Source organism: Leishmania major, chromosome 29 (assembly GCF_000002725.2).
Source record: "Leishmania major strain Friedlin complete genome, chromosome 29".
Classification (NCBI taxonomy): domain Eukaryota; phylum Euglenozoa; class Kinetoplastea; order Trypanosomatida; family Trypanosomatidae; genus Leishmania; species Leishmania major.
The window spans coordinates 1-114,003 of record NC_007270.2 but is presented as its reverse complement, the minus strand read 5'-3'; the positions used below and the strand labels follow the sequence as shown (position 1 = coordinate 114,003).

The following is a 114,003-nucleotide window of genomic DNA, read 5'->3' as shown; positions in this document are numbered from 1 at the left end:
CGTACAACCCGTGATGCTTCCGTTCGTGTGCGGAAGCAGAATATGTACACACAAGCACAGCCCCCTCCCCCTCCCCCGTCATTCTCTTCTTCATTTTCTGTTCACTTTGGTTTTCTGACATGTCCTTCGTTTTTCTTTTTGTTCGGTTGGAGCGACGGGCAGCAAGTGAGCGCGCGCCTATCCGGTCTTGCCTGCCTGCCTGCCTGCGTGTGTCTTTTTCTCTCTGTATGGAACCCGGCACGGCTATTATTGCGCACGTGCGTTCGCTGCGTGTATGCGGAGCCTCCCCCTCTACGTGTCTCCTTCCCAATCAGCCCGCGTCCCATCCTTATGGTGCTCGTACGCGTTGGCATCGCCTCTCACCTCACCTCACCTCACCTCACCTCAACTCTCTCTGTTTCTATTCCCCGTCTGTCGCGCGTGGAGTGGGGCAGGCTCCGCAGACAGCCTCTGGTGTGTGTACCGCTGTACTTCGTTGTGAGGCAGTTGGCCTCTCTCTCTCTCTCTCCTCCTCTTCTTTGCCATGTAACCACACACTCACACACACAGAAAAAAGTGAACGGCTTTGCGCGTTCACTGCATCCTTCACCCCCTTTCTCAGCAGCGGAGATGGGGCAGCGATGTATGGGAACGGTGCAGTGCTTGTTGAGGATGCACCTCGCTAGCTGGCTGCACTGGGATCGGTGAGTGGCGTGCGTGTATGTCCTTCCGTGAAGTGCTCGAACGGACCTCATCGGACAGCAGACACTGCGTCGGCCGACATGAACATTGTCGCGGCATTGATCGCTGGCCCATGTCTTCGTCGCCTTCCCCCGGGCCGGAGTGTCTCGGGCACAACTGCGAATCCGCGCGCGTCAGTTGCACACTTCCAGTGCTGCTGGCAGGGGCAAACAATCCGAGGGATGCGGCCGAGTCGCTGCCGTTGACTTGCACCCCCACTCTCTTTCATCACTCCTCTCCTGGCGCGCCACCCCTTCTCTCTTCCCTTCTCTCGATGTGTGCTGCTCGGTGTTGCGGTTGTTGCCGGACACCGCCGTCCCGCTTCTCTCCTCCAGTCGTGTCGTTTTCTTGTTGCTGTGAAGCGGCCCAGCACAACTGCACACAACTTTTACTCGTTCCCCTCTGTCGCTCGTCACCTCGCTCGCACTGACGTCCGCGGCAGCGTGGGAGAAGATTGAGCACTGCCGTCTTGTATTGAGTGCTTCAGACGCCGTAGCAGCGCACAACGACGGCCACAGCGCGCTGCCTACTCAGCACGCAGTGACGTGTGCACCGCAATCCTGGAGTGCATTGACACATATCTTTTACGTACGTCTCCTACACCCACACACCCACCCACACCCACCCACACCCGCGCCGATATTCAGGCTGTCCAACCCCCACTCTTCCTCCTCTTCCTCTACAAAACTCAATTTCTGTCAAGCAACAATGAGCGACGTGGACGTGGTGGCGAATTTCGTGGTCATGACGGGGGCCACCGAGGATCAAGCCATCCACTACCTTTCCACGTACGACTTCAACTTGGAGGATGCTGTCCTGGCGTTTCAGGTAGACAATCCTCATCCCTCGCCGCTGCACACGGGAGAGGACTCTGCCCACTACTCCAGCGTCGACACAGGCTCACCCATGAGCGCGCCATCGCCGGCCTCGCACCAAGTGGAAGGCTTTGCGTTCCCCCAGGCGGCTCAGCGTCCACCTACGCCACCGCGACAGCGAGCCCTTGCCTCCTCGACTGCCGAAGCGATACAGCGCCTCTTCGCCCGTCCTGACTATGTAGTGGGCAGCGACAGAGCCACCTTCGACGCTGAGTGCGAGAAGGCCGCGTCGCGCCACTGCTGGGTCGTCGTGTCCGTCGTGGACAACTCGTTCCCCTGCGAGTGCTTTACGCGCGATATCTGGGCCAGCGACGCCATGCGCTCCCTCACCAGCGGCAGCCTGTTTTGCTATGAGATCAACGTCACGCACACCCGCGGCATGGCCCTGGCCGAAAAGTACCACGTCGACAACGGCAATCTGCCCCGAATGTTCATGGTCGATCCGGTGACTCAGTTTAAGGTGCAGGAGCTGCCGCTCATCTCCTCTGAGGTGTGGCAGTTTGACAGCGCCATGGTGGTGGATGCCATCATGCTCTTCATCACGAACCACGACCCCCCACACGACCCGTTTGCCAGCACGAATGATCCACCGCAAAACGAAGGCGGCGGTGGTGATAGCGCTGAGTCGGCGTCCGCAGGTGCAAGCGTGAAGGCGCCGGTCGTGGTGGACGTGGATGAGGGCGACAGCGAGGCCGAGATGGTATCGCCTCCGATGATATCACGGAGCGTCGCCGGAGCGGTTGCTTCCACGACGAGAACGCTGGAGGTTGGCGAGCCGGTTCCAGTCGTCGCTCCCTCCCCGGTGACGCTGGACGAGTACACGGTTCCGGAGGGCACCACAGGCGATGCCAGCAGCGTCTTTCGGCTGCGCTGCCGACTGCCGCATTCGTCTTCCACTCTGCAGCTGCGCCCTGACACCCCGGTAGCGAGGCTCATCGACTACTTGGCGTATCTCTTGTACGCGGAGGACACCACGCGCTATTCGGTTCCGCCGCGGATTAGCATCTTCAGTGGGTTTCCTCCAAAGAACATGACTGCCAGGGAGATGGAGGGCGTCACGCTGAGCACGTGGGACGGCGTTCGGAGCGGCGATGTCTTGATGGTCCGCGCAAATGCGTGAAGTGCCGACGGCATTTCGTTGCTGTGCGAGAAGGAAGTCTCCGGGAGTCTGCTGCTGCTGCTGCCGCTGCCGGCGGTGCAGCTGTTGCGACTGACACATGCACATCCTAATCACTGTTGTCACCTCTCCCTCTGCGTCGGGGTACACGCGGCCACACAGGTGTTCGCAAATCGTCCCGTGCGCACGTGCGCCACTTGCGTCGCTCTCTGCTCCTCTCCGTTGAGAGAAAGACGCAGGGCACACAAAGCAACAGCCGCTGCTTGTGTTGCCTTTACGTGGTCTTCAGCGGCCTTCAGGCGTGCGTGCACGCGCGTGTCTGCTGCAGCTGCTGGTCACGTGTGTGTGTGTGTGTGTGTGTGTGAGTACGCGTCACTGCCTTGTCGCCGTCGACATCACGTGGGGCTTGACTGTTTTTTCACGACCAGGTGTCTGCGGAGGCATACTGAAGGTTTGCTCCTTTTGGTAAGGCAGCGACGCACAAAGGCGGGCCACGAGAGAAGAGGTCGGGACGATAATGGCCGGGGTGAGGATGTTGTATCAAAACGCTCTGCGTCCATTGCTGCGCAGGTGTGATGGTGATTGTACCAACGGTGGGTGCATGCGCCGCGTGTGTTGCTGGGCGCTCGTCCACTGGACTTGTCCTCCATTCACTTTGTGCTGAGAAGAAACATACATGCACTAGAGCTGGTGAAGAGCAGCCGCTCACAATGTTCTCCTGCCTCTCACTCTCCCTTGCTCGCACTTTTTCCGCCACTTTGGTGTGTTGCTGATGCTTTGATGCACCCTCGTCACACACGCGTCTCGGCCTGTTGGCCGGTCTGTGGACTTCTTCTCTTCTCCCCTTCTTCCTTCCACACGGTGGACGTGCACCCCGCCACTACGACTCCTCATCCACATCTTCTTCGTTCTACTGTTACAACACTTCGACACACACACACACATACATACACACACACACACACACACCGGATACGAGGCACACCACACTCCGTTCGCCTATCTATATATCTGTGCTCCAGCAAGGTTGCGGGCCCTGGTGCGTGGGGTATTGTGCTCAGGCATTGCGTGTGTATGAGCTGCCCAGCCTCACAGAGGCCGCAGCTGACGGCTGCAGCAATGCCAGTTGCAGACAAGCCGAAGGAGAGGAGGCACAGGAAGTCCAAGGAGGCCTCAACAGAGGGTGGCCATCACCACCACCGCTCACACGAGAAGAAAAAGGGAAAGAGCGCCGCCACCGCAGATGCATCGACTTCGTCGACGATGACCTTGTCTGCACCCAAACGCCGCGGCACCGAGGCGGATGAGGATGATGAGGACTGGGAGGAGAACCGCGCCGCTGTGGAGCGGCTTTGCTCACAGTACCCCAACAACGTCTGCGCCGACTGTGGGGAGACAGGTACTCGCTGGGCTTCCGTCAACTATGGCGTCTTTGTGTGCATTCGCTGCTCCGGCGTGCATCGCTCCTTGGGCGTGCACATCTCGAAGGTCAAATCGACAAACATGGACCGATGGTCCCTGGCAGAGGTGCGTCTGATGGAGGCGATCGGCAACGCCAAGGCGAAGACCCTCTACGAAGCCCGTCTTCCCACTGGCGTGCGTCCCTCTGGCCGCGCGGATGCCGCGGCGGACGACGCTGTCAGGTCCTTCATCCAGCGCAAGTACGAGCAGCGCGAGTTTGCCATGCGTAACCTCCAGGACGTGCTCGGAAGGCTGTACAAGGACACCGGATACGGCCGACCAAAGATGGCGTCGAAGCCGGGAGCGGCAGCCGAGGGGACCGTCACCTCGTCCACGCGAGGCAGCAGCTCTGCTGCCGTGCCGACCGATCGGGCCGCCGCTACAGGTAAGAGAGGCGATACCATGCGCGCCCTCTACGGCGATGCCGCTGCGGAGATGCAACGGGGCTCGACGAGGAGGAAGGACGCGGCCAGGCTGTCCGCGGCGCTGGCACCAAAGCCGACGTACGGCACATTTGGTATGGTGAACGTGCCAGGGGAGGAGTACGAGGCGCGGTGGCAGCGCACGCTGGCGGTGTTCTCCTCTGTAGAGCCCCTGCCAGCAGCGGCGGCGGCGCCAGCAGGGGAGATGCTGAGTGCAGATGAGAGGGGAAAGAAAGGCGGTACCACGATTGTCACTCCTCTGACAGACCCTAGCGACACCACTGCTGAGCGTCCGCAGATGGGCGGAGCGGAGGCGACTCCGGCGGCAGCTTCGGCTTCCTCCGTTGTAGTGTAGCCTCTCTTTTCTTTCGGTGTCGTCTGCCCAGCTGCGTGCGCGCGCGCGTCTGCGCTCGCAGGTATCGTGGCTGTTGTGTACACTTCGTCTGTAAGGACCAAGCAGCGAACGAAGAAAAAAACATAATCAATTGCTCACGTTGTGCATATCAACGCAGTGCCTCGGCTGCAGCAGTAGCTGATGTGTTGTGCTGCGTATCCATGCATAGTGAGAGAATGAATGTAGGCGAGGTCGGTGAGAGTGGGCAGAGGCGGCCCGCTTCAAGAGGTGTTCGCTGACGTGTTTCTTTCCATGTGTGTGCTGCTGCATGAGCGTGGTGCGAGTTTGGATGCTTTTTAGTTGTGTTGTTGGTCCCCGACCCCCCCCCCCCCTTTGGCGGACAACAACATGACGCACTACTGATATATTCTCTTTCCGGAACCCCTTCCTCCCCCCCGTTACCACCTCACCTCCGAGTCCGACGCAACTACGTGCGACCACACACAGGATAACGTAGCAGCCAATCGACTCATTTTGTGTCTGTGCGTCGACCCTTTATAACTCTCCCACCGCACGCAGGCACGCCATACTCTCTCTCTCTCTCTCAGCGGCTTTCGTTGATTCCACGTGCGTAATCGACGGGAAAACAACATCCAAGGCACACGCATCACGCACCCGTTCTCTGTGCGCACTTCGTATTCACTGCCATGCCTGCCTACATCGATGCTGATGTGGCGGCGCTGAACCGCCTGTTGGAGGAGCTGCGCCGTCATCCCGGAGACATTCATCTCCGTGAGCTTACCGCTCTCAAAGATTGGGCGATGGAAGCCGGCGCCCGCTTTCCTGCTGCTGCCACCCCTCCGGCGTCTGCTGGGGCGGCCGCAGTCCAGGGCGATGCCGAGAGCGAGCCCGATGATGAGCGCTGGTCGCTGAGCGATGGGGAGCCGGAGGCGATCCCTGCGAAGAACGGCGAACCGTCTGATGCAGACGTGGATGCCGCCATGGCTGCAAAGGGCGAGGCCGCGGAGCTGCACGGCGAAGGCAAGCAGGAGGAGGCGATCGCCAAAATGGGCGAGGCGCTAGCGTACAACCCCGGCAATGCCATGTACTGGGGAATGCGCGCGCTGTACCACCTGGAATTCAACAAGCCGCGCGCGGCCCTGCACGACGCCAACAAGGCTCTCGAGCTCAATCCGCAGAACGTGCGCGCGCTGCGTGTGCGCGGCACCGTGAACCGCCATCTTGGCCACTGGGAGGACTCCCTGAAGGACCTCAGCGCCGCCCAGGCGATCGACTACGATGACAAGACGAACGAAACGCTGAAGTACGTCCAGTCCCGCGCCACACAGCGCCACAAGCGGCAACTGGCGCGGCATCACGCTGAGGAGGAGGCTGCTGCAAGACGGCAGGAGGAGCTGCGCCGTCAGCGCCAGAGGGAAGCCGAGGAGGCTGCAGCGGCTGCGGAGGCGCAGGCGGCGCCGGGGAGCATGCCCGGTGGCCTGCCTCGCGGCTTCCCTGGCGGGATGCCTGGTGGGATGCCTGGTGGGATGCCGGGAGGGATGCCGCCTGGTATGGAGTCCGTCCTACAGGACCCCGAGATCATGGTCGCCATGCAGGACCCCGAGGTGGCGCCGAAACTGGCCCAGATGATGCAGAACCCCATGGCCGCGATGAGCATGATGAACGACCCAAAGGTGGGCCCTGTCATGCAGAAGATCATGGCGAAGATGATGGGTGGAGGAGGTATGCCAGGCGGCATGGGTGGCATGGGCGGTATGGGTGGCTTTCAGGGTGCTGGCGGCATGCCCTCTCACCGTGGTGCTGCTGACGGCGCGTCGGGCTCGACTCGGAGAGACGATCTCGACTAAGACCGCAGGTGGCACGGCAGAGCAAGTTCAAGGACGGTGAAGAATAGAACCACTCATGGAATGCACTTGATCGAGTAGCCGTGACCCCCGCTTTACCGCAGCGTGTTTTCGTCCGTGAAGAAGTGGCATCTACACCATCGCATACGTATCCTCTCTCTCTCTCTCTCTCTCTCGGTCATCGGTGCCCCCTGCCCCCTTCTCTCTCCCCTCTGGTTCGCCTCTCTTGGCACGCCTTCTCGCTTCTGTATATCGCTTCTTCTAACGCTTGACTTCCTCGTTTTGTTTTGTTTCTCACCTTTTCTTTCGCATGCTTCCCTCATCGTTTCGATGCGCCCATGCACTGCCCCTTCTCACCCTCCACCACCCTCTGTGTCTGTGTGTGTTTGTCTCTCTCTCTCTCTCGCTGTACGACAGCATGGAGGTGTTGGGTGCGCGTGTTTGTGGAGGTGGGTGGGTGGGTGGGTGATGGAGTTTGTACTTGCATCGCCTGTTCACCGGCTAGCGGTATTTCTTTCGTCTCGGGTGTGTGCATTATTGCTCTTTTTGCGGCGCACTCCCTCGCTCAGGTCTCTGCGGAAAGTGGGCGGCAGCCATGTCTCAGCACCGTGGCCGAATCGCGATACTGTATCTCCTCTGGCTCCTAACCACCTCGTATAGGCGCGTCGCAACGCCCAACAGTCTGCGCAAGAAAGGGAGCGAGCGCCGACGGCAAGCGCTCATCCAGAGGCAAAGGACAACAGTCCTCTATGTCTCGCTCGCAAGAGCTTGCTGGGCTGATGTGCGCACGTAGTTGGGCGGGTAGGAATTAAAGCACATCTTCTCCTCTGGCTACCCTCATGTCAGGCTGTCACCTGGTTGGTCTCTCCTCGCTAGCGGTCTCGCTTATCACCCGCGTCGAGGTGCGGCTGCTAATATGTGTGTGCAAGCGTAACGCGGAATACTGCGCAGAGATTCTCTTTTCTTTTTTTTTTGCGGATCTGCCTTTTGTGGCGGGATTGCCCAGCATATCGCTTGCTGTGCCGTCGTCTCTTCGAGGCCACCAGCTTCTTCCTTGTTGGAGTCCCTCCTCTCTGCGAGCAGCGCCTCGGATGCGGGGGGGGAGTCGGTGTCTGTGTGCTAGCGTTTTGGTCTCCCTCTCTCTCTCTTTCTGTCTGTCCGCGTACTTGTCCATTTCGCTCTATGTCGACATGCTTCTCTCTCACTGCCTTTCTTGCTCACGTCTCTCTCTCGCCTGTGCGTCTTTCCCTCATCGCCAAAGTTGCTGCGCTTACACCTCAGCTGCTGTGGCACCGTCTTCTCTCACTCGAAAAAGAAGCAAGCCAACGCAACGCCCGCCGTCCCACTGCTCTCCCCAGCTTCCGGACACGCACACACACGCACACACACGCACGCACACACGCACACACACACACACACACACACACACACACACACACACACACGCACGCACGCACGCACACACACACAGAGAGAGAGAGAGACGCTACCGTATACCCACGCAAACGGAGAAGAAAGAGAGAAACAGAATGCCTTCGCAGCGCAACGGTTCGCGGGCCCGCAGCCGCAGCCGCAAGGGCCGCTCTGTCTCCCGCTCCGGCACTCCCACGCGCGCTCGAACCCCCGCCAGCTCTCGCAGCCGACGCCACAGTAACAGCACTCCCCCTTCACAGGAGGTGAGGGCTCCGAAGGAGGCTCCTGCTATCTCCATGTGGGAGGCAGACGCTAAGTTGATGGCAGCGATGCACCGTCGTCGTTCTCGCGGCATGCACGGCTTCTTTCGGAACGATAAGGTGCGCTTGTGGGGCTACTGGGCCGCAGTCATCATGCTCCAAGTGATGATGATCGTTTGGGCCAAGTGGGCCGTGGACATGTACAAGTCGTACAAAGCGAGCCACTAGAGCGCACAAGTGTCACGGTGTGCACGAGCGTGTTGGTCGGTGCTGTACGAGTCACACCTCGTCTTTTCTCGCTCACTTACCAGCTCCTCCACACGTCCCTTGTCCTCTAACCCCCTCCTGATCTGAATGGCACGCCTTTACGGCACGTTGCTCATCGCTCCATCCCTGTCCCTCCCCGCATAACACTCTGTGTTTTTGTGTACCTGTACGTCTCGTTATTGGTGTTCGTGGGGGCGTGTCTCCCATGCTGATCTCCGATCTGGCGGCGTTGGTGAGTTTCTCTGCATCTTTCCCTGTGTGATTGTGTGTCTGTGCGGGCTTGAAGAGGGTGCACGTGCTTGTGTATCCCCTATAGATACGGTGTGCATTCGTGTGCGTTGTAAACGGAGCGAGGCAAGAGGGTCAGCGGCGGTGATGCAAGCAAGAGAGAGGGGCTGCAATGAGAGCCTGATTATACAGAGTTAGGTGGAGGTGGAGGGAAGAGGGGATGAGCTGGAAGGAGAGACGTGTGGGGGAAGAGGGGGCGACGTCAGTGGCAAAATACTGCTTGAGATATGGGTTCTTATAGATTGTAGGTGTCTGTTAAGCATAGGTTTGAGTTTCCCATGTGGGTAGCAGGAAAGACGGCGTTGATGAATGTCACTTATCTAAAGAGAGAGCGGTAGTGGCGGATGCAGTGTTGGTGTTGGGGGGGGGGCGACGGACGCTTGTGGTGGTGGCACCTCCGCACCCTCGCCTTGTTCCCCTCGTTTCCCTCTCTCTTGCTCGTTGTGCTGTGTTGTTTTCTCTGTACTAGAATGTTTTTTTTTCTTTCTGATCTTTTTCCGTCGGACGCTTACGGGCACACACACACACACACACACACACACAAACACACAAACACATACACACATACACATACACACCCCTGCACAGGCGCACACCAGCGGAGGAGCGTGGCGGCCATGTTGACGTACACAGAAACTGCTGTTTGGGATCTCGGTGATCGTCATGGTGACGGGCAGATCAGTAGGCCAGATCCCCTTCTCAAGTGAACCACACCGTCGCATGAGTGTCTGAGCTCTCCCCCGTACAGTGTGTCCCCCCCCCCCCGGTGCACTCGTCTGCCTGTGCCTGTGCGTGTGTGTGCGTGTGTGAAGGCGTTCGACGACGTTCATACGCACCCTCTTCTGTTTGGCCCCCCTCTCCTCCCTCCTGTTCCATCTCCAGTTGTACCATGTCTCTGTCGTTTGCCACTGTATGCAAGTGTGTGCGTGTGCTTGTCTGCATGTATGAGCCCGTCGCTATGTATGTCGTGTGCGTGTTTTCGGGCCTCAGCGTGGGCGCGCTGTGCATGTCCCTCCCTCCCTCCCCTCCCTCCCTCGCCCTCGCACACACATCACCTCCCACACCCACACGCACACGACGGACGCTTCTTTCCCTACTTTTCCTGTTTTTCTTTTCTTTGCACCTCTCTTGCCCCCTGTACGTCTGACCGATGTTTCACTTGGACTGCCCATATCCATCCTTTCATCCCACAGTTTTGTGTTCTTTTCTCTCCCTCGATGCCACCTCCCCGTCCTCGCAGGCTTAATGTGGCCGTTGTCTCGCTCTCCTCACCTTCATCGCTGCCTGGCAATGTCCCAGTAGCGTACCACTGCCACGACTCTCTCCATGTTTGCCCATCAGCTCCTGGGCGTCTCGTGCGTCTCCGTCTTGTCGTGGCATCTGCCGTGGACTGTGGACCTCTTTTCGTGTGTGCGCTTCAGTTGTCACAGTTACTGTGATTGATGTTACCTTTCAAGGGATGCAGCGGAGGTGGGTGGGTGGGTGGTGGTGCTGGAGACGGTGACGTGGTGGTTGCAGGCGGAACCGAAGGAAAAACAAGAAGAGAGAGAGCGCGATGGAGATGTAAAATGCGTGGTGTCGCTGTGTGCAGTGGTGTTTGCCAGCGACTGCCCCGCTCCCACATCGCCTCCGCCGCGGCGTCACTGATATCGCCGTCATCATCACCATGGCAGCTAAAGAGCCGTACTCCCCCCTCTCTCTCCTTCTTTCCATCTCGCCCTTGTGACGCATCTTCTGTCCTTCACGTTGCTAGACACATGACCGAACTCAAGCCAAGAAAAGTCACCGGGCCCAACCGCAGCACAGGGTCTCCGGACGTGGCGTTCATCTTGCGGAGCCACCAGCCACCAGCCCCCCCCCCAACACGTGTGCGTGAGCCTATGTGTGTACGCGCACATAGCTGAGCCGAGTCCAGGTCATTCGTGGAGGGCTCTGTGTACCAGTATGCACGTGCACCGCTGTCTGGCGTGGTGGGGAAGGGGCAGTGCTAAAGCGTGCGGAAGACCCCAACGCTTGCTCACTGCGCTCGCCTCCTCTCTCCCGCCCATTATGTGCCTGAGGGAGGCATGTAAAGTGAGAGCGACCTGCTTAGCGGCGAATGGCGCGCGTAAGACGGAGGGTGGTGTGGATGGCTGCGCTGCTCCCCTCACAATGTGGAAAGGGCTTGCAGGCACGCTCCGATGTCGCACTGCTCTCGTCGTCGTGCTTCTTCCTCTGTGCTTGCGTGTGCGTGGCGCTTCTTTGTTGGGCTCTCACATCTCCTCCTCTGCCACGCTCACAGGGCGCCGCGGAACTCATTGTCCCGGTACCTATGTGGGCGCCATGATCACGGAGGACGCCTCCGTGCGCGGTATCGCAGGGCCGACGGCTGGTGTGGGGCGCTGGAGCGCCACCCCGGCGGAGATGCACCCGGTGGCGACCAGCATAGTGGGGCGGGTAGAGTTTTGAAGGCGCCGGGGCCGTGCTCTCCGATGACCGGGTCGGCGCGTTGCTGTGCCGGCGTGTGTCTACGGCTGCTCTGCACCGCGCGATGGGCCCTGCGACAGGCGAGGGGTGGAGGTGGGGAGGGGGAGCAGCGTCGCGCGGCGTTGGGCCTCCTGCCGTGCGGCAGAGAGGGCGGACGCATGAGGGACAACGTTTGTGCGTTGCGCGAATTGGGTTAGCGAGACCGCTCTGCGCGGATGCATGTGGGGCTGCATTACTGTGTGTCGTCTCCGCTCCTCTTTTGTCTTTCTGCGGGTGCCAACTTCCCCACCGCCCTCTTCAAAACGTGCCTGCACGTGCGCATGTGTGCGAGAGCGCACACGCACAGAACAGCAGAGCAGTCGTCATGGAAGCTCCAAATTACGGCCGTACAGGACTGCTGACCTCCCGTCGCGGTGGTCTGCCCGTGACACGCCCCCGCCTGCTGTTGCCGGGGAGCTCGGCCGCATCCCGCCCGGTCAAGTGGTATCCTTCTCTCCTCACCATACCACAGCAACTACTGGATGCGCTGCGCCGCGAAGACGACGCCGAAGGTGCGGATGGTAACGTGCCCGGGACAACGACGTCGTATTCCTCGGACCCCACACTGATCACTTACTTGCGCGTAGCCACCATCGCCGAGTGCCTGGTGCAGTGGTGGCGCCGCTGGGCGGCAGCAGCGGCATCGAAAAGGACTACTGAAGCACTTGCCCCCACAGGCCCATCGCACGAGCAGCTCTCTGCCCTCTACACAGGGATACTGCAGTGGCATCGGGACGAGCTCGTCAGCGGTAAAACGGTACCATCTTCAGCGCTGGCGCACGGCTCGTCGTCCTCGAGTACCTTCTTCATCCCCGCCTACAAGCTGCTGGCCATGAAGCACGACAGAAAGGTGGCGGAGTACGCCAACATCACCTGGCGCTCGGTGTGGCTGCTGGGGAAGGATCCAGATGTGAATGATGTGCCGCTCGAACACCCCTCTTGCTCTGGCCAGCACGCCTCAATGGAGATGCGGTTTGTCTTGGCGGACGAGGCTGCTCTTGACGCCTACGTAACGGAAAAGGTGAAGACAATGTCGCCTGACGCACCGATGCTGCCTTCATCGGGAGCGGATGTGCCTCCGTTTGCACAGAGCAAGCAGGCTCTGCGATCCTTCTGCACTGGCATGTGGGCAATGTTGGAGGAGGCCTTGACCTCTGCCGGCGGCGACGCGTCTGTTGTGTGGACGGCCGAGTTACAGCTGATTGATCTGGGGTCCACTAACCACACAAAGCTGAATGGCGAGGTGGTGCCGGCAATGGAGGCGACGACGGTGATTGACTCGGATGTGTTGGAGTTTGGCTGCTCAACGCGCAAGTACGTGGTGATGCGTAGTGCGTAGCTGCTGCGACCAGCTCGCTGGATGGGGCTCGGCGTGTGGGCTGTGTGAGGCGTTGATGCCTAATAATTTGTGACGCTTCATCTCTCCATGGGCACGGACGGGAAGCACCGATGGCATCGACAGCAACAGTGAAGTCACTACATGGCAGGATAAACAATACTGTACGCGTGCGCGTCCATGAGGGTGGGCATGTCGGTCTCTTCTCGCCAAGAGAAAACGGTTTCGCTACCGCTATTGTGCTATCCGGCGTTTTGCGACCGCTGCGCGAGAGCCACGCACTCCCTCCCCCCGCTTCTTCTCTGTGGCGTTTTTTTTTTGTTGTTGTTGTGTTGTACCTGAGGCGTTTGTGCCTATGCAGCGCCCAAGCCGTACGCACCTTTCCACGACCTCCTCGTGCCACCCAGCGAAGCTGCGCGCTGCCGGCGCCTCTCTATCCACTTCTTCCGCGCTGGCCCCTCTCCCATGCACTTCCCCTCCTCTTCCCTCAAACCGCCCCCTCCTCTCTCTTTGAACTCCTATGCGACGCATGGGTGCGTGCAGTGACGTGCCAGTGCTTGTTGCGTTGGTCTTCCTCCCTCTTTCTCATGTACATGCACAAGGCAATTACACAAGCACGCCAGTAAATACACACACGGACACCAACGCCCCATCATCCACCATAGATTGTACATCGCCGTGAGAGTTTTTCACCAGCACGGGCAGCGCTGCCACTGCATGACCGACGTGCTCTTGGACATCAGTGCCTCCCTCCTCCCCCCTTTGTTTGCTTTGTGGCGCCCACCGTGATATATGGGAGCTCGCTCTCCCTCCCTTCCCTTTCATCGTGTTTTCTGCTGTCTCTGCCCTTACCAGCGCCCTCTTCCCTGTCGCACGCACCGACATCCCTTCATACGACCTGCCCTCTTTCTGTACCCGTGCGTGCGTGTGCCTGTGGATCGCGTAGATCACATCGACCCGATTGATCGGCGACACAATCCTGGGTCAGTATATTGTTCTTCCTTGCGCGTAGTTTTCCTTGTCGACTCTCTCTTTCCTTCTGCCCACTTGTTGCCCTCCTCCCTTTCCACGACTCATTACGCTCTCTCGCAAAGTCACACACCCAACTTGCCACCCCCTGGCATTGTCGCGTCGGTGAACAGCCCTTTCCCCCTCTCGTTCTCCCTTTTTTCCCCATTTAAATCCCTGAACCACCTCTTCTCACCGGAAGGAGCTGCGTGCCGAGATGTCTGCGACACGAGATGGTTCACGCTCGCACTCTGACGGCGGTTTCGATGGCCGCTCGCTGTTGTCAGAGCAGACGAAGCTGCTGCGGGAGTCGACCCCGGCAGACATCAACTTCATTCAGTTCCTTAAGCTGCGACTGAGCGCGCAGCAGCGAGCGACTGCGCAGCGCAACTACTGGCAGCGAGTGCAGCGGGAGGCAGCGGACAGTATGAACGCAAACACGGCGCATCGTCAGGGGCGAGGCGGCATCTCTGCCTCCGTAGCACCGGTATCGACATCCGCTGCCGGCAGGGAGTCAGAGGCTTCTTCAAACCACATCGGCAGCGGCAGACGCAACTGGCACGCTGCCGGCAGCGCGGAGGGCGCATCTTTCAGCACCTACGATGCGGAGCACATGATGCTAGAGCACTCGACCGCATCGTTCGGCACCTTGTCAAAGCAGGATGCGTTCACGCGGGCGACATCTCATGGCGCTGTGCCGCCCCCGACTGTGCATCAGCACTCCTTTGAGGACTTGCGAGCTGCAGTGTTGAAGCGCCGCAGCACGCCTGCGTCGGAGTTGACGGACTTCGTCGCTGTGTCCACGGCTGAGCTGAGCGAAGACGGGAACAGCAGCCAAAGGCGCCCATCTGGCCCGCTGCAGGAGGAAGACGCGTACGCGCTGGCACCGTTTATCGCGAGTAGCTACAGCGCGGCTGCTGCGGCCGCCATCGATGAGCGCCCAGCGATGGCCTGCGGCAAGCCGCAGGTCCCCGTCGACGTGGACGAGATGAAGGACGTGGCGCTGGAGCCGTGCCCGCACTGTGGCCGCACGTTTGCTCCGGCTCGACTAGAGCGGCACGTGGTCACATGCGAGCGGCACAGAAACACATTGCCCAAAACAAAGGGCGACATGAAGAGCTGCAGGGCGTTCAGCAGTCGCAAGAAGCCGGACCGAACCGCAGGCGGTGATGGTGCCGCTGCTTCTGCGGCTGCCACGGCAAACACTGCCGGTGCTGCACCGGGCGGGCCGCTGCGCTGGTCGACCGACACAGCCATCAAGCCGGAGAAGTGGCGGAAACAAAGCGCGCAGTTGCGCAACGCCATGGCTGGTGCATCCGTCGCAGTGGACGATGATCGGGTGCTGTGCCCATCATGCGGGCGGCACTTCTCCGATGACGTCGCGGCGCGGCACATTCCGATTTGCAAGTCGAAGGGGGGTCGTGCGGCGTAGCGGCGCCGGCGGTGGAGCACGACAACAAAGCAAAGTGAACATGATGCCCATGTACCTCTGTGCGTGCGTGCACATCTGTGTAGACCAACGCTAAAGGTGCATGTACTGTCTTCTGTTTTCTGTCGTTTCTTTTCATATCTTTTACGTGTAGAAGGGCGCATGTTATACTGGGCACATCGAAGTTATTAGTCGCCCTCCCCTCGCCGTTGCTGTGAGTTGCGACTCACACTGATGCCACGTGCCAGCATTGGCTACACAAGCATCATCCATCCGCGTCGACAACAACCACTCATCGCCTTCCCCCTTTTGCCATACAACGCCCCGCCCCTCACATGCTCTTGTTTCTCCGTTTCTCGCATTCCGTCTTTCACTCTCTCGTGAGACTTGCAGCTTCTGCGTACGTATGTGTGTGTGTGTGTTTGTGTGTGTGTGTGTGTGCTCCTCCGCATGGTCCTTTGCCTTCTCCGAGTGGTGCTGCATCTTTTTTTTCGTCTTCGCCATGTGCGAAGTACGTAAGCGTCTGCGCGCGTGGTACTTGCTACGAGCAAGAGAAGCAAGCCGCAACCAGAGGGAGCGAGCCGCACACGTCGTCTTGTGCGCTTGGCAAGTTATTCTTCTCCCCCGCAGCGGTGTTCCACCAACAGTGTCGATGCACGCGCGCGTAAGAGGCGTGTTGCATTATCGTACCAGATGTGGAACTGGCTGCCGCGAAGGAAAAGAGAGGGAGGCGGGAGCAAGGTCGGAGGCGTAAAACGTGCTTGGGGGTGCATTCAAAATGCCTTGCCTCACCATCGCGTTTGTCTCGACTCTCTCTCTCTCTCTGTGGGATCGCACGTCTCCGTGCTTTCCTCCGCTCTTCCCGGTCGCCCGCCCGCTTGCTCTCTAGGGTTGGCGCCAAAGCAGGCGCCTCATGCTCATGCTTCCATCCACCGCGCAGTCATCATCGCTAGCCCAACCCCCCACCTCTTTCGTTCTTGCTGCCTTGCGGCTCCATCGCACATGTGCCTTCATTTCCCCTCAGAGTCTCAGCCTTTTTCTTTCGCCTGTACTTGCCTTCTACTTGTCCCTCTCGATTCGGGAAGCTGCTGTTCTGTGTCCGCGGCTCCCTCATCATCTTTGTCTCCCCTCCACCATTGTGGACTTTTACGTGATTTGCAAAACTGCCGTCATATGCGCAGCGTTGGCCTTCAGGCCCCAGCCTGCGCACCATCTACCGCCTCCATTCTCCCCTACCCGCATCATCATGAACGCTGTTGAGGAGTTCGAGTTCGAGCCTTTCACCGCTCGCCAGAGCAAGTACAAGGCATGCCTTGATGAGCTGGTGGCGCTCAACTTGGGCCCCAAGTCCATGGTAACGGATGCCATGACTCTGCGCAAGTTTTACAGCAAGGACAAGTCGAGCCACGCCCGCTCCGTCCCTGTGGCGGCCGTTCGGCCGAACTCGACGGAACAGGTGGCTGCGGTGGTACAGGTGTGCGCGAAGTACAAGGTGCCCATGACACCGCGTGGTGCAGGCACGGGCATCGAGGGCGCGTGCATCCCATACGCTGGCGGCATCGTCATCGACACCGATCGTTTGACGCGGATGGACTTCGACCTCGACAACTCGTGTGTGTGGGTGGGGGCTGGGGTACGAAAAATGACCCTCAACAAGGCAGCTGCCAAGCACGGCTTCGTCTTTGGCCCCGACCCGTCCTCGAACCCCTGCGTCGGTGGCATGGTGGCAACCTCCGGCAGCGGCATGTGCACGCTGCGCTACGGTACCACTCGCGAGAACGTGCTGTCCTTGCGCGTCGTCACCCCGCAGGGCACCGTTGTGCAGACGCGGCAGGTGGTGCGCAAGTCATCGGCTGGGCTGGAGCTGACTCAGCTGTACATTGGTAGCGAAGGCACCCTTGGCGTCATCTGTGAGGTATGCTTTCGACTGTTTCCCATTCAGAAATGCAGCTCTGGTGGCGTGGGCTTCTTTGCCACGACGCGCGCAGCAGTGCGTGCGGTGGTGGCGCTCAAGCAGCAAGGTGTCCCTCACACACTGCTGCGGTGCGAGCTGCTCAACAAGGAGAGTGTGGCGGCGGCCAATTCGTACAACAAAACGAACCTGCGCGTGTCGGCGTGCGTGCTGCTTGAGTTTGTCTGCGACAGTGCAGGGCAGCGCCACATCCACGGCGACTACAAGAAGGTGGCCGCGGTGTTCAAGAAGTTTGGTGCCAAGGAGGTACGCTACTTGAAAGACGGCAAGGCCATGGACGCGGTTTGGGAGGCCCGCCGTAGCTGCTTCTTCTCCGCCATGCACGCGATCAAGACAAAGGGTGCTCAGAGCGTGATCACGACAGACGTCTGCGTCCCCATCAGCCGTCTGGCGGAGTGTGTCGAGGCGACAGAGGAGGACTTCAAGCAGAACAGCCGCCCGTGCCTGATCTGTGCCCATATTAGCGACGGTAACTTCCACACACTGGTCCCGTACACCGACGCGGCGGACTTCAAGCGTGCTCGCGAGCTGGAGATTCGCATGGTGCGCCGCGCTGTCGAAATGGGCGGCACCGTGTCGGGCGAGCACGGCGTCGGCATTGGTAAGGTGCGCCACGTCACACAAGAGCACGGTAAGGCCCACATTTGCGTGCAGGAGACGATCAAGAAGGCGCTCGACCCCGACAACATCATGAATCCCGGCTGCTTTTACCCGTTCCAGCAGGTCATGTACCCCACCGCGCACTTATAGTGCATGCCTGTCTGTCTGTGGTTGCTAACGCACATACTTTAAAGGTTTTTCTTTCTGTTTTTTTTTCTCATTTCTAACCTTTTACTCTACCTCCCCCCGCTCTCTTCCTATTTTTTTCTATCATGTCTTCTCGAGCTCAGGTCTCGATCTTTCTGTTTGGTGGCTACCCGAAGGCGCACAAACACGCGTGCTCTGCCTCTCTTCACTTCCCTTGGGCCTTAGGTGTTGTAAACTGGTTGCTTTTTGCTGTTCTCCGACTTGGCTTCTTGTCCGCCTTGCTTCTCTCTCTCTCTCTCTCTCACACGTGTGCCTCCAGTGGTGCTCCTCGTTTATTTCCCTCGCGTGGGTGCACGTATCATCTACTTCTTGCGACGTCGTAGCATTGCTCTATGGCGCCCGTGATGGGGAGATCGAGGATGGGGAGGGTTTGGGCAGCGAATTATTACGATGATGGACGTTGTGGTGCGGTGGAATTGACCGAGAAGCTGATCGCACAAGGTGGGGGTGTATGGGCAGCAGCTCCCAATGCGGCCCTCCACCCGGGCATACGTGCCGCCCCACACGGCGCCTTTGATGCAGGCCCCCTTTCAAAAACCATTACCTTGTGCACGTCCCTTTATCGTTGCTCCTCCCTGCCAGCCCCCGGTGCCCACGCGAAACGTCAGTGTTTCGACTCTTTGCCTCTCCTGCTGCGCTACCCGTCACCGCTCAAAGGCGTGTGTTGCCGTTCTTGGTGCGTGTGCGTGCGGGAAGGGGGGGGGGAAGGCACGCACGTGCTTACACAGATACATATATACATTCATGCATGCATCTCTTTATGCATTCCCATACATATATATATATATATATACATGCGTTCATGTGTGATGTAGGCGTATGCATCCATTCCTCATCTCCGTATTGCTTGAACGTGTGATTGATTGGTTGGTTGGTGTCATTCTGTTCTTCTTATGCGCTAGACTTTGCATTCCCGCCAGAACTACAGGGCCGATGTCCACGAGAATGTGTCGGTGTGTGCACAGCCCATAACGATCATAAATGTACCGCAGCAGCGCACAGGGAATGGTCACCTGCAAAGCAGATAGAGAAGGAGAGGAAGAGAAGCCCACAAGTCCGCTGGCGCACACGTGTACAAGCGCGCACTACATCATGACCATCCTGAGCTCACGCTCATTTATGTTCTTACGTTTTATATTTGTTGTATGTTGTGGCCTTTAGTCTACGCTCTCTCTCTCTCTTGTCAGTTTCGAACGTAAAGAGGCGCATACGCACCAGCGCAGAATGGGGTGCCGTATCGAACGGTGACAGCACACGCGCACGAATCACGCGACCCTCACAGAGGGTGTGCGACATACACACCATTTAGCGCAGCACCAGGAGCGGATTCGGCCCTTTATTCCTGTGTCTCGCCTCGCTCTCTCTGCTCGAGTCGATTCTTTCGCTTCACATGTTTATCTCTGCTCTCTCGGTTGCTCTCGTCATCTCTCTAACGCTGTTCTTATTTGCCTTTCTACGTTGTATGTCAAGGCTTCTTTTCCATGATCATGGAGGACGCCTCCGCGCGCGGTATCGCAGGGCCCAGTGCACCTCCCACTCTGCCTGCGGGGAGGCCGGGGCACCCCCTCCCCTGTCCCCCCCCCTCCATCGCTGCCAATGCCGAACCACTTCTGGTGGTGACAGGGCCAGGCACCCACGACACGGTGTAGGACAGAGTGATGGATCGCTGCTGATGTCGGCGGCCCGGTCCTGGGTGGGGTGGCGTCGGAGCGCCCCGCGGCTGTGAACAGGTCTGTGCCACCCACCTGATAGGCAGAGTGCCCGCGTGACTCGAGCGTGTGTCCCACCCGGCCCCTCGCAGGGCCGACGGCTGGTGTGGGGCGCTGGAGCGCCACCCCGGCGGAGATGCACCCGGTGGCGACCAGCATAGTGGGGCGGGTAGAGTTTTGAAGGCGCCGGGGCCGTGCTCTCCGATGACCGGGTCGGCGCGTTGCTGTGCCGGCGTGTGTCTACGGCTGCTCTGCACCGCGCGATGGGCCCTGCGACAGGCGAGGGGTGGAGGTGGGGAGGGGGAGCAGCGTCGCGCGGCGTTGGGCCTCCTGCCGTGCGGCAGAGAGGGCGGACACGGAAAGAACTGCTGTCGGTTGCAGCGTCGCTACGCAAGTAAAGTATTGCGCACACACCGATGCCCTTCTATTCTTTGTTTTCGCTACAGTTGCGATCTCTTTCCCAACGGCACGCCCATACGTCGACCTCTTCAAACGGAGCCATCTACTCACTTCGTGGTCTTATGCATGGATGTGTGTGTATGTGCGCGTGAGTTAGTGCGTGCACAAGTTTGTGTGCGATGCGTAGGTCGCTGCACAAGGCGGAACGTGATACCGCTGGTGTCTTCTTCCCCCTTTTCTGTGCGTGCGTTTGCCCATTTTTGCATTGCTGTCGGCGTTGCTGGCGTGTGCCTCGCTGCACGTACGGACGCGTGTTTCTGGTGTTGAGAGGGCCCTGCTTGCTGATGCTCGCGCTGTCGACGATTCCGCGCTCCACTTTTGTTCTCTCAGTGCCGTTGCTGAGGCTGCCGAGCGACCAGCCGGCGTTCGTCTTCGCGGTCTTTTCCGATTGCGGTGCTTCGGTGTTTGCGTCGTCCTTGTTGCGGGAGAGGGAGGGATGACGAGGTGGAGTGGATCCGCTTCACATGCGAGGTTGCACACCGACGCGCGGCAAACGTCGGCCTTGTCGGTGCACGCGACGTCGTCCCGGTGGCGTCTGCCGCGGAAGTGCCGCTCCGATGCACCTGCTTGCAACTGTTGTAACAAAGTACTTCGCCACTCACGAAGAGGAGGCCGACGACGCAGCCCGACTGAAGGCGGTGGCGCTGGTCTTTTACCTGCGATCTTTGTTGGTGATCTAGTTTTCCATGCGCGTGCCTCATCTGCCTTCTGTGCTCCCCAACATGGTGTACGTCGGATACACCGCCTCACTTTCTCTCTCTGGCCTCTTCCCCGCCATCACTTTCTTCTCCTGTTGCTCTAGCGAAGAGCACGACCGGACACGACTCGTTCAACGAAACCGCGTCGCAAACGGCAGCGTCTTTGACCTTTCTCGCCTCCCTTCCCTTCCCTCCCTTCTGTTTCTTCTGTGCGCCTCGCAGGCTTGCGCCAACCTTTCCTTCCTCGACCACCTCTCACACAAGCTCCACGCATCGCCTCAGCGCCAGCGGAGAATGCCGTTCTGGAAGAACTACATTTATACCAAGCCGGAGGTGGACGATGACGATTTGCCGCAGGCGGAGTACCGCTTATTCGACGATGAGGGCAGGATGATAGATGACAACGTAGTGACGATGGCCGTCACCGCGTGGCGCAGATCATCGACATCCTCGAAAGCATCTGCAAACGCGAAAAAATCTCCACCTTTGTCGCAGAAAAAGCACGCGTCGCTGCTGAAGTCCGTCGGGGCCAAGCTGACGACTCCGGTGAAGGAGGCAGACTTGAAGGACTTTTCGCACTCTCCCAGCAAGGCCGCGTCTCACTCGCCACACGCCAGCAAGTTGGCAGCCAGATTGCCGGCCGAGTCGCCGGCCCGTGCCAACTCGCCAGAGCCGCAGCTGGTGACTTCCGCGCGCAGCACGCCGCGCAAGGCAAGCCCGAAGAAGGCGCCGCCCAAGAAGATCTCTCCCAAGAAGTCGTCATCGAAGCAATCCTCGCCGAAGAAGGCCGCCTCCCGATCCCCGGCCCGCGCGCGCTCTCCTTCGCCGACGAAGCCCAAGTCGGCAGCAAAGACGTCAGCCCGCCGTCGGCGTTCGCGCTCCCGCTCGAACTCGCGGCGCAAGGCCGCGACAGCGCCCTCGAAAACGCCGAGCCCAAAGTGGACCCTTGCCGCGTTGAAGGAGTTCGCCAAGGACAACTCGATTCAGCTGAAGGGGGTCAAGACAAAGGCTGACATCCTCGGCGCCATCCACGGCTCCCCGTAGAGCTCGCAGTGAGACCGATATCCCGGTCAGTAGCGCGCGACTGCAGTTCTGCGATGAAGGGAGTCTGGAGGGCCGTGACGGTCATAGAAGACGCCGTCGTCTCCGCGCACACTGCATGTGCCGGTTGACCCCCTCTACGCCCCACCAACCCGCATAGAGAGAGGGACAGCCACCCGTCATGTTGTTGTCTGTGTTTTGTGTTGCGCGTTGTGTGTTGTTCTCTTGTTTCGTACGTTAGATCCTTGTCTCCTCTCCTCCTCCTCCTCCCCCACTGTGTGCTCGTGCTCCTTCTCGTCGGCGCTCGGTAGTTGGATAGGTGGATGGGCGGTGTGCCGGCATCGACCATCCTTCACCCCTCCCCTCCGCCGCCTCCCTCTCCTTACCCCTTCGTGGGGCTTGTGCTCTTTATCCCGTTCTCCCCGTGCACGCGCGTCTCTGCATGCACGGAAGCGTGTCCGGGCCAACACGCGCGACGTGGCTGTACTACCCCCCTTTTCCCCTTCCCCCAACTGAACCCCCTCCGACGGACTTGTTGCTATCAGTCCCACGGCCGAGTCTCTCCGCGGGGGTCACCTAGAAAGCGAGAAAGAGCACAGAAGGTAAAGAAACGCCTGCCCAATACGCAAACATGCATACCTGAGCAACATGCAGGGAGAGGAGGGGAGAGTGAAAGAGCGCTACGGGGTGGGGATGGGGTGGATGCTGCAGCCCTTCTGGCCACCCCACTCATTGCACCAGCGCGCTAGTACCGTTCATGTGGAGGCGGTATTCCGCCTTGTGTACCGGTTCATCGTCTCCTGCAGCGGCATATGTCCCTCTCCGTACTATTCTGTGCGCGTGCGTGCGACACACGCCACTGTGCAGCTCTCTCGTTGTCACTACAGCAATGCGCCGTTCTACGTGGCCGCAACTGTTTTTGCCTCCCCTTCAAGCGGTAAACCTTACCCATGTACTTCTCTCCCTCGCCCTGCCTCTGTCGCTTTCGTGGTCACCTCGTCCTTGTGCACAAGTACATGCGTGTGCACGAAGAGAAGCATACCCACATGCACCATGCGCAACACCCGCCACCTGTGTCGTCGGCTGGGGGGCCGCTGAGGGAGCCATCTGGCGGTATCGTCATTGACTGCCGAAGCACACGCTACCACGTCGTGCGTGCCGCGGCGCGCATGGTCGATTGGACCGTGTATGATACTGATACTGAGGAGCGCCCACCACCCCTCTTCCATGGCGTGTCGCTCGAGTCTCCAGAGCGAGTCGCCACACCGCCGCACGCACCTCAGGTCGTGTGGGTGGACAAGAGCGTCGTGCGTTCCCGCGTGGCAGAAGTGGCGTGCTACCAGCGCCTGAACCACTACGCCGCGATGAACGTGATTGCCCGAAAGGCGCTCCTGTTTCGCCGTCTCATGCAGCTGTCGCGGCTTCCATCCGCGGACAGCGCGCGGTCGAAGCGTCTTGGGGGCGGTGCGGCGGTGGACGGCACGAATGGTGTCGAATCGACTCTAGAGCGGTTTCTTGCGCTGTCGGTACCAGCGAGCTTCTCCAGCCTCACGGATCTCGGCCGCTTGGCAGCATTTCGACGGGAGCTGGCGGAGCGCGCCGGCCCTTCCTCCGAAGCCCGCCCTGTGTTCTTCATCATCAAACCCAACACAGGGTGTGAGGGCAGGGGCATCCGTCTCACCACCTCCCCAGAGGCGGATCTGACCGAGGCTGAACGAAGGGACCAGAAGAGGGAGTGTGTCGTGCAGCTGTACGTGGATCGTCCGTTGCTGATGGGCGGCAGGAAGTTCGACTTGCGTCTTTATGTGCTGCTTGTGGCGATAGTGCCCCGGCAGCAGTCGCGCCGCTCGACAGCAACGCCTGCAGCTTCCTGTGACGTGTCAACTGTCTCCAAATCCGCAGTGAGCGAGAGCTGCAGTAACTCAACAGAGGTGCCGCGTGATGTACAAGGCGTGGAGCTGTACGTGCACCGTGAAGGTCTTGTGCGCGTCTGCGCCGAACCCTACGCAGCGCCGACCGACGGAAACTGCGGCGATGCATCGCGGCACTTGACGAACTACGCAGTGAACAAAACATCGTCCTTGTACGTGCCAGCCGCCGACGACGACGTCGCTGAACCTCACGTCGATGTTGGCCCCTCTCCGAGGCAGTCAAGGGCACCCGTTGACCGGGAGGATAGCAACAAGCAGAGCCTCGCCGCGTTCGCCTCCTTCATCGAGTCTCTCCAAGTCCCGGGCGGGTGGCCGCGTGTGCGACGCAGCTTAGATGAGTGCATCACCCTCACCATTCTCTCTGGTGTCGAGGTGCTGCGACGTGAGCTGATCGGCGCTGGCGGCGCACGAGGCTACCGTGCCGATGGTCGCAGCTGCTTCGAGCTGCTAGGGTTCGACGTGATGCTGCGCGAGGAGGACCTGCACCCGGTCTTGATGGAGGTGAACCACTCCCCGTCGCTGTTCTGCGACACCGCCTTTGACTTTGCCGTAAAGAGTGCTGTTTTGCGCGACACCTTTCGACTGCTGGAGACGCACATACCCCCCTGGGGGCAGCATGAGGGCAGTCCGCAGAGGTACGAGGCCTGCATGCAAGGCGATGCCAAAGCATGGATGGAGCAGCGAGCGGATATGCTAGTGCGCGGGGCTGCCGCGGAACCGTTCGGGTTTCGCCGCCTACTCCCCCACTACAGTGCAGGTTGCGGCACAGGCGGCACTGAGAGGCCCGGAGACGGGGCGGGCATTGATGACTGGCTGCCAGCAGAAAGAGCGGCCCAGCAGCGCATGGTGGAGCTGTCGAGGCGATTGCCCTGAGCCTGCATCTCCCCCCTCCCCCCTCGCTGCTGCTGCCGCTGCTCGACTCCATCCACGACCCCTTCCCCTTGCCTACGGCAATACCACTCTCGTGACTCGGTGTCTCCTGTGCGCCGCCCACGGGGGAGGGAGACACTGAAGGGCATTCTTGAGCACCACGCCATCTGCGTTCGTACACCCCTGGCGGCACTTGCGTGGATCTGTCCTCCTCTCAGCGACACATGCATACATGCACCTACACAAGACCTAGCAAGATCAGACGCCAGACTATTCCTTCCATTGTTTGCCATCGCCGCAATGTCCGCTGTCCTCGCAATGCGTGTGGCCGGCTCTGCACGCTTACAATCGATTCCAGCACCATTGTGAGCGCATCTGTGCCAGGCCCCGCAGAGTGCGGAGGGAGAGGGGCACACGGCCGGTGAGGGTGAGACAGGTGTTTTTAAGGGCGGTATCGCATGCGTCTGTAGCACCCTTCCACCCCCTCTCCCACACCCGTCTGCCTCGCCGCACTCGATGCTCGCACCTGCACACACGCATAGACACACACACACACACACACACACACACACACAACTTCCATCATTGATGACGCCTCCCTGTTCTTGCGATCTACCCTTGCCGCCCTTTTCTGCTTATTCTCCTGCCGACTTCTTCCCACTAACTGCCACTGCACCGCTACTAACACACCAATAAACACCCCACGCAGGCCATTCACTTGCACCCCACCTCTGCTGTCCCGCTCTCTCGCTCGCGCTTGCCACCTCCTCGCCACCATGTCCCTGCCAGTGATCGATATTGCGCCGCTGTACAGTGACAATAAGGCGGACTTGCTGCGCGTCGCCCACGCGATCGACGAGGCATGCCGCACGTGGGGCTTCTTCTACATCACCGGGCACCACATTCCGAAGGAACGCATCGAGCAGCTGACGACGATGGCAAGCAAGTTCTTTGCTCTCCCGCAGGAGGAGAAGCTGCGGATCAACATTGAGAAGACCTCGAACCACCGCGGCTACGGCATGTGTGCTGCAGAGCAGCTCGACCCCAGCAAGCCTGGTGACTGGAAAGAGACCTTCGACATGGGCTTCCACTTGCCTCTGGACCACCCCTCTGTTGTTGCCGGCAAGCCGCTGCGCGGCCCGAACAACCATCCCATGTGGATCGAGGGCTGGACGGAGCTGATGGAGCAGCACTACAGCGATATGCAGGGCTTGGCTCTGCTGCTACTGCGTGCGCTGGCACTCGCACTCGACATCGACGAGAACTTCTTCGTGTCGAAGTTTCACGAGCCGCTGAGTGTGTTCCGCATGATCCACTACCCCGCACTGCCGGACGAGAAGGGCCGCGTTGTGTGCGGTGCGCACACGGACTACGGCATCGTGACGCTGCTGTACCAGGACAAGGTCGGCGGCCTTCAGGTGCAGAACCTGCAGGGCGAGTGGATGGACGCGCCATCACTCGAGGATAGCTACGTTGTGAACATTGGTGATATGATGGCGATGTGGAGCAACGGGCGGTACAAGAGCACACTGCACCGTGTGATAAACCAAGGTGTGGAGCGCATCTCGATGCCGTTCTTCTGCGAGCCGAACCCTGAGACGACGATTTCGTGCCTGCCGAACTGTTTCGACGATGCAAACCCCTCGAAGTTTCCAGATGTGAAGGCTGCCGACTGGCTGCTGAAGCGCTTCCAACAGACGTATGCCTACCGCGCGGACGACCTAAAGTCGCAATAGGGCGGGCTGAAGCAGCTGACGCACTCCGCCGACGCTCCACCCACGCGTCCGCCTTCCCCCTTTTTCTCTCTCCCACTACCCGCTCCACTTCACGTGCATGGCTGCTGGATGCACCATCCCCTTCTTCGCGTCCTTTGCCAAACACTGGGGTGATGGCACTGCTACGCACGCGCACGCAAATCTGAACGTTCGAGGGATGTGTCCCCTGTTGACCACGCTAATGATGTTAAGGCCAATACGACTGCGCCGCCGCTGGGATGACGCTCAGGACAGCACGTGCGAGCGTACGCTAGGCCCAACGACGGGTTGTGGGAGAACATGGAATGCAGAGCAATCAAAAAAACGGAAGGGAAGGGGGAGACAGGAACACAAGGCGCTGTCCCTTCGATGCCTTCTTCATTGTGCTGCCTCCGTCTCTCATCACACCCCTCCTTCCCTCTCCCCTCGCTCCCTCCGCTTCAAAGTGGCAAGGAGAGCCACGGGGCCGAGGGGTCACGCGTGTTTTGCTGTGCGTGCTGGTGAGCCCTCTCTTCCTCCTCCCCCCTGGCGATACGCACACACCCACGCGTGCATCTCTATCTATATACATGCATGTTTGTGCATGCGCGCGAATAACAAGTAGTACAGTGTCGCGTGCTCGCAGAACCTGAAAAGGGCATCGGTCCCGTTTCGACGGTCGCTATGTTCTCAAGTGACGGGCGCACGTAAGGAACGCAACGAGAGGGAGAGCGCCAGGCAAAGCAGGAAAAAGGACGTGTGTGGGTGCTGCGAGGCATCAGGAGCGTGACGCTGCTCCCCCCATTCCTCTTTCATATTGTTGTGCGTGTCGTGCGTGCATCGGCGTACAAGGCGAGTAAAGGGGAGGGAAGGAGCTGTTGGCCCCCTCCCCCTTACCCATGCACCCAGCCCTTACGCCTCACTCCCCTCATTTACTCGCCGTGGCTGTGTTCTTGTGCCCTTTTCTCATGCTTCCCCCACGATCATGTTTGTGTGCATGAGCCTGTGTGCCTGTGTAGGCGTGCGGCCCCTTCTGCTTTGCGGCGCTTCCGCTTGTGGCATATTGTGATTTTTTTTTTGTTGTGCGTACGTATGTTTGCTTGCCTGAGGTGTGCAGTGCATGCGTCTTTTTCTGTTTAAACAGCGCTGCAGCCGTTGAACCCCCCCCCCTTAGCTGCAGCTCTGCCCCTTCCGCTCCCCCTTCTTATTTTCTCCTGCGCCCCCCCCCTCCCCTCCCCTCCCCAATCGTATCTTTCTTGGGACTCTTCTCCCTGCATTCTTCAGAGGAAGGCAAAGACGTTGATATCTTTCTCCTCTTCTCGGTGCGGAGCACACCTCTGCCGCACTTTGCAGCCGTTATCGCCTGGCCGCTTCCGCAGCTCTGCTACGCACGCCTGGACACCGTAATGCTTTTTCTCTTTCTCTCTCTCATGGGCTGCTCTTCTTCCCAGGTGCCCTTATCATGTCGAGGGTCTCTCCAAGAGATGACAGGTCATTGAAGGGGGAGCGCGTGCTGCTTCCGTTGCTCATCTAGGGGCTAAGAGAAGGTCTACTCGAAGGCACGCGCACCAAGTGTGTGTGTGTGTGTGTGTGTGTGTGTCAGGGAGGAGTCCCTTCAGAAGGCTCCACAGCACGCTGTGCAGTATGCGTAGAACGAAGAAGGCGGGTGTGGGCGAAAAAGTGCGTGGACAAGCCATACCATCTACCCCCCCCCCCCCCCCCCCCGTTTTACTTTCAGTGGCATCGTTCATGTTGCTGCTGCTGCTGACCGTACCCCCTCTCCCTGCTCCGCCTCCTGCTCTCTTCGCTGCTTCCATGTGGCAGGAAGAGCGAACCGATGTGCCGAGGGGGGAGAGAGAGAACATACACGCTGGAGAAGGCCGCGCGGTGTGCTGGCTCGTCAGCGATACGCAACACAGGAAACGAAAGTATAAGGGCGGACAGACAAAGGCAGAGAAGAGAAGCGTGGGAAAGAGGGCTGCATGACCTCTGCTGCCGCGTGGAACACCTCCTGCCTGCTTGCTTGTGCGTGCCTGCTGCCATCCCCTCCACCCTATTCTGCTTGGTCGGTGAGCCTTGGGAGAGATGTTGACAGAGAGATCTGCGAGGCAACCTCGCGGAGCGGAGTGGTGATCGCAGAGATCATGCTGGAAGAGGGGCAGGTGCGACAATGAGCGACTGTCTGTGCGTGTGTACCTGTTAAGGAGACACGGCGCGAGGAGGCACCCGGGTGTTTCATCCCCACTGTTCACTACAAATTCGTTCCCCCCTTCTTCCCTCCTCTCCCTCTCTTCCTCTGTCCATCGCGGCACCCTCGTGCACACTTCCCCGCCCCTCTGCCTCTCTGTCCTCCTCTTCTCGGTAGCAGCCACACTGTTACGCTATCCCTTCATCTGCTTCGCGTCTTTCAGTGAAGATGCGCATCCCTCTCTCTCCCGGAAGTCCCTTTCGCATCTGTGTAAGCAGGCATTTGTCTTCGTTGTATGTCAAGGCTTCTTTTCCATGATCATGGAGGACGCCTCCGCGCGCGGTATCGCAGGGCCCAGTGCACCTCCCACTCTGCCTGCGGGGAGGCCGGGGCACCCCCTCCCCTGTCCCCCCCCTCTCCATCGCTGCCAAGGCCGAACCACTTCTGGTGGTGACAGGGCCAGGCACCCACGACACGGTGTAGGACAGAGTGATGGATCGCTGCTGATGTCGGCGGCCCGGTCCTGGGTGGGGTGGCGTCGGAGCGCCCCGCGGCTGTGAACAGGTCTGTGCCACCCACCTGATAGGCAGAGTGCCCGCGTGACTCGAGCGTGTGTCCCACCCGGCCCCTCGCAGGGCCGACGGCTGGTGTGGGGCGCTGGAGCGCCACCCCGGCGGAGATGCACCCGGTGGCGACCGGCATAGTGGAGTGGGCGTCTGTGCGCGCGCATGTCGTGACTCGGTGTGTATCAGCTCGGTGCTTGTCGAACGCTCGTGTTGTCTGCTGTCAGCTTTCTTCCCTCCCATGCTTCCTCCCCGCTGAGGCGAAGCGTACAACGCAGTACGGAGAGAACACCCCGCGCTCGCTCTCTCTCTCTGCCTTTGCAGAGGGGCGCCTCCCTCCATTCTCTGTATCATCGAAAACGCAGCGCCTTCAAACACCAGCGAAGGAGCGTTGCTCTCTTGATCTCTGTCTGTCTGTGTGTGTGTGTGCGCGCGCGTGCGTGTTTTGGGGGCTTCAGGGAGTCAGTTCGGCTCGTTCTCGTTGGCCTACGTGCAGTATGGCACACACACACACACACACACACACACATATAAATTTATGCGCGCCGTTGGATCCATGTGTTTCGCCAACTGAGGGGGAGGGGGGCCTCATCGCCGATGGACGCTCCTCAAAATGACATTATGGGCCCGAAGAGGCTCTCTTCCGGCTGCGCCCAGCGCGGCCGATGACGCAGTCCGACTTGCTACCCTTTTTCTCGCTACGTTGCACCTTTGGTGAATCATCCCCGGCTCCTCGCCTGGGAAGGCGGCCAGCAGCCGGGGACGAAGTCTGCCGTCTGACCTCGTAGAGCTTCCTCAGCGTCTCCAGCGCCAAAGTAGCGCCTTACCCTGGGGCGGAGGCGAAGCCGAGTCGGAGCGCAGCCATTCTATCCAGACTTCTTCAGCATCGTGCATGGCGACGGTGTGGCAGCACTGGCCGGCGTGGACCGCAGAAGTGATACGGGAAAAGAGGCGGGACGAGTCCATCTTTCCGTCGCCAGCAGCAAGGATCTGGGTGCTCCCTCTCCCATGCGACGACTCAGCGCACAAGATCAAGTGAAGGGGGCGGTCACGCATGCACTGCAGATCCTCCCGAAATCCAGACCCCTTCTTTCGATCGTGCCACTGCTCGAAAAGCACGCTCCTAACGTTACGCTGCCTGAGGGATCGGGCAGAGCGATACGCCGGGGAGCAGCTGCAGGTGGCGCGTCACCTCGGGGTCGGATCGTTGACCCGCCCTCTTTCATGGATGAGGCGTGAGCCCCTACAGTCGCCGGGGACACAAGAAGCCTGCATCAAACCTGTTGCGTGCACGGGCAGCAATGGAACTGGCAAAGCCGAAAACAAAAAAAAATGCTTGCAGGCACTTCGGAGCCTCGCCGGCGAATGCCCCCGCGGCCCTTTCTGCTGCAGACGTCGCCACGTTAACGGCTGCGGAGGTCTCGGAGCCTTCGACAGCAGAACTCAAAGTGGCGGGCTCCGCCTTCAAGGTGCTCGATGAGAAACCTGGATGTCTACCAAGGCAGCTCATTCTCTGGCCCGACGAAGAAGTGGATGGCGTCTCAGGGCTGCGGAGCCGGACTCGATCTAAACACCACCTCATGGGAACGTGCTCCGCATGGGATCAGGGCGAGGGGGGGGCACGGACCTTACAGGCTTCTCGTTTCTAGGTGCCTATCCCAGTGGAGTTGCGACCGTTTTTCTGTTTGAAGACGGACACCGACCGGATCTTGCAGCTCCGATGCCCTACCGACGGGTTCGAGTGTGAGGTGTGGAATTAGGCAGGTGGCTATAGGCTTAGGTGCTGGGCACCCCATTCTACGCGTCTTTTGCCCCTACCCGAACGTGAACAGTCGACGTGCGGATCGTCCAGATCGAGGCGGCAGGGCCGTCTCAAGCGGTAAAAAGTGTGGCGAACGCCGCCAGAGAGCTCTCCGTCACTGCGGGGCCCGCGAAACTTGTGGGGCTGATGACGTTAGGCGAGAAAGGGGGCAAGGAAAAGGACAAGAGGCTGGTGCCACTGTGGTGCAATCCAGTTTCACCGAGGGGTGTTCTCTGTTCATCTTAGCGCACCGTTGATGTGTACCCGAATGTGACACGCGAAGGACGTGCAGAGTACGTTTTCCGGCTGTGTCCAAGCTCTACACGAGGCTGCCAGTTGTTCAGAACAGTGGCAGACAAAGATGCACACCGACGCACGCATGTGCGCGGTCGCCGCGCCCGCCATCAGCGCGATCACGCGCGCCCTCTCTTCTTCTGAACTAGTCCTACACACCTCTGCTGCTGTCCTCCCCCTTGTCTCGGAGTCCCTCGCCCTCCCCTCTTCCTTCTCCACGAGCGCTGCATCGACGTGCGCGCTTCTCCCAACACGTGCGCGGCTGTGTCTTGGTGCCATCCCCCCCCCCCAGCGTCTTCTGTTACTCGACTGCGCGACGCAAGGGTCTTTCCCCCTTCTCTCCTTCGGCGTTTCGCCCTGCCTTAATCTTCTGTTGCCCCTGCGGTCCCTCACTGACACGTAAGACAATGCGCTTCGCCAAGGATGCTGAGCTTCTCCAGTACATGGTGCCAGGCAGTACACTTGCCGATATTGTGTCCTCTGAGGAGGATGACGACGACTACGACGCGTACTTCGACGCACCCGAGGCAAAAGCTGAAGGGGTCTCTGGCGTGGTGCCGGGTGAAGGCTCCGCCGGCACCGGCACGAACGCGCAAGGTGCCGCGACGTCGCTTGCCAAGTTCCAGCCCGCCCAGCACAAGAATGCAGATTCGAAGGTGCTCAGCAGAATACACATTGATGACTACTACGACGGACACAGCAGCGGTGGCGGCGCGAGCGGTGGCGCGCAGTCTAACCAACGCGTCCTGAATGAGCTGCGGGATATGACCATGTCTAGTCGCTTCGCTCAGAATGCCGCGTCGAAGAACGTCGACCGCTCCGAGCGCGCCACGGTGGAAAATGTGCTGGACCCCCGCACCCGCCTCATCTTATACAAACTCGTCAACTCTGGCATTCTAAGCGAGATCAACGGATGCGTTTCCACTGGCAAGGAGGCGAACGTGTACTACGCCGTGAGCGGTGACGGCAGTCCAGCCGCCTTGAAGGTATACAAGACGTCGATTCTCTCCTTCAAAGACCGCGACCAGTATGTTTCAGGCGAGTTCCGCTTTCAGCGTTACTGCAAGAGCAACCCGCGCAAGATGGTGTGCACGTGGGCCGAGAAGGAGGCACGCAACCTCATCCGTCTGCAAGACGGCGGTGTCCTTGCACCGGCAGTGAAGCTGCTCCGGCAGCACGTGCTGATCATGGAGTTCCTCGGCGAGGACGGATGGCCTGCGCCGCGGCTGAAGGAGGTGACATTCCCCTCCGCTAAGGCGCTAGACACGTGCTACCTGGACCTGTGCTGCACAATGCGCAAGATGTACGCGCGCTGTCATCTTGTCCACGGTGATCTCTCCGAGTACAACCTGCTGCTGTACCGCGGCCGCGTCGTGGTGATTGACGTATCGCAGTCGGTCGAGTATGACCACCCGCGCTTCATGAGCTTCTTGCGGCGCGACATCGTCAACGTGAACAGCTTCTTCCGCTCGCGGGGACTGACGAGGCTGTTCAGGCTGCAGGACCTTTTTCATTTCATTACGGCGGATCCGGCGAAGTCTGGATGGCAGCGCTGCCAGGGCCCGCCGAACGACGAGGAGCTCATGGCACGACTGAAGGAGGTCCGCGACGGCTACGGGGAAGGCGGTGCCGTGCCAATCGATGCGGAGCAGGCGAAAGTGGATGAGCAGGTTTTCCTAAATATCACAGTGCCGCGCTCCCTCAACGAGATATGCGACCGTGCTGGACCGAACAAGGAGGTTGCCGTGTTTGTTGAGGGCATGACGGCCGCTCCTGCAGCTGCGCAGACCGAGGACCACAGCGGCGCCGACGGTGAAGACGATGAGGATTGCGACGACGAGGACTCCGAGACGGGCGATGCCAACTCACCGATGAAGGCGAAGGCGGCTCCGCAGGCGGTGTTGGCGAATATGACCAAGGAGGAGCGCAAGGAGCATCGGAAGGCCGTGAAGGAGGCCAACCGAGAGAAGCGTGCCGAGAAGAAGAAGAGCAACGCCAACAGGAAGAAAAAGGGGCGAAAGTAGCGCGAGGAGACAGCGCGAGAGGGAGAGGAAGAGGAGCGTCTCGCCAAACTCGCGCACGCTTTCGGGGGCCGGCATCGCACCGCCTCCGTCTCTGCAGGGTGCTGGTGTGGTCAGCATGTGTTTCTCGCATATCGTTCTCGCTATCTCTTGTGTACATCTCTGCTGCTGTGCCGGACGTGTGTCGCTGTGAGGGGACGAGGCGCGTGCACGCATCTCCGCCGCGGATGTGCGCTCGCTGCTGTGTGTCGTCGCCTTTCCCAGTCCTGCTGCTGTTCCCTCACCGTTTGTCTAAGCGTTTTTCATTCGTGTAAGTGTATGCGATCCTGTGCTTGTCTCTCTGTGCGTGTTCCCGGGCGTACGGGACTCGCGCGCCTACCACAAGCGTCAAAATCGGAAGGAGGACCATTGATGAAGCGACACGGTAGCGTGTGGAGGAAAGAGAGAGGGAGGGGGGGGGGCAAAGTTGCACGCGAGGTCGTGTGTGCGTGCGCCAGCGTGGATGTCGCGTTACACAGAAGGGCAAAGAAGGCGGTGCGATCCCGCCGCGAGGAGGAGGAGGAGGAGGCAACGCGAGAAGCCGAGAGAAAGGTGGGCACCGGGCACCTTCCTTCCACCCCACCCCCGCCTACTGCTTCCGCTTCCGCCGTTCCTCTATCTCTCTGTTGTCCATCCCTCCCCCTTCTGTACTGCCGACCCTCGTGACTTTCCTCGGTGGAACGCAGCTTGTCTTCTCCCCATGTCCCTCCCCCGCTCTCTCTCTCTGTTCGATTGTCGGCCTCGCTCTAAAACCAATCAGCCCACCTCCCCCCTTCCCACGTTCCGCCTCCTGCCTCCGTCATATGACCTTCAGCAGGACGTGCGCATCTGCGTAACTGCTCAGCTGCATGGAAGTGTGTGCGTGCGTGCTCGGCACTCAGGCTGGCCGGACTGCAGCTCCTGCACGCTCTGCCTCCACCTCTCCTCCACAGCCTGGGAGCTTCAGCCGCGTCTAGTGTTGCTGTAGATCGTTGTCGTATGGGTGCCTTCAGTTTCTCACCCTCTGTGGAACTCTTCATGCATGTGCTGTCGAGTTGGCCGCTTGGCTTTAGCTTTTCGTTGCCCGTGCTCCGAACGTGCACGATCAGCTCTGCTCTCTCTCTCTCTCTCCTTCCTCCGCTCCTCGCGCGCACAGGCAGGCAGGCAAGTCGACGACGGCGTTTCGAGCGGCCAAAGGCCTCCGCCAACGCACGTGCGACGACGTCGTCTTCTCTCTTCTATCAGCCCTCCTTTGCGCTCAGCCACACGAGCACCGCCGAACATAAGGAAAGAAAAGGCGATCTTTGTGGAAGCGAGCACACGTGCAGCGTGGCAATGTTCCGCCTCTCATCTCAGCGGCTTGTGTTTCGCAAGCTCAGCCAGACCAAACTCGGGTCGGAGGTGCTGGCGCAGACGCGCAGCGAGATGCGGCACCTCGAGCGCAAAGACAACGCCCTCATGCGCTTCATGACCCGACGTCGCCCGATTGACTACTTGGCTATCGAGGTCGACGGCCCCGTCACGAAGGAGCTCCATCCGTCCTTCCGCCACGTCAAGAATGGCATTACATGCTTTGTCTTCGTCCCGTTCCTTGCACTGCTGGTCGCGGGCTACCTGCAGCCAACGTACTACCTCCTCGTGCCCACTGGCTTAGTACCCTACGACCACTACGTGCGGATGTGGTCCTTCTCGAACTGGGCTGTTGTGTTGGCAGGGCAGCTATTCTTCGCACTGGTGGTGTACGACTTGTCCGTCTATGCGCGTTACCCCTTCTTCGCCTACGTGCTGGCTCCAGCGTATCGCAAGCTGGGCTGGTTCCGCCCTCTCCCAGCTGCAAGTCTCACCATAGAGCAGCTGAAGACCGGTGCGTCTCGTCGTGTCCACGCCCGCCCGCTTGGACGCCCTCTTGGTGACGTGCAGAGACAAAGGAAAGCTGCGGCTGCAGCGACGGCAGACCCATTCGGACGCACTCCGCGATCATGACGAGGGTCGTGCTCTCCAGGGCATTTTGCGCAAGTGTCGGCCGTGTCGATGTTTGCTCCCCCTCCCCCTCCCCCTCCCTCTCCAGTGCTCCCTGCGTGCCGGCGAACTTGCACCTCACAGCGGGGCTGCGTTTCTCTTTCTCACACTCACATCGGCGCGCACGCAAACATAAGCGAAGCCCGCGCCCGCTAAAGGAGTCGAGGTGCGCGAGATCTACAGGGGATCGGTGGGCGTCGCCTGTGTGCCTGATCGTTGCCGCCCTGGCGCTCTCCCACTTTATACATGCCACGGCGTCGTCTTCACCTCCTCTACTGCAAGCTCTGCCCGCACCGTGCCGGGTGTGCTTGGTGGCCGGCGTGCGTAGCAGGGTTGCGTCGGGAACTGCGGTCGCACGCCCGTCTCGGGAGCCGTGGCGAATCCACGCGGGCGGTGCTCTGCACGGAGATGGCATCTCCGGCGGACATGCCTTGGGAGATACAACTGACGCAACCTTGTCCCTCCTTCCATCGTTGCAGGCCTTCTCCTTCATTTTTTTCTTTCTGGCGGCTCCGGTGTCTCTCCCCCCCCCTTCCCCTTTCCTTCCCCTGCGTGCACGCTCCTCGGATGCGCTCGCATACACGCACCCACACGCGCGTCTTCTTCTGGGGGCCTTTCGCTCCGTGTACGAGTGGGGCATCGGAGCTGGTGTGCTAGTTGCTCGGCATTGCTTGCCTTCGCAGTCGGCGAGTCGTTGGCGTGTGCGTCTTTGCTCCTTTCCTCTTCACCAACACCTTGTTGCCGTCAAGGCCCCCCGCAAGCGCGCCACGCCTCACACCCTCACCTGCGCGTGACTCCCATAAGCCCAGACTCGCCTATCGGCGCACACCCAGCCACCGTTCTTGCCCCTCCTTCCCAGCACCTCGGCCTGGCACACGTACGCGCAGGCGTATCCTTGAGGGACACGTATTGACATCCCCTTACACACGTGCACCCCCTCTATTTTTGAGAGAATGATGTACTCTGCCGGTGCCATGTACGCAGAGATCTACCGAAACCAGGCGGCCGCGGCGGCCGCCAAACCGAGGGAGGAGTCAGCCCCTCCCCCAAACCTTCACCACACCTTTGAGGACCCCAATCAGTTTTACACGGCCCCCGCCCTGGGATACGGCCAACAACCACCGGTACCACCATTCCCGCATCAGCAGCAGCAGCAAGGTGCGCCTGCGGGCTGCCCTCCTATGGGGGGTAGCGGTCCCTACGGCCAGCAGCCGGCGCAGCCGCCGTTTGTGTCCCCGCACAGCCAGGCAAATCCGTATGGGGATGTCTACGCCGCGTCGCCGCCGCAGCAGGGCTACTCCTCGTACGCGCCTCCTCCCCCTCCGCAGCATCAACAGCAGCAGTACAACGCGCCGAATCAGCTTCCGCAGCAACAGTATGGTAACTACACCCAGCCGCCTGCCGCGTATGGTCATCAGCCACAGATGAATCAGCCGCAGCAGCCACTGCAGCCGTACGGCACGCCCGGGTACACGGAGCAGCTGCACCCGGACTTTATTCGCGTGACTCAGGTGCAGCTGCGCAAGAGCAGCAACAAACCCGGGGCCCTCTACGACCACCCAAGCGTGCCGCGTATGATGCCGCAGGACATCGAAGAGGACCTTCAGCAGCGCATGCCTGCCCCGGTGCACATCACGCCAACCCACCGCCTCTGCATTCGACCGACGATGGGCACTTTCCCGCAGACGCAGCAGCTAGCAGACTCCCTCGGCCTACCACTCGGCATCAATTTTCGTCCCTTTGCCGAGCCGCGGCTGAACGAGGTGGACCTGTCGGACAAGGGCAACGCCATGATCCGCTGCAAGGCCTGCGGCGCCTACATCAACCCCTTCACCACCTTCACCGAGGCCAACGACGGCTCGCGGTGGCAGTGCATCTTGTGCAAGCACATAAACGTGACGCCGCGCGCCTACTTCAGCCACGTCGACCCGACGACTGGCCAGCTTGAGGACATCATGAGCCGCCCGGAGCTGCTAAACGGCAGTGTTGACTTCTACGCGACGCCGGAGTTCCTGAAGCGCCCGCCGCGCCGGCCCGTCTTCCTGCTGATGCTGGACTGCTCTTTCTCTGCTGTGGCCTCGGGCCTGCTGGAGGCGATGTGCCGCGGGGCCCTGATGGCTCTGGACTCCATGAAGGATGACGACGCGCTGTACATGGGCATCATGGGTTACGACAGCACTGTTTACTTCTTCAACTTGCGTTCCTCTCTGCGCGCGCCGCGCATGATAGCGTCCCCGGACACGGTCAAGGATATCGCCAACGTGAACGACGACTTCAAGCTCGAGAAGGTCGAGCTCCCATGCCCGACGGGCGACTTGGTGGTGTCTGTGAAGGAGTCGCATCACCTCCTCCGCATGGCGCTCGAGTCCATTCCGAACGTATTTGCCTCCACGAAGGAGGTCGGCTGCGCATTCGGCCCCTCCTTGGCGGCGGCTGTGACGATGCTGGATGCGAACGGCGGCAAAATTCTCGCCAGCATCACGAATATCCCATCGGAGGGGGATGGCAAGCTGAAGCACCGCTTCGATCCGGCGAAGCTGTCGAATCAGCCGAAGGAGTACACGATGTGTGCGGCGGCCAACGACTGGTACAAACAACGCGCACTGGCGTGCTCAAACAGCGCCATCTCAGTCGACTTCTTCGTCGGTGCAAACAAGGATGTGGACTTGACGACGATCGCCCCGCTCTCCCGCTTCACCTCCGGCTCTATCCATCGCGCGACGGCCGTGACCATGAGCGGCATGGCGGATCAGGTGCAGCGGTCCTTGCTGCGCTTTACCGCCTTCGACTGCACGCTGCGGGTGCGCACGTCAAAGGGGCTCATTGTGCCGAACTTCTATGGTCACTGCCACGTGCGGGTGCCAGATTTACTGGTGCTGCCCATTGCCGACGAGGATTCGTCTTACTCGATCGAATTCAAGATGGGCCCTAACTACACCGCCAAGTTCGCATACGTGCAGTTAGCCGTTGTCTACACGACGCGCTCGCGGGAGCGCCGCATTCGCGTGCACACAGTCCAGATCCCGGTGTCTTCCACCATTGGACCGGTCATCAACTCGATCAACTCCCTCGGCATGTCGTGCTTTCTCACGAAGATGTGCGTCGACATGGCCGTCAACGGACCCTTCCCGCAGGCGCAGGAGAAGATAACAGAGAAGCTGACCACCGCGTGGAAGGCGGCCCTGAAGCAAATGGAGGCTCAGGGAGTGCGGCCGGGCGCGGGTGAGCTGCTCATCCCGGACAGCATGCGTTTCATTCCGCAACTGCTTTGTGGCTTCTTCCGGTGCGCGGCGACTGGCCTCGCGACGGTGCGCCCGCTGCCGCCGGACGAGCGCGTTGCTTCCATGTCCTCGGTGATGTCGTGCCCCATCGAGGCGATGGTGCCATGGTATGTGACGTGGACCTACGTTGTGTACGCGCCGGAGGAGGACGTCAGCCAGTTGCCGGCCTCCATCTTCTCGTCCGAGCAGTGCGTGCACCGCGAGGGCGTCTACCTCATCAACGTCGGCGCCGTCATCGTCTTGTGGTTCGGCAAGCACGTTCACCCAACCATCTGCCAGCTGTTCGGGGTGGACCCCGGCGAGATGACCCCGGAAAAGGCGGGGAAGCAGGAGCAGCTCAGCGCGTCGCCAGAGCAACTGGAGGCTCTGCGGCAACGTGTCGAGGACCTCATCTGGACGCATCGCCGAATCAACCGTAGTGTCTTTACCGCCGTCATGGAGCCGTGCGCGCAAGGAAACGCCACGTACGAACCGATGATGAAGCGTGGCATGGGGGAGGACAACACGCGCAACCTAATCGCCTACGGGTCCTACCTACGCAAGGTGTGGGACGCTGTGAGCGTCGGCAAGTAGACTTTTCTTCAAGCGCACATCATCCACGAGGGGTAGAAAGGTGCATAGGGAGCGCCCGCTGTGGAAACCGGAGGCGCGCAGAATCGAAGCGTAGGCGGTGCGAACCCGCCTTGCCACACGGCAGCTGCGGATGGGCAGTATGTGGTAGAGTGTTGGGTGCTGGCTGAATCGGCGTGGTGTGTGTCGGACGTGCCGATTCTCCGTTTCTTCTCTCTCGACGCGTGCATGACGCCTGGAGCGCACCAGTTCGTGCACCGAGCCTCGGGTACGCGCACAGGAGTGGGCCCTCTCTCCCTTTCTCACGGGTGCGTGCGTGCGTGCGTGTGTCTGTGTGTCTGTGTCTGATGGACGCGCGCGGGTACGACCTTTCCTTTCGTTTTACATACATACGCAGGCATCTTGCCTTCTCTTCTTTCGTGTATATGGGCTTGTCCTGTGCTCTGGTTGGGGTGGGGGAGGGGAGGCACTTGTGCTACAGCGTAAAGGCCCACCGACGGACAAGCACACACACGCAGACAACGCACACGCTTGCATGCTCGTACCGATCTATCCCCACGGAGGCACCAACTCTATGACAGGAGGTTGCGGAGTAAAAGTAACGTTGCGAGAGCAAGACAGTACATCCAGGTGTTGCGTGCGGGGCTCGCTCACGAGAGATGCGGGCTAGCGTCTGCCTCTGAGCGCCTAAGCACTGTTGCCGTGCGCTGGCACGTGGCAGCGGAGCGGAGCCGCGGGTGCGTAGCATGTGTGATAGCGCCGTTGTCTTCACCTGACCGTCCCATCGGTGATGGTGTGCGCACGTCTCATGCAGGGCTTGCGCACTTGTGCATGTCACCTGTATGTTCTTTCTCATGTGCACTGCGGCTGCCGCCTAGTAGGGACTGTATATGTGCGTGTGCGTGAAGTTGAGCCCGTTGAAGGAGGACTTTCGGTGATGCGCACGAGCACACGCGCACTTGTGCGGTATCGATCGACATGCTCAGCTGTAAGGCACACGCTGCGCGCCTGTTCTCTGCCACCATGTCTTCTCCTACCACCCTTACTATCGTACTACTCTGACCCTTTCTCTCTCCTCTCTCTCCCAACGATGGGGCACGCCGCTTCTGTTCACGTGGCCGCCATGCGCACACCCGTGTCTACACATGCACGCGGGGGAAACCCACAATCCAAAACCCGAAGCAAACAAACAACAAAGTTGCATTTACGATCGCGTGATGCGCGAGGAGCTGTGGCCGTGCCCCCAACAACGCGTACATTTCTGTGGAACGTACACACACACACACACACACACACACACACACACACACACGCACGTGCACGTGCACACGCACACGCCCTCGGAGAGGCGCCCACGCTCACGCTAACGGGCTAAGCGTGCGATGATTGCAAGACAACGACCCACGACGGTGGCGGCGCTGCTGCTGCTGCTTTGCTTGCTGGCAAGCGCAAGCTTAGTCGACGCGTGGGGGAGCAGCGACGACGCCAAGGCCATTGCGAATCGTGAAAAGCATGAGCAAATCCAGTTTTGGGAGCGTGAGGTCAATATACTCCGCCAGGGCGAGCTGAAGAGGGCGTACAACAAACTCTACCAGGCGGAGACAGCGTTGGAGTCTGCCCGTGCCAAGCAGGGCTTCTTCTACACGCGACCACAGGACAAGGCGACGATACGCTTGCTTGATGAGGATTACCGCCGAACGTTGATGACGGTGAAGGCCCTAAAGGAGCAAGAGCGCCTCATCATGACGAAACTGAAGCCGCTCTACGGCGTCGTCTCGCTGCACTTTGCGCAGGAGCAGAAACGCACCATCTCGGAGTCTATCAAGACCGTGCAATCACTCAGCTACGACAACGCTTGGTACTCCTCCCTCTTCAGCCTCGGCGAAGCGGAGAGCTTCTCCGACATCATCATGGGCTTCATTGGCAACTGGGTCATCGGCTTCGTCATCCTCTACCCCTTCGCGGTCCTCTACTACGCGCTGTGGGCCGCGCCGTGGAGCGTGTACGAGTACACCTCTGGTGTTGCAGACCTCGTCCCCGGCGCCGTCGCTTACGCCGCATGCGTCGTGGTGATGTGTCTGCCTCTTATCGTTCTTGCGCTCACCTTCTACTTGTTGATTCGGCACTACGGGCCTCAGCTACAGGCGGCTGCGCAACAAGCGCAGGCGCGCCGACATCAGGACTGACGCACATCGGTAAAGAGCACGCACAGAGCTGCCGACCCGTGACGGAGGGAGGGCCCGTAAGAATGAATGAGCTTGCAGAAGGGGGTCAATGATTACTTTGGTGCTCGTGTGCGGTGTAGCCGCTTCACGCTTCTGTTTCTCTCTTTTCCTGTGCTTCCGATCTGGAACGTCCCTGTGAAGCTGTCGACTTGTCCCGGGGGCGGGGTGGGGGAGGTGGGGAGAGATTAGGAGGGTGTGATGGCCAGCGAAACAGCGCCTCGCGAAAGGCTGAGGGGGGATTGGCACAAGAGGTGGACGTGTTTGATACCATCGTTGATGGACTGCGGCACCCCCTTCTCCCCTCTCATCCCTCCGCCTCCGCAGACACGTGGTCTCCCGCTATCGCCGTCCCACAGACTCTGATGAACGTACGCGCGCTGTGCATAAGCGCCGCACCGCCTCTCTCTCTTTCGTTATTGCTGTGTTTCGGTGGTGCCTTGAGTTTCACGCACAAGCCGCGTGTACACGGTTGGGAAAAGATGGGCTTGCACGTGCTGTCTCTGTCGGTCTCACCGAGAGACCAACAGACCGAAGCGCAGACGACACAACGAGCGCCTCACCGCACGCATATGCCCATGCTTCCACACGGCGACGTCGGCGATTCACGGCTTTGTCGCGCCCGCTCGCATGTGTGCGTTTCGACCCTGTTGCTTGGCTGCCATGTTCTCCCGTCAAGCTCCTCAAGCGGGCGGAGCTCGACCTCCTCCGAATAGATGCTGCTCCCCTCTCTGTCTTGGTGTCTAGGTAGTGCATGAGGCTCCGCCATGCGCATGCGTGCTTGAGCGGCTGTGCCTCCCGCTGTCCACTGTTCTCTTCTCTACCCCCTCCTCCTACCTGCGCAGCAGCCGCATAGACAGTTACACACATAACCCCCCCCCTCACTCACCCATACACGTTTTGCATAGAACGGGTGGTGGGGCGGACGTGCCGGCGAGACGGTGTGGCGGGAGGACTCGACGAGCACTGCACGCCGTCCCCCTTTCCTGCTTTCCTTCGCTTCCCCTCCTCTCCTCATTGTCAAGTAAGACTGCACTGAATCTCTGCGAGATTGCCCGGTGCTTTCCTCGCTCTGTGTGTTGCTCGCGCATGGCTGTTGCTGTGTGCCTCTCCCATCTTCGATCTCTTGATCCACGAAGAGGGCGTGCTCCACGAGTCTGGCATGAGCGCTAACGACGCCAATGCTGGCAGCAGCATGAGCGGCGGCGCCGACGGCAGCAGGCCTCCACATGGTGCGCTAGAGCTTCCCCCGGTGATGGAGAGCGTGCTGCGCCCTCACCAGGTGAGTGCGTTGGAATTTATCTGGAGGCGTCTCGTGCTGGACGGCGCGCTGCGCATGGCTGCTCGAACCTTCTCCTCGACGATCGAGCAGCGCACTCGGCTTTATCAAGAAGTGTTTGGCGTCATTCTGGCGCACTCGATGGGTCTTGGTAAGACGCTCACCTCCCTCTCCTTCGTGCTGCTGTTCCAGGCACAGGCGCTGCTGATGGCAATGAAGCGCGAGCGAGTGCGTCGGCAGCAGTTCGGGAGCGCTTCTGCCGCTACCGCTGCAAGCGTGGCGCTGAAAGGTGCCGTATGCCCTGCACTCCGTGTGCTTGTCCTGTGCCCTCGCAGCTGCGTGTTGCACTGGCAGGCATCCATTTCGGAGTGGATCCAGCCGCGGTATGCGGGAACTATGAAGGTCAACTCCTACGTGCCCAGTGCGATGGGCGTCTCTCTCAGTGCAACGCACCGTGGCACCGGCGGCCGCTCTATCGAGGACGTGCTGCGCTCCTTCTATCAAGAGGGAGGCTTGCTACTGCTAGGCTACGAGGAGTACCAGCGCATTCTGCAGTACGCACAGACGCAGTATCGCAGCAACCCCACCAACAAATGGCCCCGCGTGTGGTCGCTGCTGGATCGCCTGCGACTCCATCTTCCGCTTTTTCAGGAGGTGCGCCTGCTGGACATCATCGAGACCGCTGACCTCGTTATCCTCGACGAGGCGCATCGGCTACGCCGCAGCAGCTCGAACCTGGTGACGGCGTTGACGCAGCACATCCGCAACATCCAGCTTCGGCTGGCACTCACGGGCACTCCGCTGCAGAACCACCTCGAGGAGTACAATACGATGCAGTCCATCATCACCGGCCGCGAGCTTGACACCCAGCTCTTTCACAAACACTTCATCGCACCGATCGAGAGAGGACAGTGCGTGGACGCCACGTACCCGCAGTTCCTCGAGATGCAGCGGTGCGTGGCGTCGTTGCGCAGATACTTCGCCGACTCGGCGCACCACTGCGGACCGGAGGTGCTGGCGGCCACCCTGCCGCCGCGACGCGAGTTCCTATTCTTTTTCCGGCTTTCCGCAGCGCAGGAGGCGGCGTACAGGGCGATGCTGAAGTACTTCCACACGCAGGTCGCCGCTGGAGAAAAGGGAGACTCGGTACTGCGGCTGCACCACGTCGCGTCACACATATGCCTGCATCCCGCCCTATCGGAACTGGAGGAGCCGCGCAGCAGCACCGCCCTTGCCTCCTGTAAGGACGGCGAGGAGGACGGGGACGACGAGGATGAGGACGCAACGCTGGCGGCGCCTCCGACCCTGCCCGCGGCGGCCCTCACCGGTGTGGATGTTTCCATGTCCCCGAAGCTGAGTTTTGCGTTTCACCTTACCGTGCACATTGTGCGCGAGCAGCGCGAGAAGGTCGTCATCTTTTCGCAATACTTGAGTCACTTGCGACTGATGGGGCAGCTGCTGGCACGCGAAGGGATTTCGGCACCATCCTTGACCGGGGCCGCCTCTGACGCAGAGCGGTGTCGCTGCATCAGTGAGCTCCAAAACAATGACGCGTGTCGTGTATTGCTGTGCTCTGTCCGCGCGGGTGGCGTTGGCATCAAGCTCACCGCAGCTAGTCACTGCATCCTCCTCGACGTGAGTTGGAACCCGACGGATGACATGCAGGCCACGTACCGACTCTATCGCTACGGGCAGCTGCGGCCGGTGAACATCTACCGGTTGGCCACATGGGGCACGTCGGAGCACATTGTCTTTGCCTACGCTTTGCAGAGGTCGTGGCTGCAGAAGAAGATCGCCGACATCAGCGACCCGCGCCGGCAGCAGCGCCATCAGACGCGCAGCTACTTCCGCTATCCGTGCGCAGTCCCTCTACCGGATGATGGGTCGAGTCTCGCCACAGATGAGCAGGTGGCTCTGCAGCAGTCGCGGCCGGCGCTGAAGGAAACGCTGGCGAGCAGTTGCCGGCCGGATTACGCTCTTGAGGTGTGCGAGATCCAGTGCCCCATCGCGGCCTGTGTCCTGCGCGCGCACCCAGAGGAAAAGGCCTACCTCTACACTGTGATCCCGCAGTCGGTTCTGCTGCTACATAACGAGGATGATGTGATTCGCGAACGCGGGCGCCGCTTCGAGGACGCAGCGCACAAGTCGCGCGCGTCTGTTGCGATTCCGCTGCAAATGCCCAGCGGGGGTGCTCCTCCCGCGCACGCGCGGGAGGACGTGAGTCTGCTGGACGCGTGCGAGGCAGAGCTCGTGGACGCGGCGCGGCAGGCAGCCCATCTCGTGATCACGCACGTCTTGCGCGCCCGCGAGGAGGCGGTCAGTGAAAGCGATACGGTATCGGAAGTGCGCATGCTGGACCAGAGCATGTGCCAGCGACTGCAGCCGCTTCTCGCACCGGTGCTGGAAAAACGTCCGCCGCCGCGGTTCCTGGCGGAGGTGCTCCTGCTCTGCTACCAGGCTGGCGCCGCCGACTTGTTCCGCACGCTGCTGCAGAGCAGCTCGTACCTGAAGCTGCGCACCTATCTTGCCAGTCGTGTTCCAGCTGTCACCCGACGTCGGACACGAGACACGGCGCTGCCCACTCGAAGCCCTCTGGAGGAGGCCCTACTCTTCACTCCGGTCTCCCTGTTCAAGTCCATGTCGTCCGTAGAGGCAACGTACGTCGCGACGGAGCTGGGCTGCGACCGCCCGTTTGTCGGCTTCTGCTTGCTGCGCGGCCTGCAGAAGCTGTGGTTCGTGGATGGGCGCCTCGCCATCAGCGAGGCTGCCCTGGAAGCGCTGGCGACGTTGCTGGGCATCACGCCAGGTAGAATCGACGGCGACAGCGACAGCGCGGAGGACGAGGGGACAGCTGAGGGAGAGGACGGTGGACGTGCGCTCTCGAGGCGGAACGACGACGGCACATTCGCTGAGGCGCTGGCGGCGCTGGCGCAGTCCGTGCTGACCGCAATGACGAGCTGTCTGGAGGAGCAGTGGCCCCCTTACGAGGGCTTCGCGCTACCGCCGCAGCACGTCCAACTGGACCGCGAAGAAATGCGTATGGGGCGCGCCTACCGTGCAGCGTCGAGGGCGCACATGGAAGGTCTGCTGCCAATCGCCCAAGTGGCGGATCTTCTCCGACTGCCCTCCTACCGACAAGGACAGCACATGTACGGCTGTGCGCGGTGCCGCAGCCCGCTGTTGCAACGGCTCGACGCGACACACCTGGAGTGCCCGCGCTGCCACTACAACGCCGAGTTCGAGGTGCGTGCCGACCCCCGCACGCAACAGCAGACTGTGCTCTACCAGCTCTCCGTGGTGGCCAACCTGCTCGATGCCTTCTCCATCACCAAGAGCTTCGCCGTATCCTTCTCGCCGGCCGAGTGCGCTGATGCCAGTGCGGCCTTGCGGGAGGTGCACACATCACAGGCCGTATTCGAGTTCGTGCGCCGCACCATGGAGGAGGGGGTGCAGGCTTTCCTGAGCGAGTACCCGCCGCGACTGATTCGGCTGCTCGGGCTGCAGATGGGAACCGGCGGCGACGTTGAGGCGTTGCGGCGAGTGTTGCTGACCAATGGCCGACTCGCGTCGCACACGAATGTGCGCGAGCACCTGCGACAGCGCCTTGCGCAGGCGTTTGCCGACTTTGTGCACCCCAGCACGCTCACGCAGTTTGTGGCTATGCCCCTCATGCTCATTGTCACGGCGTTACATTACCTTGCGCGCTGCGAACGGCTGACCTACGCACACGAGTTGCTTCTGGATGAGTGCCTGACGCCACGGCGCAAGCTTCTGCGCTTCGCCAGCGACGCCCTCGTCAAGGTTCTCTACGTGGAGAGGCTGTTGAAGCACTGCCGCCAGAAGCCCCTACCATCCTCGTATGCCTCTTCGATGTCCGTGACTGCATGTGGTGCGACGCTGGGGTCTGGTGCGGTCGCGCCGCAGAAGGGCGCTGTGAGCAACGATGCCGACGATGCGGCCTCTCTGACCTCCCTGGTGATGGCGGCGTCCTCCTCGTCTGAGAGCCGAAGCCGGTCTAGCGCGTCCACGTCATCGTCATCATCGTTTCACAGCGACAGCGCCGCCGGCACACAGCCGGCGCACAAGGACCCACTAGCGCACCTGATGGGCAGCAGCGGTAGCGGTTCTCGCACCGCCTCTGCCTCTTCGTCCCCCTCCTCGGCTCGCCACAGCTCGTCCAGCTCGTTCATCTCCGTCTACTCCAGCGATCGCGCAAGCTTCCCTGACGGAGGCGAGTCGGACGCGGAGGAGCGGGATGAAGTGATGCGGGGCCAGCATGGCACCTTGACGTGGCTGGAGGAACTGGCGGGCAACACGCTGGAGCGGGCCGCCCCCACAGCGGAGGAGTTGGAGAGCGAGGCGGTGCAACAGCAACGGTCCGCCCAGTACTGGATCGCCTTCTGCGAAGTGTATGGCACCCACAGCGCGGAGACGCTCACCGTGTACATCGAGGACACGGCTAGTGGTGCAAAGGTGCTGCCGCCGCCGCCGCTGTCCTGTTGGATCTCGCAGGTCGCCCACACCACCATGGCCGGTCACCGCATGACCGACATGCTGGACATCTTCTTTAAGAAGTTACTGGAGCTATCTCAGCAGGTGCGCGTCATATCGTAGCAAGGCGGGGTGATGGGCACTGCTTGCGTGTTTGTGTGTGGCAGCGGCCTCCACACACTTTTCGACAGGGGTGGATGGGTGGGTGAAAGGGGGAGGGGGAGAAGTGCGAGGCGGCGCTGAGCGACATGCGCGCGCGGCGCCCCCTAGGCGCATGCAGGTTCTGCACCTAAGGAGCAGGCGCGTTGACTCACATCACTTCGTGTAACATGCAACCGAAAAGAATACCTGAAAGCCACAGGAAGCAGAGCGTCAAGCGAGGTGGAGTGGGGGGGAGGGAGGCTGGAGAGACGAGGCAACTACGTAGAAGTGCGACTGGGAGAGTGAGCAGCGAAGGTGCCCATGCCAGAATGTCCTGTTCGCACGCGCAGCGCGTCGTCGGGACAGGGTTCGCAAGGCCCTATACCTCAGTGCCACCGCTGTGAAGCACGCGGCGGTTGGCTGTCCGTGACACTTCGTTTTACTCGTCTGCCTTTCCTACCGTGCTTATCAGGGAGATCGGCATCATCACGGCTGCAGGGTGCGTGCGTTGCGCTGCTGCTTGACCAGCACGTAACACCCACAAATGTGGTGGTGCTCTGCGCGCGTCTCTGTGTGGGGCTTTACCGCCGGCAACAGGGCAAACACATCCGTCATCTTCCTCTCTCCTCTTGTCCATTCTTCACGTTTCGACTACTTCTTCGTTGAGTCTGAACGCACGTGCGCGGCATCGCTGCGCCTGCGCACAAACGCGTCGACGGCAGATGTGAAGTGCCGGAAGACGAACACTCGCACGTCCTCACAGTAAGGAAACGCACGTTCGCCGCATAGAGCGCCACCATAGGGACGCGGGAGCGACGTAGGACGGGGCGTGCGTTAGCTTCACATAACCCCTTGCCCTTTCTCGCTCCTCGCCAATCCTTGCCGTAGACGCAGACAGAGTTACGCACAGACTCACTCGCAAGCGTGTACGCAGACGGCGAAGAAGAGAGGCACTCAGCTGAAGGAGGATAGGAAGCTGCCGCGCTCGCGGTGTCTCTGGAAGAGACAGAGGTGCTGACGTGCACATCCTCCCCTCGCAGCGCTGCATCTGACAACGGGGAGCACTGCCTCTCTTTCTCTCTCGCAGCGGCGTAGTGGGCGCCGTCGACCAACCTGTGAGGTTGCGCTTCCCTCTGCTCGCTTGTTGCGCGTGCTGCGCAGGCGCCGGGCGTAGCGATTGGGTGAGGGGGTGACTCCACTACGTATACCGTGACAACGCTGCGAACATCGAAGCTGCTGCCGATTGCGCCGATGGAGCACTACGAGGATTCCTTCGAGAGCGCCACCACGGCGATGAATGAGGAAGAAGAGGCCATGTCGGTGCGCACCAGCTCAACGGCTGCCACTTCAGGGGACTCTGTCGACGCTGGCGACGACGGCAGCGTTGGCGACGTAGATGATGCCATCTCTGGTGGCAAGGGAATGAGCGACGTACTGACTTTGAGCTCCGCCGCAACACTGTCACCGACGGCACGGTATCTGGCTCTACCCTTGCCTGCATCCCCAGTGCCGGTACCGGTACCTGTGCCGACACTCACCCCTTCGCCGGCATCAGCGCTGAAGGGTGATAGCGAGAACGGGTTGCACGCGTCGTCCATTTTGTCTGCCCAAAACGCGTCGGCTTGTAAGAGGCCGCTTGGATTCGCCCCACGCGCGACGGTCGGAGCAGTAGAGAGCGAGGAGCGAAGCGCGAGTCTGACTGACAGCGCCAGGGCTCAACACCTCGCTACGCTCGAGGCATCGTGTGTTGCTCAAGGAGAATTTGCAGGGAACTCCAGCGACGATGCCGACCATAGTCGTCGAGGGCTGAAGGGCGTTGGCTTCGAGGCCCTTGCCCACTTTGTGGCCTTTGGTGACAGCGGCAACTACAGCACAACGGGTCCAACGTCGCATCGGCATAGCTCCGTGATCCGAACGGGAGTGGAAGGCTTCCCATCCCCGCTGGGCAAGATGCTCACCACCAAGAGAGAGGTAGAAGGCGAGAGTCCGAGGGAGGGAGAGGAACTGCGGCCAACTGCTGACTCTCTAGCTTCCCAGTCAACATCGGCGCGGCAGGCAGAGTTGCCACAGAAAACTGCGGCGTCGAAGGCGGCCTCCGTGGCTGCGAGCAGCGTTTTCAGCACCCTCTCACAGCATCTTCAGCAGCAGAAGCCGCAGCGACAGCAGCCGCAACCGACCCTTGTGCCAGCGCCAGCGGTCAACTCGGCGCCAGTGGTCCCTTCGATACCAACGCCTGCAACCACCTTGCCCACAACGCCGCCTGCCTCCTTTAAAGTGCCGACAGCGTCACCAGCGCTGCAAGGTTGTGCTTCCCTCTCCCTCCCAGCTCTGCCGCCACCGGGATGGTCCTCTACGACTGCTCCCAACAATGCCACCGCTGGCATGGGGACGCCGCTCACCGTCCTATCCGCGGCGGCGGCGAAGGACGCGACGGGCACGCAACACGGGTGGATGATTGGTAGCGTGCAGTACCGCACTAGCCCCACAGATACGGAAGCAGTCCAGCAGATTCCCCCGCTGCCCCCGCCGTACGAGCATCCTCGGCCCATTGCGGAACAGACGCGCACATCCGAGCTCCGCGAGGCGTCGGAGGCGGTGGAGAGGCTAGTAAAGGCGTTCGCGATGCTGAAGGGCTACAACCGTCTCGAGCAAGCGAAAAGCAGAAGTCGGCCCCTCGCTGACGGTGTACCGGCCTCAGTGGAAGCGGTAGCCGATGTTGTCGCCTCTGCTCGCCAGGCCAGAGCTGCATCCACCGTGCAGGTGCGCGACACTGTCCGGCCGCGCAGATCCCGCGTTTGTGCGCCTGGAGTGGCGTCGGCGGCCACTCTTGCCTCCACCTCGGCTGCCGCCGTTGCGCTGCCGTGGGTGTCTGCCCCTCGTCGAGAAGACAGCGAGAGCGTGGCCGAAGATGTTGTGCTGGACTGCGTGCTCGGCCTCTTACAGGAGCGTACAAGGGGCACCGGGACTTCTTCCACGGGTGAGCACGAGTGGGAGGGGGTCAGGTCGACGAAGCGCCCAACGGCGGCATCGTCGTGGCAGGCGGCGAGACCCCACTACGAGGTGGTGACGGCGGACACTTTTGCTCACGGAGGAGGCGCGGGGGGGCACGGCCGAGCTTCGCACTTCACCGCCGGCACCGTGTCTGCGGCCGCGCGGACCCAAGTGTACTTCAACTCATCATCAGCCTTCCTGGGCGGGCTCGGTAGCAGTAGCGTTCCCTTGTTCGACCCCCGAGATCTGCAGAGCGCGGTTGACCTCTACAATGCCGTGCGCGAGGCGCTGGACAAGTACGTGCTGCGCCGCGTGGCGACCGGCGCAGAGAAAGCAGAGGGACCTGAGCCGCACGTCTCTGCCCCCCGCGCACGCTCCATCACCGCCATATTTGCGTGGGCGCTGCTGCTGGACATGGTAAATCTCTGTGAAGAGATCGCGCGTGTCGCCTACGATGCAGCGCCGCGCACCCCGAGCGCTGTGTATCCCGTGCTCGCACAGTTCAGGGGGGATGCGGCGTGCGAGGAGGTCGTCAAGGCGGCGATGCACTGCCTGCCGTTTGAGGCACTCCACACCAGCGGCGCTGACACATTGGCGCCAGGGGATGGCGGCTGCACATTCCGGATGGCATGCTGGGTGACGCAGCAGCAGCTCTGGACCATCGCCGACGCTATGGTCGACACGGTCCGCGAGGATATGGTGCGACGCGCCAAGGCGCTGAAGTACTCTCCTTTTAACACGGCCGCAGTGGCCGAGGTTGATCCTCGGTTGCTGGTTCCTCCCACGACTCCGATGCTCACTCTGCGGCCGCTGCCGGGGCGGAGAGGTGGCGGTGCCGTGCCAAAGGTGGCGGATACCTCCACGACTGCAGGTACTGCTGCGGCGTGCGCACGAGTGCACGGAGGCGGCAGAGGGGAGGGAGGAGGCCCGGACAGTGGCAGCGCTGGCAACGAACTCTTCGAGATGCCTGCCGCCGCGTTGCAGAAGGTTGCCTACCACGTTTCTGTTCTCACCACGGATTTGCTCTCCGACATGAGCACCGCCAACCACCACGAGCTGTCGGCACTGACTGCTGAGGATTACCCCGATGTTGCCACCGCCGTCTCCGAGACCATGAGCGAGCTGCTTCACGACGAGTCTATTAAAGCGGCTGTGCGGCGGCGAGCTGCAGAAAAAGTGAAGCAGACACAAAGGGCGCGCGCCGACTTCGCCGCAACGTCGCGCCAACGCAAGGAGCAAGCCATCATCGAGAAGGCAGAGAAGGAGGCGGAGGAGGTGGTGCAGCACATTCTGCAAGAGATGAGGGCACAGGGAGTTGCCTAGTTGCGCCCACACCGTTGAAGCACGAGGCACCATCATCCACGTTCTTGCCTCCCTCCCTTACCACCTCGCGTTGCCGGGTTCGTGCCGAACACGTTCCTCCCGGCACACGGACTTGCTCTCCGCCTCTCCACTGCGTGGTGTGCCTGGCAAACTGGTTCGTTCAGCTCTTCCCCTCATCTTTCTTCTTGTCGGCAACGATGCACGCCACCGCGTCTCATCGCTCGTCTCCGCGCGCACCTGATGAGTCTCATCCACGCACCAGCTCTACAACTCCTGCTGCATGGAGGCTTGGAAGAAGAGGAAAGAGGGCGAGGGGGTGGGTGGGTGCGCAGCTCGAGTGGCAATGAGCCGCGGATGTGTACGAGGCAGAAGGAAACTGACGGGCAGCGGGGCTGTGACAGTCGTCTCGAAGGTAGGCGGCGACGAGTCCTCACGGCCATTGGCGCACCTCAGCGTTTCTCCGCCCCGCCCTTCTTCCCACCCACGCTTCTCTATCTGCTCGTTCGTCGTTGGCGCATCCTCCCTTCCTTGCAGCACTCTGGGAGTGCGTGTCCACGTGACACGACCCGACGCGTCACTCCCCTCAACCCAACCACTGCGTGCGCTCTTGGTGACCAAACAGAAAATTCGTCAACTCACACTTTATTTTTCGTCACCGTGCCTGTTCCCTCCCTCAGCATTGCTCGCGCCGTGGTCAAGGGATAGGCGCGCATGGGAGGGCGCGTGCGCACGGAGGACACTGGCGCCGGCTGCGCGTGCTTTTGCACCGTCCACGCAGAGGCCCCCCCCCTCCCCTGCCGCTCTCCTCTTCCGTCTCCCTTCCTTCTCTTCGCTTGCCTCGTGTGCGCTTCCTCTTCTCCATCTCGCCCTCCCGCACAGCCGCTTCTCTTTTATTGTTGTCGTTTCGCTGTTCAGCACGCGTCGTGGTGACGAGCCCAAACGAGGTGCAGCTCCCCAACTCACCTGCGCACGCACCCCACCGTAGCGCACGCTGATTGGCGGCCACGTGTTCTGCCTCGACTACGCCAGCACCCGCAACAAAGAACGAGGGAGAAGTGCAGTCGGGAGCACCGTGCGTCTGACGCCTCCTCTTGCCTTTCCTCTTGCGCATCTTTCGTCACGGGTGTGAAACATGAGTGATCCAGTCGGTGCCCGGCACGGCCGGGAGCCGTCTTTCCCATTCGACGACAGTGGGAGCAGCTTCAGCTCGCTTTCGTACTCTTACGACTCCTCTCGATCACCGTCAAGGTCATACTCGTACTCGTCATCCGTTTCCTCAAGCTCGTCTGACGAACACCCGCTCCGCGGTCACCGTCGCCTTCGCAGTCGCTCGCCGTCTGAAGACTCTGCTCACAAGCAGCCACGCAGCGACTCGGTGCTGGGGGACGATCTCTTGTTCACGTCTGGTCACTCAGCCCCGCCGCCATACCACCACCCTTCCTCCTCCTCGGCGCCGGTGCTTCCACCGGTGCTCGGCGACGCCGTGCTGCCCGCAACGCATGGAGGTCAGCTCAGCAGCGTTCTCGGTGCCCCTGACACCCCCAACGAGGACTGGCCGTGCGGTGTGTGCAGCAACATCAACTCCAAGCAACGGACTTCGTGCTTCCGGTGCGGCTGTCACTACGCGGAGAGTCTCCTGGCGATGCCGGGCTACGAGGTGTCGCTGACACACCTGCCCGCTAGCTGCACTTCGGCAATGGTGGAGGAGGCATTGCGACGCGTGGCGCCGAACTGCTCCCTGCACTACATTGGCACCGACGCCGAGAAGGGCATCATGTACATTCAGTTCTCGTCTGTGGAGGAGGCGACAAAGTGTCTGGTGCAGAGCCACTGCGAGCTGCAGTTGCGCGACCGGGGCGGCGAAGACGGCGCAAGCGTGCGCACGCGACTGAGCTTCTCCTTGGGTCCACACCCCCGCCACGAGCGCAAGGAGACAGAGGAGCAGGTGGCACGGGCGACGGCGCAGGCTGCAGCGGAGAGACAGGAAGCAGCGCTACAGAAGGCGGGCGTGCCGCGGTTTCTGTGGCCGCACACGTGGCGCCAGCCGCCATCCTTTCCATCTGCAGAGAAGTGCAAGGTGTTTCTCAGCACCATGTCTGCCCACTGGGACCACCTCTCCGAGGAGCAGAAGCGCTACTACGACGCCGAAGTGAAGAAGGCGCTGCTCCGGACGGCCGCATCGACAGAGTCGACGGCCAAGATGAACGGAATGCCCGCGTCATCCCCTGCGAAGGCTGGTGCCGCTGCAGAAGTCACGGCTCCCCTCTCCGCCGAGTCGTCGCCAGCCTCCTCTTCGCTTGCCACACCTGCTGAAGCGAAGGAGACTGGCAAGACGTCGCACGCGCTGGACGGTCTCAAGAAGCGGCTGGCGGAGCGGAAGAGCGCCATGAAAAAGGTCGACGGCCCTGAAGGGGCCAAGGCGGCGGCTGCGGCAGCCGCCGCGGGAACACAAGCGGGCGGCCCGGTCGCAGGTCACGGGAAAGACGTTTCCAGCGGTGGCAGTGGTGGCGCTGGTGGTCTTGCCTCTTCGCTGCGGGGGTGTAGCGGCGACTTTCCTGCGACGCCATCGCAGATGCCGGCGGAGGTGCTCTTGTGGGACGGCTTTCCGGTACCGCTCCAGTACACCAGCCTCGGTAAAGTGCCGCGCTCCATTGATCTGCCGCGTGTGCCCATGTCGGTGTGCGAGCGGCTGCTGCCACCGGCGCTGCTGCAGGTGGCACGCATGCAATTCAAACAGGCTCGCTAGCGGTGCGTGGTGTTGTGTTGCGGTCTGTCTGCCGGTGCAGGTTTGTGCTGGTGATGGCCGTTCCTTGTGCTCGTTGTTATTGCGTTGGTAAGCGGATACACTTTGACGGTGAGATGCGAGGAGTAATCAAACACGAGAGGATGCGAGTCAAAGGCGCGCGGGTAGGGTCGACGGGGGCAGTTGAGTGTCGCGCACTCGCCCACCTCCGCTCGAGCATGTACCAGAGCGTGAGCTGCAGTCATCCCAATGATCTGTGCCCCCCCCCCCCCCCCCTCCCCCCCGCTCGCACTCCTTGCAAGTGTGCGAGACCGCTCTCTTCATCTCCACGAACGCGGGTGTCACCTGCTTGTGTGCGTATGCGTGCATATCTGGAGTGGCGGAGCGCGCTACACTGTCTCTCATGAAGGCTCACCGCTACAACTACATCCTGTCCTATTCCCTGTTCTGTCCTGATCCATGCGTGCATGTCTGCGTCTTTGTGCGTGTCATCACCGCCTCTCCTAAACATTGCCCAGATCATCGTCTGCTCGTGTGTTAGTGCTCTTCTTCCTAGCATTGGCCTCCCTTGTTTTGTTTTCTCTGCTGAAGCGGTGTCTCATTGTGGCGAGGCGCACTTGCACTTCCTGGCGCGCTAAGCATCCCCCATCGCTCACTCACGCAGTACGCCGTTACACACGTACCGCTCTTTCTTCAGTTATTGATGTCTCGCTTGAAGCACGTGGAGTGGGATGAGAAGAACCTGGAGGCGAACGCCGAGTACCAGCGACAGCACCCCGTGACGATACACATCACGGAGCCGAAGACGCCGTACTCGTACGCCGATGGTGACGACTTGGAGGCCGAGGAAGAGGGGTTGCTCAAATGGGACCCCGCTGTGAACGCCAAGGTGAAAGAGATCAAGGAGCAGATAGCCGGGGACTTCTCTGATCGACCAGTAGCCCCAATCGCGAAGTCTGGGCGGCCGATGCTGGCGGAGGGCACCTCGACCGGCGAGCTAGCTCAGCAGCAGCATCAAAAAGAATTCCGCAAGATGCGCAAGGCCGTATATGCGGACGAGGGTGCCATGTTCAAGAGGGCTCTGTCTCACGAATGCAAGGACGAGGATGACGAGTAGACGACCCGCATCTTCTCTTCTTTGTTCGGTGAGGGTGCCACGCACTGAAAGCGTGAGCACGTACTTCTCTCCCTCCGCGGACGGTGCACTTTACTGCAGGCGCACTCGGGGAAGGAGCGAGGGGGAGAGGGAGAGAAAACCAGCACAGGAAGGAGTGAGGGAAGAAGAGGCTTAGACACTCGAACTGTGACGACATTACAACGTCAGCAAGCGTTCGCCTCTCCCCCTCACTGCCGTCCCTTCTCGTCCCCTCCTCCTTTGGCAGGCCACCCGTCCTCCAGCTGCGGCGCGCATCGGCTGTACCCTAAGGACAGCAGCGCCCAAAAAGACAGAGGGCCATTTCGTCGTTCTTTATGGGAGTATAGGCTCGTGTTCCCCCTCCCTTCCCCCTTCTCTCATCTTCCCTCATCCCTTTTCAGCTCACTCCACCGCCCTCACTGACCGTCTCCAGACTTGCCCTCTTTTTTTGTACGTTCCCATTTCTCTTCCCGCTTGTTTGGATGTCTTCTCTCGGGTGCTGTACACACACCCCATGCGCTGCACCGTTGCTCCCTCCTGCGTCCCTCGGTTGTGCTTCCTATTTGTCTCTGTTTGCTCTCCCCTTTTACTTTCTTCACTGAGCGGACTACTATGCATGCGATAGTCCCCCCTCACAGGATGCGTCCGCCTACCTATGGCTAGATTGGTACGTCTCCTCCTTCACTGCCCCCCTCTTTTTCGTTGCTTCCCCGGTCTGCTGCATCAGCGGATGAAATCAGCCGCTGTTTCGCGCCCACTGCCCCGCATGCTTCTCCGCCTGCCCGGTCCTGGCCATGTACGATAAGCACTAACGGCGAGAAGGGAGCGAAAGAGGAAGACAACAGTAACACCGCACACCTCGTGGCAAACTAAAACAACAACGTGTCGTGGGGGGCTGCCCGCGCCCCGTTAACCCGCGTCTCTGCCTTCTCGCGCTTCAAAATCTCCGTGGAGTGGTGAGGCGATAAGTCAGAGGTCGCTCAATCACGCTGCTGGGCTTGTTTACAGACTGAGCAAGTGACCGCCGTCGAGAACACCCGCATCATGCCGTCTCCTGAGGGCCCAGGGACAGGGGCGTGATGTGTGCGGTCTCATGATCCAACAAACCGCCCTCTCCTTGCCTGCATGACCTCTCGGGTCTATCCTCTCCTCTGCTTCCGCAGCATGACAGCTGCAGTACACACACACGCACACCTCTCGTTCCGTGCACTCACTCCTCCCCTCTCTTTCTGCAGAAGACGCGCCAGCTCAACGGAGGGAGTGTTTTAGGCGCATCACTTCAGCAGTCACCACCACCCCCCGACAGAGACCACCGCTGTCAAGCATGCTGGGTGCACCGAGTCCGGCAGCAGGCGAATCCAGACGCCCTCTTGCACTGCTTGAGAGGTGAAGAGCGGACTAGGCAGCAGAGGCACTAACGGACTGAAGAAAATCCTGGCCGTTCTCTTCGCGCCGAGGAGCAGCACCAGTCGCGAGAACCTTCAAAAAGCTCGGAAGACAGGGCTGCCCAGCGGGTGGCCCGGAGAGGGACACGACAATGAGATGCTCACAGGGGTGGAAGCTTGCCACGCGGGAGGACGACACGCCATGGAGCTGCCTTTTCCTCTGCTAGACTGCATGCCAGTGCAGCTGTGTTGCACCTGCAGACGACTGGCCACGCTCACGGACGACCTGACCGGGGGAGGGCTGCACCGCCAAGTCCGGCACTGCGGAGAGAAGCGGCTGCTACATACCCCTGCACACGCGACATCGCTGACTAGCCGGCATCCCAGCATGGAGCACGACCTGGAGCACAGCACGACTGCGTACTTTTCGGCTTCGCCTCCGCCCGTCATCGTGGGGGCGGGCCGTACGCAAGACCTTCTCGAGCATTGCGGCACAGCGGCTTCTGACCTTCGGTCACGTGTGTGGCACAACAACGCTTCAGCGCTGACTGTGGGGGCTTCTCATGTTGAACTATGCATTCGCAGCCGCATCAGATGAAGCGATATGACGGCTCCCCACGACGGCACCCATGCCGCTTGCGCCCCGGTCTTCCACAGGGACATGGCGAAAGGGGAGGGGCCTGGGGAGGCGAGGCTTCCGTGCACGGGCTACGTGGACTCTTCCGTCACAGCAAAAACCGAACAGACGTCTCCACGGAGGGCCGGGGACGACCTCCTCGCCTTTCCTGATCACGGGCGGCGGGCAGGAGGACCTGAAGCGCGACCACCAATCGTGTCCCGGCACACAACCGCTGCACAGCGCGCTCATAACCCCCCTGCCGCTGTATGCTGATCGGACGAAACCCATGCACCCCAAGGAATCACCGGAATGGTCAGCAGCGCACGGCAGAACGGCAGCAGTTTGATGGGCAGCGAGACTCCGAATCGGTCGCCACACGTACCGGGTGGGTGTCTGACCTACAGAGGAGGGCCCAGGGCTAGCCACCTCGTGAGGCCCGTACCCGGTGGCATCCCGCCTCAGCAGGCAGGACGGTTTGACGCGGGCGCACCGACCGGGCCAGCGGACGAGCAAGCAGACTGTGTGCAACGACCTCGCAGCTGTCAAGAATAATGTGGGGTGGCCGGGGTGTGCTCAGGGACGTCGGCGCGGGCCGGGGGCTGGCCTCGGTACGCAAAGCAGTGGTCCACCGTCTGGCGCAGATTGGGGGGTCCTAAAGGAGGTCATGATGCGACCAGCCAGGCCTAAAACGGTCCAAACGATTCCATGACGCCTGTGCTGCTTCCAGCAACCTGCGTTGGGGGCCGTTCGAGCACAGCACCACGCCCTAGCTTCCCCCCCAAGACCCAACGGGGTAGGCCACACGCTGCCAAACGTTCATGAATTCTCGGCATCGCCGTCAACGAGTCACCCGAGGGAATTAAGGCGCTTCGGGGAACTTGGCCCCGGACAAGGGCACGACCATCCCCTCCCTCCCCCCAAGCTGGCCGTTGCAGCTAAAATATGGGGCGCGGCTAGATGTCCAGGCAATCACCCACTTAGCAGCAGCAATGGGCAAAACAGAGGAAGTTTTGCGTGAGGGACTCATGTGTGTAGAGCCTTCCCAACTTCCGCCGCTTCAAACACCCGCGTGCCTCTCGCACGATCCAGTCTGCCAGGCGGGGGTCGGTGGATTTGGATCTGTCGATACGAAAAAAAGGTAAGTTAGGGCGATGCTCAGGCGGCCTGCACCACGCGCTCGTGCAGGATGCTCACTCCGTTATCGTGTTCTGGGTGCCAGAGCACAAAGACAGACGAAGACTGATCCCGCAGCCCGCACACGATGGTGTGTGTGTGTGTGTGCCTCTGTGGGCGCTGGGGACGTCGGCGCCGTCTTCGCTTTTCGTTATGTCGGCTTCCCTCTTTACGCAGAGGTGCACGTTGACAGTGTTCCCAAGGCAAGAACAGCCGCGGCTGCTGCGGACAATCTTCTGTTCTGAGCCTGCGTCTTCCTGTGGCATGGTGTATGTTCATGTGTTTCTTCTCGCCACGCTCGTTGACAGACATGTGCACCGGCGCTATGTTGAAGACGTGCCTTGGACACGGAATGCTGACGATGAGCTCGCGCGCTCTCTCCTCACCTCCAGCTGAGCCAGCAAGGAAGTGTTCACCCGTCCTTGCGGAAGAAATGACACACGATCCCTGTCCTTTGCTCGTCCTCATCGTTAGTCGCTGCACGCTGTTCGCGGGGACATGACGGTGCGACGAGATCGGAGGGAGGTGGGGGGGGGGCGATGAAGTTTTTTCTTTTCGTTGTTCTGTGCCAGCACGATCGTTATTCCACCAGTCATTGCTACGTCTCGTCTCAAGTCCATTTGAGGAGCGGCACCAGGGACTTCACGACGCCTTCGCTATTTCTACTGTCTGTGTCTCCAGAGCAGGATCCACCCATCTGACCCCCCCCCCTCTTCGCGTTTCCACCCGGTGAGGCAGGGAGCTGAAAGGATGGGTAGCTCACCAATCTCGGCACCACACAAGCACAGGCATATGCGTGTTTCAGCGCTCTTGTATAATGGGCGCGCACTATGCCAGCCGGGTATGGCCCCCGGCGCAACCCCTTCTCCCCCCTCTTCTATCTCTCTTGTCTCTCACGCTGGCGAAGTAACGAGGGTGTTCACACAGAGGTGCCTTCGCCAGCGGCCGAAGAGACGAAAACTTCGGCGCGTCTGCTTGATCGCGTGCGCCCTGCCACTGTGTGCTCGTTCTGCTGCGCCCCTTCCCTCCCCTCCCCTCCCCCTCTTTCGAGTGTACACACACATCGATACACGCAGGCCCACATGTGGATATAGGTGACCATGAGCGTGTATGCAGGTATGCACATCTCTATGCATGCGTGTCTGCGTGTGTGCATACCTTTACTTGTGTTGATGTCCGTCTCTCCGAGTGTCTGCGCCCTCGATGCCGCTGCTCTTCGTGCTTGTGCGCTCGTAGGTGTGCCTTGGTGTGCTCAAAGGCTGCTAAACACACACACACACACACACAAAGGTGGGAGGTCCCAGGCCCATCCGGCCTGCTTTACATTCCTCCATTTTCAAGTGCTCTCCCGCTTCCTTGTTGCTCTTTCTTTCCATGAGGCGCTTGGCACGGGGGAGGGGATCCACTTTTTCGAGGCCCAACAACATCTGCGCGAGTGCGACACTCTCACTGTGTCGTGCACCTCTTACCCCGCCTTCTCCCTTCCCTCTCTGCAACGTGTCTCTGCTGCTCCTCCTTGCCTCGCTTTCTCAGGCTCTTCTCATTGCCCACACGCTCGTGTCTCCTAACAGTCCGCCGGGGTCCCGTAGGCCTCCACATGCGTGCACGTACATAATTTTTTTGCTGTTGATATCCGTGCGCGTGTACGTGTGGGGTGCCCGTGCCTCGGGCCGCCGCGGAGTTGCCTCATTTGCGCATCGTATGTGCAGGTATATGGATGCATCTTTCTGTCGCTGCCTCGCTACACTGTTGGACTCCCGCCTCTCGTGCGATCTTGTTGGCCACCTTCTCCTTGTCTCTGGCGTAAAGTCTTCCTCGCATCTTTCGCTGTCGGCTGCGTGCTCAGGGAGGGGGTGCCATCAGCTTATGCGGCAGGAGACCGTGATAGACTCAGGTGCACACACTTGCACGGACCGGCAGCATCTTGGCCTCTAAAGTGGAGGACACGAATCTTTTTCGTCCGCTGGTCCCTCACTCTCTCGCGGCGGACCTGCAGGCGGCGAGACGGGCTCACGAGTCCCTCTCGCGCCCTGCGCACCTTCCCTCTGCCTCATCGCTCTCCTCCGCCCCCTTCTTCGAGATGGCTGCGGGCACGCGGCGAGGCCTTGTGCTGCTCGGGACGCACAGCTTCGTTGTGCAGTCGCTGCGCGTCGTCTTCACGGCGCTCTTCATGGAGTACTACGTACATGGTTTTCTGCTTATCGTGGATACGCGCAAGGGGAAAAAGGCAAGTCTCACCGACATTCTTGAATGGCGCTTGCGCATCTCCAAGCTGGGCCTTTGTGTGCTCGTTGCCGCCCAGCTGATGTACACGATTGCCAGTGTCCTTGATGGATCTGGCGTCGTTGCGTTCTCGTCTGTAGTCGCACGGGTGTGGCGACTGACACCACGGCAGCGTTTGGCGTCGAATGAGCATTGTTTCGCGTTAGCGTTTGGCGTGTCGTGGTGGATGCTGCGACTTCCCCTCGTCCCGTCAGCTGTGTCCTTCACATTGGCGACCGCAGTCGTCGGTATCTTGTCCGATCGCTGCACCGCCTTCGCTCAGAAGTTAGCGCGCGAAATGGCGACCCAGCGACCGAAGGAGGAGAGGTTGGTGCAGCTTGCGTCGCGTGCGGCATCGGGTGGCGCTGCTGTGGTAGTGCTTGTCGCCGCCCTGCTGTACGACGGTTCCTGTCCAAAAAGGAAGTTTCTTCGCGGGTTCCACTGGTGCCTTCTCCTTTTGAGCGGCGCGGCCGTGTGCGCCTTTAGTGGTCTGCAACGTTGGCGGTGCAGCTCTCATGGCGAGGAAGCACCGAGTGCGGCACGAGGGGAGTGCAGCCTCAGTTCGCACTCCGTCTCCGGGTTTGGCGGCGCGACGATGATAGAGTTTCAGGGCTTTGTGCGGCAGACGTGGCAACGGCGGTCAATGAAGGCGCTCCTGGTCGTACGTGCGCTGCACTGCTACGTGCATGCAGTGGTCGTTGGTTTCTTTCATCTGCTTCTCACGCTGGGCTGTGCGCCCCGCCTGTCGGCGGCCGCGCGGGCGATCATCCTGACCTTTGTCGTTGCAGCGCCGTCCTTCCTTGCCCCCATGCACATCGCAAGCGCCGGTGCGGTAGGAAAGAAGCGCCTCGTGCTCATTATGTTGCTCGGTGTGTGTGCGCTGGGTCTTGTATCGCTGGTAGCAGCCTTCTTCATGAGGGGAGCGGTTGAGGTGGCGGTTGCGCCGGCGCTTGGAGAGGGCGGCACAGCAACCAGTTCGGGTGCCGGGATTTGGCTGTGTGCTATTCTGCTCACGCTGCTGCGTCTGCTGCTCGACAGCGTGCGTGACGTGCTTGAGCTAGCGCAGGAGGATGTGGTTGAGGAGGATGCTATTCTTTTCGGCCGCGCCACTCCGATGGCGTCTTGGACAAGGCGACTCTGCGCCTTGGTCACGACGCCGATGGAGTCACTCAGCCGTATCGCAACTGTCTTGCTGCTCGCCTTCACGAATGCATTTGAGAGTGTCGTGCTGGCCCCACCCGCCATCATTGACAACAGCACCATCACCCAGGCTGCTTCGGCGCTGCAGAGGGCCGCAGCTGCGCTGGCCTTGGAGCAGGCGTCGTTGTCGAGTGCTTTCCCTGCCGTGGTGGCGACTGCGAACGCGACCTCCACAGTACTTGCGTTGTTGAGCCTGCACACGAGTGGGGTGGCGCTGCTGATGATGGTTGTCTGGCACCGCTACTACAACCTGGAAGGGAAGCATCTGCTGTTCGTTCAAATGGCCACCCGCAAGCGCAAGGACGAGCAGTGCGTGGCTCTCATATGAGGCGGACGTTCCCACCGTATCGCGAACAGCGGCGCTGCTTTCTGTTTTCTCTCTCTTTCTCTCTTGAGGGTTTGCCCGGACTGCAGCCAACGAGTGTGTGGGAGTTTTTACAGTGTGCACAGTGTAAAACGGAAACTGCGTGAGCCCGTCAGTGGGTGAGGAGTCAGCACAACAGCCGGCAGGAACGTGTGCGCCTTAGTTCCGCTCTCTTTGTTCCTCCATGTGTGTACTATGCAGAGCACTTACGCGATCGATTGCCCTGTGCCACCTCTGGGTGCATAGGAAGTGTGGGCACATGTCGATGGAGGGGAGTGCGGCGGGAGCAGCGTGGGGGTTCAAGGGCGACAGCGGCGATGACGGGGCGCAGTTGCAGTCCACAAAGGGCGTCGACCTAGCAAGAGAAAGCTAGATACTGCACGCCGACCCGGCCTTCGAGAGTCGCAATGCAGGCCCATACGCATCACCAAGTGGCGGTCTGCGTTCTCGCTCATGTGATGGACGTGCAGCACCGGTCTGCGTGTGTGTTCTCTTGTGCGACTGTTCTCTTCCTCTCCTCCTTTCTTTGCCCGCATCTGCCTTCCACGCTGCAACTGGCTGCCCTCGTGCAATGCACGCCCGTCGCGCGACGTCTCGCCTCTACAGCCTCACCCCCGCTTGCGCCTTGGCTATTTCTTCAGCCCGCACAGTTGAAGGCGGTATATAGTTGTACACACAAGCCAGCCCACGCAGGCACCGCCCACCTGCCCCACCACTCCACTCTCCGACTGTCTGACCGTATCTCTTGGTGTCATATCCGTTATCTGCTCCCCCAGTTGCGACAACAACAGAATGATGTCTATGCGCCCCACCACCGGAATGGCCCCGCCGCCGACGGGGATGGCTTTCTCCGCCACAGGTTCCTCTCATACCGGGCCTATGCGGCCGACGACGACGATGGGTGGCGGCACCACGCTCGGCCGCATCCAGGCGCAGGTGCAAGAGGGCACCTTCACCTCCACCGTATACGGCTACATCCGCGACCATCAGTACGAAGAGGCCGTGGAGTTGCTGGCGACGCAGCTGGAGGAGTTCCCGCGCAGCCGCGCAGCCGCGTCGCTCATGGCATATTGCTACTACATGATGGGCGACTACGGCGAGGCGGCCAGTCTCTACGAGCAGCTAACGAAGATCTGCCCTAACATTGAAGAGTACCGGGTGTACTACGCCCAGTCCCTCTACAAGGCCGGTGCCTACGCGGAGAGCAACCGTCTGTGTACCCTGATCACCTCACCACAAAATCAGACCACACTCAACAAACTGCAGGCGGCCATCGCGTATGAGCAGGAGGACATCCCGCAGACAAAGTCATTCCTCGATCAAGCCCCGGAGACCGACACGGACATGCTCGTTCTGCGTGCCTGCGTGCTGAGTAAGGAGGGTAGCTACGAGGAGGCGCTGGAGAAGTTCAAGGAGGCTCAGAACGCCGTCGGTTTCTCGGCGGCGCTGACGTACAACATGGCGCTCATGTACTACAAGATGGAGCAGTACGGTCCGGCGCTGCGGCACTTGGCTGAGATCATCGACCGCGGCGTCGAGGAGCACCCAGAGCTGAACATTGGCACGAACACCGAGGGAGGTGAGGCGCGCTCTGTGGGCAACACTCAGCTACTGAGGGAGACCGCCCTCATCGAAGCCTTCAACCTCAAGGCGGCCATCGAGTATGCTTCGAAGAACATGCAGGCCGCCAAGGAGGCACTTACGGATATGCCGCCCCGCACCGATGCCGAGCTCGACCCTGTCACGCTGCACAACACCGCTCTCATCAACATGGACGAGAACCCGACGAACGCATTCAAGAAGTTCAACTTTCTCCTACAGAACCCGCCCTTCCCGCCAGAGACGTTTCAGAATCTGCTTCTCTTCTACTGCAAATACCAGTACTACGACCTAGCCGCCGACGTGCTAGCCGAGAACCCGCACCTTGCGTGGCAGTACCTCTCGCAGAACAACCAATCGCTCTATGACTTCCTTGATGGCCTCATCACCGCCCAGACTTCGCCGGCGGAGGCGTACCGCAAGTTCGACATTCTCGCGCAAAAGATGGTACAACAGCTGCGCAACATGACGCGCCGCATTCAGGAGGCTGACCAGAGCCAGGACGCGGCGGTTGCAAAGACGGCGGTGCGGACCTATGACGTCACCTTGGAGGAATACATCCCCGTTCTCATGGCGCAGGCGAACATCTACTGGGAGATGGAGAATTACCCGATGGTCGAGCAGCTCTTTCGCCAGTCGGCCGACTTCTGCTCCGAGAACGACGTATGGAAGCAGAACGTGGCGCATGTCTTCTTCATGCAGGAGACGAAATTCAAGGAGGCGATTCGGTACTACTCGCCTGTGGTGGAGGCGAACCGGGAGAACATTCTGAACTGCAGCGCTATTGTGCTGGCGAACCTGTGCGTCTCGTACATCATGACCGCGCAAAATGAGCAGGCGGAGGAGATCATGCGCCGCATCGAGCGAGCGGAGGAGCGGCTGACCTACGAGGACTCCTCCAAGCAGCCGCTGCACTTGTGCATTGTGAACTTGGTCATCGGAACCCTCTACTGCTCCAAGGGGAACTTCGAGTTTGGCATCTCCCGCATCATCAAGTCGTTGGAGCCCTACGACCGTAAGATCATGACAGACACGTGGTTCTACGCCAAGAGGTGCTTCCTCGCGCTGGCCATGAACCTGGCGAAACACATGGTTTCTCTGAAGGATTCCTCTTTCGAAGAGATCCTCTTCTTCTTTGACCAGGCCGACTTACATGGCGAGAAGATCTTCGCCTTCATTCACCCTGATCCGTCCAAGCAGGACACATCACCGCGCAACACCGCTCGTTGGGAGGCACGGCAGCTGAAAAAACTCTACCTGACACTCAAGGAGTGAGACGGTGCGTAGCGGCAACCGTGTGCTGCGCCGTTGCGTGTGCGTCTCTCTCGCTCTCTTTGGATCCCTCCGGTGGCCTGTGTCATAGAACTCCAGCTGAGCAGTGCTTGTACATGTGTGTGTCTCCATCTGTGTCCACAAGGGTTGTGTGTGTGTGTGTGTGGCTTATGTATCTGATATCATCGCTTCTCCCCCAAACCTCCTCTTTCTTCTCCGTTCCATTTGTGTGTTTGTGAGGCACATGCCGCGAAGCGCGAAGACAACGCAGCAGAAGAACAACAACAACAAAAAGGAAGAAGAAGCCAACGCGAAGCAAAGCGACGGCTGCCGCGTACGCCGCGGAATGCTGACTGTCCATCGTACACTTGCAAACGTGAAGGAAAAAACTGTGCGTGTGTGCGCGCGTGTGCCAGTGCCTCTACCCACAGCTCTTTCAGCGGCTCCTGCTTCCCCGGGCGAGCATATCCTCTCTGGAGCGGTTGGGTGGCTTGTCTGTTGCTGAGTGGCTCTCTTGTAGACCTTCCCCTCCGCTCACTCGTCACGCAAGGGTAGCTCGCGTGGGCCTCCTCCGCGCGTGCCAGGAGCACCGCTGGGGAGCGTCTTTTCCCACGGCCACCTTCACTCACTGGATTTTGTCTCTCTTTCTCTCTATCTTGTATGCTGCACCACCGCTCGCGCGTATGGACGTCTTCGCTGACTCTACTTCGTCCTGTGGCACTCTCAACGATGTTGTTGCGCACGTGTGTTGCTCTCCGTGGCGGCGCCACGAGAAATTACAGGAGAAGCGGAATTCAACAAAAAAGGAGAGAGAGAGAGACGCCCAGCGGCGGCCAACGTCCACTGCGAGCACCGATACGAGGCCAAACGCCCACGGACGCGGCCGTACTCTGTGTGTGCGCACGTGCATCGCTCCCCCGCTCTTCGCGTGTTTTTTTGGCTTTGAAGGCTGCTTGTGCTCTTCTTGCAAGCTCTCTGCTCACTCGCAACAACCGCATCTCCGACTTGCCACCCTCTCTCCTCTTCCTCGAAGCGCTCTCTGCACGCTGCTGCTGCCTTCCGGCTGTGCAGGCAAAGGGCTGTCTCGAGTACGTGCGTGGCGCTCGCCCAAACCAGCGTGTAGGACAGGTGCGGCACACCCTATCGGGGGGGGGTACTGCCGTACCGGTGCCATCTAGAGGCTGTCGCTCTGTTGCTTCTCTCTTCGCGTGCCGTCGACCGAGTGAGGCTGCAGGGGAGACGCGACCAGCGGTCAGCCGGCACACTGAGTAGGTGCAACGAGCTGCCCAAGAAGGGAAAGGAGGCACGAGCCCCAACCGCGCGTACGTCGTGGTTTTCTTCGCCTTCGCTTGTGTGCACCTGCGATCAAGGCCATGAGGCTGGAGATTGTCGAGTGCGTGAAGAATGAGCACGCCGCGGGCGAGACGCTCACGTTTCAGCTCAGCGAAGTCGACAGCTCTTTTGCGAACGCGCTGCGACGTGTCATGCTGGCGGAGATTCCGACGCTCGCCATTGAGTATGTGACAATCCGCCAGAACACGTCGGTGCTGCCGGATGAAATGATCGCTCACCGGCTTGGCCTTGTGCCGCTCTTCTCCGAGAAGGCGAAGCGCTTAAACTTTCCGCAAGATTGCGGCTGTGGCGGGAGCGGGTGCCCGGACTGCCAGATTACTGGTTCCTTGAAGGTGCAGTGCCCGCCGAACCAGCATAGCAAGCAGGTGTTTATTGGCGATTCTCTGCAGATCGATGACGCCGAGGTGTACCCAGTGAGTGCGGAGGAGCATGGCATTTGGCTGGTCACGCTGGGACGCAGCCAGGTGCTGGATCTGCACGTTGTAATTCGCAAGAACATTGCCAAGACGCACGCCAAGTTTATGCCAGTGGCAACGGTGGCGATGCGCTACGCTCCTGAGATCATCCTCAACCCCAACGGGTTCCAGACCCTCGGGAAGGCGAAAGCGCGTGAGTGGGTGGCCCGGTGTCCGCGGAACGTCTTTCGGTTTGTCGAGCGCACTGGCCAGGTGGAGGTGCAAGACGAGGACGCCTGCATCTTCTGCCGCGAGTGCACCTCGCAGGAGCCCCCGTTCGACAGGCTTCCCGAGCCGCTAGTGTTTGTGCGGCAGAAGAAGAACAAGATGGGCTACTTCGACTTCACCTTCACAGTGGAGTCGACCGGGGTGCTACCGGTGCTGCAGATTGTGTACGATGCCGTGGCGGTGGTGCGCAAGAAGCTGCAACGAGTGAGTGAGGGCCTCATGAAGGACCCGAACACGGACGGTGTAAAGACGCGCACGATTGGGCAGTCTACGACCGCCCCGGTGGTGCCCAACGCGGATGCCGTGCGGAAGGGCGCGGAAGAGGACAACCTCGATTTCACCATGCAATAAGTGTGCCACGATTGTACGTCTCGGTGAGCGTAGCAGAGAAGGTGAACAGGTCGGGGGACTCCGCCCAACGCCGCGGATTGCATGGTATGTTGTGCGCTGCCTCTTGTCTGTCCCGGCGTCTTCTTCGGTTGTTGTCTGGGCCGCTCTCCCAGGCTCTTGTGTAAGGCATGCCATAAAATGGCCTCCCCCTTCCAACGACACAATCGCCACAGCCCAAGGATGCTTGCATACACGCGAAGAACGGGCAGAGAGGAAGAGGTGAGAATCGTCAACCCAACCTCTCTCCTCACCCGGCGGCCCAACCCTCACCGTGGCCTACATGTCCAGCATTGGCGTTACTGCGCACCGCGTTTCCTCACTCTTGGTCTGAAACATGTTTGCCTCTCCCCCTTCCTCCCTCCAGGTACGACGGCCGAGGAGGGAAATAAGATGCATTCCACGCCACGCCGTGCATCCACCTATGCCTCGCTCTCTCTCTCTCTCCCTGTTAATACTCTGTTTCACGTATATCACCACACCATCTTCTTCCCTCTTTTTTTTCCTGCTTCTGCGCTGCTGTGTTCACGTGTGTGTATGTGTGTGTGTGCTGGCACATGTGCATCCGTGAAGTAGCTGCTGGAGCCGTTCCAACAGCACGAACACCCGCCAAAAAGGGCGTTTCTTTGTTTTCACAGGTGGGGGTGGCGCTGCCGCGTCGAATCACCTCCTCTTTCTCCCCCGGCGCTCGCTGACATTCTTCTAGCGTTCTTTCACTTCCAAAGGCAACGATGGAGGCGCCACGCACGTTTTCATCTCGTGTGAGTCCGTCATCGTCGCGTCTGCCAGACCTGTCGAAGAGGGGCGGAGCGCCCCTCGTCGGAGCGGCTCGCAGGATGCCGGGCATAAGAGGACAATCAAAGGGATTGCTAGAACTACTGGAGAGAGGTGCTATCGGTCCGGAAGTGGACCTAGAGCCACTGCTCACGACGGACGGGCCCATGCGGTCGCAGCGGATGCAGCTGCACAGGGCGGCCGACAAGCGACAGCGCCGTCCACAAGTCATGACCGAGAACTCCGGCTTCAACGCGGTCCATGACTACAAGCTGGACATGGAAGAGCTCGCCAAAATACCCCCCTCCCTGGGCCTGAACGAGCTTCAGGGCTGGGATGTGGCTCAGGCGCAGGAGAAACGTCTGCAGCGCTCCACCGTGCACGCTGTGGCGGCTCCGAAAGCCAGCCCCCCCTTGAAGTCTGCTTCTGGCCCGTCTACATCATTGGCTGCTGCAGCAGCCAACCCGCTCCATGCCGTTGGTCCCGCGCGAGAGGACACGCGCACCTACACGGAGCTGCTCGACTGGTATTCGATGCACGAGTTTATCATACGCAAAGGAAAGGCCCTACGCAACACGCCCGAGTTTGCCTCCTTCAAGCGATACTCCGCGTCGAGCTGGGGCGAGGTAGACGGCCTCATCGAGGTACTGGAGGAGATGCTGCGGAGCTACGGTGTTGAGCTGGCCTATGTGGATGGTAAGCGGCTCGCCCAGCTGGCCTCTTATCAGGCGCCCGACCTAGTCTCCGCGAAGGAGATGCTGGAATGCATCAACAACGCCGAAGAGGTGCTCCCGCTGCTTATGGATGCGTCTCGCCCCTACCGCTACGGCCCCAAGCGCCACCAAGTGGCGGCTACAAAGATCCAGGCCACGTGGCGCATGTACCAGCAGCGCCTCGCCTACATTCACCTGCTGATCGGCACCCGCGCCGCTATTGCCATTCAGCGACAGTATGCCATGTACCGCGCACACCGCATGACGCGTCGCACCATTCGCTCCATCCGTGAGACCCGCATGACGCAGTGGCGGGAGACGATGAGGGAGTTCAAGGCTGCGTGGCCGCGCATTGAGGAGGGCCGCCGCGTCATCGTTCACCTTCCCTCTCTCTCGTATCCTACGTACCAAGCAAAGAAGATGCCCTTCTACGAGGCGAGGCAGCTGGGTCAGTTAACGCGGCTGAGCGTGTTAGCGGACCCACATGTGCAGCTTGTCTTTGTGGTGCCGGTGAAGCCGGAGACGGAGATTCAGCAGTACTACATGAGCCTACTTGCTGAGAACGGCGTGTCGAATGTTGCCGGCCGCTTGACGTTCGTGGTGCCCGAGAACGTGCGGCGCCTTCCTGCTGGGATGAGTCTCACTCGTATGGTGCTGCTCTCCCCGCGTCTCTTAAAGCTGCTCTCTGCTCTGTGTACCGGCAAGCCAGCCTACATTTTACCCGGCGTCGTCGGAGTAGAAGAGCTTACGTTGGCTACGCAGCTGAACATACCAATGCTGTCCTCAGAGCCGCATCTGGTGCAGGCTTACGGCTCCAAGAGCGGCTGCAGGCGGTTGCTCGCGGCTTCGGACATTCTGACGCCTCCTGGCGCGACGCAACTGCGCTCTAGGGTGGACCTCTTGCACGCGTTGGCAGGCCTCGTCGTTGGGCGCCGCGCAGTGCAGCGATGGCTTGTGAAGCTCGAGAACGAGTTCGGAAGTCAAGGCCACGCATACCTCGACGTGAACCGCCTCAGTTCTCTGCAGAATGAGGGCTCGGCGTCTGGCTCCGTCGACGCTGCGTCCTCCGCCGCACTCAGCGCGGCGGTGTTTCATGAGTTGGAGGTGAACGGAGCGAAGCGCATGCGGCTCGTGCACCCAAACAGCTACCCGAACTGGGAGGCATACCTAGCCATGTTTGACGCTGTGGGCGGGTGTGTGGAGGCCGTCCTGCCCGGCCTTTGCACCTCCGTCACCGCAAACGTGTTTGTCGCCCCGTCCGGGGAGGTACGGGTCGAGTCCGTGGTGGAGCCGCTTCTGGCCCCGGCCCTCACTGCGATGGGGTCGCTCTTCCCGTACCGCTCCAGTGTGCCGTACACGGCGGTGCGCGGCGCTTCTCTCAGCCTGGGCCAGGCAGCGTATCGTAAGCACATTATGGGCTACCTGTCTGTCGACTTCGTGGTCACCACCGAAGTCGATGCCGAGGGCGACGCCTCCTTCTCTCCTCAGACGCGGCTGTGGGGTGTGGACGTAGACTTTGGGCTCACCACGCAGGCCTCCGCGCATGCACTCGCCTGTGTCTTTAGCGGCAGCGTATGGGACGAGAAGAGCGGCTCTTGCGTGAACCAGAGCACCGGCAAGCCGCTCGTGTACGTGTACAGCGGCGTACTGTACAACCCCTACATCTCCTCCATCCGACACTCCTCCTTCTTCTCTCTCTGCTGCAACCGAGGACTGACGTACAACTGCAGCCGCCAGTCGGGGATCGTCTTCCACTTCCTCAACCTCTTGCTGTGCAACTGCCTCGGTGTGCTGTCGGTCGGCTCTGAGGAGGAACGTGTGGTGCAGCAGATAACGGAGTTTCAGGCGCTCCTGAACATGCAGTTCCCCGCCCAAGGTCAACATTCGGCTGACAGCAACTGCGTGTACTTTTCATCCCTCGTCCGGCAGCTCTCGCAGTTCTTGACGTGAGGGGACGGTGAGCTTGAGTGGAGATGGCGGTGGCGCTGTTAGCGGTGCGATGCGTGCGTGTGTGTGCCCGCCGGCCGTGTGCAGAGGGATGGTGAGAAATGTGTCTCACCTCTGCTTGCTTTGTCACGTGTGTGCTCCTTTTTCTGGGCGCATCTGCGCGCTGTCGTGTGCGGGGCGCTGATGCCTTTTGTTTCGCTCTCTTCTGTTCGTTTTTCCTACGATGTACTGAGAGAAGGTACGCTGTCCTGCCCTTCCCACTCCACTTCCTCCCTCTCCCCTGCACCATCGCCATTGCATGGTGCTTCCTCTTCTTCAGACCTTCTGCGTTGTGTTGTCCTGCGCGTGCGAACCCTCGCCGTAGCACACCCTTGAGAATGTGCTTTTCTCTTCTCCCACGCGCCCCACGCGTACGGGTGAGTGGGCCCCGTGTGTACCCGCCTCCTTCCCGCAGTCGACGCGCGCACACTTCTGTGTGTATGGCGCTGGGCACGGCCCGTGGAACCGTGCATTCATGCACACGAACGCCCTCGCCACCGCGGCAGGCTCTTTGGCGGTGCGCACGCCGAGTCGAGTGCAGCGCAATCAAAGACACGAGAACGCACAACAAAACTCAAATACCAGTGCAGTGCGCGTACGCACGCGTCCTCTGAGCACGCACACCTGCGGTGGACCTTTCTCTCTGTACATGCCGTCATGACCGCCGTGGATGCCCCCGTCTGCGCTGCCGCATCTCCACAAGGTCACGAGGATCTTCACGGTAAGGCATGCTCTTCGCCTTTTTACCCTCTTTCCATGTCTCCACCGCTCTGTTCTGCCCCCCCCCCCTTCTCCCCCCGTTGAGCCCATTCCTGACGTGTGTGATGGTACAGCTATAGAAGGATTCATAGTTGCATCCCTTCGCGCTGCCACTCTCCGCCAGCTTCCCCCTCCCCCTACACGTGTCACGTTCTGTCTGTCTGTCTCTCTTTCCGCAAACTGTTACTTGCCCTGTCGTGTGCGTGTGTGCCGCTGTGTATGCGCTGTCTACGTGGGGGCCGGTGAGACGTGCATGTGTAATTTGCGGCTCGCTCCATATCACGCCTCTCCTTTACTCGTACTCATCTGTCGTGCACACCCACCCAGCCTTTCTTCCTCACTCGAACTGCTCTGCATCCCGGCACATCATCACCACTCCGAGGAGAGCGTGGCTGTCCTCTTATAGACCACCGCATCCTCTGCAGCTCCCTACCTGACACACTCCTGTTTCATCGAGATCCGTCAGCCATGGACTCCAAGGGAAAGGAGGTGGTGGTCGATGTGCCGTCGAAAGACCCGCAGAAGGATGCCACCATTAATGAAAAGAAAAAGAAGGAGAACGAGCACAAGATGAGTGAGGAGGACATGCGCATCAAGGAGGAAGTGGAGCTGCTTGTGACGCGAGCCGCAGACAGTGACGTCGACATCGCCAAGATCGCGGTGGAGCGCCTGGTGGATCTGCTTCGAACGAGCAGCAGCGGCAGTCTGGCCGCTGTGCCACCACCACTGAAGCACGTGCGCGCCTTGTATCCGGAGCTGGAGGCGGCGCTCAAGAGCTCCCAGAACCCATCTGTTTCGCGCCGCCTGCACGACCTCCTCTCCTTCATCTCCATGACACTGGAGTCCAGCAACGGCGGCCGCACACTGCTGGAGCACAAACTGAAGGGCACAAAGAACGACCTGGCGCAGTGGGGCCACGAGTACCTCCGCTTTCTCGCCGGCGCTATCGGTGAGGAGTGGCGCGAGCGGCCGACTAACAAGGAGTCGACCGAGTACCTAAACGGTTTCGTGGACCAGATCGTCGCCTACATGCTGGCACACCAAGACGAAGCGACGGCGATCGACTTACTGATGGAGATCGACGGCGTCACGCGCATTCTGCCCCTTGTCGAAGCGTCGAACTACAAGCGCATTGCAAACTATATCGCAGCAATCAGCAAGTACCTGACTCGCCCCTCGGACAGTGAGGCGCTGCGCACGGTGTACGATATCTACAAGAAGATGCAAGCCTACCCAGATGCTGCGCTCACCGCCCTCAGGCTGAACGACCGCGACCTCGTTGCGGAACTATTCAGCGAGTGCAAAAGCAAGCCGGAGCGTCTGCAGATGGCGCTGTTGTGTGCCAGGCAGAAGTGCTTCCTTGACCTGGATGGCGAGGAGGACGAGTTGCTGCAAGACGCGAATGGCAATATGGGTCTCTCGCAGCTGTACCGCCACACGGCGCAGGAGTTCGACTCCATGGCGCCTAAGACTCTGGATGAGGTGTTCAAGATGTCCCCAGATGAGAAGAGCGGCCCGAGAGACCTGCAGAACAACTTGGTCTGTGCGTTTGTGAGTGGACTAGCCAACTGCGGCTACGGCACAGACAAGTTCCTCTCCGACACGCCAGCCTTCTTTTTCGATCAGCGCGAGGACCGCATCATCTCCACCACGGCTGCCCTCGGCCTGCTGCACCTGTGGGACCACACGGAGGGCCTGCAGCAGATTGACAAGTACTTCTACTCCGAGAGCACCTACGTGAAGGCCGGCGCGTGCCTCGCTTCTGGCATCGTCATGTGTGGCGTGAAGAATCCCTTTGACCCCGCGCTAGGGCTGCTCTCAGAGCAGATCAACGCGCGAGAGACAGAGGTGGCTATTGGTGCGATTCTCGGCCTCGGCTACGCCTACGCTGGAACGCGCAAGGAGGATGTCAAGGAGCTGCTCATCCCGTTGCTTGCGGACTCGGAGCAGAAACTCTTGGTGCAGTGCATGGCGGCCTACGCCCTCGCCACCGTGTTTGTGGCCTCTGCCGATGAGGACATCTCCGAGACGATGATGAACTGCCTAATGGAGGTGCCGGAGAACAAGCTAAAGGAGCCATGTGTGCGGTATCTGATCCTGGCGCTCGGCTGCATGTTCCTGGGGCGCCAGGAGGCCGCGGACACCCTTCTCGACGCCACGCGCGCGCTGCCGGTGGCCATCCAGCGCTACACGGAGATCGTGGTGCGCAGCTGCGCCTTTGCAGCCACGGGCAACGTCGTTGTCATCCAGAGCCTCTTCCACGTCATCGCTGAGAACGACGAGGCACCGGAGAATGATGAGGAGAAGAACGATGACGAGGCAAGGGAGGGCAACGCGAGCGAGGAGGCAGCCGCGAAGCCGGAGGAGGAGAAGACGGCGCCACTGAATCACAAGGCGGCGGCTGTGCTCGGCATCGGTCTCGTGGCGGTTGGCGAGGACCTCGGGATGGAGATGACCAAGCGGGCCATCATTCACTCGCTGCTGGCGGATACCGTTAGCAAAGGCAAGGATCCTATGTCAGGGAGGTGTGCAGTGCCCCTGGTCTACGCCCTCCTCTCTGCTGGCAACCCCAACATGCCGGTTGTGGAGACGCTGAATCGACTCGCCCACGACTCGGACCTGCCGACGGCCACCAACGCCATTACGGCAATGGGTATCGTCGCGGCTGGAAGCAACAACGCCCGCGTCGCCACGAAGCTGCACAGTCTCTCCTCTTATTATCAGAAACCCATTTTTGCCGGGGCAACCTTTGCGGTGCGCCTGGCCGAAGGTTTCTGCGCGATGGGTAAGGGTCACCTCACCCTCTCCTGCATGCAGAATGACAGCAATGTGGTGAACATGACGGCACTGATGGGTGTGCTAAGTCTGCTGCACAGCTCTCTGGACCTGTCAAACACGCTGCTTGGTGAGTGCCACTACATGTTCTACGCCATCACCCCTTCCATTAGCCCACGCATGATGATGGCCGTCAATGAAGACATGGAGCCTGTAGACGCGGTGTTGTTGCGTGTCGGTCTGCCGGTGGACACGGTGGCCCTACCGGGCAATCCGAAAGCCATCACCGGCTTTCAAACTCAAAAAACGCCGGTCCTTCTCAGCGCGACAGACAAGGTGGAGTGCGCTGACGTCAAGTACGTGCCTGTTGGGACGGTGCTGGAGGGTATTTGCGTCGTCAAGGAGCGGCCCCAGGCGGAGTAGAGCTTGTGTGCATCGTACGGCAGCACTCAACAAACCTTCCCTAACTCTGCCCTTCTCTCTCGGGGCCCTTCGGTGGTTGTTGTCATGGGTCTTTGTCTTATGACGTGCTCGGTTGCGTGCACGCTTCGACATGGGGCGGAGAGGGTCGGGGGAGCCCCCTCTACGTCGGCGAGGGTAAAAATTGAAAAGCAGAGGAGCAGGCGCCGATGCTCGTGTGACACTCGCCCATCCGTCTTTTTTAGAAAGAGGGAAGGTGTGTGTGTGTGTGTGTGGAAGGGGTGGGGCAGTGCCGCTCCTCCCACCTGAACTCATAGGGGTCGATGACGCCGTCGAGCGGCCGCACTTCCCTGCTCGACAAGCGCTTTGTGTTTCTTCGTTTTGGCCGAGCGAGACGGATGCTTGCGTGTGGGCGTGATTGCCCCCATCGTGCCGCTGTGTGCGTACGGCTGTGTGTCTCGCTGATTGATGTATCACCGGTGGGTGGTTTCCTTTGTTTTCGTCTTTTATTACTGTTTTCATGTTTTCAAGGCGTCCGTGTCGGGCGGTGGTGTGTGCCGGCGGCGTGCACTAAGACGGAGATGATGCGCAACAACACAAAGGAGCATAGGCCCCACCCCTTCCCGGTTACGTGCTTTAATAGCCAGGAAGGTGCGTGGGTGTCGCACTGCTGGCGCACGAGATGCATCTGCATGGGCAGGTGTTTCTCCTCGCTGTGCCGCACGTTGGGTATGACCTACACATGCCTCCCTCCGTTTCGCCGTCGGTGAAGCGCAGCGAGCAGGCGCAGATTCAACGTCTCTATGCGCTTGTCTTCTCACCCTCTCATGCTCAGCAGGCGGGCTAGGAGGTTACGGCTTTGCTTCTCACGCATTCAGACTCGTGCACATTTTGTGATCCCTTTGGGAACCCCCGACACGCACACGGACTGTGCCACCTGTCTGTGTGTAGTGTCTATCACGAAGCTGTAGCGCCTGCCCTTTCCCACCCAGTGCGACGCTCCACCGCACGCCAAGCAGCACGCTGGCACGCGGGGTCGTGGTTCGTGCTTAGCTCTGTCACGGCTTCTCCTCGAACTGCTCTCTGCTATGCTTTCCTTCGCTATCTTTCTCCGTAGGCGATGTTCGCGGCGGCCCACACGCCGTGGAGTGCCGCACACGCGTTCTCTCCAACAGATGAACGCACCAAACATCAAGCAAAGGGCAGGCGGATTGCGGCACCAGACGCGCGGAGACAACCGCCCAGACCAGCGCACCCAACGCGTCCGCTTTCGGCACCAGCAGAATCATCTTCGGCGGATCCCTCTTCCCTACCCATCTCACTTTTCCTCTGAGACGCGACTGTCTCTTTCTACTCTCTGCTGTTGTGCGGCGCGGTGTGCGTCTTTCGCTTCCACACCTTCTGACTCGCGTCTTCTTCATCGTCTGCCTCGCTCCAGGAGGCTATGCCTTCGGTGTGCTCGGCTGCAGACGGATCAACCGCACAGCTTCAACGCCGCGAGAGGGCGGCGCACGCGAGAGCATCAGTGTGTGACGTACGCCCTTCTCGCTGTTTTCTTTGTTTTAGCGATCCGTGAAAACTGTACAGCTCATTCGTCTGGTAGCCCACATGCGTGTGGGCGTGATTTGCGTCCCATCTTTCCGTGTCTTCTTCGTCTCCCTCTCTCCCTCTCTCCCTCTCTTCCTTGCCCGCTCGCTATCTTGTGCCCGCGTGTTTGAGCGTGGCCCAACTTGACCTTGACACACGCCGCGTGGGCTCGCGGCCCCCCTCTCCCGATTTTTTCTTCTCGCTTGCTCTCGCTGCTGCTCTTCCCTTCTTCTTATGCTTTCCGAGCACTTCGCCCCTCCTCCCTTCCCCTCCGTGCGGGGCGTCGCCTCAGCCCAGCGTCCAGGGTCCAGTAGCCCCACTCGCTGTGGGAGAAAGCCAAGCAGCCCCGATCCTTGCCATACATGCCGGACCAGCTCTGGCGGTCACAGGGCCGAGCGCCAGCGACGTGGGGAAGCCCGATGCGCCGCTGCTGATGTCGGCGGCCGTGCCGTGGATGGCGCTGCGTCGGTGCGACCCGCGACAGGGAACACAGGTTCATGCCATCCACACGATAGGCAAGGCGTCGACGTGACTCGAACGTATATGTCGCCCGGCGCCTCGCACTGCGTGCTGGCGCGTGACGCCTGAGTGCCAACGTGAGGGGGAGATGCACCAGGTGGCGACCGGTATAGTGGGTGTGGGTAGAGTTTTTCTTTGGGGCGCAGGGCCCGTGCTCTCCGGTGACTGGGTGGGCGCATCGCTGTGGGGCGTGTGTGCGGCTGCGTTGCGCCGCGCGATGGGCCCTGTGACAGGCCGATGGGTCGCGCGGCGTTTGGCCTGATGCTCCGTGGCAGAGTACGGACACTTTGGAAAGGCAAACCTACTACATGGATTCCATTCTTCTCTCCTGTGCTCCTCTCCTCTCTCTTTCCGATTCGTTCGGGCAGTGTGTGCCGCGCGCTGTGTGTTGCTCCCCCACCGAGCAGCGAGCAGTTGTGCTACCTTAGTGCATTTCCTTTACATTTTGCTTTGCGCTCTCTGTCACATTATTTCTGTGCGCCGCCTGCTCCATCCCACCCCCTCAAACCTACTCGAGTCGCGCTGGGCCGACTGCCGTTGCTGGCAAGAGTCGTGTGTGTGCAGAGCCTCTGTTCGGTGCGGTCGAACAAGTCCTTCCCAACTTTCCGCCCTTGGTTGTTGTTCTGCTCCCGCTCTTGACTGCTCCAGCGATTCCTTGCGGCTTGCAGGGGATACAGAATCGGCAATGAGCACCGACAATGACATTGAGCGCCAGATCATGATGGAGATGGAGGCAGAGATCAGTCGATCGCGGGGGAATCGCCGTGATCCTTACACCAACCCACCGTCTTTTGAACTCAGCTTTATCGAGGATGATCCCATGGAGGCGGCCCGGAAGGCAGAGGTGGACCGGATTCAGTGTGAAATCGAAGAGCGCCTCCGCCGAAAGCAGCAGCAGAAGCAGCGTGACTCGCTGGAGTTATCACCGAACTGCCCAGCCGATAAAGGTGAAATGGGTGCTGCCTACAACTTGTTACAGCACCCCCAGAACGCTTCCTGGACCACGGGAGCCCCTGATCGTCACATGGTTCGTGCGTCACTGAGTAGAGAGTCGGAGGAAAACGAGCAAGCGGAAGACGCATCACGTCTGCGCGAAGACGAGGCGGCAATGGCGAGGACAGAGACGGAAGAGGAGGCGCACATTGATATGGAGGTGCAGGTAAGAAGAGCTGCCGAGATTCAAGCGCTACGTGAAGCCGAGGAGCAGGCCCGTCGCGAGGCTGAGGAGCAAGCCCGTCGCGAGGCTGAGGAGCAGGCCCGTCGCGAGGCTGAGGAGCAGGCCCGTCGCGAGGCTGAGGAGCAGGCCCGTCGTGTGGCTGAGGAGCAGGCCCGTCGTGTGGCTGAGGAGCAGGCCCGTCGTGTGGCTGAGGAGCAGGCCCGTCGTGTGGCTGAGGAGCAGGCCCGTCGCGAGGCTGAGGAGCAGGCCCGTCGTGTGGCTGAGGAGCAGGCCCGTCGTGTGGCTGAGGAGCAGGCCCGTCGTGTGGCTGAGGAGCAGGCCCGTCGTGAGGCTGAGGAGCAGGCCCGTCGTGTGGCTGAGGAGCAGGCCCGTCGTGAGGCTGAGGAGCAGGCCCGTCGCGAGGCTGAGGAGCAGGCCCGTCGTGTGGCTGAGGAGCAGGCCCGTCGCGAGGCTGAGGAGCAGGCCCGTCGTGAGGCTGAGGAGCAGGCCCGTCGCGAGGCTGAGGAGCAGGCCCGTCGCGAGGCTGAGGAGCAGGCCCGTCGCGAGGCTGAGGAGCAGGCCCGTCGTGAGGCTGAGGAGCAGGCCCGTCGCGAGGCTGAGGAGCAGGCCCGTCGTGAGGCTGAGGAGCAGGCCCGTCGCGAGGCTGAGGAGCAGGCCCGTCGCGAGGCTGAGGAGCAGGCCCGTCGCGAGGCTGAGGAGCAGGCCCGTCGTGAGGCTGAGGAGCAGGCCCGTCGCGAGGCTGAGGAGCAGGCCCGTCGTGAGGCTGAGGAGCAGGCCCGTCGTGAGGCTGAGGAGCAGGCCCGTCGTGAGGCTGAGGAGCAGGCCCGTCGCGAGGCTGAGGAGCAGGCCCGTCGTGAGGCTGAGGAGCAGGCCCGTCGCGAGGCTGAGGAGCAGGCCCGTCGTGAGGCTGAGGAGCAGGCCCGTCGCGAGGCTGAGGAGCAGGCCCGTCGTGTGGCTGAGGAGCAGGCCCGTCGTGTGGCTGAGGAGCAGGCCCGTCGCGAGGCTGAGGAGCAGGCCCGTCGCGAGGCTGAGGAGCAGGCCCGTCGCGAGGCTGAGGAGCAGGCCCGTCGTGTGGCTGAGGAGCAGGCCCGTCGTGTGGCTGAGGAGCAGGCCCGTCGCGAGGCTGAGGAGCAGGCCCGTCGTGAGGCTGAGGAGCAGGCCCGTCGCGAGGCTGAGGAGCAGGCCCGTCGTGTGGCTGAGGAGCAGGCCCGTCGTGTGGCTGAGGAGCAGGCCCGTCGTGTGGCTGAGGAGCAGGCCCGTCGCGAGGCTGAGGAGCAGGCCCGTCGCGAGGCTGAGGAGCAGGCCCGTCGTGTGGCTGAGGAGCAGGCCCGTCGCGAGGCTGAGGAGCAGGCCCGTCGTGTGGCTGAGGAGCAGGCCCGTCGTGTGGCTGAGGAGCAGGCCCGTCGCGAGGCTGAGGAGCAGGCCCGTCGCGAGGCTGAGGAGCAGGCCCGTCGCGAGGCTGAGGAGCAGGCCCGTCGTGTGGCTGAGGAGCAGGCCCGTCGTGTGGCTGAGGAGCAGGCCCGTCGCGAGGCTGAGGAGCAGGCCCGTCGTGAGGCTGAGGAGCAGGCCCGTCGCGAGGCTGAGGAGCAGGCCCGTCGTGTGGCTGAGGAGCAGGCCCGTCGTGTGGCTGAGGAGCAGGCCCGTCGCGAGGCTGAGGAGCAGGCCCGTCGTGTGGCTGAGGAGCAGGCCCGTCGCGAGGCTGAGGAGCAGGCCCGTCGTGTGGCTGAGGAGCAGGCCCGTCGTGTGGCTGAGGAGCAGGCCCGTCGCGAGGCTGAGGAGCAGGCCCGTCGTGTGGCTGAGGAGCAGGCCCGTCGCGAGGCTGAGGAGCAGGCCCGTCGTGTGGCTGAGGAGCAGGCCCGTTGCGAGGCTGAGGAGCAGGCCCGTCGTGTGGCTGAGGAGCAGGCCCGTCGTGTGGCTGAGGAGCAGGCCCGTCGCGAGGCTGAGGAGCAGGCCCGTCGTGTGGCTGAGGAGCAGGCCCGTTGCGAGGCTGAGGAGCAGGCCCGTCGTGTGGCTGAGGAGCAGGCCCGTCGTGTGGCTGAGGAGCAGGCCCGTCGTGTGGCTGAGGAGCAGGCCCGTCGCGAGGCTGAGGAGCAGGCCCGTCGTGTGGCTGAGGAGCAGGCCCGTCGCGAGGCTGAGGAGCAGGCCCGTCGTGTGGCTGAGGAGCAGGCCCGTTGCGAGGCTGAGGAGCAGGCCCGTCGTGTGGCTGAGGAGCAGGCCCGTCGTGTGGCTGAGGAGCAGGCCCGTCGTGTGGCTGAGGAGCAGGCCCGTCGTGAGGCTGAGGAGCAGCACAGCGCTGTTGCTGCTTTCGTGAGGGACGCTGATGAGAGGCCGGCGAGCGCCGTGAGCGTGACGCACAGAGGCGACGCCCGCTGGCAGAGTGAATACACGGAGCAGGGGGGTACCGGTGCAGACGCTGAGGAGGAGCATGGGATGCAGCAGCAAGACTCGCGGTGTAGCCGTTACCGAACGAGCAGCCCGTCCGTGAGCGACTGCGACATGCGAAGCGAGGGAAGCACAAACTCTAAAGACTCTGCCTCCCAGACGGTTAGCCGCTACTCTCTCGCTACCCTGGAAGCCATCCGGAATGACAACGGCATCCTATCGCGGACGGAGGAAGAGGTTTCCTACGTGCCGCGCGTAACGAAAGAGGTGCCGCTTGAGAATTTTGAGGTGGCTCTGTCCGCGGAGCTGAAAGCACGCGGGCTCACAGAGGATGCGATCAGGCGCAGCTGCATTGAAGTGCACCGATACGGGACCATCCGCGAGTCCGGCAAGTGCTTGTTTCCTCCGAGAGAGGTCACGGGGGAGGTGCCGGCGCACGTAAAGGTGCAGCTGGGTTTCTTCTCAGCCAAGCAGACGATCATCGCCCTCCAGCGTCCACTTCGGAAGCCGAACGCCGACCGTGAGCGACCATGTGAACCGGGTGAGCGCTCGCTGAGCACCCTCAAGTGCTATTTCGAGTCTGAGGTGCTGAGTGATCACACCCTCACGGTGGATGACGAGGATTACCCGCACAACGCCCCTACGGAGCGCCTGCTGACAAAGGCACAACTGATGAGGGGCGACAGTGCCATGGTACGGAAGGCTGTCTCGCAGATTTCGTACGGTGACCCGATCCAGGTGTGGGAGCGCGCACAGCGGAACACCACGGCGGCGGCTGAAGCGGCAACCAAGTCGACGGCAGCAAACTTGTGGGTAAGCGACATCGACACCCGCAAACCCATTCCCGCAATGCGCACCTTTACCGGAGGCTTTGTGTACTGCATCGAGGCGACGAAGATCAGCAACCGAGTGATAGAGCTGCATGGAGCAAGCACCGATCCTCTCGTCATCGCAGCCGCGCTGTACAGCTGGACAGACCGGCAGAAGGTAAAGGTCTCCGAAACGTTCTACTTCGACTCCGAGCTGGACATCTTCTACCCTCAGAAGGAGCGCAGCGAGCTCGCCAAGACGAATCAGGTTGTCGTCTTTGTGCCGAACGAGTTCAAGGGAACGCTGCACCTCGTGATGCGTGTGTACCGACCCTGTTGCGAGGACTACGACAACTACGTTGATTTGTACAGCCGGGCAGACCGCTACAAACAGATCCATGTTGCACCTATGAAGCAGGAGACCTTGCTGCTGACACAGGTGTCCGATGTGCTGGAGGAGCTGGGCTGGAACTCGGTTCCGCTCCAGGACGAGGCCAACCACCTGCTTCCGAGGGTTGCCGTCGATCGCCTTTACCGCAAGGCCTTCGCTGATGAAGACGTGTTCAGGGTAATGAAAGACGAGCGCTGGCGCGGAGCTCAGAAGGCGCTGCCGGTGGACATGGTCTTCTCTGTCTCAGATCTGAGCAGGCATGAAGTGGCATTTCCCTCCGACCACCCAGAGACGCCGCCGGAGGAGAACGAGTCGAAGGTGAGTCTGCTGGACCCTGACTTGCCGGGTGCTCGCCCGGTCATCTACCGCTACTCGCCGTGCTGCATCCCAATCCTCAACTCCGGTTACTTCACGACATATAACAACGTGTACTATTTCTCCGTGTCAAAGCTGAAGGTGATGTACGCTGGCTTCGTCCGAAACATCCCTGCCTCGCATCACACCTACGTCTTTCAGCTTTGTGTGAAGGCCAAGGACGATGGACTCTCGGAGGAGGGCGCGATCAGGTGCATCTACGGACGTGGGCTGTCGAACCTGTCGATGGAAACGACGGCGTGGTCGTCCTCGGCACACACCTCGAACGACATGGTGCTGAACGACGAGTTCAAGCTGCAGCTGCCGCTAAACCTCTCCGACCGCCACCACATCTTCATGACCCTCTACGCCACATGCCAGAGGAAAACACCACCGACGCCCGGGCAGCCACGGATGTTTAAAATCGGCTACGCCGCTGTGCCACTGATGATGAACGGCGTGGTGCAGGTGCGCGACAGCATCGACATCAAGTTTGTGTCGCATGACCAGGCAACCGTCGCGGCCGCGGGTGGGTATCTGACGGGCTTTGCTGAGGCCCCCGTGAACTTCCTGCTCAATAACGGTGAGGGGGTTGTCAAGGCTTCGACTCAGACCAAAACGACGGTTCACGCATCCAACCGCGTCATTGCATCTGTCTTCCAGCAGTGCCCGTCCTCGATTGCAGAGCTGAGAAAGAACGACAAGGTGCTCGATGAGTGCGGCGCACTGCAGAAGCTGCCTGCGATGGAAGTCGACCCGCACCGTAACGTGATCAGTCTCATTGCGCAGCTTCCGTTGGCAGAGATTCTGGCCTTCTACCCTTTCCTCAGCGCGTACGCCTTCTCCCTCATCGGCACCGGCTCGGCGACGGTGTCGCTGGCTAACCGCATTCACATGCTCGACGTCCTTCTAGGCATTACTTCCAAGGCGCAGCAGTACGACACATCAGCGCACACGATTCGGCGACGCCACAACAGCGAAGGGCTGACACCGCAGGTGTTCGCCAAGACGAGCGTTGGAAGCATACTGTACCACTTCCTGTCCAATGACACCCTCTACGAAGGCGCTAAGTGTGAGTACAAGCGTCGCCTCTACAGTGGCATGGTCGAGGCATGGCTGAACCTACTGAAGATGGTGGAGCAGCAGCCAAACGGTGTCGGGGCCGACACAGCGAAGGAAAAGAGCGACGCTTCCGCGCCTTCTTCCTCACCTGCTAGCCCTGCTAGTCTTGCCCGTGGCAGCAAGTCCCCGCCGCCGGCTCGCAACATCCTGCGTGAGATGAGCAATCTGTCGTGGTTTCTCTTTGACACAATTCTGCGGTCCATCTACCTCTGGGGAGCCGAGAACCCGACAGTGCCTCGCCAGGAGCTCTTCCACTCGTCTTTCTACACCGCCGTGGCGGAGCTCTGCATTCTGGCGCTGTCTCGGCTGTCGACATTCGATGAGAGTCAGCTTGTGCGCCACGTCGCCATCTTCGTGCGCAGCCTGATGCACTACGCCGACCGTGGCCGCGTGCTCATGATCTACGAGCGCATCGCTGCTTACTTCGAGGAGGACGGCAACCTTGAGAGCCTCACCAACTTCCTCAAGTACGTACTGGAGGACCCGGATGCGATTTACCTGCTGCTGCACTCGGCCGGAGCGGCTCGCCCCGTCTTCCTCACGCGCATTGTTGTTCACTCGTTCACCATTCTCATGATCAACCCGAACCGTGTGACTCGATCGATCGCCACCGACGTGCTGTACTCATTTCTGCGTCGCCTCGCCAACGACTCAGGTACTCCCAGCGAGAACCTCACCTGCATCGCCGCACAGCTGTTCGAGCTGGTGCGCAACCTAGGCCCGCACTGGAAGGCCATTACGCAGCCTAACGACAAGATCCCGATTGAGGTGTTTCAGCGTGACAAGCAGCAGCTGTCCATGACATGCTTGTGGATTCTCTACTACACGCCCCGCAGCACGTTACAGCAATGGCTGCAGGAAGAGGTGAACGAAAAGGTCATTGCTGGCATAATGCAGATTGTGGCCGAGTCGCAGTCGACCTTCCGCTACACCGCCGCCCCCGCTTCCTCGAGTGCCGCCAGCCCCTTCGCGGGCGTTATGAAGGACGCTTCCAACGAGGAGGTGGAGGAGAGGCGGGCTTGGGAGGCGCGCAGCACAACCTTTGTGACCGCAATTGGAACGCAAATGTGCAGCTTCTTCTTGAACGAGATGTCGAGTATATTGCGCACTGTGCGCGACAACAGCCCTAGCGCCGCCGTGTTCCCGTTCTTTGTGATGCTGGAGTCCGTGCTCAACCTGGGAAACTCCACCATCTCCCTGCAAATGAGCTCCGCTGCGATGCACGAGGTGGTGTGCAAGCTGTTCCCGGAGATCATCAGCCGCAAAGCGAGGATGGGGAACGGCATGGCCCTGCTCACCTTCCGTCTCATGAGCAGTTGCTGCCAGTATGTTCGCTCCTCGGCCAGCTGCACGTTCCTGTTGATGAGTCAGGCCTTCTTCTCCTGGAAGAACTCTCTGTCCAAGATCAGGTCGCTGACTGCCAACGCGCTCGTCTCCGTGGCCGAGTCGCGCGTGAGGGACCTACGCCTCGCTGGGCGCTTCATCGAGTTCCAGTTTGACGAACTGATTGAGAGGGCCAAGGTGGAGGAGGCGAACTACACGGCGCCGTCGTGCGACTTCGCCTCTCGCTACGAGGACGACTCGAACGCGCCTGGCGGTGATGCGCAGATGAAGTACAGGCAAAAGGTCGAGGGCCAGGCTATGAGCGTGCAGCGCAATCTCCCCATCTCGCGCTACTTGCTGGAGAAGTCGAACGTGCCAGACCAACAGCCACCACGCTTCTCTAGCGAATTTACCGCCATGACGGTGACGGTGCTCAGCCTCTTCGACGATGTCTTGCGCCTGCAGATGGATGACTCGATGAAGTTCAAGGAAGCGAAGGCGACGGCGTATTTTGAGGTCTTTCGAAACTTCCTGCGGCAGAACGCGCTAAAGGAAGCCTTAAAGTGGCTCTACCGCCTGCACGACGTACACAGGGCAAACAACGACTACCTGGAGGCTGGCATGGTGCTGGTGTTCATCGCTGCCCTGTGCTTCCGCGTCACGGAGGTGTTCTACTTTGTCAAAGGGAACGACTCGAAGGGGGCCCGCATGCCGTTTGAGATTCTATCTCATGTGTTCTGGCACGACTACGTGCGCATCCTGCCCGAGGTGGATGCGCTGCTTCCCGCAGACACGGTGTACGCAATTGTGTCGGAGCTGTACACATGCCCCGAGGACATGTGCTTCTCCATGGAGGGCCAGGTGAAGGCGCTGAAGGAGGCGGCCGAGTTTCAGGACAAGGGCCAGTACTATGAGTACTCGCTGCAGACAATAAACATTGCGAACAAGTACTTGATGGCGGCCAGCGACTTCAAAGGATCGTCGGTGGTGCACATGGCCATGTCCACCTGGTGTACCGCCATTGCAGAGCCCAAGTCGAAGCGGCACAACAGTCGCTACTTCTTCCTGTGGGCACGCATGGAGCGCCACACTCTGCCCAAGTCGCGCAAGGAGCTGCATGAGGACGCGAATGACATTAAGGCGGGCGAGAAGCCGCGCGGGCTGCCGAACGGCAACCCAATCCGCCGCATCTACAAGATGCCCACCACCACCACGCTGGAAGAGTTCAAGAACTACGCAAGGTCGTACGTGGAGTCGCTCTTCTTTGACACCTCGCTGGTGCTGCTGACACACGACTTGACAGAGACCTTGCCGGCCCTGCCAGAGCCGGACTCGAAGCGCAAGCGTGTTGCTGCTGTGCACCGTCAACCAAATCATTGCATGGTGACAGTGAGCGAGGTGCAGCCGTACTTCGCCAAGGGCACCCGCGTCCCTCCTGATGGCTTCGACCGGGCTATGCACATCAGCTACTTTGAGAACACCGTAAACGTCGGCAGCCGCGACGAGGTGTCGGACGGTCGCAAGCTGGACCTTATGGCGCAGCGCATGAGCGTGAGCACTTACGAGCTGGAGCGCTCCTTTCCCTCCACGACGTCGGCCATCGACATTGCGAAGACGCATCAGGTACTTCTCAACCCGTTCGAGACCGCAGAGGAGATGCTAAACAGCCGTCGCGAGGCCATGAACCAAGCCCCCGTCAACGATGCCTTGATCACAGTAATCCGCAAAGCACTCTCACCAAAGGAGCTGCCGCCCGGTGCGTACATGAAGGAGGTCATCGCGGTCATGGGAGACCACCCTGAGGTGATTCATGCTGTGCGCGCGCTCAGCACTCTCGCTCGTGCAAAGCTGGAGATCTGCGAGAAGATGGAGGCCATGGTCAAGAACCCTGAAGACTACGCACTAGTGCTGAAGGCGGTTACCGACATCGAGTGCTGTTTGGTGGCCATGCAGCATCCCGACGAGGACGACCACGTTAGCAGCAGCAGCATGTAGAAAGGGCGGCGGCGGTAGGCTGGGTATACGCCTGCTTTGTCTTTTGCGTTGGCGCCCGTGACGTGTGTGCGGAGGGGGATGCGCATTATCCTTGTTGCATGTTTTTTTCTCTTCTAGTCGTCACGTGTAGGCCGCGGACGAGCTGTGAGGTGATCTGTCGTGTACTGGATGCGTCTGTGGGCGTCTGGTCGTCTTCGCCTGTTGCGCCCAAACATGCGCTGATGATGAAATCACCTCTTTTGTACGCCTTTTCCGCCCTCACACGAGCGCTCTTTCTCTTCGCTTGGGGTGGGGCTCTTCCGACGCGTGTTTCGCACTCAACGGGCCATGTTGTGCCTGTGCTGAGCAGATGGCTCTATCCGCCACTCCAACTCCCTGCTCAACGCTCTGTGCCTTAGTGCCGCGGGCACCACAGGGGTATTCCTATCCGCGTGCCTGTGTGTGAGTCAATGTGCATGTGTCTTCTTTCAGCGTATAGTTGACCACCAGCAACTAACTTAGCAAATAGCGAAAAGGGACTACCATTCGAGCACAGAAAGGGGCGCCTGGTGCCCATTTCATTCGCGTTCTGTCTTTTGCCGGCGGGGGCTGCCGTGGCAGGCACTTCGTCTTATGTCTGTGCGAAGCTGTGTTGGTTTTCCCCTCGTCTCTTCTGTTTGCGCACCTTCTCTTTTGGTTCTGTGACTCTCTTCCTCTGCCTTCCCTGCACATCCGCCTGTGTGTGGTTATTGCGACTGTCGTTTGTCTGCGCCCGCGACGTTTTCTATTCTATTTTTCCTTGCTGCGGCTTCGTTGCTTTGTGTCTCTCTCACACATTCGCGCTTACTAATCACGTCAACTAAACTTCCGCACGGCGGGTGATAATAGCGGAGGTGCGGCTTGGCCGTGAGGGTGAGTGCTCAAGCGTGATCGATGCCGTTACACGACCTCTTAACCACGCCGCGACACTCGCTGCCCCGGCAAGGACGAGGCGCACTCGGGTGGTCTCACGTACCCGTCCCGGCTCGCGTGCGCTCCGGTGCATTCTTGTGGCCGTAGACACATCGCTCTGGAAAGCAGCCGGTGTTGGTTAACTGTGCCACTGCTACCTTCTTATGAGGTTGAACGATGGCTTGTGGGCAGCGGCAGCCGGCTTCGCGTGTAAACAAAGATGAAGCGACGCTGCTTTAGCTGGAGCTATGCTTGATGCTTGCGGCTCACATAGGGATTCTCTGTCATTCTCCCTGCGTGCTCGATCTTCTCTTCTCTCTTGTCTCTGTATTTCCATGCATCGACAATTCTTTTGTGTCGCACCCTTTACTTTCGCCCTTTTCCCTTCGACGCGGTGGTGGGCCGGCGGGGAGGGTGGAACACCCCCTACATTATCAAAGCAAGGTACACTCGCCTGCCGCGCTGCTGCTGTTGCGTCACATTGCTGGAGGATCGACATGTCGCACCCCTGCGAATTCAAGAATCAGGTCACTGGCAAGGTGGCTATTCCATCTCAATGGAAGACGGAGACCACACACGAAGACGCCGCGACACAGACGTCTAAGCTGAAGGTCAAAAGCCACGAATCGCAGACGGACATCAGCTGCTTCCAGGCGTCCGACCAACTAGACAAGGGCGTGGGAACGGAGCGGCGATCATTTCAGGCGTCTCTAGAGGGACTGCAGTACGTGTACAACGGGGTTCCTCACGATCAGGCGAAGCTCTCCACCTTTCTGGAGGAGTCCATGAACCAGTTACTGACGGTTCTGCACCGCAATGCCACGAGCAGCATCTTCGACCACTACTCCCCTGCCTGGTCGCGCAAAAACACCGAACTTTCTGTTCTCTATAGGCTCACGTCGCCCGCTGTCCAAGAGGACAACTTGGAGGCATTGGGGGTGACGTGGAACACTCATGGTAACATCGTGGCTGCTGCCTACGGCCTCATGGAGACCTCGGGCTGGTGCTACAAGAAGGGCTACGTGTGCGTGTGGAACCTGGCACGGCCGGATCTGAGGGAGAGCCGTCCGCATAACACCCTGGAGACGGAGACCGGCGCCACCTGCATCGCCTTTCATCCCACAGACCCGTGCATGCTGGCCGTTGGCAGCTATAGTGGTGAAGTTGTCGTGTTCGCAAATGTGACAGAGAACTTTCCAGGAAAGTACTCCTCTTCGGCATCGGAGGTTGCCCACACCGAGCCAGTCACGGTGCTGCAATGGGTGAAGAACCCACAGGAGTCCCGGCATCATCATCAGTATGTGCTGTGCTCAGCGAGTCAGAGTGGACTCATCATCCACTGGAGCCCGGCGAACAAGCTGGCCAAGCCGATCGCCGCGTACAGCGTGCGGAGCCGCCGCCACCTCTCTGTCGGTATTGCAGCACTCACCTATGGCGGTGTACAAACTCAGCGCGGCAGTTACCTCCCCGCGTTGGACGGAGTCCTTCTCGTGGGTCTGGAGAACGGTGAGGTGGGCCGCGGTCGGACATGGCCACTGCCGATCGAGACGAACTCCCAGGCGCCACCGACAATCACCCCTCTTGAACTGGACTGGCTGGAGAGCCACTGTGGCCCACTGCAGTCACTCAGCGCATCGCCCTTTTTCCGACACCTGTTCTTGACCACTTCCTCGGACTGCAGCGCGCGCCTGTACTCGGACCTCCAGCGCTCTCCGCTCCTCACCCTCGAGTTGTCGGAGGAAACGAAAGGCTATCTCTACGACGGCAGATTCAGCCCGTTCCGGCCCTCAGTTGTGGCAGTGGTCTCACGTAGGTCACTTTTGCGGGTTTACGATCTCGAGAGGGACCAGTTCAAGCCGGCGTACACGGCCGCGGTGTCGGCCGACGGAGCAGGAGCGCTGACCGTGGCCTTCAACTCCACCGCAGCCGAGTGGCTGGCCACTGGCGATGCGCGCGGCGTAGTACAAGTTTGGCGCCTACCCACAGAGCTGTCACAGATCACCGAGCTCGAGCGCGCAGCTCTTCGCTCCAGCCAGCCCACCTGCGACAGCACAAAGGAGCCGCAGGACTCGACCGGTATCCTAGACTTGTTCGGGTCTCGTGTGTAGATGTATGTCAACGCCGTTGCACTTGTTCGTTTTACGGCCTTTTTTCTCGCTCCTTTAGCTCTTTCTTGTGAAGCCCCCCCCGCCAGAACCTTCACCCCCCACTCGTTTGTGCTCGGAGGCGGCCGCCCGGGCGCTGTGCCCGATATGCTACGCGCGATACCGAGTACCGTTCGACGCTCAAAGCACACCCCGTTTCATGCAATGAGCTGATTACACGTGCATCTCCCATCGCACTGGATGGACTCCTCACCTGTCGGGTGTGCACGGCTGCACCACCTGTGCCCCTTTAGAAAGTCAAGCCTAGAGTTTTCAGTGTGCTGGCACATGTCTCTCCGCGGCCCCCTTACGCCTGACACGGCCGTGCCTGTCAGAGGCGTGCGGGTTCAGAGGAATTTGGAGTGCCCTTGCTGCCACAGGCTCATAGCAGCGTCCCGCCTGTCGCGGCGCATGCGGAGAAGCCATCCAGACACGCCCCCCCCCCCAACTGGCATACACGGAAATGTACGATAGAAAATAGCAAGCCTCTTCTCCAGACAACAGCGTCGTCTTGAAACAAGCCCAAGGATGCAGGAAAGTGAGCACTGTGTGCAGGCGCTGCCATGCACAGCTGGCACGGTGCCTCACACCCAGACAAAGCATCCAGAGGTCGAAGGGGGAAAGAGTGAGGGAAGGAAAAGGCACCAAGATATCCACGCCAATTAATGCCACAGTGCATGTGTGCGAAGCACGCGGCCTCTCCTGCATCTCACCGAGCGGGCTCATGAGGCCAAGATACCGGAAGCAGCACGAGAGCATCCCAAGTCGCACCATCGGGCCCTCCAGACTGCGATGGAGTCCCCACACACGGTTATGGGTGCCTCGGGGTGCAGGGTCTCCGAGGACCCCGGACCTGGGGGTGGCCAACCTCCTCTCTGAGCTGATTTGGCATGCGTCTAGGCCACCACCTGTTACCCACCCGACTGACGTCGCCGCTTCCGCCCTCGAGCAGGAGCCTGGACGCAGCCCGCCTAGACCGAGGCATGCAATCCACCCGGGTCTCCATCTGGCGCCGATCGCGCCGCACGTACCCGAAGAAGGGACGAGGGAAGACAAACAGAACCTGCAAGAGGCATGGCCCAATTCCACAGCAGGACGGTTTATCCTAGACGACAGGGATTTAGCTGCAGCGTCACAAGGGGCACGTGCGGTGTGGTTGTGTGCGCGTCTGCTTCCTGACTTGTTCGTGGTGAACTAGGCAGACTGAGGGGAGTTGTGAAGTTCTCGGCCATTGTGCTGGGGTGTGCCAGTGCGTCTCGCTGGCTCTTACGCTCTTACAATCGCTCAAGGCTTCATGGAGACTGTCATTGAGCTCACCTGTTTGCGTGCCGGTCACCGGATACAAACGTGTGCACGCAAACTGCGACACCACACAAGGCGAGGTGTCGCGGCGGGTGGCAGCCATGCTCGGCTCCCGTTTATCCATCGTTTTCTGTTGCCAGCTCACGTGCTGGGCCACTAGTACACACAAGAATAAGAGTGTCAGTGCAGGATGCCCGTCCAGCTTTCCTTTTCTTCGCCTATCCTTCCCGATCGTCCTCTAAGCTCCATCGCCTTTGGGTGTGCATGTGTGCACTGCGCCACAGCTCTTCTTGTAGGTGGCGAACTACACCAGCAACGGTGAATCATGCCAGCAACATACACGCACGGCACCGTGCGCAGTTGCAACGCCCGTGTGACCTTTTCCTCGCCATTTCCTCCATTCATCTCTTACACTCTCGTTGTGCGTTGGTGGTACCCACACTATTCGCCTATTGGTCTGCGTGTTGGGGCGGGGACGGGGGTTGCTGCGAGGGACGCCGCTGACGACTGTGGCGTGAACCGCGAGCCTTGGAAGGAAAAAAAAGCTGAACCTCTTCGCTGACGTTTTTTTTTTCGCCTCTCCGCCTCGCTTTGCAGCTCTTTTCGGGGTCTTTCTTTTCCGGACTTTTCATCTAAGCGACGCCCTCGTGACACTCACTTACACCCATCCTTCTGCGCACAGCTTGTACGTGTTTGCACGCCTGTGGCGGCCTCCGTAGACCCTCTTTGAATAGTCGCGCACTCTGCTTCGGCTCTCTGCGCAGATTCGCTCACATGGTGCTCCTGCGCCTCCGCGTCGCCGTGGTCGGTGAGCCGACCTCCGGCAAAACGGCATTCGTTCAGATGGTGCATAGCAATGGTACGGTGTTCCCCAAAAATTATCTCATGACAATGGGGTGCGACTTTGTCGTAAAAGAGTTTGCGCTGGACGAAGACAACACGGTCGAGGTGTCGCTCCTAGACGTGGCGGGGCAGCGGCTGTATGATCGCATGACATCTCACTATCTAGAGAGCGTGTCTGCCTTTATTCTCGTGTACGACGTATCAAACAAGGCAACGTTCGAGTCGTGTCGGAAGTGGGTGACCAAGGCGCGTACTGCGAAGAAGGACATGATCGGTTTCCTTCTGGGGAACAAGATGGACCTCGCTGACAAGGCCGAGGTCACGGACAACCAAGCGGAGGTTTTTGCACGCGCTAATCAACTGACCTTTTTCAAGTGTTCTGCGCTGCGCGGCACGGGCACGGTAGAGCCCGTGGAGAGGCTCTCGCGCATGTTCCTGGAGGAGTATCAGAAGAGACTGGTTCAGTTGTCACAGCTCAGCGCAAGTAAGTGACGGGCGGGCACCGCCTTGAGCGCATTGCTACACACACACGCACCGCCTCATCGAGCCTTGTTTTTCCAATGCGATTTGAATTGGTAGGGTTGACAAGAGAGGTTTGTGCGGCGGCCAGCTCTGCAGCGAGAGCCTACCACGCATGTAGAGTCCCGCTTCTCGCTGAGGCCTTCCCCTGCAGGCATCAGTCTCTCTTCGTCATTGTGTGTGAGGATACCGATGTGCAATACTGTAGACTGTTGAACACTACCCTCAAAAGATGGAGAGAAGAAACAGCGCACTCATTATGAAGGATGGCCCTTTCCTTCAAAGTCCTATTGGAGGCATTCCATCGCGGTGCGGAGGAGTGAAGTCTCTCTCACTCCCCGTGCCTCTCTGGCTGACAGTGTCGCTCCTCCCTTTTTTTTCCTCGTGTGGCGATGTGTCTTGCTGCCAAGAAACAGTGAAGACAGTCACGAAAAGCTTCCGCCCGCGAGACCCACTGGTCGAGTTTCTACCTCTCCAACGCCTCCCCCCCTTAGCTTTCGTTGCCGTACTCGTCTCTTGCTTTTCCCCTCACTTTCACCGACATGACCTGTGCACCCTGCAGACAGGTGCGCATCGCATGAATCACAGCCCTTTCCTGACTGCTCTCTACACGGATGTGCAGAGCCGGCTGCCTCTGTGGACCACTCGGTACGTAAAACCCATCTCCAATGGCACCTTCGCCGTCTCGAGCACGTGGACCGATGACAGCGGTGCTCAACTGCAGCGTCTCTTCATCGCTGTCGAGGCGAGCGACACCAACTGCATCAGCGAGGCAGTTTTGGCGGAGTGGATAGCGTTCGTGGAAGCATGGCAAGCGGCACACAAGGAAGATGAGGTAAGCTGCTTTGTCGGCTTTGTGGACCTGGCCGGGACGGTGTCCTACTACAGGTGTGAGACTGCTGTGGCTGGCGCGTGGCGAAGCAAACCCGACGATCACTTGACTTGCCGTTGAGGTGGCTGCTTCTCCGAAAGGACTCCGCTGCGCGGCAGCCGTGGAAGGTGCAAAAAAAAAAAGAAATGTTCTGCTGTAGAAGCACGGAAGCACGTGCAGTAGGTAAGCGCAGCACTAATGTGAAAGCACAGCGCAAGAGGGCGCTCGTGCAACGTCTTCTTCCATTTCTGCCATTCATCTTGTTCTTAAAATCCTCTGCGTCGCCCCATGCGCGCAGCGGAGGGTCGTGGCAGTGTTGGCCGTACGCTGAGTCGCTCGTGTCCTGATCGCGCGACTCTGTCTCCTCGGGTTTCGAATCATGCTTATTCGTCGCTTGCGCGCAGCCCCATCTCCCCTACTCCTTCCGTTAACCGTCTTCGTTCATGATCCCTCTCTCTCTCTCTCTTTCTCTTGTGTGAGCACTTGTTTCCATCAACGCTCGTGGTGGACGGCACGCAATCTGCGCGGTGTCCCCTGCTGTCACTGCCATCCGCTCCTGTGGCGTGATCAAACGGAAGAAGAACGGCTCTTTGTAAACGGTGCAAGTTAGACGCTCGACGCATCTCCCCATCCCCGCCGCCATCTTTTTGCTTTGTCGTTCAGTTGCACCACCCGCTTCACCGTTCTCCTCCCTTTCGTTTGCGCCCTTCTGCACCTGCGCGGGGAAGCGGGGCTGTCCCTGCCACCAGAGGCACACACGCACACCTCCGCGCTCGGGTTAGCACAGGCGCTCCTTTTTCCTGGCCTTGCCCCTCTCTTTTCCAGCCCCCGAGAAAAGGCGCTGTGCTTCCCACGCTTCGGGACACCACTGCCATTTCTTATGCAGGAAATGGGGGACCCCAGCTGGCGCCGCGCCTGCGACCTGCTCGCAAAGCATTTGCAGTCGCTCGGGCAGAAGATAACGGCGATACGCCGTATCACCAATCGGCGCAGCTCCATCGAGGAGATCAAGAAGGAGCGCGAGGAGGTGAAGCACATCACACGTGACGCCAACGCTACCGATGTGCAGGACATCCGAAAGATCGTCAAGTCATTTGAGCGCTTCATCTTACTCGACAAGGGTCTTAGTGACGAGGGTAGGAAGCTTGCCAAAGACGCTGAGATGGTTCTCAAGGACTACGAAAGGACCTGCAACGACTTCTACCGTAAGTGCATGCACGGCGAGTCTGCACGGGGCACTCAAAGCAACCGCGCGCTGCGGGCATTCCGTGAGGCAAGCGAGGATGATGACGAAAATGAAGGTCAGGCGCTGTTGAACACGGAGTCCCCGCAACGGGTGCAGTTTGAGCGTGACATGTACGAGGAGCTCATGCTAGAGCGCCAGCGCGAGACAGGCGAGATCGCGGAGAACGTGCGCGACATCCATGAAATTTTCCAGCACATCAACGGAATGATCAACGAGCAAGGAGAGCAGCTCGAGATTGTGGAGAATAACCTCTCCTCCGCAGAGCGTGCCACCCGCAACGCCTCACAGCACCTGCGCCGCGCGCAGCAGTATCAAGCAACGTCATCCCGGAACAAGATGCTCTTCATATGCATGGTGATCATGCTTGCCATCGTTAGCATTGGTCTGCTCATGAACTGAGCCGACGACCCGCTTCCGTTACCGTCGCTGCATACGCGCCGTTGCCCTCCCCCTCCCGTCCCCGCTGGCTCTCTCTGAGCTTTAGTGCCTCCACTGATTTCCGATACTTATTGCGTATACCAGCCTTTGCCTTTGTGTTTATTATGCGTTGCTGATCGCTGTCGCTGCGATTTGGGAGAGGGACGCCGCTGCACGATTCGCTCTCTCTTACCCGTGCTCAGCATTACGCCCTCTCTACAACCGCATATGTCCTTGCTGCTGCTGTGGGCATATGTGTATTGGTGATCGCCCTGCTTTTCCTTCTTCCAGTTTTGCCTCCTCCCTTCCCCTCCGTGCGGGACGTCGCCTCAGCCCAGCGTCCAGGGTCCAGTAGCCCCACTCGCTGTGGGAGAAAGCCAAGCAGCCCCGATCCTTGCCATACATGCCGGACCAGCTCTGGCGGTCACAGGGCCGAGCGCCAGCGACGTGGGGAAGCCCGATGCGCCGCTGCTGATGTCGGCGGCCGTGCCGTGGATGGCGCTGCGTCGGTGCGACCCGCGACAGGGAACACAGGTTCATGCCATCCACACGATAGGCAAGGCGTCGACGTGACTCGAACGTATATGTCGCCCGGCGCCTCGCACTGCGTGCTGGCGCGTGACGCCTGAGTGCCAACGTGAGGGGGAGATGCACCAGGTGGCGACCGGTATAGTGGGTGTGGGTAGAGTTTTTCTTTGGGGCGCAGGGCCCGTGCTCTCCGGTGACTGGGTGGGCGCATCGCTGTGGGGCGTGTGTGCGGCTGCGTTGCGCCCCGCGATGGGCCCTGTGACAGGCCGATGGGTCGCGCGGCGTTTGGCCTGATGCTCCGTGGCAGAGTACGGACACGTTGACGAAAACAAGGTCCTTCTTCGCACTGTGCTTATTTTCATTCGGCATCGCTGTTGGTTCTTGACCTTGTCCGTTTGTGTGCTGTCTGGGCGTGCGTGGTCACACGCATACAAAAACGCCTCAGACAGCCTCTGCGCAGCGCACATGAAACCACGGAGGGACTGCCCTTAGTGAGAGTGGTGGGAGTCTGCGGCCTGCTATCGCCTCATCACGTCTCCTCCTTTCCTTTATGGTTGAGTGGCAATGAATGCTTTACGGCTGACCGTTTTACTTCGTGGCTTCTTCCGCCATGCTTGATGATGTCCCCCTTTCCCCCGCTGCCTGTCTATCTCTCTGGCCTGCTCACCCTTCATGTTCCTACTCGCTGCCTTCACTTCCTTGTGCTTACACCAATGAAAACCCGGGTTGGACTGCATCGCTGCTGCGCATCTTACCTGCGCTTGCTCAGCCAAGATCGACTGCAGCTCCACAACCCAATCGAATTCATTGGCGCACTCCATTTTTTCACCTCGCTGTGCTCTCCGTTGGGTGTTGCCGACTTCTTAAGAATGGAGGACCCCGCCGCGCAGGAGGTTGTCGTGACCCCGTGGACGGTCGAGGGTGACGTGAACTATGACAAGCTCATCAAAAATTTCGGGTGCCAGGCGATCGACGACAAGCTGCTGGAGCGGATGGAGCGGCTGACCGGGAAGAAACCCCATCACTTTCTGCGCCGCGGCATCTTCTTCTCTCATCGTGATTTGAACCTTATCCTCGATGCGTACGAGAAGGGGCAGCCTTTCTACCTGTACACTGGCCGTGGTCCCAGCAGCGAGTCGATGCACGTTGGCCACCTGATACCTTTTATGTTCACCAAGTGGCTGCAAGACACGTTCCATGTGCCGCTGGTCATTCAGCTTACCGATGACGAAAAGTTCTTCTTCAAGGACTTGACGATGGAGGAGATCGATAAAATGACCACGGAAAACTTGAAGGACATCATTGCCTTTGGTTTTGATCCGAAGCTGACGTTCATTTTCAGGGACTTTGAGTACGTCGGACAGATGTATCGCATTGTCGCACGCATCGAGAAGGCGTACACGGCTAGCCAGGTGCGGGGCTGCTTCGGCTTCAAGATGGAGGACAACTGCGGCCGCTGGATGTTCCCTGCGATTCAGGCCGCACCCTCTTTCTCGGCGGCGTTTCCACACATTTTTCCGCTGCAGAAGGGCAACGTCTTCTGCATGATACCGCAAGCGATCGACCAAGACCCGTACTTCCGCCTTACGCGCGACGTGGCGCCGCGCATGGGCTATTTGAAACCAGCCGTCATTCACTCCAAGTTCTTCCCGGGTCTTAGTGGGTCGAAAGGCAAGATGAGCTCATCCACCGGCGCTGCCGTCTTTCTGACGGACACCCCAAAGATGATCAAAGACAAGATCAACAAGCACGCCTTCAGCGGCGGTGGCGCAGATAAGAAGGAGCAGCTGCTTCTTGGTGGTAACACCAACGTCGACGTACCTGTGCAGTGGCTCCGCTTTTTCCTCGAGGATGACGAGGAGCTGAAGCGCCTCCAGAAGGACTACATGCTTGGCCGCATCATGACCGGTGACGTGAAGAAAGTCCTCATCCGACAAATCACCAGCATCGTGACGGCACACCAGGAGTCGCGGAAAAAGGTAACGGAGGCCGATGTGGAGCTCTTCACTGCCGTCCGCGTGATGGGACCTGCGAAAGAGGAGGCGGAGTCAAGGAAGTAAACTGGCTGCAGTGGCTGGTATGGGATTGTCTGCGTGTCCGCGGGACGGAGTGAGACGCGCACGCTCGACGATCCCGTGCGACTTTGGTGGGAAGCGACGTAGAGGCGCACAGCTCAAGAATGAGAGGGTTGGCAACAGTCGCACACACGCAGGTGCCAGCGCTGTTGCCTTTCTACGCTTTGCCACGCAGTGGGATAGTCACTTTGCGCGGGCCTTCTCTTCCCTCACAGTAGGAAGGAAGCTCCCCTACCGCGCAGCTACCACGTGAAGGTATGAATTTGGAGATGTCAGACGATATACAACTAATGTGTCACACTACTTCCCCTCCTCTCTTGTTGGCAACGTGGCATCTCAACATGCATGCAGGGGTCTGCTCGCGAGCTAGACAACAGCAGGCAAGCTTCTTGCTAGCTGGCTCTTTCGCTGCGAGGAGGAGGGGGGCACCGCGTTTGCTTCTTTTTTGAGTGTGTGTTGTTTCTATGCGCATGTGCCGCTGCCCTTTCCACTGCGAGTGATGCGACATGCGTGCACTGCGCATGTGTGCTGAGGTTGCCCGGGAAGGGAGATCAGGAGAGCCGTGAAGAGGCAAAGGAGCCCCGCTCGCGACCGCCGAAGCCCTTCTGCGCTTTCCCCCTTTTTGTTGCAGACGACACTCATTTGTGCACTTTCTCTTCCTCTCTCGCCAGCTCTGCCCTGCCCCCCCCCTCTCGCTCGCTCATCGTGCATCATATGTGCTGCTCTGCCGGGCTCCCTTGACGACACCAACTCTCCCTCTGTGACGATGCAACGTTGTCCTTTCACCCTACGGCATCTTTCATCTTGCGGACCTCCTCAGTCCAGAAAACTACAGCGCTTTCTAGGGGCGGAGTTGTGCGTTCGTTTGGAGACGTTTTCATACACGGCTTTCGAATGCGACGACCTGAGCCGTGGCAGCGCCTGCTGTCCCACGTACGCCACACCATCGCTACACCGTTTGTTTTGCGAATCGGCACCGGCCCGCCAGGCTCTCTCCCACCGGTGGCTGCCGCCCCCCACCCCCCCTCAGCTCTGCCTACAATTGCTGCGAACTACTCTGAGCTCTCGGCTTTTGAAAAGGATTATGCCGCTCGCTGTTTGGAGTACGTTGCCCACCAAGCGGATGATACCCAGGTGGAGGAGTGCGACTCGATTCCGCACCCTACCTCGTCGTCCTCGGTAGCGCCGACGCTCCCGGAGGACCCGTGTGCCTCGACGTGGCGCCCCCTCTTCGACCTCCTTGTGCTTCCCGACGGGTCCCTGTGCATCGGGTGGTTTCGCCACCATGCGCTCGACCTGCAGTGGGGGCATCACGTGGAGGCCTACGTTGCAGACCTGTGGCAAAAGGCACCGCGCACGTTGTGGCTGCATTGCCGTGAGAAGATGAACTTCCTGGTGCGCAGGCAGCTGCCGATGCGCCATCGGCACCTAGCCGTCTTTTCTCGGAAGGACACGGTTTCTCCCGACGAGGAGCAAAGTTTGCAGGCAGCTGTCCGCTCTCTTCATGCGGCGGCATCGACCGCATACCATTTAGAAGATAATGTCCTGCTGCACGCCTCAACCTCGGGCAGGCCCACGCTGCTTTTTGTGCGAGCGCTGATGCGCGACATTGAGCGGCGCGATCGGGAGCTCCCCACCGGCACCGCCGTTGCAGTAATGCAACTTCTTGTCTTGACGTTCGCGACGTACTACGACGGCATGCCGCGAGACATGGCCGAGGCGATCGCGGCCTCCGCAGGCCAGATATGTGCCTTGACGAGTGACTCCGGCTGCCACCAGCTCCTCGCTTGGGGAGCGCTGCTGGTGGGATGCACGGATGACCACGCAAAGGCCGGCATAGAGGTCGTCCAAGGTGATGCAGCCACACAGGCACTCACATTAACGTTGCTGAGTTCGATTGCCATCCCAGGAGCGGAGCGAGAAGCGGCGTTGCGGTGGCACGCGGAGCATCACCTGCATCCGCTCTGTGACACTCTTGTCTCGGAAGAGGCACTACTGCTCGATGCCCTTTCTGCTTTCCGCTCCGGCGCCCAAAGTGCAGAATATCGCTCCGTGCGTTCCTCCTGCGCGGCTACCGGCGACGTGCCTATCGATAGAGATGCCACAAACAGTGGAGCTGCTCGCGGTGATGTGGCCGCGTGGCACTTCAGCCGTGTTCTGGACCAGAAAGTGGGCGATCCGGAGGACGAGGCGGTGCTGCGCTTGGAGCCGGCTAAGGAGTCAGATCAGCTTCCTCTCCCGTGGCTACCCGGCACCGGCGTGGACGCCAAGGGCTGCTGGTGCACGCTCCTCACCCACTCGAGGATCCTGCTGTCCCACAGCAAGGCTGACAGCCGCCACGCGCGCAGCACCGCTGCGTATCGCCATGCAGCCACAGTGAAGCGGGTGCATTGTATGCTGCGCATCGCTCTGGTGCGGCGCTGCCTGTTTGAGACGACCGACGCCAACATATCCAGCCAGTACTCGATCCTCACTCACCTCTTCTCCTCTGCTCAGGCCCCGTCGGCGCGCCTGACGCTCATTCACCTCGCGACCACCCACGTGCCTCGGGAGGTGATCGACCCTGAGAAGCACCAACGGACGCTAATGGGGCTTCTCTTTCTCTTCCCATCCTTGTCACTGCGCTCCCTTTATGGCGGCACAGTGGCGCGTGCTCACGCGTCACTGTCCACCGCTGCTTGCGCGCTGCAGTGCACCTCGTGCCTCGACAATTCTCAAACGTCTGCGGCATCGAATAGCCCCTTAACAGTGCGCATTCCGGCCAGATGCGCGGAGGGTCTAGCGACCCGGCTACATGGTCGAGACACCGCGCTGATTTGCGTGGTGCACACGGTGTCGAACGAACCTGACGCTGCTTTTCTTTTGGATGATTTGTGTATGAACCTTCACACAATTCTGCGCCGCTCTTGATCTGCGGATGCGTGCGCACTCTCTACAGACGCTCTTGCCCTCCTGTAAAGGTAAGAAGGGCCCGAAGTAAATCCTCGTTTCCGCTCCCTGATCACTGGACCATGCGCTGCTGCCCATGCTTCGGGTGGCACAGCAGAGTAACGACACCTTTTATTTTCTGCGTTGGGGCCATTGTGCGCCGCAGGGCTATTTGTTCCCCTCCCCGCCAGCCGGCCCTGCTCCCCGTAGCAGCGGCACGCAACGGTGCTTTGGCCCCGTTTCTTTCCCTTACAAGCCTTGCTGGCGTTTCGAACGCTTGCCTGCGGCGCTATCCCCACGATCTCTCTCCCTCCTCTCTCACATCTTCCTTATTCCCTTCGTTCTCACTGGCAACTCTGAAGACAGAGGGGCGTCGCCTCAGCCCAGCGTCCAGGGTCCAGTAGCCCCACTTGCTGTGGGAGAAAGCCAAGCAGCCCCGATCCTTGCCATACATGCCGGACCAGCTCTGGCGGTCACAGGGCCGAGCGCCAGCGACGTGGGGAAGCCCGATGCGCCGCTGCTGATGTCGGCGGCCGTGCCGTGGATGGCGCTGCGTCGGTGCGACCCGCGACAGGGAACACAGGTTCATGCCATCCACACGATAGGCAAGGCGTCGACGTGACTCGAACGTATATGTCGCCCGGCGCCTCGCACTGCGTGCTGGCGCGTGACGCCTGAGTGCCAACGTGAGGGGGAGATGCACCAGGTGGCGACCGGTATAGTGGGTGTGGGTAGAGTTTTTCTTTGGGGCGCAGGGCCCGTGCTCTCCGGTGACTGGGTGGGCGCATCGCTGTGGGGCGTGTGTGCGGCTGCGTTGCGCCGCGCGATGGGCCCTGTGACAGGCCGATGGGTCGCGCGGCGTTTGGCCTGATGCTCCGTGGCAGAGTACGGACACGTTGACGAAAACAATACATTTTCTCTCTCTGGGAGACGACAGACGCTACGCAGCTGCCTTCAACCTTCACCTCTCCTTCCCGGTCACGGATACTGTTTGCGGTGCTTGTTCTCAAGCTGTTCTGCAGGCACGCGTGCGGCTTGGTGCGTCTAACAGCCCTTCAGTCTTGTGCACTTCTTCAGTACGGCGCCATCATGCGTGTTGTCGCCCTCATGATATCTTTTTCGTCTTCCTCTCTACGCATTCACGTATGCAACCCATTCTCTGTCGTCAGGGGGCTGTTCTGCGGCCATCACAGTTGCACTGATAAGAGCTGTTGAACGAGAGACAGCGTCTGGTTTGACAGGAAAAGGAGCTCATGCTAGCTGCTATACAGGGATTTGGGACACGGGTGGCGGCTCGCACGGCCGGACAGGCTCTCCGTCGAGGTCTAGGTGTTGTGCCGCTGCGGCGTTGCTGTCCTTTCCGCTGCGCCTCTTCAGCATCGCTGCCGTCCGACGTGGAGGTGCACCAAGGCTCCGACGACTACCGCCACAGCGACGATGCCTTCACTCTGTCGACAGAGGTTCTCGGAACAGCGGAGGAAAAAGCTACCCTGGATGAGGACGAGTTTGACGAGCTGGAGGCTGCGTCGCAGGAACTGCATGACCTGTGCTATGCCTTGATTGCTCACCTTCGCTGCGCGGACCCGGAGGCCAACAAGGCACTGTTTGAGCGTCGCGTTCAGCGAGCCTTTCGTGAGCCGAAGCCTGAGCAGTACCGTCGCCTTCTTCACGGCCACGGCGACCGCAGTCTGCGCCGCCGCAACAATTACCGCACTCGCAAGGACTTCCAGGAGGCCCACCGGCTTTACCTGCAATGGTGTGACAAGCTGTTGTTGCTACTCACCCAGCCTGTGCTGGATCGCCTCGTCAAGAGCGCCGGAAAGGGTCACCGCGACTTGCGAACAGACGGCGTTCATCGGTATCGCCGGCCCCTGGAACGCGCCACCTGGCGGTCGTTTCCTCATCGCTGGTTTAAACACGCACCGTTCGAGGTGCAGCAGCTTCGCGCAGACATTCCGGAGTCGGCGGTGCTGAATACGCGTTTCTACCGTGACCACGCAACACTTCGCTATCTGTTCACACTCATGGAGCCGCAGCACGCTTTTCGGGAGAAAATCGAGCGTCGCGTGATGGATTTGACACAGAGGTACGACCCCTTGCGAAAGTCCATAGAGTGACGCCGCCGCTCTGCCACAACGCTGACTTTATGTTTATGTGTGCGGCTCTCTCTCTCTCTCTCTCTTTACCGGCGCATGCGTGTGTCTTTATAGAGCCGTGCAGTGTCTTGGTTGTGCTCGCTGGTGGGCTACCGTGTGCTTCTTTGGTATCTTCACAAGAAACACGCCAGTGCTGAAGCACGGTTGAGTGGCACATTTTTGCAACTTCCACGTCTCGCATGCCGCTGTGTGCACCACTGCCTGTAGCGGCGCAGACGGTGGGCATTCACACCCGTACACACACAAGCGCATTGAATGGAGTCTATGCCCCGTGATACAGAGAAGAAGATGGTAGGCGGCGAGGAGAGAGCGTCGGGTTGCGGTTGAGGCGCAGCCGCTCTTCGGTGCGGTTTCTTCCCTCGTGCTTTTGCTACTAGGCAGGCGTCTGTGCGTGTGTGTGTGTGTGTGCAGCGAAACTGCATTCTCTAACAGTCCAACTTGTTCAACTGAGTCGTCAACGCGAACTCATCGACGCGCTGCAACACCCTACAGGGTGTGCTGTGTACGGTCTGCTGCGGTTTCGCTTTTTGCATCATCATTTTTCCGCCGCACTTGGAGCGGCCGCATATCTCGCATGTCTTGTTGTCTGCGCTTCTCTTCACGTTTCTCGTTTCCTCGCTTCTCCTTTGCTGTTGTACGCCCTTTTTCTCTTGGCTCGCTCCCCGCTTGCCGTTAGGCGGCGGCATCGCGTGAGACAGTCTGCGCGTACTCTGTACCTGGGCCGCCCCCTGCCCCCCTCCCCCCGGACAGGCTGAGACGTTCTTCGAATCAACCTTGCCATTGCGCGTACGCGCGTTCACAGCATTTGTAACCTCAGTAGTTCATCAACGCAGGCCGACGTACACTTGTTGTCGCGTTGTGGAGGGGACGATTGAGCGGCACTTGAGGCACAGCGCCTTCGGTCACCGCGGGTCTACTTTTGCTGTCTCCGGCTCACTGTTTTGCGTCATTGCATCTCTCTTCGTGTTGGTAGGCTCGCGCGTGTGCGTATTGCAGCAAAATGCATCGTTTCCGTGTGTGTGCGCTCGGCGCTGCCTTTTGCGTGGCGCGGCGATGGCGCAGCGGCGGGGGCCCTGGCGATCGGCGTGTTCGGACAGACTGGTATCGTTGCTATCCTTCGCTCATGGAGGAAAAAGACCGCGACATGTACCACTGCTACTACCCTTACTTGTTCGACCATGGCGACAAGATGAGCTTATACCCGAAAATCCCCGACAACCCCCGCGAATGGCAGGTGGAGCAGCTGCAGACAACGTACGACGCGATCCGCGAGGACAAGTACGACGCGTTTGTTCGCTTACGTGCAAAATTCCCCGAGCTCTACCAAGACACGTATGCCTGGGACAACCCGCCACCGTTTGGAGAGTTCAACATGTTTTACAGCGTTCGCTTTGGGATGATCGGTGTCAAGGCCTTCACCTGCAAAGACTACGATGACCTGGGCAACCAGTTTGACTGCACCGCATTCTGGTTTCCCGACAACCAGATTGTCAAGCACTCTACCCGTAACGGCGATGTGGGGACGGACAAGGTTTATGTTGGAGCGATGAACGTGCCGGTGGAGTTTCACAAACCGCATGTGGCGGCCTTTTACAAGGCGGCCGGCGTACCCGTGAAGCATGTGTCTGCCGGCTTTCCTGTCACGCCGGATGCGTACGCGCCGGTCGGGACCAAGCTTGATGTGCGCCACTTCAAACCTGGTCAGGAGGTGACCATCACCTTTCAGAACACCGACTACGGCTATCAAGGCGTCATGTTTCGCCACGGCTTTGACGGTGGCTATGTCTGGCTCGGTGACTCCAAGTGGCAGCGACGCCCCGGCTGCATGGGTGCAGAGGGACAGAAGCGCATCTACCCCGGTCATCGCATGGCAGGGCAGACGGGCGCCTCTGCGGAAACCTACGATGGTGTTCCGGTGTGGCGCATCGACTACAAGAACTCGCTCATCTACCTGCCCACCCTCATTGACGCCGATGTCGGGACTTACGTAAAGTTTAGGGACACCATCAACACGAAAGGATACACGCTGTGGAATGAGCACCGCGGCACCCCACCTTTCCCCACCTTTATCCCTAGCGAGGAGGAGGACCTCAGCAAACTGGCCACCGACGAAGGCCAGCTTACCTCTCCTCCGCTGTACATGTACTTCCGCGACGAGTTTGCCGCAGCGCAGCTCGTGACCCAGGCGGATGTCGAGGATGCCAAGAGTGCCAAGCCGGCGACCGCAGCGCCCAAGAAGAAGGTGTACGACCTGAAAAAGTACACTGAAGCCAGAAAGAAGTACCGCAAGAACCTGCAGAAGGCACGCAAGTACAAACTCATGGGCGTCCGAACGCGCGCTCACGAGAAGCAACAGGAGGCTCGGCGCGCAAAGATTCTGAAATATAAGCGCGTCAAGACGTGAGACGCGTGATTATTACGGCCCTATTGAAGCATCGTTTGCGAGCACCAGCGAGTTTGTGTGGGTTTGGTCAGCCGCATGATGAGGCAGAGAAGGTGTCTTGCGCGCACGGAGGCGCTGACGACGACGGTGCACGAGTGGACACCGTTGCTCGCTTTGTCTCTGTGGCTTGTCGCATCTCTGCCCGCGCACGTGTTCGCGTGCTGGTGCGTGTGTGTGTATTCAACACGCAGTCCCTCTGAGCCGCTCAGGGGGCTTGTCGGCCACAGCGTCATGCTTGCGTTTTCCACTGGCTTCCTTGCTGCCATCCCATCAGCGAAAAAGAAAGGCGAAGGCCCAGACACAGTAGGACGGTAGCGAGTGACGAAGTGAGTCGCGTCGCCAATGACCGCGCCGGCGGTAGACCAGCCCCAGTTGCACAGATGATTGTACTCATAGCTCGCCAAGAGAGTAAGTCGAGTCGTAAGTATCGGAGCTCGCCTGCGGCGAGTGTTATTTTTCAGCAAACACCCACCCACACCCACACACGCAGAGCCCACGCCATCAACCGGTTCGCACCACGATGATGTGAGAGCCATTACAGCACCAACGCCGTCTCCTGACGTTTACTCACACCCACCTAAAATAAATCCCTCCCTGACTTCTTACCGGCTGTCTTTTTTGTTCTTGAAGCTCTTGAGTTGTACCGCCATTCGTTCTTGTGTGCTTGTTGGTCCCTCATCCTCTACACTGCTCGCTCTGTCTCCTTCTGTCCTGCGTATGCGCCTGTAAGTTTGCAGAACAGGTTGCAGTTGCATGTTGGCCCCCTCCTCCTCCTCCTCCGCTTGCTCCCGAGGATCTCTTTCACTTCTGTGTGTCTGTGTTGTGGCATACACTCGCGGCCACATGCCAGAGCAGTGCGTTGGCTTATCACTCCCACTCGCCCTTCTTCTCTCCCCATGTCTTGCACGCTGATTCCTTACCACTGCGCCGCAGATTTTCCCCCACCAAGCGGCAAAGGCACACACTCCCACACACACACACACACACACACAAAACGATTGCTTTCGGATCGGGCCTTGAGTGACCCGCCATTGGTACGACGGACAGCAGAGGTGGGATCTACAGAGAAGGTCGCATTCGTTCGAGGCATTCCATCTTTCCACGCTCTTGCGCAGGCCCACCCTGACACAGACACGCGCACAAACGCTCAAGCAACAGAAATCCGTTCGCGCACGTGCCCGCGGATACACATAGAGACAAAGAGCGGCACAACGGTAATAATACAAAACATAAAAGCAAGTGGTTCTGCTTCTCGGTATTTTGTGGGTTTGACCGAGCCGGTGCGCAATGCAGCCTTCCGCGAACCATACTATTTCTGCGTCCCGGCTTAGCGCCGTTTTGGCGCAGTGGCAGGCTGCTGCTGCCCGTGGAGACGCAGCGGCGAAGCAGTGCTCCGCGTGGGCCTGTGTCTTTGGCGAGCGTAGCGTCAACACGCCCGATAACCAGCGTGGGCAGGCGATCCTTCAGTACCTCCTGGAGGCGAGGGAGCCGGTATGCAACACCGCCGCACTCATCACGGAGGATGTGACGCTCATTCTTCACGGAGCAGGCGTACGCGTTGCGGCGCCGCCGACTAAGCTCGAGGGCCACACCGTCGAGGTGGTCGAAGGGGTCGAGGCGGCGCAGGCGCGGGTCGCTGCCCTGCTCGCCGGAAAGACAGTTGGTGCCCCCGTGAACGAGTTTGCGATTCAGGAAGGCACATTTGCGTCAGCCTTCACTGAGCTCGTGCGCGGAGCCGTGCCCAGTGAGTCGCTTCTATCGGCTGCCCCTGCGCTGGGTGAGCTCCTTTTCGTGAAGGATGATGCCGCTCTTGGTTGCGTGGAGAAGGCTGCGGGGCTGTGCTGCGCTGTCTTTCGCCGTTACGCCCGCGACTGCATCGCAAACGAGATGGCGAAGAGGGACCCCAAAACCCTCTACGACGTGCGCCAGATGCTGTACGCCAAGCTGGAGCGGCCCAACACAATTCAGGCGCTCGAGTCGCTCGCAGTGGACGATTTTTCTCTCGTCACCGGACTGCCGCCGTGTCTCTTTCACAAGGGCACGTACAACTCCCAGCTTAACGTGGACGAGGACACCCTCAAGGCGGCGTGCAATGTTCCGATTCACGGGGATGTAGTTGTGGTCCGATTTGGCGTCAAGAACACAGGCTACACCGCCTTCTTCGGTCGCACGCTACTGGTGGCGTCGGCAGCACCGTCAAACGCGAAAGAAGCGTATCAGTTCGCCTACGATGTGAGCGCTAAGCTCATGGAGCTTCTTGTCCCTGGCGCACGACTGAGCGACGTGTACGCCGGCGTCATGCAGTACGCGAGGGACCAGAACTCTGACCTGGCCGCGCTCCTATCGAAAAACTTTGGTTTCTCTACGGGTCTTCTCGTCCTCGAGGCTCGCGGAAACATCTCGGAGAAGGGCACCGCGATCATCGCCGACGGGATGAGCTTTGTGATACGGGTCGTGCTCGAGTCTGTGCCCAGCGCAGGCGGTGAGGGCACCTTTGACGTGGAGCTCACCGACACGGTAATCATACGCGGCGGTGTGGCGGAGCTCAAGACAAAAGTGGCACGCAAGCTGGCGGAGGTTCTCTACGAAGACCTCGATGAAACGGCCGCCGCGGCGGAGGCCGCGCAGCAGGTGCATCGTGACTTAAGCAAGATCACTCGTCAGGGCCAGTCTGACACCATGATAATCTCGCGCGAGGCGCAGCGCGAGCAGGAGCTGCGGCAGCTCCTCAGCGAGCTGCACGCCGAGTTCCTAGCGGCAGGTGGCAAAAAAGGGACGCAAACCTCGACGAAGGAGTACCGCGCATGCGACATTGGCCGCCTGTCGTTTGACGAGCTGACTCCTTACAACCCGGAGGACCGGGTGCCGCCGCCGGAGAGCAAGAAAGGCATCTTTGTGCAGACGGACAAGAAGGTGGTGTGGCTGCCGGTGTGCGGCCGCGCCGTGCCCTTTCACGTGTCGACAGTGAACAGAGTGGATGTCAAGGCTGAGGGCGGCAAGTACACGATGACCGTCACATTCCATGCAATGCAGGAGGCCAACGTGGGCTACAAGCTGAACCCCACCAAGGTCTTCGTGAAGGAGCTGGGGTACTCGAGCTCGAGGGACATGTTCACGGACTCTGCAATCGCCATTCAAGGCATTCAGCAACGCATCAAGAACGAGGACGCTGCCCGAAAACGTGCCCTCACCTCCGCTTCCAACGGGAGGCTGACGGTGACGCCCAATCCGCTGCGTCTCCCGACAGTGAAGATTCGCCCGCCGATCACGAACGCGAACCGCCAGAACAAAGGCTGCGTGGGCAATCTCGAGCTGCATGCGAACGGGCTGCGATTCTCATTCCTCGGGGGTATCCCGATTGACATGCTCTTCGAAAACATCAAGCACGTCATCTTTCAACCTGCGGTGAAGAGCATCTACGTGATTTACCACGTTACGCTGAAGAAGCCGATCGAGATCAACCGCAAGAACGTGCTAGAGGTTCAGTTTGTGGCAGAGGTGATGGAGAGCAGCGAGCTCGCGAGTTCGGCTCGGAGATCGTTCGAAGAGGAGGTACAGGCAGAGGAGCGCGATGAGATGCGCATCCGGCAGACAAACAAGCAGTTCATCACCTTTGCCCACGCCGTGGAGGAGCGAAGCAAGATCAAGACGCAGCTGCCCACGAACCAGTTCTCGTTCGACGGCGTTCACGCTCGCTCCATGACCATGTTCAAAGGCAATCGCGAGGTCCTCTGGGCTATCAGCGACACCCCAGCCTTCACACAGAGCGTCGACGAGGTCGAGGTGGTCTCCTTTGAGCGCATCCTCCCAGGCAGCGCGACGTTTGACATGTCGCTCATCCTGAAGGACTACAACAAGCCGGTCATCACCATCAACTCGATCCCGCGCGACTCGCTCGACCACATTAAGGACTGGTGCCTGAGTGCACGGCTCTACTATATGGAAACTGCTGTGAACCCCAACTGGCGTACCACGATGAAGGAGATCCGCGAGGACCCCGACTGGGACCCGTGGCTGCGCGGGGACGGCTGGTCGGTGCTCAACAATGAGACGAACGACGAGGAGGACGAGGAGGAGGACGACGATTCCGACTCGGACTCGACGTACTACGAGGACGAAGATGACTCCTCTGATTCCGACGACAGCTCCTGGCTCGAGGACGAGGAGAGTGACCCGTCGTCTGGCAGCGACGAGAGCGACGAGGCGAGCGCCGCCAGCTGGGACGAGCTGGAGCGTCGAGCAGCCGCTAAGGACCGTCAGAGGGACATGAGCGATGACGACGACTACCACCCACGTAAACGGCAGCGTGCCGGTGCGGCGGCACCTGCGCCACCGGCAGCCCCCACTACCCGACCCTCCAAGATGCCGCTCAACATGGCTGGGCGCGCAGGCGGGGGCGCTGTTCCACCAGCGCGCCGATTCTAGGCGCGTTCCGACGCAGTGGCCGCTATTGCATGCGCGTGTGTGTGCATAGGCGACTCACAGCACTGGCTTGGCATTGATCAAGCTGTTCTCGTTACTCATACGATGTGTCTCTGTGCACTGTGTACGGGCGCTGATAAGTAACGCAATCACGTAGCCCGATAAGTGTGCCTATTGGTGGCGAGGCAGGAGCCGTTTGGGTAGGCAGAGTTGAGACTGCTGGGAGAGGCGGTGTCATGCCTCTAGCATTTCTGCGTTAATTGTGTTCATGAGCGTGACAGGGTCTATCGCTGTTGCTTTATATTTATTTTCCTATCCGCCTTGCTTCTCTCGCATAGATAAATCAGTGGAGGGTTGTAAACGACGAGTGTCTTGCAGCGGCGCAAGTAGAAGGAGCGGAAGGCGACAAATGTGTTGAGGGAATATGCGGTCTTATCGGTCAAGGTGCAATGAAGTGTGTCAGGTGTCAGAGCGTCGCGGAGGCAGAAAAAAGGGGGGGGGACGGCAGGGCGTATCCTCTGGGCTACTCCAGCGTGTCGTAACTCTTTTTTCGTTTATTTATGACGGCATCGCCCATCTTTGCAGACCACCCATCTCCACACCTCGGCTCCATCAAGAGTGAACTCGTAAAACTAGATGCTATGCGCTGTGTGGCGATGATAAACCGGTACTTGGCCTCGCTTCTTCGCCGCCTTGTCACTCCAACCCTTTCCTTGCTTCTTTACCTATCTCACGCGTGTTAGCGTATCCTCGCAGTCGACGTCGCTTACCAGACGAGCTGAGAAGCCGACAGCATGGCACGTTATTGGTCGCTCGATTTTCATGCCACCACTTCACCTACTCACATGCGGACAGCTGAGCCAACGAGGACCTAGTGTCTGAGTCGTTGTGCAGACAGGTTATGTACATGAGGTACGCCATGTGCGCACTGACTTGCCTAGACAACCGCTGCGGTACTTTCGCAAGGACGGCTTCTTGGTGTATCCGGGTAGCATCTTCGTGGATGTGCAACTTATGCGCTCACAGCTGCCCTCTGCGCTCTTGAGAACCAACTCAAAGGGTGATATGGTACCCCACATCTCGCTGGCCAACATGCACCCGCCGCCAAAGAGCCTCTGCGTTCACCGCGTGCTATCGCCTGTCGCCCACTCCAGGTGCTGCGTCACAGGTCGAAAGCCGCCGGCCACCATCCACCCTGACGACGCTTCTCGGAGCAGCCATCACGTACACCAGCTGGTCACGCGAGCGGAGCACGACGAGCCTGTTGCGTGCCTGATGAGCTGACGAGGAGGGGGGGGGTGGACGGTTATCACACGGCGCTAAAGGAGGTATGTAGCACACTTCCCCTGCTCGGAGCGGCTGAGATCTCACCGTGGCACTCTGTATCGCGCCTTTGCTGCAATCAAGGTGCGTAGTGTGTAGTCTTGCGTTCACAACACCCCTGTGTCCGACGTCCGTCACACGGAAGTACTGCCAGGGTTCACACCCGGTCTATGGGCGTGCGTCGCCTTAGTATCCGGCAGCTCAACAACGCTGACGACACCGAGCTGCGTGCGCATCGCTGTCCACGGTGAGGTGCTGGCGAAGGAGCACAGGAGCACAAGCGCGCTGCCTCTTCAGTGCTTGATACCCTCAACGTCACGGTGCGCAAGGCATGCTGCTCCTCCCACGACGGAACTGCATCGCGTGGATCTCGGCCGAGCCTATTCGTACTGTGGCGCCGAGGAGTCCGTAGCTGCTACATCCGTAGTACCGTGCGCTTCAGCGGCGACTTTGGGCAATTTCGGCATCTGCTGTGGGTGCACCCACGGGGCGGCAGCTCTTCTCGACTCCCTCTTGTCCGGTTGCGTGCGCGTCACACCGTACGCGCCGGCAGCATGACGCCGCTCTGGCACCGCTTCTACTCCCGTATGCGCGGTGGACAGCGCACCTGCGTGTGCGGCATCGTTTGTTCTCACAGTTTCATGGCCGTGCACGGCTTTAGAACTAAGGCAGCCTCAAGTTGCCACCCCTCACGCAAAGGAAAAGCAACGCAACACACTGCTGAATCAAGACTGTCGCAAACCTATGAGTTGCACGTGGTCACCTTTGTCTGCATCCTGAACTCTCGTGCCAATGTCAACGTTGTCTTTCCCTACACCTTCGCCTGCACCACATCTGATGTCTTCCCTTCTCGTCTCCTCCCCACTCACTATGGATTCTGTGCGCTTTGCCTCCCCGTTGTTCGCAGCACTTGCCTGCGGTGTGCCGCTGCCGTGTTTCACTAAACGAGCATGAGGTGTTTTCGTGCTTCCTGCTGCGCGCCGTCGCCGTGGCAGCGTGCGTGCTCAACGGTTGCAAGCGTGTCCGACACCGCCGATCTGGTCATTGTGCGTGAGTCGCCTCTCGACAACGTGGTGCTTCTCGAGATGAACAACGGGCGCGCCAACGTTCTGACGCCCGAGTTCATTTCAGCGTTCCTGAACAAGCTTAGTGACCTGTGCGACCCAGACAAGTCAAAGTGCAGCGGTATTATCCTCACATCCAAGAACCCCGGTGTCTTTAGCGCCGGACTTGACCTCAACGAACTCAATACAAACCTCTCGCAGGATCGATTTGCGCAGTACTGGAGCCAGTTCCAGAAGCTCTTCACCACCTTGCACGCGCTACCGGTACCACTGGTGGGCGCCATTAACGGGCACGCTGCGGCAGCCGGCTGCATCGTCGCCCTCGCTTGCGACTACCGCGTCATGGCAAGGAGACATCCTACAAAGCCCACCCACTTGACTATTGGTATCGCCGCCGCTAAGCACGGTTTTGTTGTGCCGTCTTACGTGGCTGCGTCTATGGAGCACGTCGTCGGATTTCGCAAAGCCGAGGAACTGCTCTGTATGGGCTTACTGCTGTCCGCTGGCGAGGCCTTGAAAGTCGGACTTGTCGACGAGGTCGTAGAGCACCACGACGAGACTGTTGTGCCTTGTCTGCAGTTCATGGAGAAGCTGCTGGAGCTCCCCTCCCCCGCACCGTATTGGATGATTAAGGATTTGTCACGTCGCCACATCCTTGCCCCGCTGTGCACTCCGGCTCTTCGAACACAGGACATGGTCAGCTTCTATAACCTCTTTAGCAATCTGCAGGTGAAGAAGATGTTAGCGGAACATGCACAGAAGTTTGCGAAGAAGTAGAGGACACCACCTCCCTTTCACAATTTTCTTTCTTGAGGCAATGACACACCAAGCCTGAATGATGTAGGCTAACTTATCACACCTCCACGACGACGCCGAATTTGAGAGGTCATATGCTAAGTTCTCGCAAGAAAGCAAACAAAGGATAAACACGAAGCCACCGCCAACACGACCCTCCGCTTTCACACGAAGGGAGATTACCCACCTCACCATCTATGTGTTTGTTTCCCAGCGCGCTGTGTCTTTCCTTTCTTTTATATGCCTGTCGCACTTCCTCGAGAGCTCTTCTCGCAGATTCTGGCCTGTGCGCCGCCTCGACGCACTGTAAAACTCTTCTGCTTGTAACCGCGCATCTGCTGAAGCTCTCATCTCCTCCCCGATTTATCTTTTGCTTGCCGCAGCAGAACCGGTTGCACTACTTCCTAATCGTACATCTTCTGCTCAACTCCGCTTCTCCTTCTCCATAGCGTTCGAACAAGCTGTTGCTACACTTTCCCGAAACGGGGAGAATAAGATGAGTATCTCCGCCTGCTGTCTTCCTATTCTCGATGTGGTTCTTGCTGAGGCAGTATCGCTTGCACACGCCAGGGCGGTGGTGTGTGACGCCGACGTATACGGTCTGTACGCGGCTCCACCCGACAAGGTCCTGCTTCACTGTGCATCGCGGAAACGGCTCCGAGCGTTTCTCCCTCAAAAAACCCTCACATTGCTCATTTGCTGCCAGCCCTGTCTCCACCATTCGAACGTTTTCGATAACTCCGCAGGGGTGTCTGTGAGCATGTTGGACACGGGTGCAAAAGCCACCTTCTGGTAGAGCGCGGGAACAGTGAAGAGCGCTACAGTGGCGCAGCTTATTTGCGATTGTGTTGTGCCGCCTACCGACGACTCAGCTGTTCGACCGCCAATTCCGCGCGCCTTTTTGGTGTTAGGCTGTGCCTTTTCCTTGCTTGCACAGCGACACCCTCTCCAACTGGACGGGTGCGTGACGGTGTACTAGTGTACTGGTGTACGCGTGTACTGGTAATCACTAGT

The 114,003-nt window shown here is 60.1% G+C and overlaps 33 protein-coding genes across 33 annotated transcripts; all 33 read left to right on the top strand.

The window, feature by feature from the left end:
* Window positions 1–1,428: 1,428 nt before the first annotated feature.
* Window positions 1,429–2,715, top strand: LMJF_29_0340 (conserved hypothetical protein; the record flags this gene model as incomplete). The annotated part of the gene is made up of 1 exon (XM_003722059.1): window positions 1,429–2,715. One exon carries the CDS (start codon window positions 1,429–1,431, stop codon window positions 2,713–2,715), a length of 1,287 nt encoding a protein of 428 aa, XP_003722107.1.
* Window positions 2,716–3,786: 1,071 nt separating this feature from the next.
* LMJF_29_0330 (conserved hypothetical protein) lies at window positions 3,787–4,950 on the top strand (the record flags this gene model as incomplete). Its single annotated transcript, XM_003722058.1, has 1 exon — window positions 3,787–4,950. One exon carries the CDS (start codon window positions 3,787–3,789, stop codon window positions 4,948–4,950), a length of 1,164 nt encoding a protein of 387 aa, XP_003722106.1.
* An 800-nt stretch (window positions 4,951–5,750) lies between these two features.
* On the top strand, window positions 5,751–6,797 carry LMJF_29_0320 (conserved hypothetical protein; the record flags this gene model as incomplete). Its single annotated transcript, XM_003722057.1, has 1 exon — window positions 5,751–6,797. The coding sequence occupies one exon, from the start codon at window positions 5,751–5,753 to the stop codon at window positions 6,795–6,797; it is 1,047 nt and encodes a 348-aa protein (XP_003722105.1).
* Window positions 6,798–11,552: 4,755 nt separating this feature from the next.
* LMJF_29_0300 (conserved hypothetical protein) lies at window positions 11,553–12,866 on the top strand (the record flags this gene model as incomplete). The annotated part of the gene is made up of 1 exon (XM_003722056.1): window positions 11,553–12,866. One exon carries the CDS (start codon window positions 11,553–11,555, stop codon window positions 12,864–12,866), a length of 1,314 nt encoding a protein of 437 aa, XP_003722104.1.
* A 1,222-nt stretch (window positions 12,867–14,088) lies between these two features.
* On the top strand, window positions 14,089–15,303 carry LMJF_29_0290 (hypothetical protein; the record flags this gene model as incomplete). The annotated part of the gene is made up of 1 exon (XM_003722055.1): window positions 14,089–15,303. One exon carries the CDS (start codon window positions 14,089–14,091, stop codon window positions 15,301–15,303), a length of 1,215 nt encoding a protein of 404 aa, XP_003722103.1.
* Window positions 15,304–16,546: 1,243 nt separating this feature from the next.
* On the top strand, window positions 16,547–18,022 carry LMJF_29_0280 (D-lactate dehydrogenase-like protein; the record flags this gene model as incomplete). Its single annotated transcript, XM_003722054.1, has 1 exon — window positions 16,547–18,022. The coding sequence occupies one exon, from the start codon at window positions 16,547–16,549 to the stop codon at window positions 18,020–18,022; it is 1,476 nt and encodes a 491-aa protein (XP_003722102.1).
* Window positions 18,023–20,933: 2,911 nt separating this feature from the next.
* On the top strand, window positions 20,934–21,989 carry LMJF_29_0270 (conserved hypothetical protein; the record flags this gene model as incomplete). Its single annotated transcript, XM_003722053.1, has 1 exon — window positions 20,934–21,989. One exon carries the CDS (start codon window positions 20,934–20,936, stop codon window positions 21,987–21,989), a length of 1,056 nt encoding a protein of 351 aa, XP_003722101.1.
* A 947-nt stretch (window positions 21,990–22,936) lies between these two features.
* On the top strand, window positions 22,937–24,790 carry LMJF_29_0260 (conserved hypothetical protein; the record flags this gene model as incomplete). The annotated part of the gene is made up of 1 exon (XM_003722052.1): window positions 22,937–24,790. One exon carries the CDS (start codon window positions 22,937–22,939, stop codon window positions 24,788–24,790), a length of 1,854 nt encoding a protein of 617 aa, XP_003722100.1.
* Window positions 24,791–25,563: 773 nt separating this feature from the next.
* LMJF_29_0250 (putative thymine-7-hydroxylase) lies at window positions 25,564–26,523 on the top strand (the record flags this gene model as incomplete). Its single annotated transcript, XM_003722051.1, has 1 exon — window positions 25,564–26,523. The coding sequence occupies one exon, from the start codon at window positions 25,564–25,566 to the stop codon at window positions 26,521–26,523; it is 960 nt and encodes a 319-aa protein (XP_003722099.1).
* Window positions 26,524–31,773: 5,250 nt separating this feature from the next.
* LMJF_29_0240 (conserved hypothetical protein) lies at window positions 31,774–33,390 on the top strand (the record flags this gene model as incomplete). Its single annotated transcript, XM_003722050.1, has 1 exon — window positions 31,774–33,390. The coding sequence occupies one exon, from the start codon at window positions 31,774–31,776 to the stop codon at window positions 33,388–33,390; it is 1,617 nt and encodes a 538-aa protein (XP_003722098.1).
* Window positions 33,391–34,740: 1,350 nt separating this feature from the next.
* LMJF_29_0230 (conserved hypothetical protein) lies at window positions 34,741–35,388 on the top strand (the record flags this gene model as incomplete). Its single annotated transcript, XM_003722049.1, has 1 exon — window positions 34,741–35,388. One exon carries the CDS (start codon window positions 34,741–34,743, stop codon window positions 35,386–35,388), a length of 648 nt encoding a protein of 215 aa, XP_003722097.1.
* A 989-nt stretch (window positions 35,389–36,377) lies between these two features.
* On the top strand, window positions 36,378–39,278 carry LMJF_29_0220 (putative protein transport protein Sec24A; the record flags this gene model as incomplete). The annotated part of the gene is made up of 1 exon (XM_003722048.1): window positions 36,378–39,278. The coding sequence occupies one exon, from the start codon at window positions 36,378–36,380 to the stop codon at window positions 39,276–39,278; it is 2,901 nt and encodes a 966-aa protein (XP_003722096.1).
* A 1,379-nt stretch (window positions 39,279–40,657) lies between these two features.
* On the top strand, window positions 40,658–41,461 carry LMJF_29_0210 (conserved hypothetical protein; the record flags this gene model as incomplete). Its single annotated transcript, XM_003722047.1, has 1 exon — window positions 40,658–41,461. One exon carries the CDS (start codon window positions 40,658–40,660, stop codon window positions 41,459–41,461), a length of 804 nt encoding a protein of 267 aa, XP_003722095.1.
* A 1,198-nt stretch (window positions 41,462–42,659) lies between these two features.
* Window positions 42,660–47,390, top strand: LMJF_29_0200 (conserved hypothetical protein; the record flags this gene model as incomplete). The annotated part of the gene is made up of 1 exon (XM_003722046.1): window positions 42,660–47,390. One exon carries the CDS (start codon window positions 42,660–42,662, stop codon window positions 47,388–47,390), a length of 4,731 nt encoding a protein of 1,576 aa, XP_003722094.1.
* Window positions 47,391–48,659: 1,269 nt separating this feature from the next.
* Window positions 48,660–51,722, top strand: LMJF_29_0190 (conserved hypothetical protein; the record flags this gene model as incomplete). Its single annotated transcript, XM_003722045.1, has 1 exon — window positions 48,660–51,722. One exon carries the CDS (start codon window positions 48,660–48,662, stop codon window positions 51,720–51,722), a length of 3,063 nt encoding a protein of 1,020 aa, XP_003722093.1.
* Window positions 51,723–52,854: 1,132 nt separating this feature from the next.
* Window positions 52,855–54,468, top strand: LMJF_29_0180 (conserved hypothetical protein; the record flags this gene model as incomplete). The annotated part of the gene is made up of 1 exon (XM_003722044.1): window positions 52,855–54,468. One exon carries the CDS (start codon window positions 52,855–52,857, stop codon window positions 54,466–54,468), a length of 1,614 nt encoding a protein of 537 aa, XP_003722092.1.
* A 700-nt stretch (window positions 54,469–55,168) lies between these two features.
* LMJF_29_0170 (conserved hypothetical protein) lies at window positions 55,169–55,582 on the top strand (the record flags this gene model as incomplete). The annotated part of the gene is made up of 1 exon (XM_003722043.1): window positions 55,169–55,582. The coding sequence occupies one exon, from the start codon at window positions 55,169–55,171 to the stop codon at window positions 55,580–55,582; it is 414 nt and encodes a 137-aa protein (XP_003722091.1).
* A 5,275-nt stretch (window positions 55,583–60,857) lies between these two features.
* Window positions 60,858–62,567, top strand: LMJF_29_0160 (conserved hypothetical protein; the record flags this gene model as incomplete). The annotated part of the gene is made up of 1 exon (XM_003722042.1): window positions 60,858–62,567. The coding sequence occupies one exon, from the start codon at window positions 60,858–60,860 to the stop codon at window positions 62,565–62,567; it is 1,710 nt and encodes a 569-aa protein (XP_003722090.1).
* An 828-nt stretch (window positions 62,568–63,395) lies between these two features.
* On the top strand, window positions 63,396–65,477 carry LMJF_29_0150 (conserved hypothetical protein; the record flags this gene model as incomplete). Its single annotated transcript, XM_003722041.1, has 1 exon — window positions 63,396–65,477. One exon carries the CDS (start codon window positions 63,396–63,398, stop codon window positions 65,475–65,477), a length of 2,082 nt encoding a protein of 693 aa, XP_003722089.1.
* A 1,370-nt stretch (window positions 65,478–66,847) lies between these two features.
* LMJF_29_0140 (DNA-directed RNA polymerase I-like protein) lies at window positions 66,848–67,861 on the top strand (the record flags this gene model as incomplete). Its single annotated transcript, XM_003722040.1, has 1 exon — window positions 66,848–67,861. The coding sequence occupies one exon, from the start codon at window positions 66,848–66,850 to the stop codon at window positions 67,859–67,861; it is 1,014 nt and encodes a 337-aa protein (XP_003722088.1).
* Window positions 67,862–68,838: 977 nt separating this feature from the next.
* LMJF_29_0130 (conserved hypothetical protein) lies at window positions 68,839–71,334 on the top strand (the record flags this gene model as incomplete). The annotated part of the gene is made up of 1 exon (XM_003722039.1): window positions 68,839–71,334. One exon carries the CDS (start codon window positions 68,839–68,841, stop codon window positions 71,332–71,334), a length of 2,496 nt encoding a protein of 831 aa, XP_003722087.1.
* Window positions 71,335–72,597: 1,263 nt separating this feature from the next.
* On the top strand, window positions 72,598–75,327 carry LMJF_29_0120 (putative proteasome regulatory non-ATPase subunit; the record flags this gene model as incomplete). The annotated part of the gene is made up of 1 exon (XM_003722038.1): window positions 72,598–75,327. The coding sequence occupies one exon, from the start codon at window positions 72,598–72,600 to the stop codon at window positions 75,325–75,327; it is 2,730 nt and encodes a 909-aa protein (XP_003722086.1).
* Window positions 75,328–78,115: 2,788 nt separating this feature from the next.
* Window positions 78,116–86,983, top strand: LMJF_29_0110 (conserved hypothetical protein; the record flags this gene model as incomplete). The annotated part of the gene is made up of 1 exon (XM_003722037.1): window positions 78,116–86,983. The coding sequence occupies one exon, from the start codon at window positions 78,116–78,118 to the stop codon at window positions 86,981–86,983; it is 8,868 nt and encodes a 2,955-aa protein (XP_003722085.1).
* A 1,427-nt stretch (window positions 86,984–88,410) lies between these two features.
* LMJF_29_0100 (conserved hypothetical protein) lies at window positions 88,411–90,021 on the top strand (the record flags this gene model as incomplete). The annotated part of the gene is made up of 1 exon (XM_003722036.1): window positions 88,411–90,021. One exon carries the CDS (start codon window positions 88,411–88,413, stop codon window positions 90,019–90,021), a length of 1,611 nt encoding a protein of 536 aa, XP_003722084.1.
* Window positions 90,022–92,133: 2,112 nt separating this feature from the next.
* On the top strand, window positions 92,134–92,694 carry LMJF_29_0090 (putative ras-like small GTPases; the record flags this gene model as incomplete). The annotated part of the gene is made up of 1 exon (XM_003722035.1): window positions 92,134–92,694. One exon carries the CDS (start codon window positions 92,134–92,136, stop codon window positions 92,692–92,694), a length of 561 nt encoding a protein of 186 aa, XP_003722083.1.
* Window positions 92,695–93,298: 604 nt separating this feature from the next.
* Window positions 93,299–93,673, top strand: LMJF_29_0080 (conserved hypothetical protein; the record flags this gene model as incomplete). The annotated part of the gene is made up of 1 exon (XM_003722034.1): window positions 93,299–93,673. The coding sequence occupies one exon, from the start codon at window positions 93,299–93,301 to the stop codon at window positions 93,671–93,673; it is 375 nt and encodes a 124-aa protein (XP_003722082.1).
* Window positions 93,674–94,472: 799 nt separating this feature from the next.
* On the top strand, window positions 94,473–95,237 carry LMJF_29_0070 (putative QA-SNARE protein; the record flags this gene model as incomplete). Its single annotated transcript, XM_003722033.1, has 1 exon — window positions 94,473–95,237. The coding sequence occupies one exon, from the start codon at window positions 94,473–94,475 to the stop codon at window positions 95,235–95,237; it is 765 nt and encodes a 254-aa protein (XP_003722081.1).
* Window positions 95,238–96,400: 1,163 nt separating this feature from the next.
* LMJF_29_0060 (putative tryptophanyl-tRNA synthetase) lies at window positions 96,401–97,843 on the top strand (the record flags this gene model as incomplete). Its single annotated transcript, XM_003722032.1, has 1 exon — window positions 96,401–97,843. One exon carries the CDS (start codon window positions 96,401–96,403, stop codon window positions 97,841–97,843), a length of 1,443 nt encoding a protein of 480 aa, XP_003722080.1.
* A 909-nt stretch (window positions 97,844–98,752) lies between these two features.
* Window positions 98,753–100,768, top strand: LMJF_29_0050 (conserved hypothetical protein; the record flags this gene model as incomplete). The annotated part of the gene is made up of 1 exon (XM_003722031.1): window positions 98,753–100,768. One exon carries the CDS (start codon window positions 98,753–98,755, stop codon window positions 100,766–100,768), a length of 2,016 nt encoding a protein of 671 aa, XP_003722079.1.
* A 1,271-nt stretch (window positions 100,769–102,039) lies between these two features.
* On the top strand, window positions 102,040–102,903 carry LMJF_29_0040 (conserved hypothetical protein; the record flags this gene model as incomplete). The annotated part of the gene is made up of 1 exon (XM_003722030.1): window positions 102,040–102,903. One exon carries the CDS (start codon window positions 102,040–102,042, stop codon window positions 102,901–102,903), a length of 864 nt encoding a protein of 287 aa, XP_003722078.1.
* A 1,039-nt stretch (window positions 102,904–103,942) lies between these two features.
* LMJF_29_0030 (ribosomal protein L3-like protein) lies at window positions 103,943–105,346 on the top strand (the record flags this gene model as incomplete). The annotated part of the gene is made up of 1 exon (XM_003722029.1): window positions 103,943–105,346. One exon carries the CDS (start codon window positions 103,943–103,945, stop codon window positions 105,344–105,346), a length of 1,404 nt encoding a protein of 467 aa, XP_003722077.1.
* A 1,326-nt stretch (window positions 105,347–106,672) lies between these two features.
* Window positions 106,673–109,810, top strand: LMJF_29_0020 (transcription factor-like protein; the record flags this gene model as incomplete). The annotated part of the gene is made up of 1 exon (XM_003722028.1): window positions 106,673–109,810. The coding sequence occupies one exon, from the start codon at window positions 106,673–106,675 to the stop codon at window positions 109,808–109,810; it is 3,138 nt and encodes a 1,045-aa protein (XP_003722076.1).
* A 2,270-nt stretch (window positions 109,811–112,080) lies between these two features.
* Window positions 112,081–112,971, top strand: LMJF_29_0010 (3,2-trans-enoyl-CoA isomerase, mitochondrial precursor-like protein; the record flags this gene model as incomplete). Its single annotated transcript, XM_003722027.1, has 1 exon — window positions 112,081–112,971. One exon carries the CDS (start codon window positions 112,081–112,083, stop codon window positions 112,969–112,971), a length of 891 nt encoding a protein of 296 aa, XP_003722075.1.
* Between the last annotated feature and the right edge of the window lie 1,032 nt (window positions 112,972–114,003).